Source organism: Lygodium microphyllum, chromosome 12 (assembly GCF_053477565.2).
Source record: "Lygodium microphyllum isolate KBCC chromosome 12, Lygodium_microphyllum_v1.1.10, whole genome shotgun sequence".
Lineage (NCBI taxonomy): Eukaryota > Viridiplantae > Streptophyta > Polypodiopsida > Schizaeales > Lygodiaceae > Lygodium > Lygodium microphyllum.
This window is the reverse complement of record NC_141146.1, coordinates 121441001-121585179: the sequence shown is the minus strand read 5'-3', so window position 1 is coordinate 121585179 and position 144179 is coordinate 121441001. Positions and strand designations below refer to the sequence as shown.

Below are 144179 nucleotides of genomic sequence, written 5' to 3'. Positions count from 1 at the left end.
ATTTAGATGCATAGGTAGAGGCATGGTGGTTACCTTGTCGTAGCTTTCGAAGTTTTGTTTTTACTACTTGACCAGTGTTGTTTGCATCTCCAAATGTGGAAGTGGTCTCACAAAGAAATGCCTCGTAGTAATGAAGTACTGGCATATTCTTTTCCAAGATTGGGGTGAACCATGATAAAGCTTGACCATAAAGCAAAGTTCCAATGACTCCCACCTTGGAAGCAGCGTCTAGATACCTATCCAGCTGCATACGGATATAAAGCTTTATTTAAGAGAGATTTTAAGAGAAGGGAGAATATATATATTGAGAGAGAGAGAGAGAGAGAGAGAGAGAGAGAGAGAGAGAGAGAGAGAGAGAGAGAGAGAGAGAGAGAGAGAGAGAGAGAGAGAGAGAGAGAGAGAGATTTTAAGAGAAGGAAGAGAAAAATCATAAGAATGGCTTAATTAGGGTAAGAAGAGGCTTTAACTAAGGGATAACAATAGCAGGTTATCAGTAGAGTCAAGTTAAACCGTGAGTGGTTAACTATACCCTTCTACTTTAAAAAAAATCCTATGGAATATAAAAATCCCTTCAGTGAATAAATTTGAACATTTTAAAACAATTCATTTTGTAAATGTATTTCTGTAAGCTTGTTTTTTTTTAAAAAATTTCTTTTTTTGAACTCATGTGACATATATTTTTGTACAAAGTGACCCCCCTCGAGCACTGCATTTAGATTTTATGAATGCTATCCAGTTAGCTAAGAATCTGGTATTCCATGCGAAGATGAAACACATTGAGGCTTGTTACCACTTCATTAAGCCAAATGATTTTGAATGACTTGTGATTTTGGATTATGTGGAGCTATGCAATTAAAGTAATTTATATTGTGAAGATGTGCTATCAAAGTAATTTGAACAATCAAAGTGTGACATCAAAGTAATTATATGATCAAAGTATGCTATCAAAGTAATTCATTTATTTACTACATAATTTGTGGTATCAAAATGCTAAGATAAGTGGATAGTCATATTAACTAACATAACCATGTGCATGCAAGTCGTAATTGGCAATCTCTAAGAGGACAGCCTTGTTTTGTGCATGAGTATGCTTCTTAGCAAAATCATCGAGTTTCTTATACCAAGCCACATGCACATTGATGAGGCCCCACTACAAATGTGGTTGCCTCTAATTTAGTGCATGGACTATTCAATCAATACTTTTTATAAAAAAATTCACATGGAGGGTCATGAGCATTGAAAGGCTTGGGCTTATGCTTATCCACACCCACAACAATTTCTTGAACATTACTTGCTGGGTTCTTACTTGGTAAGTATGTTTAAGCAACACCTTGGCACTAACAGAGAAACCTTTCATTACTTATGTGGCTAGCTTACTTTGCAAATGGAAATGAAAACTACTAATATGCATGCCACTCTTAGTGTTAGTACACGTGCCTATCTTGGTCTTTATAGATTAGCATTTGGCACAACATTGGAGGTCTTAGCACATTTGCATGGATGTGCCAAGAGCACATCTTGTGGCATAGTTCTTGACTTTTGTAAGGCCATCCTTACATCAGGCTTAAGGGATGCATGTATTAAGTGGCCTTCTCCTGCTCAATTTGAGAAGTTAGCTAGGGATTTTGAGGCCTTGAGAGGTATTCCCTATATTGTGGGAATAGTTGATGGCTCACATATTCCTATCATTGCCCCAAAGGAGAACCATAAGGATGACTTCAACTCATGTGCTAGATCTTGTGGCTACTTGTCTTGTGTTACACAATATTTACATATGCCATGGTGACTCTTTTGACATGGAAAGGGTACATGAGTTTGAGACAAGCTTGGAACTTGGGAGCTCAATGGAAGAGGATCAAAGAACAGTAGCAAACTCAATGGTCGAGACATAAGGAGTTCATCCTATCCAAGCAGAAGAGGCAATGGAGCGAGTACAGAGAGGTGATGAAGGTGGTGGTCGTGATGAAGGTGGTGGAGCGAGTACATATAAAAAGTTCTCTTCTACCTTTCTTGTGTGAACTCAAGGTCGATGATAGGGATATTTTTGTAGCATAGCCACCAAGACATGCAAAGGATAACTGCACATCAGGGTACTATTTGCTATTCACTTAAATTTAGCTGCATTGAGATGGATTCGTACCACCATAATTGTCTCCGTCTACAGATCAATCAACTTTTTTTGCACACTTTCCCAACGGAGGCACAAATTTTCATGCCTGTATATGTGGTCTTCCTGTATACAGCATTTGTAGTCTGGCATCATGGTGTAGCATGGATGACTCCCCTGTCTACCCTTTCAACATGGGTCCCTTAGATGCTCAAAATATGCTAATAAGGTTGCAGTATGGATGGAAAACATTCACCAGTCCCATGCGACAACCGTGCAGGATCTATATGTGCAAAAAGTAGGCCAGGTAAGTATTTGAGGAAACTTTTCTTCAATTTTTACAGCATTAGCGTGTAAGATTGAGGTAATCTGACATCACTCAGACGATGTGCTGAACAAAACCATTCAGAAGAGACAATTATATCGAGGCAGGGCATCCATGGGCCATGCAGTGTGTGCATGCTCCGGAGCCATGCAATCCTACCTTTGCCAAGTTTTACGTACAAGCGGTTCCATTGTTGACCTCCAGGAATACCCGCCTCTGCCTGGCACTCTCCCTGCAAAAGCACCTAGAGAAGGTTGCATGCTCATAATAGATGGTGATGGACTGTACAGGTGCGATGGCCCAGCTGCAAATTGGGGGGGATAATAGGCTGCTTTAGGACTCATTACTTGGCCATCAGATGCCTCAGTTACATGAAGCTTTGCCACCTGTAGAGCCCTCAGGACCTCTGTTACTCGGTCTAAACCTGCATCCATTGACATTCGATGACGATTCCTCAAAACTCTTCCATGATCAACGCTCCTTTCCCAAGGAACAGGTTGAGCACTGAAAGGAACCCTGCTACCCCTATTCTGTGACATATTGGATGTCATTGCATTCAGTTCTGCTGGTCTGTTGTGAAGGTGTTCATGCATATAGCAATATTGGGGTAGAGGTAAGCACATACTATTACTAACTTGACAATGCGAGGAAGTACGACCTACGTTACAATCTACAGGACTTTGTTGTCTGAAAGTGCCTTGCTGAGTTAAGTTTCTGTCGATGGGATGACTGTGCACAGGTCGAAGGTCAAGCTCTTCATAAGGACCATCTTCAGTTACTGTATGACTATTGGGATTTTGCTCAAAGTTTTGCCTATCATGTAAAGTTAATGTCTTTACTCCAACTTGTTCAATTTTGGAAGATTGAGTTTCAAGCATTTCCACAGGTGATGCACACATTGGCTTTTCCAAACTCTTGTTGTCTCTCATTTCCTGCGATTGAAAATCAGTCTCGCATTCTGAATGAGCTGCTGAAAGGGGTTGGCCACTGACAGGATAATGTGAGAAACCATCAGAATCTTCATTAGTTGATTCTATGATTTCCCTGCTTTCTCCGTCTTCAGATTTATTCAAAACCCCTTTGTCACAAGTATTCAAATGCTTGAAATTGGCATCTGCGACACCTTCATCAGACTTGCAACCACAAGTTTGAAAGGTAGTAACCATTAACTCCATCTCACTTGGATTTTGACCTTGAGAGTTATCGACTGGGACCTCTTTCGAAACTTTACAAGGAGTCGAATTTTCAATAACTGGCCCATTTTTTTCGCTTTGGGTCAGCAGTTCTGCACAAGCGTTGATTGAAGTGGTCCCTTCGACAGGAACTTCGCCAACTGTAGCCTGTTCTACGCGAAAAGGAGTCCCCCTTTCTTTTGAAGGTTGGCCTAAAAAGGTATCCTGCATGCAAACAAGCAATCTTATTACAAAGCCAAAGATCTTACAAGTCACAATGCATCACAACCTCACATGCCTATACTATGTTGCATAAGGAATTCACTTAAATACTTTCTATGTGGAGTCAGTATAGAAATATTGCCACCAGAGGACCAAAAATAAAAGAGAGCAAAACATCTCAATTTTGCAAAATGTACAGACGACACCAAAAGAAAGACACTATTTCCTTTTAGGCATGAGAAAGTGGCAAGCTCACCTCTTGACAACATCTTTTATTCTTAATCTCCCTGAGCTTTGTCTCGTCTGCTTCAACCTTGTCGTCAACAAGCTCTGCTGGGGCTTCCATTCCCATGCTTCTTTTGCCATCGAGTTGCAAAGTGATTTGTGCATCACATGCATGTGCAAACTCCACAATTGCAAGATCAGGTGGTTTCTCAGAGTTATCTTCTGGATCTGTGCCCTGTATCCTACAATGCATGTTGTGACAAATCAGTCTTGCGGCCAGCAGGTGTCAAACCTACAATAGCTAGCATTCACTACAAAGTTTCTTTCAAACTGTACTTAACTTCCGGAGCTTTTTTCATGAAGGTTTACCTATTTTCTTTTTTCCTTATCTGGCGCACAGACTTCCCGGTCCATCTTTTCTGAGATAGATCTCCATCAGTAGAAGCCGTTTCAAGCCATCTCGGTCTCCTGATCCACCCTGTGCTTGGCCTCTTACTCTCCTTTCTTCTCACCCAGGTGAGAAGCCCCTTTTCTCTGTCTGTTAGATCAGTCACTGCACCGTCTTTATCATCCTCATCATTCTGAACTTGCATGATGTTTTCCTTTCCATTTTCCTCTCGGACTTGCATAATGTCTTCCTTTTCATTTTCATCTTGGACTTGCATAATGTCTTCCTTTCGATTTTCATTCTGAACTGCTTTACCTTCGAAGGCTTTGCTGGCCTGCTCAAGGAAAAGATGTCCATACTCAGGCATAAGTTCCTTCTTATATTTGGAGAGGGCTTCCAACCTGGCCCTCTCGAGCTCCTTCTGAAGCTGAATCTCCAATTCGATCTGCTTCTCAAGCTCCACAACCTGACAGAAGCATGTCGCAGTAGTGTCATTCCACCAATATGGAAAACCTCACGAAAAATCCAGCAATTAAAAATCACAAGTCACAAATGTATTGCATACACCTTACCTTTCCAGCCAGTAGTTGCACCTGTTGCCGTGCCAATTTCGAGTCAGAGCGTGCAGAGAGCAGGCGAGCACGAAGAAACTCGATCGTCATGGAACTTTGGTCCACAGGTTTGAAGGCACTCCTGTACAGAAAGAGACATTAGGCTGAGTCAAGCACGTACCGCACTATAGGAATCCTGCATCTTCGCTATATAAGGCAATACTGACAACATTGTTTAATCTACTTTTATGGTCAAAATAAAACGGACAATTGAGCAAGGAAGAAACTTCTTACGACTGTCGCAATGAATGCCAATTGGTTGATCAACAACGCTCAACGTACCTGTCAAGGGAGAAGCTCCGATCCATTGGAGGCTGCTGAGCCTGCAGATTCTCCATGGCCGTGCCAGATAGAACTTTGTCTGTATCGCTAATCAAGGAATCAACGCACTTGAATTCACATTACTTGAAGGTACATTAGAGCATTTCCATGGGTGGAAGCAAGCAGAAATGCCCTTTCAAATGAAATGGAAATGTCAAGTAAAGTGTCGAATCTTTCATGCAGCAAAGCCGGTTCTCTTTTCTCCGCTTTGTCAAAACGCCTATAAGTCTGCAACAATCAAGTCCTCTCTGATGTTTTTGCTTACAATGGAATGAAAAAGCAAGTGATGTCAATATATCTCACGCAAAAGCCATGTCGATATCAAAACGCCTTTGAGAGTGCAACTATCAAGTCCTGAGGTTTCCTGTGCATGAAGAAGATATATACAAGAGCATTGAGCCATACCTGGTGCGCGATTGATGCTGCAGCAGCACAGCAACAGTAAGAAGAAATCCTTGTTAATGAAAGCCAGAACTTTTCCCTTCCTGTGTCGGTCTCTTTCTCACAGGCTGACGAAAGACACACATAAACAGCCTTCGTCTTCGTACGGATGCTTCTCCATCAACCTGTCTATCATATCATGTATGAGAGAGAGAGAGAGAGCAGATCAAAAGCTGGCCAACTCAAAGTCTCAAAGTTCCTTTTCTAAGAAAGAGCCCATCACACTGTGTCAGTGTTCACAAAAAACCGAGGATTTTAATTGTGAACTAAATTTCAAAATTAAACAAAAAACTTCAAATATTGGTGTCCAAATCCATAGTATGCACATATCCATTTAACCTCTTTTTTCAAAATAATTTTACGCATTCTTCTTTTTAAAAAAAAAATAAATATTTAAAAATAGGGTTTAAAACCTTACAAAACCCTTAGTTTAAAAAAGTGACACTCATGTAAGATTTAATTTTAAAAGCACTCTAAAATTTTGCGTTAAAAGTTTTTGTATCCACCAACTAAGAGTTTATTGTGAACATGACAAAAAAATCGATTTCATTTTCCAAATTCCTCCTTAGTGTAAAACATGAATAATATTGTATAGTTTGATTAAAGATTATTCCCCAAACCCTTGAGTGACTCCTCAACCATGTGTGTTGGTATGTCATGCATATGAAAATTGGAATTTTGTATGCTTTTTGACTCTTATGGATGATCTATAGATGTGGAGATGTAGTCATTAGAAGAATCATCCCTTCATAGAAGTTGTCCCCTTCTACTGAATTTTTGATATAATAGCATGTGAGCTTTTAGCTCTTTTGCATTTAATGGATGGCATTGTGCATCTATGAATGCGCACATGTAGGCATTGGTAGAAATCATGCCTTAGTAGGATGATGCAATATGTCTCTCCAAGTGAAAGCAGGTGAAAAGGGGACAGAGGGGCTCACTATATATAAATCCTCTATATCACTTGCGTTCTATGACTATTTAAAAATACATTTATTTATGATTTTTTTCTAAATAAAAATATCATTTTTAAATTTAATCTATGAATAACCTCTTTATATGACACCCTTCTATATGTGAAAAAAAATGTAAAAACAATATTTTAAAAACCCCTTCATTTGGCATGTTGTGATATGAATTGAAACATGACACTTAATGAATGGATCATGGCCTTGTGCAACTATGAATGTGTACATGTGGGCATTATTTGATAGGGTTAATCCCCTTGTGAATTAGGCCATTGGTAGAGCCATGCCTTGATTGGAGTTGTTCCCTTATGCCATGTGTAATGTATGTGAAATCGGCCTATTCTTTGCACTTAATGGATGTCCTTGTGCATTTGAGATAGTATACATGTACGTCATTAGTAGAACCATGCCTTGATCAAAGTTGCCCCATTGTTGCACTGCAAGGCAACAACATTTAGTAATAGAACCAACAACAATTAAAATGCACCCTTGGCATGAGTGAAACCAAAATTGCCCGCATGTAGCCTCCTATTCATTATTTTCAAGCTGCTTTCATCCAAGCAAAAGATGCCCCCTTAACATGCTAACATAAGCAACTTCACTAAAAGTAAGATCCATTTGAAGATATTATATCCTTGAATGCACAAAAGTCTCACTAACATGGGCAAGCATGTGAACCATTCATCTCCCCAAGCTACAATTCTTTAATTTCCAAAAGATTGTAAGTGGCCTTCTTAGTGTACTTTGATAATCAGAAACACATTTTCTAATGTAGATCTCATTTTGGAATTGGTGGGAGTGCTATGTTTGTCCATCTTTTGGTTGCAATCTTTAAATTGCATGATAATTACACTTTGATGTGTCATAAGATCGAAGAAATGTGAACTTTGGGGGCTAATATGAGAGAGAGAGAGAGAGAGAGAGAGAGAGAGAGAGAGAGAGAGAGGTTCCAAAGGTGAAAATCTATAATACTACAACTTCGAGAAATCCACTAAGAAATTCTTTCTTTTGTGAATTTGAGGGCCTAACTCTAGCTACACTTTGACATGTGTGGAGAAATAATAAACACCATATCCAAGAAGTGATGTGGCTACATCATTTTCATAATCAAATATGTATAAAAGCCTCCTTAATTGTCTTTCTCACATTAGAGACCCCTATCAAGTACATCTACAAATGGGTTAAAAATGATTTCATTTATGAAAGGGGACATTGAAGGTGTTCTTTTTTAATAAAACAAGACATTGAAAAGAGAGTCGAACACTGATAGTTCACTCTCTACAAGAAAATACAAAGAATCTTGCCATGAAAAGTAGCTTCTGCATTTATAATGATGTAATGATTATCTTCCAAAATTATGATTGTCTATGCCATCTTATAAGATAGAGACCATCTAAGGTTCTTGTATACCACATGCCATCCACATTAGAATTTTACTTGTCCATTGATTGACTTTCACACAAATCCCCCATGACCCAATTGTGACTACTACACATGCACCTGGCTTGATGTTTAATTTATTAATTCTTTGGATAAAAGTAAGTCTAAAAACATTCAATTAACAAATAATTCCCTACATGATTTAAGTGATTTGATATATTCCTAATTGAACATTACAAGTTTCATGACGTTATCCTTATCACAATCATTAAATTTGGAGAAGAAGCACGTATATATTAATATTCATCACCAAGTATAGGATTTCTATGTTTGATATAGCTTAGCACATTTCTTGAGGTAGGCCACAATAATTTAAATATTACATAATAGTTGTCATGCTTGGCGAGCCCCCTAATTGCACTTTGTGCAACATTTTTGTTAGTAAAGAGAAGCAACTGTGCTCTCCCTTTACTAACAAAAAATTAATCAAACAATATGCTTTACATGGAACAAACAATCTACTTCATGCTTAATGATGTATCTTTTGAAGCTACTTAAAGATGCAGCACAAATTATCATTATAAGAGATGAGGAGAATTCTGATGTTAGTTTTTTATGATTTTTTGAAGAATTTTGATATGTTGATATATGTGTGACAACATGTGCTTTGGAACATGCACTACTATGATTGTTGATATTTTTGCTTATATATACCTATTTGACTTATATGAATGTTGGGTTCACGTCTCATACGAGACCTACGTAGTTTTATATAGGAGAGTAGTAATAGCACCACCTTGGAAATCCTGGTGTTACTAGCAGTAATAGTGCATATATCAATGTGATATTTCGACTTTTATTTCCAATCTTCTCAACTTCTTGTAATTAGATTTGGAGAGTTTTGGACCATTAAATAGAGGGAGTCTTGAACAAAATAATTTGAATTTTGTAACCTAACACCTTCCAAGACCAATAAAATTTGTAGACATCCTTCACAAAATCACCATACGCACGATAGTCATAGCATGTAAGTGTCAAAATTGACTAAGCACATTTAAAACTTGGAAAGTAAGAGAAAGCTTAAAGCTTGAAAAAGAAAAATTATGGGAAGGAGAAGTCGACGAACAGCCACCCCCTTTTTTTAATGAAAAAAATGGTGCCAAATTACTCTCTCTCTTCCCAAATTGGGAGATATTGAAAGCACAAAGCAAAACCTGAATTCTCTTCCTCAATCTCAATAGAAGACTCCAACAATCTTCCCCTTTTTCTCAGTTCGACAAGAGGCCTAGATTAGAGCAAGGTCATTCGAGAGCATGCGAATCAATTATGACATCTTTGGCAGCCTCTCTAGACCTCAAAGATCATATCGCCAACATCAGATTACATCTTGAAAGCTTCCAGATTGCTGGATTGCCAAGATACACTCCACAAAGAGCTCCTCTTCTTGGCCATAACCCATAAACCCCTTCTTAAGCTATAAATATGGGGCATGAGGAGCCGTTGGAGGGCAGCTCGATCGAAGAGAAGAGGCTGTTCTCAAACCACAAATATAGAGCAAGAGGGAGTGGGGCAAGAGGAGTACGAGGACGTAAAATTCTTGTCACGAAGATAAGGAGGATACTCAGCCAGCTCTTGGAATTGAATCCCCCATCCCTTCTACCTTTACTTCCATGTATAATCAAGATTCTGCTTGATTTTTGTCAATTCCTAGTGATTGCCATCCCCCATCAATACAATTGTGACAACCCCAAGCTCTATTGCCAAAATCTCCTCTACAATCTCGTGATTAAAGACCATGACCCTGAAAAAGAAAGTTATGAGGGTCGTGGAGGCATGAACTGCCAATAACACTGCAGGTGCGACCACTACGAATGGAATGGTGAGTACTAGGATTGCAAATGAAGTTGTCAATACCTTCAACCAAGCACTGGTCATATAAATCCCCACGTATCGCATTTTGAAATTGAAAGCAACTAGTAGATCATCATCCTATGGGTTGATAACGAGAAGTTGCATTCATAGAATAGGACTTTTTCATTTTTTTTAAAAAAAATCTCATGCATAAAATTTCTTAGAGAAATTCTTAATAGCAAATTTCAAGGGATAATTTGGGTTTATACGAGATGTATTAAGGAGAAGTACAAGGAAGGTACTGTGTTCCTTAAAAGACTTAAAATTTTTTATTTGTATTGAACTAACGAAACCTCTGATGGATAAACACGGATGCTAATTCTTGGTATATAAAAGGTCTTGAGATGAAATTGTTAAAATAATACTTTTCATAATAAAACTAACCAAGATTTTTTTTTTTGGTTTTCACATTAACGAGTATAGACCAATCATGGTGTGAAAGGTTTTATCGTGGAGAGTTAGAAGGAGCTGAGGATACTAGGGGCTCTAGTCATAGAAAAGAACCCATTCTTCATATTAACGACTGACTAGATCATGAAATCATCACATATGCAAAAAAACCAACTAGGTTTGTCTTGATTGATGGAATTGCTATTTTAGGGAGTAACACTCATCATAAGGATATCTAGACCTTCCCACAAAAATATCAAAATATGGATATACACGCCATAACTCCAACCGGCGGAGTCTGCTAAGTTATTAGAGATTCACGGTTAAGTTGTGACTTAGATTAAAACTCTCTTTTAAAGTGTAAACCTTGATCATTATCTTTCAATCTTATCAACTTCTTGTAATTATATTTGGAGAGGTTTAGACCATTAAATAGAGGGAGTTTCGAATAATATAATTTGAATTTTGTAACATGAAAAGACCCATAAAATCTGTAGAGACATCCTTCACAAAAATTGCCATATGCACGGTAGTCATGGCTTGTAAGTCAGAACTGACTAAGCATATTTAAAACTTAGAAAGAAGAGAAAGCTTCAAGCTTTAAAGATTAAGCTTTAAAAGAAAGCGTATGGGAAGGAGAAGTTGACAAACATGCTTATGGGAAGGAGAAGTCGACAAACAAGCTTATGGGAAGGAGAAGTCGACAAACAGGTCGCCCCCTCCCTCCCCCCTTCCCTTTTTTTTACAAAAAAAGGGCCCAATTTCTCTCTCCTCCCTAATTGGGAGATGTTGAAAGCACGAAGCAAAGCCTGAATTCTCCTCCTCAATCTCAATAGAAGACTAGCAATCTCCCTCTTTTTCTTAATTCGACAAGAGGCCTAGATTGGAGCAAGATCATCCAAGAGCCAGGCGAATCAGTCATGGCATCTTTGGTAGCCTCTCTGGACCTCAAAGATCAAATTGACAGCATCAGATTGCATCTTGAAAGCTTCCAAATTGCTGAATTTCCAAGATGCCCTCCACAAAGAGCTTCTCTTCTTGGCCACAACCCATAAACCCCTTCTTTTTTAATTTAACTATAAATATGGGGCATGAGGAGCTGTTAGAGGGCATGCCGATCAAAGAGAAGAGGCTCTTCTTAAAGAAAGAATATAGAGCAAGAGGGAGTGGGGCAAGAGGAGCTCAAGGATGGAAAATTCTTATCATGAAGACAAGGAGGATACTTTGCTGGCTCTTGGAATCGAATCCCCCATCCCTTCTACCTTCACTTCCCTATGGAATCAAGACTCTACTCGATTTTTCTCAATTCTTAGTGATCACCATCCCCTATCAATCCAATTGTGACAACCCCAAGCTCTATTGCCAAAATCTCCTCTACAATCTCATGATTAAAGACTATGGCCCCGAAAAAGAAAACTATGAGGGTCATGGAGACACAAGCTACCAATAACGTTGTGGGTGTGACCACTACAAATGGATTACAAACGAAGTTGCAAATACCTTCAACCAAGCACTTGTCGTATAAGTCCCCAAGTACCGCATTTTGATATTAAAAGCAGCTAGTAGATCATCATCATATGGGTTGATAGCGAGAAACTACATTCATAGAATATGACTTTTTTATTTTTAAAAAAATCTCGCATAAAATTTCTTAGAGAAATTCTTAATTGCAAATTTCAAGGGATAATTTGGGTTTGTATGAGATGTACCAAGGAGAAGTACAAGGAAGGTACTATGTTCCTAAAATGACTTAAACATTTTGATTTGTATTGAACTAATGGAACCTCTAATGGATAAACACAGACGCTAATTCTCAGTATATAAAAGGTCTTGAGATGAAATTGTTAAAAGAATACTTTTCATAATAAAACTAACCATTATTTTTTTATTTTTTTAAAATGTTAGCAAGTATAGACTAATCATGGCATGAAATGTCTTATCATGGGGAAGCTTTAGTTGGCATGAGGAGGTGAGGATACCACGGGGCTTTGGTCATACACTCCTTAGACTTTGACAAACTACCAACTACCCATCGAATTCCCATCGAATTCCAAATAGTATCCTAGAAGTTCCAATACTAGTTTAAGAATTGAACTTGGAGAGAATAATACCTTCGGGTTGACATCATATCTAGTTACAACAAAAATCATTGTAAAAAGTTATTTCTCTTAAAGGAACTATTGAGAAGGAATTGCTTTACTCTTCTTTGTGTCGTGAAATAAAGGCGTATAACGAATTTATATTAGGAGATAATCAAAGAAGCCGTTTTTATATATTGAATTTAAGGTGGTAGGTAATTAGATAATTAAAAATACTCTTTCGAGGGAAGTGGGAGGATGCATCCCGAACCGATCCAAACCTACAGTTGGGTGGACTTGGTAAGCCGAGAGCTTTCATAAAAAGGAAAAAATAATTACATTTTTAATAGGTAAATGTATGACCATTAGAGATTAAGAAGCCTAACTTGCATTGTTTTAGGGCCTAGAATGGGATTTTGCACCGTATAGCAGAAGGGATCGAAGTACCACACTCCCCTTCATCTCCCATTCTCTTTGAGCTAAGCACAATGCAAGTCCATTTTAGGTAGGAAATTCTATAAGAACTATTATAGTTGATTTGACTCATAATAGGAACCAAAAGCTCTGATCGAATCCTTGTGGGGACAACCGAAACTTCCACTGCGGGGGGTAGACTCAAGCGAGCCTAGATAGCAAACTCTGAGGTATTTCATAAAATCTTGGATGGCATTTTTTAGGACATCTCTTGATGGGCTACTAAGAATGTGCCAACGAGGAAGCGGCGGGCGCGTTACAATCGACCATTATACCAATGCAATTAAAAACTTTTCCCACCATTTATATGTAATGATATATCAAGGCTTATTCTAACACCAGTAAAAAATACTTACATCCAAGAGTTTCCCTTCTTTCTTCATTTTGGTACCATAGAGCTTGAAGGTAAGTCCATAAACCCTACTACTTTTTTTTCCCTCCTTTTCTTGCACCTAGATGCAGTGTAGGTTGTAAAAAGTAGAAATCTTTTACTTTTTTGTATGTCTTTGTGGTTGAGAGAGAGAGAGAGAGAGAGAGAGAGAGAGAGAGAGAGAGAGAGAGAGAGAGAGAGAGAGAGAGAGAGTTCTAACATATGTAGGACATATAATACAATGAGATAATTAGAGTAAAGGTGATCATGTTGCCATTGGTGGGGCTAACATTGTCGCTCTTCATTGACCATAGACAAGGTATATACATTTTTGAATTATCACTTAATTATTTAAAATAATCAATTTTTTAACACAAGTAATAATTAATGATGAAACTAATTAGTTGTAACTATAAAATTAGTTAGTTATAATAAAAGTTACTTGTTGTAGAGAAAGGAAAAGAGTGGAGAGAGAAAGATAAAATGTAATAATTATATATGGTGTTAAATATTATGAGATTAACTACCTGAGATTATTTTATGTGAGAGAGAGAGAGAGAGAGAGAGAGAGAGAGAGAGAGAGAGAGAGAGAGAGAGAGAGAGAGAGAGAGAGAGAGAGAGAGAGAGAGAGAGAGTTGTTGAGTTTAAGCAAGTGAGCATGGCAGAAACATCAAGCTTTTGCTTTGGTAAAGCACTTGGCCTTTGTATCTTTATCAACTTGAAGTTGTAGCTAATGACATGCCCACCCTCTGGCTCTTCATTTAAAATCACAAGATCCTCTATCACTCAATAGGCCCCATAAACCTTTGATCAAATATGCTAATATCTTTTTTAAAAAGAGAGAGCCTTCAACTATGGGGGGCATTGTCCTCATCCTTAACCATACATAGGGAACAGTGACTTGAGATGGGCATTGTAATGTATCAAACTAATGAAGTGATTTCTCAAACTAATGAGCATATGAAGAACGAGGGAGTTTAAATAGCTAGAAGATTAAGAAAGCTTTGTTAGAATGTACTCATATGAATATATATTTAGAGAATATCCACGAAGAAATACCTAGATATTTAGGAGAACTAGATAAGATGGATCTAGAACATGTGGAGGATACTTCACTAAGCCTGACCTACCATATCCACACCTTTTTTATATATATGTGTGTAATCTCACCTATTCCAATGCAAGTGTGTAAGCAAGTGAGGAATACAAGTGCCTGATTTAATCTCCATCTCATTGTCTCATTGTCTCTCTCTCTTTCTCTCACCATCACTTTCACTACATGGTATCATAGCACAGCAAGCTCCTGAGGGCCTGGCTTATTAGCTTTTGGCTTTTGTTTACTTCTCTAGTCACCCTCAAATTCATTTCTTGCATGCAATCTAAATCAATTTCTCTTTCTCTCACCATCACTTTCATTACAAGCCTTATATGTTTAAAAGTTTGTTTTAAATTTTTCTTTTTCTCCATCATTTTCATCATATGCAAATAGAGAGAAAATAAAATGACCAGCCCCCATTTTGAGTGCCACATTGGGTTGAGGAAGAGAGGAGGAAATGAACTAATCAAACTAGAAGAGGAGACAACAAACTGATTAGAGCTGAGAACGAGAGGACAAGACTTGGGCTAGCTACCATGCAAACTAGAGAGGGAGGGAGCATTTAATAATAACAATGAGAGATAGAGAGGGAGGGAGCATTTAATCATAACAATGAGAGATAGAGAGAGAAGAGACCTTAAGCCTTAGTGAAGGCTATTTAAGAGAGCCTTTGCAATAGCATAAGGCTAGATAAGACACACACACACACACACACACACACACACACACACACACACACACACACACACACACACACACACACACACACACACACACACACACACACACACACACACACACACACACACACACACACACACACACACACACACACACACACACACACACACACACACACACACACACACACACACACACACACACACACACACACACACACACACACACACACACACACACACACACACACACACACACACACACACACACACACACACACACACACACACACACACACACACACACACACACACACACACACACACACACACACACACACACACACACACACACACATGTGTATGTGTGTGTACAGCTTGTGAGATTGGAGAAATACATCTACCTATTCCCTCATTATGCCCACCTTCCTCATTGATTCTCTCTCCCCCCGTCTATTGATCCTTGAATCACACCACTAGTTGAGTTTATTGATATATCTATTGCCCACATTAGAATTAACTTTACCCCTTCCTCATATTCAGGGCTCTCCATTTCCCCCACTTTAGTCCCCTATAAAAAAATTCACCCCCATTCTATTCCCTATCCCTACACCACATCAAAATATATTAAGTCTACTCTTCTTAATCAATGCATCAAATTAATTTCCTCTATCCCTTGTCCATATCAATTTACCAAGGCATTCTTTTTGCCCAAGCCAAATGCTCCTTTTGCCCTTGTATAGACCCCACCTCCCCACCTTGGAGATAATATGAGAATTGAGCATTAAGTCAAAAATGGACCTTTTAGGAGGTTTAACTCACTCTCTCTCCTAAAAATGGGGCCACAATGAAGTTTTTTCAAACAAACTCTGAATTTGTTGGACCTTGGATATTTAGAATGTACTTTGAATTCTCATAGTCCCGAATTCAGTCATTGTCCTTGGATTCACTAATGTCCTCAACTCTACACCTTGCTCTTGCATCAATGAGACATAGAGGTTGTTATGAAAGTAAAAGAAGATGGTTCATTGCCATGTAGGACCATTTAACATGTCTTTGAAGATAGTCGAATTTGCATAAGATCGATTGTTGCAAAAACATGGCCTCCACTGGCTTAGGATCTTATGTAATGCAAGTATATGTGTTGGGGTTTGGGATGTGCTCAGTATAGAGTCATGGGCCATCATAAAGAGAGACATTGAAATGGGTTCGATGGTTGGTTCGAGAGTGAGAACCATAGATTCTAGTTTGTCTTTTTGACTCATGTACTCATATGGTAAATAATACTCCAATTTCTCTATGAATGGCAATTCTAAAGTTGTAAGAATGTGCATCCAACCTTGCCTATCCTTAGGGGAGGGAATCTACCTAGCTAAAGATCAAGTAGTTAGAAGGTCATTAGAATTACCTTTTAGTAGAGCTGAGATAGAATTGAGGCCAATGGGGGTTGTTTTCTAGGATTCCATCTCAACGCAAACTGGTTCCTTCCAATTGCTTAGGAAGACTAGACCATTTAAATCCCTAGTCTTCAATGAGACATGCATTCACATCCATGGTCGATTGAGTAACAAGTCATAGTCTACTCCTTTCATAACAACAAAGTTATCCCTAAATAGCACTCTTGCAAATTTGGCTGGCCAATCTCTTAAAACTCCTAGGGGTCAGACTTTGAATCCATTTGCTATAGTCATGTTACAATGCCCAATGGGTGGTCGCCCCAGGCTTGAAATACGAGCGGTTAACTATACTTACACTAGCTCCACCGTCCACAATTATTGATGTATGGTGTCTCTGAGGGTTTCTAAAAAAGCATTGCATGTCATTTATAGCCTTCCTAAAAAGTGTTGACCCTAAAGCACTCAAGATTGTAGATGCACTAATGCTAGACTTTGGAAAATGGTGGAATTGCCTAGGATTCATGCCTTCCACCCAAAATTTTAATCCTTTCCAAATAATGTGATTATCTTTTAGTAGGATTCCAAGTGGAATATTGCCTTGGGCTGATGCAATTGCATTAATTATGGGTTGAATATTTTCTTAGAGGTGTTTGATCAACTTGCATCAAGGACAAGAAAAATCTCTTGTTCCATAGGTTCAACTCGCCTTCTCTATCTCTTGGCACTTTCTTGCCAATCACTAACCCATTCATGGTCATTGGGACTTCAATATTTCCTCCCCTGCCTTTGCTTTGAGTACAAGTGATGTCATGTGCACTGGAATGGGAATACGATCCTCATCATTAATCATTTCTACAATAAATAGGCTCAAAGGTGTTGAAGGCATACTGGCCTTACTAGTACTTGCCTTATGTTGTGGACCATTGGAATACATGTGTGTAATTCTGCATTTTAGATAGCATTGATCCACTTTGTTTCCCTTGGCTTGCTCTTGCCTTTGTGGGCATCTCGAGGAGACATATCTTGGTTTCCCACAAGTCCAACAAGAAATAGGATCTCTCGCACAGAGAGTACCCCTCATGCTCGTGGCCTCATCCTAACATCATGATTGGAACATGTCTATAGTCCATAAGGATTGGGTACCCTTTTTTGTCATAATAAACAAAAGGTTTCTTGCATTCATTGTCCTCTATCAGTTGCTTGATGAAGTGGATAGGGGCATCACTAGATGGATGTTGATGTGATTGGGAGTCTAGATATTCTTGAAGGATTGATTTCTACTCTTTGTATGGTAGCTTGAGAGTTTGGAGGAGTTGGTCGTGCCAATTGTTGGCCAAGTGGGGTTGCATGGGGTAATTGACACCTCTGTTATATTGGTGATAAGAAAAGTTTAGACCAAAAAGCCTTCATGGAGCTCTATAATAAGCGACCTTGTGACCAAAATGTCCATAGTTGCTCCACACCCTTGGTGGTTTGGAGCATTCCAAAGGGAGGTGTGCATGCACTACATGACCAAGACGGCTTCATGTCCAAAATGTCCATAGTTGCTGCACACCCTTGGTGGTTTGGAGCATTCCAAAGGGATGTGATCTCCAATGTAAGCAACTCTTGATATCACTTCTCAACATTGGGGATCAATTCTAGTGGCTCCTTAGTCTTTGTGGAGACTTGTCTTGTGCAGGTCTCTTGATGAGTGCCTATTGGTTGTTTGTCTCTAATGTGCTCTCTGTTGTGGTCATGCACATGGATAGCCTCATCGAGGAAATCTTTGATGATGGAGCAATTTAGCTTAGAGTTTTTGACTAAGGACTCATAATCCTTTCATCGTAGATACCCTTGATAAAGGCTTTTGTGATAGACTTGGGTGTGGGTATCTCCATAAAGGGGCAAGTGATTAAACAAACTCTTGATCTTAGAGACATTTTCTATCATGTGCTCTCCTTCTTATTGTTCAATGTCAATCAATTAGACAATGATAGTCTCCATAGCCAACCTCGCCAAAATTCTTGATGAAAAAGTCCTTTAGTAGTGCAAAGGTGGCCTTATCTATGGCATCCATACCTATGAACCAGGTACGTCCTTTCTCTCCTAGGCAAAGCCTAAAGGCTTGTGCTTGTTGGCCATCGCCTATGAGAGGTTGTTTGCCTCGTAGATTTGCTTAGATTGTTCTATGAATCTATAAGGATCATCATCAATTTGATATTTATCCACTTGTTTTGCCACGAAAGGGATTTTAGCTTGGTCTTTATGGGTTGGCATATTCCCCATCCCAGCCAAAATGGTTTGTGCAAGGTGTGTTCCAACCTGAAGGATGTTTGACTAATCAAAATTTCATCATTCACGAGGTGAAAGAGAGAGTCTTGTGAAGAGCCAATTTCTTTTTCACTGAACAACATCCTACATATGTTATTCATTTCAGCTTGCATGGTGCCAAACAACTTGGTGTCATTGTTAATGTCAACTAGATGGTTGAGACAAATCTATCCATGTCCTTTCAATTAACCTAGCTTGTGTTGCAATGCTTTAGGAGTAAGACATTGAAGCTCATGGCCTATTGAAAGCTATCAACTTTGGCCTCGAAATCATCAAAACTACCTTCAGAGTTTCTTGGCCTATCCATGGTGCTAGCTATGGTTCACCTAGTCTCTAAGATGACTAAGTTGGTGATTTGATTAATGAGTTCTTTCACATGTGTGTTCTCTTAGTCAAGAGTGGGTTGTGCCTAGTGGTTGTAGGGCGTGTGTATGCAGGCAGATACATTGTGTGCACATGGGGGAATGCGCGGTGTAGTGTGTGTGATTCTTGTGAGGTTGGATACACACAGTACATAGTGGTTATGAGTGTGTCGCTATGAGAAGGTTGATGCATAGTGGGGTATAGTGGGATGCACAATTGGTGTGGTTGGATGCACAATCATGGTACCAGATGGTGAGTGGATGCATATGTGTATTATGGAAGAGTGGTTACACTAGAGATTGTAGAGCAATGCACAAAGTTCTTTCATCACATAGGAGGTGTATTGTGAGATCTAATTAAATGGGTGCACTTCTTGTGGCTACTAGTGGTTTTAAAGGGGGAAATGGATGCACAATGTATAGTGAGGTTCATTGTAAGTGCAAATGCATGCACTATGGTGTTTGCATGAGAATAATAAGCCTTATTGATGGATTCACAATGCACAGGTGATTGGATGCACTATGAGTAGGTAGTTGCACAAGGTGGATGTGCTATGCAATATGAGGAGGTGAAGGCACTATAGGTGGAAGCATAATGTTGCACATAGGGCGCCTTCCTCCTTACCTCACTTCTCATAGTCCTTCCTTCCAATAGGTTGAACTTAAGGTTGTGGACGATGACAAGGGTGTCCGCATACTTTTTATGCCTATGTGCTTTCATGTGTGTGTGGTCATGCATGTGTGAGGTACTATGTGTGTATGTAAGTATGGGTGAAGGATGAAGTGTTTCATAGTGGGGTGGATGGAACACAAGGTGCAGAGTTCATAATTAAATACTCAAAAAGCATGTCAAGTGTATGTATTATTAAGAAGGTTGAGGCAGTCTATTACATGTGTGCATCTATGCATCTAGGTGCAACAATGATGCATGTGTTGGGCACCAATCAGTGTTGCCACTCCTACCAATCCTCCCTCCATGTAGGTTGGATAGCTGAGTGTATGAGAGGGTGAACACTATGCTCACATGGTTTCACACAAGTGCAAGTGGATGTACATAGGGAGTACTCACAAAGAAATACAACCCCCTTTTCAATTAATCAAAAGAAATTGCTAGATTTTTTTTCTTCACCAACACACAAAATAAGTGCATGACATTAAATGTGCCCTTTGAGACTGGATGCATAGGAATGCTAATATATGCATCTATCCACATAGGATGCCATTAATCAACAGGCATGTGTAGTACAAGGCTATGAGTGCCTTCTTGAATTTGATGCACTCTCACCCCACCAAGAGAGGAGAGAGGCATGTGTAGCTTAGGAGAGGCAAACACAGCATGTGCACCAACCTCTTGTCAATAACTCAATACAAGAATATACTAAAGCCTACATCTTGGTTGGCCATGTCTTTGGTTATGCTTTGGTGGTACTCCTCGTGATCGATAGCTCTCAACTTCCTTGATGGTGCCTCCTTCTCCTCCTTGCCTTTTGATGATACTATAGATATCAAAAGTGGAAGCGAAGAAGAAGATCATGTTCGTAATAAGGGTGATGGATATGATGATAGGTGTATTGCTCAAATGTGCAGGTGGATGAGGAATAGAATGTCATTGATAGTGATGATGTGATGACAGGGGAAGGGGTGTGGTGTTATTATATGAGGTCTAGAAGAGGATGGTGATGGTTATGATATTGATGATAGTGGAGATGATAGAGAAGATAGTGATGTGATGATGATGGTGAAGCACCAAACTAGACTAGGGTCAAAGGTCTAGGATGAAGGGAGGTGAGCCTTGAAGTGGAAGCATAGAGAAAAAGCAAGAGCTATGGTGGAAGGAGCAAGAGCAAGAGAGAGAGAGACCAGATGTGGGAACTTCTCAACTATCACAATGTGTGATAGCCTTCCCTTTATTCAAATGTCACTGAAAGAATAAAGAATGAAGTGACAGTGATGGGTAACTGCCACCTGCAATATGCAGATATGCAAGTATTTTTAGTGTAACTAATACACGGGTAGCCATGCACATGCGCCTTTACCCCCAACAATCTCCCACTTAAAGGTGAATGTGTTCTTGGAGGTAAAGGTGCCTCCATCTAGCCGCCCGTGTATTACTATTCTAATAGTACCCGCACCTGCACACTATAGGGCGAGCACTCATCATTGACACTTTATTCTTTATTATTTTAGTGATAGATGAATAAAGGGAAGGCTCGTCACACATTGTGGCTATTGGAGTTACCACATTGTGAGTCTCTCTCTATCTTGCTCTTGCTCTCCTGCCATAGCTCTCCCATGCAAGCTTCAATCCTTCCCACCTTTCAACTGGTATCAGAGCATGGTTGCTTGAACATTTGAGCTTGGTCCATGACTCCTTTAGCATTCGTTCGAATCCCTACACCATTGGTTCTCACTCTTGGCAGCCATCCGACTCTTTCGAGCTCCGTCGATCACTCCTCGGCTTCCCAAACACCTACCCGGGCCATTTGGGCACCCTCAGGGCATTCCTTCAAAGGTATTAAAGCATTATTCTGAGTTTTTATTTTAGTTTGCAGGGTACAATAGGAAGGGGCTGCAAAATTTCATTTTTTACTGAATCAGCCCTCCCTTGGCACTCATTGGCAACTTGAAAACACTTCATTTGGCACTTGGGAATACCCCCTTGATGCTCGACATTGGTGATTTATCATTGGAATTGATTTGTGGAATGATTTACCTCAATCCAAGACTATTTTTCACAATCCACAGCCAGCACAAACAGTGTTACATCAACACTTTATGTTTATGCTTGGATAGCATTGATACTTGATGCTCGGTTGGGGTCCCGGATGGTCCCTAAATGTTAGGGGAATGTATGCCTATTGATTGGCCATCATTTGGAGCTGATTTAGTGGCCTAAAATCCTCATTTTTACATAGTAAATCACTACTATACACTCAAGGATGAAGCTTATTTTAGTCAATTTGTGCTTTGCCCATTGGTGATGGGTGCTTCCCGGGTGTTTCATATGACTATTGGGATGCAAATGAAGGTTGAAAAATGCTTTGGATGGTTCTAGAATGTATTTGGAGCCTCGTTTGAGCTTCGTATTGGTTGGAATTTACTTGTCATTGGTCTACACTAGCATGCTTTGTGACAGACGTTATACTTGTGGTCTATGTATGACCCATTGTTGATACATGCTTGATGCTTATGTTACCTACACATGCTAATTACATTGTTTGGACTTGAATGCTACTAGAGCTTCATTTGGGTTTCATTTTGGATATTTTGGAGCTTATTTTGGTCTTTCTTTGGCTCATCAGAGATTGATTGGGATTTTCTTCATGATAATGGATGCTATCATTGGATACTTGACTGCTCATATGATCTGGTAATCTTACTGATGTATGATCTTGGATACTCCGTCACTTGTGCTATTATATGCTTTGTTTGAGCTTATTTTCTTGACACTTACAACTTTTATGCCAATGGGAGCATCTTTGTATGCTTACCAAACATTGAGTAGTGCGGGTTATGCATATTGAGCTTTTGGATCTTTGAGACCGAGATCTCCTTGTGGATTATGCATGGTTGATATGCCTTGGTCTATGTAGATGTACTTGGGCTGATTTGGCTTTGTATTCACTAAGCAGACACCGTCAGGTCTTGGAAGTGGTATGTACATTTTTCCCTATTGATTGGGGATGTACCGACTTCACTAACAGACTTTGTTTGACATGCTTGGGTGTTGACTCATGTCAGTTTGATTGTTACATACTTGTTGATGCCCGCTTGATGGTTTTGCATTGACACTTAGTGATTGACTTTGAATATTGGGTTTTGCCTACTGTCAGCTCTCATTGTACACTGATGTCATAAATTACAGCAAGCATATATCTCCGGACTATCATGTATTTTTCATGTTGAATCATCTTGGTTTGATGTATTTTGATGGTACTTGGTGGGAAGCATCATAAATACTCATTTTTTGTCATTTTTCCTTGGTTTTTTTTGTTTTTTTGGTCATTTTCTACAGTTTACAACAAGCAGTTTTGAATTTTCTGCACTGTTTCAGCTTGCATTATGGCATCTTCTTCCATTGAGAGTGCTATATTCAATATCACTAAGCTTGATGGTATGAATTATGCCTATTGGAAGAGCCAAGTTTGGCAAGTATTGGTGTAGAAATCACTAATAAAGCCACTAGGGTTAAGTGGAGAGTAGCCTGAAACTATGACTAATGATGAATGGATGGAGCTTGATGAGTTATGCAAGTCCACCCTCATCTTGTCTCTCACTGAACAAGTTCATTGCAATGTGGTTGAGGAAGCACATAGTACTTGGCAGCTTTGGGATAAGATCAAGACCCTCTATGACAAGCAAAGTCCTGCAAGTCAAATGTATTGACTAAAACAACTTATGGATCTCCGCATGAAAGAGAATGTGGTCATGTCAGCTTGTCTGAGCTAGTTTCATTCTATTCTTAAGAACTTGGTTTTGCAGAGCATTGATTTCAAAGAGGATGTCACTCCATTGTTCTTTCTTGGAACTCTTAATGAGTCTTGGGATGTATTCCGCATTGCCTTATGTGCTTCTCCACTACTCTGAATCTATCTAATGTTGAGAGCTCTCTTCTACAAGAAGAGATAAATTGTTAGAATTTGGATGCCTCTCATGTGTCTCATGCTTTGACAGTTAGAGGCCAACATGATGGAAATGCAAAGAATGAACATGGTAATGGCCATGGATAGGATTTGAAGAAATCTCGGTCCAAGTCATGTGGCAAGTCACGCAATAAGTCTCGTGGGAGAAATGCAAATCTGACTTGTCATCATTGTGGAAAGAAAGGCCACATAAGGCCATAGTGTCATGAATTGCGCAATGAAAGGAGCAAAGACAAGGGGAAAGAGAAAGTGCAAGAAAAGTATTCTAATCGCAGCATAGTACGTGCTAAGTCAAGTGTTAAAATTGAAGAGATCAATGTTATGCAGCTCGAGGATAGTGATGGGGATTATATCCTTGCAGCAGCTTCATCTAGTGCTTCGTAGATAATAGAGATATACTCTATGTATGCACAGTGTTAGCTCTTGGACTCAAGTGCATCCTTTCATGTGACACCTTGCCGAGAGTGGTTCCATTCATACCATTCGGTTTTGGGTTCTGTGCACTTGGTTGATGACATGTCTCTTGAGATTGTCAACATTGGTGATGTTAGGCTACAGTTTCCTTCTGGTAGCACTTTTGTTATGCCGATGTACGTCATGTACCTACATTGACACGTAGTCTCATGTCCGATGGACATCTTGATGATGCAGGATATCATATATCTTTTGGAGACTCTGCATGGAAGATTGCTTGTGGCAGGCTTGTGCTTGCAAGAGGTGCCAAGGTTGGTAGCCTCTTCCCCTTAGTTGTTTCTGAATCTACAATTGATCATGTTTTTTTTGTGGGGTCTTTACCTCATGTATCTCTTTGGGATGCCTATTTGGGGCACATGTCCATTAAGGGAATGAAAATGCTTTCTGGTTTTTATAGTACTTAGTGCCCCTTGACTATTCTTATTTTGATTCTTGTGATCATTGTCTTTATGGTAGGCTAACTAGGTCTACGCATAAGAAGTCTGGTATGTCATGAATGAGTGAGCCCTTGGCTTTGGTGCATTTTGATGTTTGTGGGCCTATGCCCTATTAGTGTTTGGGTGGTGGTGCGAAGTATTTGTCACCTTCATAGATGATTTTTCACGTAAGGTATGGGCTTATCCCATAAAGCTAAAGTTTGATGTCTTGGCAATTTTTCAGAGATGGCTTGCTTTGGCAGAAAATCTGTGGGCATAGGCTAAAATGCCTAAGGACAGATAATGGGAGCGAGTATGTCTCATGTGCTTTTGAGAAGTTATGTGATGAGAGGGGTATCAAGCCTCAGTTGATACCCCTCTCATCACATAAGGACAGATAATGGGGGTGAGTATGTCTCATGTGCTGTTGAGAAGTTATGTAATGAGAGGGGTATCAAGCGTCAGTTGACCGCCCCTACACTCCTCCCCAGAATGGTAGGGTTGAGCGAATGAATAGGACCATCTAGGAGAGGGTTCACAATATACTTAGCCATGCATGCCTATCCCATCACTTTTGGACTGAGTTAGTTTATAACTGCCGTGCATATCATTATAATAGATCACCCTATAGTGCCATTGATTTCCAAGTTGTAGAGGAGGTATGGATAGGAAAGCCTCCCTCCTATGCACATTTACGTATCTTTGGATGTGAGGCATTCTGCCATGTACCCAAGGACAAGAGTAACAAGTTGGATCATAAGAGTGTTAAATGCATATTCATTGGTTATGGAGATGCAGGAGAGATGGGTTACCGTCTATGGGATCGGCAAGTGCGGAAAGTCATCTGTAGCCCATGACGTAGTCTTCCATGAAGACAAGATGCATGGGCAGCTTGAGAGAGTCGTGGAGATACGCAAGGTTATAATTTAGGAGGAGCCATGTTCTCTCGTATAGCCAGCTAGATAGCCTACAAAAGTATCAGGTACTCATGGTCAGGGTATTGGACAGAATGTTGAGCATGCAACTAAGCCTACAATGTAGCATTCTGTAGAAGTAGTAGGTACTCATGGTCAGGGTGTTGGACAAAATGTTGAGCAAGCAACAAAGCCTGTAGTGTAGCGTTCTATTAGAGAGAGATGCCCCCTGACAGATTTCACCCCTCGATGCATTATGTCTTGTTTACATATGCAGGAGAGCCTCTCATCTATGATGACGCTATGCGCAGGGGTGACAGTCACTCCTGGGAGAGGGCTATGCAGTCTAAGATAGACTCCTTGCATAAGAATATGACATGGGATTTGGTTTCCTTGCCTAGTGGTAAAAAGGATCTGCCATGCAAATGGGTGTACAAGTTGAAGAGTACCCCTGGACACCCCAAGCCGGCTTATAAGGCAAGACTTGTTACTAAGGGTTTTAAACAAGAGCATGGAGTTGACTTTGATGAATTTTTTCCTCATGTGGTTTGATCACCACCCTTCTCTTGGTTCTGGCCTTAGTCACGTAGCTTGACTTGGAATTGTATCAAATGGATGTCAAGATGACATTTTTACGTGGAGATTCGCATGATGAGATTTACATGGAGCAGCCTAAGGGCTTTACAAGATCGTGGCAAGGAGCACCTATTGTGCAAGTTGAAGAAAAGTCTTTATGGCTTGAAGCAGGAACCTAGGGAATGGTACCATAAGTTCAATGCCTTTATGTAGTCACAGGGCTATAGCCATAGTGCTATGGATCCATGCTTGTACACAAAGAAAGCCTGTGATGGATCTTTGCTTATTTTCGTACTCTATGTGGATGACACGATATTAGCAGGAAAAGCTCATGATGAGCTAGATACTCTTAAGACTGAGCTCAAGAAGAGCTTTGAGATGAAGGATCTGGGTTAGGCCTCTCACATTCTTGGTATGCACATTAGATGTGATAGGCATCAGGGAAACCTCTACTTGTCACAGAGGGAGTACATTCATAAAGTCCTTGAGTGCTTCCGCATGTAGGACGTAAAGCCTATTGGTTGTTCATTGCCTTCTTATGTGAAGGTATCACATGTCGATTGTCCTCACATAGATGAGAAGGGGGCTGAGATGGCCAAGATTCCCTATGCATCCATAGTGGGTAGTCTTATGTATGCCATGATAGCCACTCGTCCAGATATTTCCTTTGCAGTTGGTGTTGTGGCATGTTATATGGATACACCTAGCAAGAAGCATTGGGATGCCATGAAGGGTATCATGGGGTATCTGAAGGGCACTACAGATATGTGCATATTCTATGGAAGCTAGGATACAAGAGTCGTGGGATACACTGACTCTAATTATATAGGACATGCAGATAGTAGGAAGTCCAATTCTGGCTATGTGTTTACCTATGATGGAGATGCTGTCTCTTGGATGTCCAAGGTGATAAGTGTACGGCTCTTTCCACCACTCAGGCCGAGTATGTTGTAGCCACTGAGGCTTGCAAGGAGGCCATATGGTTAGGCCATTTGGTTCATGACCTTGGTATTGATGTTATACATACACTGCATTCGGATTCTATGAGTGCTATTCAATTAGCCTAGAATCCAGTCTTCCATGCGAAGACGAAACACATTGAGATGAGGTATCACTTCATATGTGGGGTCATTAAGAACAACCTTGTCAAGATCTCGACTGACTAGAATCCTACAGATCTGCTCACCAAAAGCCTCTCTACAAAGTGCTTTGCCTTCCTCAAGAGATTGATGGGGGTGGGATGAGATGATGTCTTTCCTCATCCTGTTGTACATGTATACATGTTGTATTGTCTTTTTTTATTCTTTTTCTTTTTCACTCCTCAATGGGGCGGCAGACTCGCCTTTAAGTGGGAGGTTGTTGGGGGTAGAGGTGCCTCCACCTAGCTGCCCATATATTACTACACTGATAGTATCCGTGCTTGCACACTATAGGCAGCAGGTGCCCATCAGTGTCACTTTATTCTTTATTCTTTTAGTTATGGATAAATAAAGGGAAGGCCGTTCACACATTGTGACTGTTAGAGTTCCTACATTGTGAGTCTCTCTCTCTCTTGCTCTCCGGCCATAGCTCTCCCATGCAAGCTTCGATCCTTCTCACCTTTCATGTGTCCCTAGTGAGGAGAGGACAAGAAAAAATAATGATAAAGTGTATATAAGTGCAACAAGATGAGGAAAAACGTCATCAAATCCAATGCCCCATGAACTTCCTAAGGAAGGAAAAACACTCCGCTGAGGGACTTTTAGTGAGCAAATTTGTAAGATGTTGGCCAGTTGAGATCTTGACAAGGTCAATGAAATTTTCATCAGTGAGCTCTCGAATAAAGTGATAACAGACCTCAATGTGCTTTTTCTTTGCATGGAAGATCAGATTATTGGCCAACTAAATAATACTCTGTAGAGGCGACTGCCAAGACCCACAGACCACTTATTCTTTCAAGCGTTTCAAGCCAAGCAGTAATGACTACCTCTCACATAGTTGACGCGCTATCTCTCTCTATAAGTGTAGTGGGATTACCTCCATGCCCGATCAAGTTACCTCCTCTCTCCACGTTCCAAGTGCAAGCTTCAAGAAAGCTCGATCCTCAAGCTCCACTCTCCGAGCTCCATTTTCCACGAGCAAGGGAAGAGAAGAGAAGAAGATGGAGAGCTTCTCCACCACGGTCCCTCACCCTCAACCACTCACTCCCTCACACTCTCACACTCCCTCTCTCAAGCATAAGCTCAAGCTAGCAACAACAAGAAGAAGAAGAAGAAGAAGAAAAAGAAGAAGAAAAGAAGAAGAAGAAGAGGAGGAGGAGGAGGAGGAGGAAGAGAAGGAGAGCTACTTCTGGCCACACACAAGAATGAGCTCCTCATTCACATTTCAACTTTGTATACAAAACCCCAACCCTATTTCTCTTTGGGTGGTCATCCCCTTTTTGGTCCCAGGCTTGGTCCATTCCTCCAACCCTTCTTCTCCTCTTCCCTATTGGCATGGCCTCAACTCGTGCCTCTAACCATTTACAATTTGCACAAGTGAGAACCTAGCACTCTTTTACAAAATAAATCATGGTGCGTCTTGCGCTCTTTTACAAAATAAATCATGGTGCACATTGCACTCTTTTACAAAAGTATTGACTTGCACTTTTCCTTGTGCAACTCTCTCCTTGATTTAGTACTTTTTGGCACTTCTTGTGTTTCCAAAATTTTCTTTGTGCAACTTTGTCTTTCGTTTCACTTTTGCCTTGGCCTTGTCTTGTGCTTTAGTTTTTCTAGATTTTCCACCTTGTTCTTCTGAGGGTTAACATTACCCACCTCATAGATGAGTGCCAGTCCCATGGCACTCTTCGTCATAGATAGCAAGCTTTGGCAAGCACCGAAGATGTGTGTGGAAGGGACTGATGTGGTTTGTGCCGTGGAGGAGTTTTGGTAGTGGTGTGGATGAAGGTTGTTGGTGGCACTTTGTTGGCCTGATTGGTTGGTGATAGAGTTATTGTAGTTGGTGATAGGATTGTTCTTTGTTGGGAGTTGCACTCATAGCTTGCACAGGCGTTGGTGTTCTAGGGATTTTGTGTGTGATGTTTCTTTGGTGGGCTTGCATGATGATAAAGGACAAAAGTTCAGAGTTGAGTGTTTGTGATGAAGAACTGACAGTACTTTCGCTGGTGTCTTCAATACTTGTAATTAAAAACTTCTCATATGGTCTCTCCCTAGGGGTTAGTGCTAGTCTTCTTATCATGCACAAGGAGAAGTTTGATGAATTTGGGAGACAGGATTGTGGCGCAGGTATTATGTGAGTACACGTGCATGCTTAGATATTATGTAGTTAGAAGACTATTGGTTTGGTTCCTCGTAGCAATGTGTGGATGAAGGAGGATTCAATGGGGTGGAAAAAATTGTCGATGTTGAGGAGAAGTACACTTCAAGGCTTCCTGAGACAACATTGGTGATTTTGACAACACGATATAGCATAATTGAGCTCATTGACGCCTTAGCTTTTGGTAGTTGGTGGCTACTTGTATTATTTGAAGAGTATGGTGTACTTTCCATGGTTTTTTGTGCCTTGCTCACCACTACTGACTGTGATGGTACTAAGATAGAGTGTGAAAAATAATCGTGCAAATGGTTCAGGGTGACAGATCCAAGCAAGCTCCCTAGGTATGTCCTGTCCTTGATGTGCCCTGAACAAATATGGGGGATGTGTAAAGCGATAGGGGACTAGGGATGGAGCCAGCTGACCAAGGTCAATGGACGTACCTAATTTGAGGACCCCTAGGTGCTGTGCTATGATCGTGGGTGTTTTTTTTTCATTTTTTCTTTTTGTTTTCTCTTTTTTTTTGAGCTGTGAAAAATGGAAAGTTACAAAGATGATTGTGTTACTAGCCTTGATGCTAGAGAAGCAATTGTTGAGATGAAGAGATACACTTGAGATTTTGCAAACCTCTTTGTAACATGTGAGACATCGGAACAATTGAGATAGCAACTGGAGTGAGCTATGCATGGACAAGTATGCATGGACAAGGGACAAAGCATCTGGTGAATTGAATCCTGGGGTTGATGAAGAAATGGTTGTTGTTGTTGAGAGTGTGGCTCCTATGTGGACGTAGAGTTTGGCTAGGAAAGAGAGAGTAGCCAATAACTATGCTTTGGGATATGCTCAAGTGCAATGTGTGCTTTCTACAGGGGTGATTTCCTCTTCCAGCAGCAGCGGGGCTTCCGTCATGGCTTCTTGTTCTTGGTATTTATGTCGCTTTCTCCATAATGGTTCTTTGTGGGGTTGGTGGTCTTGTGGTGACTTGGACATTGAATGTTTTCGTACAGAGACCTGTGTCATCTTGCATTCACTTGGCAACTGGTGAGAGTATATGCAAGTCATATGCTTCAACCATAATGAACAGGTGCAACTCAAAAAGACATCACTTATTTGAATCCCATAGTGTTGACTTTGATGCATATCACCTACACTTGATTATCATTGCTTGTGTGTACCCATTTAAACATGCCTTCATTGCTTCTTATTAGAGCAGGTGTTGTGTTTAGAGTCCTTTTTCTCTTGCTCTAGAGGTTTGGGTGACTCTAGTGTAGAACCAATAGACAGTTTAGGGTTCTTGTCATGTAGGCTTGGATGAAACCAGCTGAAGAAGTTAGGGTTTTATTAATGGGAAGTATAGAGATCTAGGATTGCAGGGTCTTGAGTGAGGCAGAAGGCATATGTGCTAACATCAAGTAGCATGCTTCCTACTCCTAGCCTGCTAGCCATGTGTAGAGCTTCTTCTAGAAGCAATTTATTGTACAAGGGATATTTTTGAACAGTGGTGGCAAAAAGCTGGACCTCATGGACCATTTCCAACACTCTTAATGAGGTCGGGGCACATACGTGGGATCATGCATTGATGTCCAAAGGGCTTTCCTTTGCTCAGCGAATGTCATTATTCGATGCCCAATTTTGTCTGCCAAAATTTGGTTGGAGTACCATTTCTTCACAAAGTTTCCTTGTTCTTTCCCTTTTTGTTTGATTGCTTCTAGCTTTTTCTTGTTTGTCTCACATTGAGCAGTATGGAGTGAGGGTATCAAGTACAATTCTCTAGCTGTGGCTTTTGGGATGTCCTTTATGACTTCTTTAGTGATAGCTACATAATGGGAGAAAACATGTTGTTGCTTGTCCCAACTCACAAGTTCAACTATGAGCATTGTGTGCTCTGGTGTTGGCCTTTTGATGTCCACATGGACGTACATACATGTGATGGCTGTCAGCTTGTGATAAAGCTTCATCATGCACTTCATCTCTCATTCATTGGTCAGAGGCACTATCTCTTTGGCCAAATCTTCGAGAGATTTCTCCTCAAGCCTAGGATTTAGGTGCTTTGGAAGTGCTAGGGGTGTCAAGGATTTTGGTTACAACATCTCTTCCGTAGGTGAATTGCTAAGGACACGTTCCGCAAGGACATCGTTACGACCAAAGGTTGTGAGTGTTGTTATTCCTGATTGAAAGTAGTAGTGGCTAGTTTAGTGGATTGGCTACTATTGGTAGACTGCTATGTCAAGTCCTTAGGCAGATAAAAAATGGTCATCTTTTTTTGCCCTTTGCGTATTCACTTGTGCTGATTGAGCATCAGTTGAGCTAGTCACGATGGATTGCACATGCATATCCTTAGAAGAAGCAATGTCATGTCCTGCACCTTGGACATTTGGAAGCTCATATGGAGATAGAGATTGGGATTGAGCAGCTGCACTTGACGAGACTGCTATTGTGCTTCCTATTTTTATTTAGAGAAAGAGGGTGTAAGAGGTTTGGGACTCCTAGGTGGACTTGGCACTGAGATTGAAAGATTTACTCGTGGTTGTTTGATGATTCTGCCATTTGCTTGGTTGAGCAATCAGCCTTATCATGAGCAACATTGCACGTGTGGTGCTCATTATCCTCTTAGGAAGTCAAAGGCTCCTTGGGCACTAGTGGTCTTTATGCACACTTAACGATTACATCTGACATCCGCTTGTTAAATACGCTATAGGCTAAGATTTACCTTTCGAATAATCATGTTTGGTTTATTGATTTCAATCATGAGGGGCTCAATCACTCCAATGTTTTTGACTCAAGACTTGGATTTTCGTTTAGATTTCCTCTTGTGTTTCTTCATTTTTGATATGATCTAGTCTTTAGCTGTGACAAAGGTGGTTCAATAGGGGGTTTTGGTACCTAAATCCATCGGTTACCTACGTAATACCATTGAGCACATAGCAACACTTTGGATATCCATTGTGGCGGCGTTGCGCTGGCTCTCCATTGATACCCTTGTCTATAAGGCTTGGGCTTCTTTTGTGGTCTTCTACGATATTTGTAAGTCCAAAGCCTATCCTTGGCATTGTCTCCTGAACTTCTTGTTTTAAGCTTGGCCCCGCTCACTTGTTCTCTCTATTCAATATCCGCTTGTATAAACTCTTTCAACAAGTCCTTGCTTTCATTACTAGAGTTGCCTGGTATGTTAGAATATTCATTGTCTTTCCCTTGAGGTTGAATGAGGTCCCCCTTACTAAAGGCTGTGATTATCCTCATACCTAGTAGTGTCAAGTGTATCCTCTGTGCTACATAATTGCTTTCTCTTTCGATAGTTACAAGGATTTTGCACTTTCCTATAAGTGCATGTGGGTGTCCCCCATAAGGATTAAGAGTTGCATTAGTCTTTGTGAGATCTGGTTGGCCTAGTCGAGTCCATGCTTCATAGGACAAGATATTAAAATCTGCTCCTTCATCGATGAGAGCATCAACATTGTGCTCTCTTTTTGTGGTGAGTTTGACCCTAAGATAAGCAGGCGGTACTATGTCTTCATCTTCCGGATCTTGGCTTATAACTTTACGACCAGATGTGGATTCTCTACTGATGTCTTGGGTCATCTGTGTAGTGCTATTCAAGGTGCATCTATTGTCAGGATTGTCATGTCTAGTCATCTTCGTAGTTGTAGCTTGATGTTGTTGCATTCTGCTTTGACTAGATGCAGTCCGCCGATCGCAACATATGCATGTTTTTGTGATGTGCCCTTTTTGCCCTTGTTGGCTAGATTGGCCCATTGAGGTTCTAGGGTCTCTACTTGTCTTTGTTCATGTATGAGCTTTTGGTTGCTGTTTTGCAAGTGAGAATCTATGCTTGTGTAGAGCCATTACTACACTAAGATCTAATTTAGAGGACCTATCACAGTGCATGTTTTCTCTCCAATCTACTTGGGGGAGGTGTGGACAAAGCCCCCTCTGTAGGGGTCCACGAGGGGGCAATCTCCCCGCGCCCGCAGGGCCATTATGCTAAATACCATGTGCGATTTGAAGGACCCTTCATAGCCAATTTTTGAACTACTTGCTCTAGATTTCATCCCATTGATAGATCTATGATGTGCTTTCGGCTCTATACGGTCTCTGGGTTGGTTTTAGGGGCTAGATGTGTCAATTTTGTATTATGTTCACCTGTTCAATTTTGACAATTTTTGTTCGATTCTCAAAGGTCCAATTATCAAAATCAGAGTCTGAGTAGTCCAATTATTTCTGATGGTCCAATTTGGGTGGTTCGATTATGGGTTGATCCAATTTTGGTATGTTCGATTTTCATGTGTCTGATTCCCAGGTAGTCTGATTTTGAGCATCCAATTATCCGATTGTTTGAGCATCCGAATCGGATGAGTCCTTGTGTCCGATTGGACCGGGTTTTAGGGTATCAGAGTCCCAAAATTGGATAGTTCGATTCTAGGAATCAAACCATCCAAGTTCGATTTTGGGAATTGGACTCTGGTAATGTTGTCTTATTCCTATGGACGGGTTTCTAGGGATGATAAAAATAAACTCGATTCTAATGATTTTGGTTATGAGGGGTGGCACAAACTTCTAGAATGTAAGAATAGACCATAATGAAGGATTGTATATACTTGGAATAACAAATAAACTTCAAAATACAAATCGGCAAACAAATCAAACCCTCTTGTCCTGTTATAATAGCATAAACCCTAATGCTTGCTTTCTTCTTCTTTTTTCTGTTTTTTCCTACCCTAATGCATCCAAATCACAAAGCAAACACCTATACTACTCCAATATACTTTTCCAAATCCAAAAAACCAAAATTTACTTGCTAAGGAGATCAAATACCTCTTCAAACTCCCTCGCTTCCTACCTATCTACCTCAAGCACTAGTTTGAGGAAAACCCTACTTCAATGCTCAATTCTTCGGAGTGCACAAGCACTCAAGACTTGAATCTATTGATTCCAACAACAACCGAACCAAAATGTAGAGGTGAGAGCTCAAGCTCAACCGTCAAGACCCATGAACACTTATTCTTTCAAGTGTTTCAAGCTAAGCACTAATGGCTACCTCTCACATAGCCAACATGTTATTTCTCTCTATGAGTGTAATGAGCTTACCTCCATGCCCGATTGAGTTGCCTCTTCTCATGAGCACTCCGACAGCTCCACGATCCCTCATTGTAAACAACCTCTTTCTCCTTGCTCCTGAAGTTAACCTTGATATAGAAAAGCTCATCCAAAACTTCCATCATCTTACCATTGACTCTTTGTCTAATAATCTTTACCACATATGGCCTATGAAGTAAACAATTTCATATCTGCTCTACTGTTTTATTTTGATTGCATTAGCTAGAAAATTTGTGTATACATATCTCGACTAGTACCAATAGTATCCAAAATCTTTTGCATTAGCTTAGAATCCAAAGAATTATGCCTAATAAAAGAATCCAAGTACTGTCTCTTTACTTTTTTGAACTTCTTCTTCAAAATATCCTTTGGGATTGTTGAGGGCAATAGATTATAATAAAATTGAGATGCCTTTGAATCATCTATCTACTTACACTTGGTTGAAGAAGAGACTTAAACAAGATTAATACTATAACTCATATACACTTACACTTGGTTGAAAAAGACACTTAAACAAGATCAATATCATAACTCAAATATTATTAGAAGCAAAGTTATATTTAAAATTTCTTAAGTAAAAGATATACCTTGCTACTTGGATTCTTTTATTGTAACCACCACCTCCACATTTGAGATACTCAATATTCTTGAGAGATCTTGTCGATTTCAAAGGCCTAAAATAGTTTGTTTTCTTTGGTATGCTCTAATCCATTTCTCCAATAATGAATGATTCTTCTATTGACAATCTTATAGTTCTTACAATAACTCATCTCTATGCTTTGTTAACAAGTAATTCTTCAATTTAAGAACATCCTTATGTGTAAGAAGATTAAATGTATAGCCTAAAAATCCATTATAACTATCACTAATAAATCACATTAGTGGAGAGCTATTATAAATAGGAGTACTATTTTTAATAAGATATTTGGGGTATAACCTACCATCCAACAACATATCAATATTTTTTCCCTTCAAATTGAAACACACATTTCATAGACTTTGAAATAATGTTTTGTTTAGTTCTTTTTTTTACTGGTTCATACTCACGATCTAGCTCAACATGAAGATGATAGGGAGCTCTTTTACTAGTGTTATAAGGGTCATTAGATGATTGATCCATAGCTGAAGATGTGATTTGAAACTTTGAATAAGAGTACTATGTGAATCTAAAAAATTCAAAGAATGAGTAAGCAATCAACAACGAGAAGAATAAGAAGCAAATGAGAGAATGAGGATAGAGGGAGGCAAGAAAATGTTTAAAAAAATTCAAGTTGAATATTTTCTTTTGCTTCTATCGAGACAAGGTAGAATCTTTATTAAATCAATCATCATAATCTTTATGACGGCCTATATTTTTAGGTTTGATACAAGCCACAAAAATATTATGATAATGATCTTTTAACAATTTTAGATATGTTTATTTATCAAACTATATTTTAAAAACTCCAAAATATCTTTCATTTTCTAAAATATTTTCTCTCTCTAGGATCTCTAATAAAGCATTTTCAAGACCTCAAATCTCTCCCAATGAAACAAGGTCGTGATGATCGAAGAGCAACATACGTGAATCGCAAAGCAAGACTTTGTTAACCTATTGTGACTACAACATGGTAAATGGTTGGTAAGTGCAAATAAGGTCATGATCGAAGAGCAATGTACATGAATCGTAAAGTAATGCTTTGTTAACCTACAACATGGTAAATGGTTGGTAAGTAGTGCTCAATATACCATCTCGAATTGATCTAGCCATGGTAGATTAGTTTGTATGTTTTCATGCATGCAAGAACAACTAGTTGAGAGATAGCCTTAGCATTGTAGGTCAAAAAATTCTAAAGGAATAGGAGCATCACCTTGGTCCCCACATGGCATGTAAATGCTACATAGTGGCATATGTAGAGTGGCCCTAATCCGAACTTGTAGAAATATTCCACTTATCAAACATTATTTTCTTTTCCATGTAGACTTTGTTTTCCCTCCTAGCAAAATGATGAGCTTACACACACACACACACACACACACACACAAAATAGTGCTCCGCATTAGGACCCACATTTAGCAGGTTATTAGGGCGTCTACTCTCTAAACTCCTTTTCCACTAACTATACATTAAACCCTAAATTACTTCTTGTAATATATAAACAAACACCCCCCTTCTCTCTCTCTCTCTCGATCATAAAAAACACATGCATTCATTATATTCCTAAAAAACAACATAATAAATATTTGGAATATCTCATATCATCTCAAACTGCATGAGTAGGGTTTCACTTAGCAAACTTGGGACATATATAAACTTGTTGCATGTATTTTTAGATAGATATGACTTTCGACTTTGGACAAAGAAAAACCCTAGTAGTAGATTTCCAAGCTATGTTGATAAATCCCAAACACCTCAAATAATGTGTCAAGTAATTTCCTCCACCTTAAGAAAACAAAGTTTAGAAAAAAAAATGGTGATAATGTAATGCATATATGTATCAAAACAAAATGTAACACTATGAGTAGTTGATTGCTTTTCTAGGGCTAGGTTGAATGCAACAATAGAGGGAGTAGGACAAAAATGATATATTTTCTAGAATGTGGTTCCTCGAGGCCAATCATTGATAGATTTGCTTTTTGCTAGCTTATCCTTTGATTTGTAATGAGACACTGCCATTGCCCCTTCATGATCTATTGGCCCTTTTTGATGCTTCTAAGAAGATATGTGAGTCCTTGCACACCAATTGGATTGCTAGAATCTCTCAATGCAATTGCTCCCCATGAGGAGGAAGGCATGGTCCCATGGTAGTTTCGTAGGTGGTCTTGCACTAGTGGCAACTATCGACTCTCAAGCTCTCTTTTTTGACACAAAAGATCATGTCACCTTCATCGGAAGCTTATTATTGGTTGCCCAAAGCCATAGCCCATATAGTAGCCACCTTTATTCTCAATGTTCTTATTGATAGTAGGTGGGGCAATTTCATCCACTTTAGTTTATGGTTTTTTCCTCTCATACGGGTTCTCCGATGGAGAGCTTCAACTTGACAAGATGGTTAATAAACTTATTTTTAGTGAAACCACTAATTCTGCCACAATATATACCTCTATCATCTTTCTCATAATAAGAATTGGTTGGGTTATGGCTCCTCATTTCAAAACATTCGACTGTTTGTGGTGTTTTGAAATATGTCCTAAGATTTTCAAGCTACCTAAAGTTTGTTTGTGATGGATCGGGGATGGGACTTGATGAGGTTTTTTTTTTTAATTATCTATTTTGGCAATAAATATTTGAAAACGCTGAGCCCTTTTACTTGCCCTATAGATGCCTCCCCAATACCCTAACCTCTAAATCAGTCCTCCAGAACCTTGAGAGCCCCCCTTGCCCCCACTTCCATGCTTGCAACCTCAAAGGGAGAGAGAGAGAGAGAGAGAGAGAGAGAGAGAGAGAGAGAGAGAGAGAGAGAGAGAGAGAGAGAGAGAGAGAGAGAGAGAGAGAGAGAGAGATGGGGCATGTGTGACATGTAGAGTTATTCCAATTACCAAACTTTATTTTGCTTTCCACACACAGTTTCTTTTCCCATTTGTAAATGATATGCTTGTTCTATATATAAGTGTGTGGCCCTTGTTAGATGACTATGGATCCTTCTCTTCTCTCTCTATCCATGCATTTCAATTTCAATATACTAATACATCATACCCCAATGTCTCTCTTTCTACCTCTCCATATGTTTAATGTAGTTCCCTCCCTCTCTCTTTTTCTACCTCCACATACTTAATGTAGTCCCCTCCCTCTCTCTCTCTCTCTCTCTCTCTCTCTCTCTCTCTCTCTCCCCCCACCCCTTAATAGTTTTCTCCCCCGTCATCTCAAAATGGGCGTTAGGCAACAAGCAAGAGGTTCTCTCTCTTCTTCCTAGCATGTCCTTTTATTTGCAATGAGAAATTTCCTCTTCACTATTTGGTTGATCTCATTTTGGTGCTTTTGAGTTGGTTTGTAGCAAGATGCTACCTCTTTGCGGGTTGCTTTCTCTTCTTGATTCTTTTGAGGGATTTGTGAGTCATTGTGTAGTAATTCAGTTTTTCAAAGCTGTCCCAGAACAATGGTCTCCCATGAGGAGGAAGGCATGGCCCATAGTGACTTTGTAGGTGGTCCTTACGGCTACAACTTGCTTCACCCATAAAAGCGAGGGAGAGTGCTCTTGAGGATGTGGAGGGCTGATTTGAGATTAGGGTATTGGGGTGTTTGCAAGGTAGACCTAGATGTCTATGAGAAACTATGCCATCAACATTGGGGGTAAGGTGCTTGTGCTTAGCTACTAGTGCATTAGTTACATAATAGTACCTACATAGCTGCACACCTATACATTGCAAGTGGCGAGTGCCCATCATTGTCACTTCATTCTTTATTCTTTCAATGACATTTGAATAAAGGGGGGGGCCATCACACATAGTGACTATTGGAGTTCCCACATCTTTTGTGTGTGTGTGTGTGTGTGTGTGTGTGTGTGTGTGTGTGTGTGTGTGTGTGTGTGTGTGTGTGTGTGTGTGTGTGTGTGTGTGTGTGTGTGTGTGTGTGTGTGTGTGTGTGTGTGTGTGTGTGTGTGTGTGTGTGTGTGTGTGTTGCTCCTTCCACCATAGCCCTTGCTTTCTCTCTGTGCTTCCACTTCATGGTTCAATCCCTTATCGTATCAGAGCCATTGCGTAGGTGCATTGAGGAGCTTGACCCACAACTTGTGGAGAAAATCTTCAATTCCTTAGTTTCAATGGTAGCCATGGATGCTTTACCCCGAGATATGCATTGACCTCTACTTGGCTTCTTTTCCCCCTTTGTAACTAGTTTGAGGGCATCACTAAGTTTATTTGAGCACCTTAGAGTGCTCCCAAGGTCTCAATAGTAGCACTAGGAGTAGCAATAGGAGCAGTAATATTAGCATGATTTGCCCTTGTTTGCTACCCCCTCAATCCTGATTAGTCTACCCCATCCTCCAGCTCCTAGCACTCATCTCTCGGCTCTTGGTAATCTTTGGAATCTTCCCCAACATCTTTGGCATGAGTTTGGATATTAGTTGGATTTCTTGGGATCATCCCATTGATGCATAGTTTGTGATAGTTTGCTATCATACAATTAAGGACAACACTTTCATTCATTGTCTAGAGGTCACTTATGGTTCATGGGATGTCTATTTGATGTCAGATCATCTAGGGATATTATACCTATGTATTGGAATGCTATGGGACTGATTTGATCACTCTTTTGCTTAGTTTTATAGAGATTTTTTACTACTATAATAAGCAGGGTTGAAGCTCATTTAATAAGTGAAATACATGCCTATTTCTCTCGAGTGCTTACTAAACACTTGGATTGATACACCAATGCTTATGGTTCATACATGCTTTGTCATGCTTCTAGATTTCCTTTGATGTGAGATTGGAACTTTGAATCTTGACATTGATATCATTCACTATTATGTATGGTTATTTGATGCTCCAGTAAGAGCTTTGCAAGTTACTTAGGTCGGATACTCCTAATACATGCTACTTGGAACTTGGATGTATGGATAGCTTCCACATGATATTTTGAGCTTTGTTTGCTCATTTGGCATTTGAATTTTGTCCTAGTGGGAGCTGCTACTTAAGACTTGGATGTTACATTGAGCATTTGGTTATGCAATTGAGCTTGAGGGTCTTACAGTGAGACCACATGACTTGGTGATATGTACATGCTCTTGTCATGCTTTATGTACACAATTGATTCTTAGTGGGATGATTTGACATTACTTTTGGGCTAGTAACTATCTTTGTCACGATGTTGTCATTGATATATAGGTCTTGATTAGTTATGCATTGAGCTTCCATTACATTGCTCAATACGTTGTATGTTTAGTTCATGTCTCTTCTTTTGTTACCCATGAGACCTACTCTATGCATGATGTTTATGCCTATGGGATGTATCTCAATTCAACACATTGATTCTTTGACAGTTATGAGTGACAGGTACATATTCACTCACTAAGAGTTGAAGCTATTCAGTGATGTTGCAGTTTGTTTTATATCAATGATTTCCCCTCTTTTGCATTGATTTCTTACTAATGTATTTCATCTTCAACATGATGTAATTATAGTTTAATAAACTATTTATGCGAGTGGTCTCCTTCATTTGACAGCTCTTTGCATTGAGTATCGTGGACAGTTCATTTCGTGGTCAATACTCCTTGTTTTTAGCTTGATGTGGCATTGGTTTTAGGGTTGTTTACAATAATTACAACAACATACTTTGAAATTTTGTGCACTTGTTTGCCTTCATTATGGTGGGTGGCTTGAGTGATAGTGCTATCTTTAATATTGGGAAGTTGAATGGCACCAACTATAGCTACTAGATGACCCAAATATGGCAAGTTTTAGTTCAGAAAATGCAGATTGGGCCTTTGAAACATAAGGGTTTCAAGCACAAACTTATTGATGCAGAGGATTGGGTTGAATTAGATGACCTATGTAAGTCCACCATCATATTGTCCTTTTTCTATAATGTTCTCTCTAATGGGCAGTCCGTGTGGGATTTATGGAAATAGATTCGCAATGTCTATGACCAGCAGAGCCCCATTTCTTAGATGTATGGCTGAAGCAACTCATGGACCTTTGCATGAAGGAGGGCACTTCTATGTTAGCTCACTTAAATGAGTTTCATTCCATTATCAACCATTTGTCTTTGTAGGGGATTGAATTCAAGGGCACTCTTCTTCCATTATTTCTCTTAGTTACACTACCTAAATCATGGGATACATTTCATATTGCTATGTGCACCAACATATCTACCGAGGGGTTACAGTTGTAGGATGTAGAGGCTACACTCTTTACTGAAAAGGTTAACTAAAAGAATATTGATGCTTCATGCACACCTCTCATGCTTTGATAATTAGAGGTAATAATGGAAGGAGCGATAATGATCACCGTGGAAGAGACTCTCGAAAGTCTTGCTCTCAGTCATGTGGATAGTCTCGTAGTAAGTCCGATGGTCGTAAGTCCTCATTGGCTTGTCATTATTGTGGGAAAGTAGAGCATATTCAGCCATAGTGCCATAAGATGCATGAGGACAAGCGTATAAAAAAGGGCAAGGGTAAAGTACATGACAAAAATGTTTATCACAGCATTATCCCTAGCAAGTCCATAGTTAAGATTAAATAGATTAATGTTGTACATACTAATTTTGATGATGATTTCATACTTGAAACTTCTTCTCTTGCTACTTCATAGTTGATTGATGCTTTGTCAGCAGTGTTGGTTTGATAGATTCAGGGGCTTCCTTCCATGTGATCCCTTCAAAGAGTGGTTTCACTCCTATCATAGTATGACTGGATCTGTTCACTTGGGTAATAACCTGGCATTGGAGATAGTTGGTATTGGTAAGCCTAGCTATAGTTTGGTTCAGGTTGTATATTCACTCTTCATGATGTATGTTATGTACTGACTTTCATGAAGAGCCTTATCTTTGATGGCACGTTGGATAATGTAGGTTATATAGTTTCTTTTGGTGATCGCTCATGGAAGATTACCCATGGGAATCTTATCATTGCACGTGGTGCAAATTCAAGACTCTCTACCCCTTGCTTGTATCTGGGTTAGTTGACCATATTTCAGCGATGGATGCAGTTTCACATATATCTCTTTGAAATCATTGCCTTGGGTATATGTCCTTGAAAGGAATGAAAATGCTTACTCATTTACAGTATCTTCCACCCCTTGAATATAAGTGTTTTGAGTCTTGTGATTATTGTTTATATGGCAGAGAGACATGTAATACACATAAAATGTCTAGTATGATAGGCATGAGTGAGCCATTGGCCCTTTTTCATTCGAATATATGTGGTTCCATGCCTTGCAAGTCATTAGGTGTGCCATAAAGTATTCTCGAAGTATTTCGTTACTTTTATGGATGACTATATGCATAATTTTTGGGCATATACTTAGTTTTGTGATGAGAGGGGTTTTAAGCATCCGTTAACCACCTCGTACATCTCACCCTAGAATGATATAGCTGAGTGCATGAATAGGACAATTCAGGGAGTGAGTTCACAGTATGCTTAGTCGTCATGCAGGCTTTTAATCACAGTACTTTTGGGCTAAGGTAGTTACTAATGCCCTACACTTGATAATTCTGTCCCCATATACTGCTCTTGACTATCAGGTTGCAAAGGAAGTATGGTTTGGAAAACCTCCCTCATATGCTCATTTGCATGTCATTGGTTGTGAGGCTTTCTGCCATGTACCCAAGGACAAGCGTAATAAGCTAGATTCTAAGCCTAGAAAATGTATCTTTCTTCGTTATGGGGATGTAGGTGAGATGGGCTATCACATATGGGATTCACAGGCTTGGAAGGTTATTCATAGTCAGGATGTTCTTTTCCATGAGGAGAAAATGCATAATCAACTTGAGCATGTCGTTGAGATATACAGGTTGATATTTCAAGAGGAACCTCTTGCTAACGTATAGCCAACTAGGCAGCCTATAGCAATAGAGTTGATGCCCTAGTGGCCTAGGTTCCTAATGCTCCATAGGATGTATAAACCCGACAGCCAGTGGTCTACTAGAGATAGATGACAGCCTATGCAGTTTGAGTCCTCTATGGATTATATTATGGTGGCAGATGCTAATGAGTCTCTTACTTATGATGAGGCTATACATAGAGGTGATAGTTACTCTTGGGAGAGGGCCATGCAGTTAGAGTATGAATCACTGTAGAAAAATCATACATGGGATTTGGTTCCTTAGTCTAGTGGTAAGTGTACTTTGATGTGCAAGTGGGTGTATAAGTTGAAAAGTATCCCTAGACATCCTAAGCTAGGATACAAGGCCAGATTGGTTGTTAAGGGCTTTAAGTAGGAATATGGTGTGGAATTTGATGCAATCTTTTCTCCTATTGTGAAGATGACTACCTTATCCTTGGTATTGGCTTTCATTGCTAAGCTTGACTTGAATCTTTATATCAGATAGATGTTAAGATGGCTTTTCTTCATGGGGACTTTGCATTATGAGATTTACATGGAGTAGCCTAAGGGCATTGCAAAACATGGAAGGGAACACCTAGTGTGCAAATTGCAAAAGAGTCTTTATGGCCTTAAGAAGGAACCTAGGGAATGATATCACAAGTTTGATGCTTTTATGCATTCACATGGATATTTCCACAGTGATATGGATCCATGTTTATACACGAAGAAGGTTCGTGATGGCAACCTTATGATTTTGATCCTCTTTGGATGATATGTTGATTGTTTGGAAATGCTTATGATGATGAGTTGGATGCCTTGAAAGGTCAGCTTAAGAAGAGCTTTGAGATGAAGGACATGGGATAGGCCTCATATATTCTTGAGATATATATTACGCATGATTGCTCTAAGGGATTCCTCTACTTGTCATAGAAGGAGTACATCTAGAGGGTTCTTGAGGAGTTTCATTTGCAAAATGTTAAGCCTATTAGCTGTTCTTTACCTTCTCACAAAAAGGTTCGTCAAGTCAATTGTCTATAGTATGATGAGATGTCCAATATCCCTTATGCATTCGTAGTGGATAGTTTGATGTATGCCATGATAGCCACTCGTCCTGGCATAGCATTTGCAGTGGGAGGTGTGGTACGTTATATGGATACACCTAGCAGAAGGAAAAGCTATCACAATTGCAATGTGTCAATAATCATACATGTGATAGGCATAGGCATCATGCACATAAGAGATCTCAGGGTAAAAAGAAGAGAACTTCCAAATACATAGCCCACTAAGTAAAGCTCAATACATAATTGAGAAGTATATAAATATCATTGATAACACATTGACTGACATAAGTGCCAGGTACAAAGTAAGTGATCAAATCAATCCATTGTAGAGTAACTACATCCAATACACATCAAGAGAGCATGTACATGAAGTAAGTGCCCTATAGTCTCAATGAAAGTAAGCTCAAGCTTAATTGCATAAATCGAAAGATCTATGTAACATCCAAAGTAGCATAGGTAACTCACATTGGAATAAAATTGAATGCTAAATGAGAAATGCAAGCTCAAAACATCAAGTACATGATATCCAAGTATCCAATACATATAAGGTATAAGCCAAGAGCATAAAATCTAATAGATTCTTCAAGCCCGTAAAATTGCGTAAACCACTAAAGTAACCATGGCATGTAACCATATCCAAGGTCAATGTAACCGAGCCCAAATCTCAACTCAAAAATATGCCATAGCATATAAGGAAGTAGACATAACAATTGAAGTAGTAGTACATCCATTCAGTATTCTGTAAAGCATCAATGAACATTAGGCATAAGCTTTTCACTAAGAAATGCTTATTGCTCTATTACTACAACACTAAAATAATAGTGAAGTGAGCTATTTCAAGCTCAAATCAATCCCAAAAGTATAACTATACTATCTAGGCACCAAAATAGCATCCTTTCAGTATCAAACATGCATTATGGAATTTATTGTTTGCTATCTAAATCAGATTTGTTATGTTCTATGTGAAATAGAGAAAAAAAACTTACACATAATCAACTTTGTGAGTGCTCAAATATATAGCTCTCATTACGCTCTTCCTTTTTAGCTATAGAATGCTTGAATCTGATAATGTATGAAAAAGTTATGGCCAAAATATGATAATGATGTCAAGCTGCCATAGTTGTCTATGACTTCTACAACAAGTTTTGTATCTAGTCAAAATGGATAAAATGGTTTCTCCTTACCTCAATAATCACTCAACAAGACTCAGTTAAGCACCTTGAGAATCTCCTCAATAAGTGTTAAGCAAGCTAGAATAAGCGGCAAGAAGGAAAGACTTAATTAATAACTCAAGAGGAAGAAACAATGACTGTTATGAAACCTTGAGTTGAACCTTTGAATCTAGGGGGCTGAAGCAAAGGATGAGGAAGCTCCTCAAATGCTTGGATTTAATACCACTTGAAAGGTAGAGCCCAAGTGGAAGCACACATATAGAATCAAGAACAAAGCAAGAGCAAGGCACGAGCTATGGTGGATGGAGTAAGAGAGTAAGAGAGAGAGACATTGTTTGTGGAAACTCCAATCGTCACAATGTATGATTTGCCTTTCCTTATTCAAATGTCATTGAAAGAATAAATAATGAAACGACAATGATTGGAGCCTACTACCACCTATGGTGTACATGTGTGTAGGTATTGTCAGTGTAATGAATATATGGGCAGTTAGATAGAGACACCTTTATCCCCAACAGGGGAGAGGGTTAGTGATCAATGCAAAAAGTAGGGGTGCTAGAGAGCACCCCTATTAGATTGACCTCCTAAGTGCAAATGGGGAGATAAAGGAACCATTGGTGTTGATGACCTCTGATGCATACTTATTTGGGAAGGATGCACCAATCTTTTGATCCTTCTTGATCAAATCACTAGTAGAGGCTTGGTCCATCTTTTTCTATCTTTAGCCTTTTGATCATTTATATTTTCAATATCTACCTCATGAGCATTATCATCAACCGTGTCAATATCTGCTTTGATGCCAAGCAAAATTCTGGCTATGCTTGTAGTGGTAGCATGCATTTGGAAAAGCAAAGCTTAACATTAAGTACCACTTCCATTCCATTAGCATCTTGGATTTGCAAAGAATTAGGGCACTCGTTTCTTTTGCCCCAAATTATGCACACATGGCTCATAGCCATGAATATACCCTAGGAGGTTGCAAGTGCATGTAAATACAATGCTTTAGCAAGTGTTGTAGTAATGACTGAGGTATGTTCCACTAGCCATGGTGGTAAATCTGTAAACTCAATTCAAATGGGGGATTCATGCCAGAGTCCATCAACAAAAAAGGAGGAAGACCATGCTAGCTATTAAGCGCAAAAGTAGTAAGGAGCCTAAAGGAGCACATTTTTTGGATTAGAATTGTGCCATAAAAAATCAAGGATGAATTTTTTGCAATCTGCATATTATGCAATTGCACAATTATTGCATAATTAAATCACTAAGCAATTACTACACTGTTGTATTAATTTATCAAGAAAATCCAAAGCTAGACATTATCCCTTGCAAGTTGCAATGATAGCATAGCCTCTTGAGGAAAAACCACAAAGGTTCTATTACATCCTCACCATAGGGAAAGCATGCAATAGGAGATGATTGTCCTTTTGGTCCAAAAAATGGTTGGATGCCCAAGAGGGATGGGGAAACCCTAACCTTGAAAAAATATATTAAAAGGATGAAAGAGAATGGAAAAGACTATTCATGTGTGTGCAAACTTTGTGCATTTTCCTTCTTGCTTTCTTTGTGAGAGAGAGAATGAGAGTGAAAGTTAGAGATTGAGAGTAAGAGAGTTAGAAAGTGAGAGTGAGAGATCAAGAGGGTGAAGCTCTACTATTCTTCTCTCCAAGCACTCTCTCTTGCCATTCCCATACTCATCCTTTTGCATGTGGAGGCCATAGAGGATTGAGGGATAAAGTAACACTCACTTGCATCGTTGAGCTTGCATGCACGTCCATCATGGTTGGTGGCCGTATGCTATGCAATGCTCATTACAAACAAGTTTTGATCCATGTGGGAGTGGCTAGGTGAAAGATAGCCCAAGGATTTCGTACATTGAAGCTCTTGAAATAATAAAAGTGTGTCTAATGATCCCAAGCCATTGAACAAGTGTTTTTGCTAGGACCAAGGACACATTGATCTCAAAGTTGCTCGTGCATTTACATATTGAGGAACTGGAGGGGTGTGCGAACACTAACTCTAAAACACTTGCACATTACATTAGATAGGGTATGTTTTCTGATTAATCAAATGTGGAAATTTTGTTCATTTCATTGGATATAATGAGTAATAGTATATTTTTCTCTTTATTTGATTCACAACAAATTTTCATTTATTTTTATTTTCACTTGATTTTATTTAGTATTTTCTTAGAAAAGTAAAAAAAATGTGGTTGTGTTGTGATTAGGGAAAGGTGGCTTTGCTTAAACATGGGGCCTTCTTTTTACTGGTCTTGTTGAAGAATGTATTTTTAGGGTTAATAATTTTATTTATTTCTTTCTTTCTTTCTTTCTTTGAAAAAAGAAAAAAAGGATGAGAAGGAGAGAAGGAAAAGAAGCAAGAGAAAGTAGAAAATGAAAATGAAAAAGGGTTAGGAATTTTTAATTTATTAAAAAAGGGAGCAAAGAAAGAAAAAAGAAGAAGAAAGAGAAGAAGAGAAGCAAGGAGAGAAAAGAAAGAAAGAAAGAAAGGGTTAGTATAGGGAAAGAGAAGGAAAAGGAGAAAGAAGAGGAAGAAAAAGGAGGAGTAAAGAAAGGAGAAAAAGAAGAAAGAAAAGACCCCAACCAAAAAATAAAAGTAAAAAATTAAGAGTTTCCCCCTTTACTTGCATGGGCTGACGTTACACCTCCTCCATCCCCTGCTGCCCTCCACCTCCATCTACATCTTTTTCCCTGCTGCAAGCCTCCTTAACTCGTCACCGCTGGCCGCGGGTCCTGGCTCCCTGTGGGCTAGCTCTACCCTTCACCATCCACTCTGCAAGCCACCGTAGGCCTCCGTCGTCAACACCACACTCCCGCCACCCTCATCCTCTGGTCGACGCCGCCGCCTATGGGACCATCGACGCCACTTACCCTTGTCGTCCAGTCGCCCGCTGCCCCTTCTCTCCGCGCCTTTGCCTCCTCCCACCTCACCCTCTCCTCCAGCCTCCCTCCCCCCTACCATCTCCTCCTTTCTCCCTTGCCGCAGGCCCCCTCGCCTTCACCTGCATCACAGTGCCCTCCCCTGCCTTCGTGGCCATTGCCTGCCCTGCACACTTCTCCACCCTGTGGCCACGTGCTCCATCTGCTACTACTACCACGGGTTCCTCCACCCCCCGGGCCTACCTTGTCGGTGTGCACCTCCGCTGCGACCGCCTTACCTCCTTTCCGACTCCTCTCCTTCCTCCCCTCCTCTGCCTTTCTCCACCTCCCACCTCGCCCTCTCCTGCAGCCTCCTGCCATGTTCACCCTCACCACATAGGGCTTGTCGTCTGCTGCCTCCGTAGGCTGGCTTCCAGCCCTGCTGGGCTCGCAGGCCACTAATACAACCATCTCCTCTTCCTCTTCCTCGCTCGACACTGCCCCCACTTACATCATTGCTATCCTGTCGTTTGGTCACTCTACGCCGCATGCACCTTGTCACCACATCTCCCACTTGCAACAACCAGCCACACGTACCCTCCCCGAGGTTAAATACACACACCCCCCCCCCCCCCCCTTACAACCCATGTGCACATGTATTAAACACACGCAGAAATGACACTCACCCTCCACACACTAAACTCACATGCATGTACTCACATGCTTCATACCCCACACCTCACACTTTACACATGCACTACATATTAAACCCTCCACATGTACACACAACACATAGTTCACATACACACATGCACATTCATTTATGCATTACACACATAGGGGCACAACACCTACCCGTAAGTCACATACACACATCACATGTATCACACATATGCACACACATAGGATACGTGCCACCTTACTTCCAGCTCACCCCTAGTGCTACCTTGTTTGCATAAGGGGGAGTCAAGGGGCTAGGGAGGAGGGAGGAAAGGAGGCATGCCCGGTGCACAACATACCATCCACCTTGAACAGAAACACATTTCACATCCACCTTACACAACACACACATAGGCACACAAGCACACACACATGGCCACACATACACAATGATGTACACTCTACACTTACCCTACACTCACCTCACACATACTGTGATAACCTACACCTGTGTGTATCCACCCATACAACATGCATCCATCTCCACACACACACACACACACACACACACACACACGCACGCACGCACGCACGCACACACGCATGCACGCGCACGCACACACATGTCACACCTTATAGACAAAGACACAAGATACCCCTACACATAGGTGTATGCACGTGCACATGACCCATGTGCTTGGACCCCTACACACTTAGTCATATGCACATACTTCCTTGCATATACGTACACACTTGTGCAGGTGCACATAGGTCATCACACCTAGGTACTCACACTTAGCACATTGTAGGATACACATGCACATAGTCACTTGCACATAGACATGTGCACATGTGCACACGTGTACTTACACATAAATCCATGCACAGTCATGTGCATGTAGACACGTGGACACATGCACACGTGCACATGTACACAAGCCCTTGCACTCACACATGTGTGCATACACAAGCACACGTGCACATAGGTCATCGCACATAGGCACTAGCACATGTGCACTTGCAAACATATGCAGACATATGCACATGTACCCACAAACACAATCCCACACACTAGGACCTTTGCATATAGTCCCTTGCATGTGCACACAGGTCATTGCACATAGGCACTAGCACTTACGATATTGCACATCACCCTTGCACATGTGCACTTAGACCCCACACACACATTATAAATGCATGCATGTGCACATATTTGCGCACATAAACCCATGCACACATGCATGTGGACCATTGCATAGGCACACAACACATCTGCAAATAGACACATCTATACACACACACGTACACCACAAACCATCCTCACCCACATACACCATCCATGTGCATCAATGCACATGCATAGAAATGCACCACTCAAGCATGCTCACAACAAATAACTATACACACATCCCCATATGTGCACACATGCGCGCGCGCACACACACACACACACCCCACCCACAACACCCATTCGCACAACACATAGCTCATATACAAACACCTCACACATGATACACCCTACACATTCACACTCACATGCACATATTGGCACACACACCTAGACTCACATACATGAGACACCCTACACATTCACACTCACATGCACATATTGGCACACACACCTAGACTCACATACCAACACACATAATAAACACACATACACAGATAGACCCACATAGTGTCACATACACATATTCCACATGCACACCCTAGATACACATAGGATGCACACGTGTTCACACCGTATGCACACATAACTACCTACACATGCATGCACATAACACACACACACACACACACACACACAACATTTTCCAATGCACCACTATAATCCCTTAGGGCACTAACTTACTGCATTGGCATGACACACTAGTATGCAACATCCAACCAAGAAATACGCGCATTAAGGTAGCATACCCTTTTATTGCACACGTGCACATACCTTGTGCACTAGTGCGTTAGTTCATATGCTTGCATATAAGGACTAGCGCACACTTAGTATGCACTCACCATATAGGCATGCACATATCGAAAATCCCCTAGTGCACTACTATCACACATGCATATGTTACTTAGCTCACACACTTAAGCTCTAGTAGTTGCACCCACACCTATTAACCCATGCACTCATCCTAGGATCCACATCCTAACATTCACCTTTGTATCTCACATTCACATTGTATATGACTAGGGCATGCAGGTTAGATTGCACCATTGCATGTATAAGCCTTGCTTTGTAGGTGAGCTTGGAGGATAAAAAATTGGGCCAAAACTTGCAATACGAGGAGCAAAGAACCCAGAAACCAAACTACAAGGAGCCGAGGGAAGAAAAAGATGGAATATGATAAGCTAAGGATACCAAAAACTCAAGAGCCAAGAAAAATGAAAGGTGCCACTATCCTTAGTATCATTGTTGACTTACGTTGGCTTATTTAAAGTGTTGTAAGATCCACAAGTGTTTGAACAGAAAAGAAAGCCTACTTGTGCACTATGTACTTGCATATAATTGAAATCAAGAAAGGGTGCAGTCTTTACATTGGATAGTCAACAATTGTTATCCTTCAAAGCCATAACAATTCATAGAGTATGAAAATAGGAACAATCCAAAGAGCCAAGTACACTTGACATTAAAAGGGGACCTAAATCCCTCAACTATCTCCTTTTTCAAAAAAAATTATTGCCCTCAAGAAAAGTAGAAACCCTAGTGCCAATTGGAAAGCCTTGGGTGACTTCCCAACTACTATCATAAATTCTTCTTATCTCACTATGGAATAAGACCTCTCCACAATGACTCCAAAATTTATGATTCTAAATTATCAAGGTACAAACCAAATAGCAAACATCGCAGGGAGTGAGAGGATTGAGTGCTCTAATGTCACCTCAGTTGAATCTAATAGCACTCTCAAACTAGAACAAGGAATCCTCAATTCTTCAAAGGACCAAGACTTAGAAAGGGAAACATGCTTAGAAATGCCAAACTTCTTTTCCACCTCCACAACACGATAATCCAACTAGAATGCATAATGAAAAACATATGTACCCAATTCAGACAAACCCCAAATGCTATGGTTTCATCTCATGCTCCAAACCCCCCTCCCCCCCAACCCCATGCCCATACAAGCTCAAAGCTTGCTAGAATTTCCATTAGCCACCAAGCCATGTGGCCTAGTACTATCCAAAGCAACAAACCCATAACCCTCAATGCATTGAGAGTAGCTACACTTGCATGCTTGAGGAATGTCATGAACACAAGGCAGTTAGTAGCAATGCACCCTGTGCCAAATATTTCCACGTGTATGGCTAAGGCTATCACCATAAACTCGTCCCACTTGCCCATCTTAGAGAGTCACATTAATTTTTTAAAGAGAGTATATAATCGATGCTCTCATTTACAAAGAAGTTGATTACAATATCCTCACCCATGATGTTTGGACTCGCATAGAACAACTTGAACTTGTGCCAACTAATGCCACAGACAACCCATATGGGGGAGCCCCATACTCTCTCCTAGGTAAATGCAAGATCCGAATGACCCTAGAGATTGAAAACTTGCCAACTCTATTCTATTTGCTTCCCAATGGAGAGAACATTAGAAAGGAAATCCTCCTTGGAAGACCTTTCAAGTGCACTATAGAGTGTGATATAGACTATGAAGTGCATTTCGAATAAACTTGACCTTACCTAATGTCAAAATAATTATGATGTTTAGCAAATGCAACCTTTCTATTGCTCAAGACAAGGGAAAGCAATCAATCTCTAAGATAGATAAACCCTAAAAAGAGTCATGCAACTCTAAGAGAACTCTTGAAGACACAAGAACAAAAGCAGTTTCCCATCATTATGCAATTCCTCAGTCCTAGTGCAAAGGTCAACATATCTAATAGCTCCTCAATGCTACTAGAAATAGACCCCTAAGCAAAAAGAGATGAAGATTTTGGGGATACCACTAAAAACACTGATAGAGAGTTAGCAAAATGCCGTGATGGGTTCCCAAAATGTTGCTATATACTCATAGGTATTACAAGGGAAACTAATGGATTTGGTTACTCAAACCACTTGTGCCACCACCTCTATTAGTCATAGCCCAAAATTCACCCAAAGTGAGGAAATGAAGGAAAAGACCTAAATGTGGATCACAATATTGGATAAAAACTACTCAAGATGTTGAGATGGTTAAGATAGAAACCAAGAAGCTAAACTTCACCTATCAGAAAAGGAAAAATCAACATAACTTGATTAAATCATAAGCACGTGATGCAGTTGCCAAATCCATGTAGAACTTGATAATATCTCATGGCACAACAACTACAAAACCAAAGTGCCCACCTCATGGTACTGCTCTAGCTACATAAGAATGCTCAAATGAGGAAAAACAACACCATAAAGAAGGAACGGGAAGCCACTAAAGGCAGCAACTAGCATGCTTAGGAGTCCCAATCTCATAAAAAATATTTACCTAAGTAGAAATAGGAAGCCTACTAGCCATAGTAGCCTCATACAGCTGCTTAACCTATGCGAATAAACAAAGTCCAGCTAAGGATACTACCACACCCATTAAGACAAGGATTTGACTAAGTAGTCAACCTCAACCAACAAAAGTAGCTAGCCCACTGACTCCACTATTACTATTTCCAAACATGGATCTCAACAGTTTTAGCCTTTGGCTGTGACAACACTGGCCAAGGAGCAAGAACTTATCAGCCCACTCTTAGAAGTGATGCTTCAAAAAATATCTTCATCACATCTAGAACCTCTAGAGAGTTAGAAATTGGGTGGGGACCCTTTTACCTCCCTTCTCGAGAGGTCACCCATCGCGGTATTATTCACACTAACTGAAAGTTTTCCATAATTGGACTAGCCATCTAGACCCCAAAACCTTAAGGTGATGGATGTCCTTTGGTCTATCTAATTATGAAGATCTTCCTTCATTTGGCCTAGGACTCAAACCTAGTCTCAATCCATTGCCGCTACACCAATAGTGAGTTAGTTTTCTCCAGCAAGTATGGATTGCATTTCCAACACCCGCCCTCAAGCCACACCTATGGAAATATTCCTCTATTTGTCCTAGGATATAAACCTAGTCTCAACACATTGACGTTGTGCAGATAGTGAGCTAGTTTTCTCTAGCAAGTGTGGATTGTATTTCCAACGCCCCGCCTCAAGCCACACCTTGGTTGAGGTCCTAATGCCGCCCAAACTCAGCAACCTAAGCTTTGATACCAAGTTAGAAACTAGGTGGGGACTCGTATACCTCCCCTTCCCGAGAGGTCACCCATCCTAGTATTGTTCACACCAATGTGTGCTTAACTGAAAGTTTACTATAATTGGACTAGCCATCTAGCCCCCAAAACCTTAAGGTGATGGACGACCTTTGGTTTATCCAATTATGGAAATATTCCTCCATTTGGCCTAGGATTCAAGTATAGTCTCAACACATCATCATTGCACGGATAGTGAGGTAGTTTTCTCTAGCAAGTGTGGATTGCATTTCCAACACAAAGTACTTAAAGCCTAGGCACAAGAAGAAATGTCATGAAGAGATGACTGAAGAGATAATGCAACAAACTAATAATCCAACAATGAAGTGTTTAGTCCAATTAGATAATAAGTTGACATATCTCACTCACACATTTAATTTCACTGGCATGGCTGTACCAAAGACATCATGAAAGATATACCAAAATCCATAGCTAGAGAGTTGCATTCAATTACCTCTTTCTACACTACCGTTTGTGAGATGAACAAAGGAAAACTACAAGCAATAGAATGCAAAGGGAAAGGGCAAGGTGCTTGTGAGCAAAAATGGCATTCTAAGCACAATCTAGTAAGTAAAATTGGCTCTACTGAGACTAATGACAATAGCTGAGCAAAGGAAAGTGTGATCTGGAGACCTAAGACACATAAAATAGTGGTAAATCTATTTATCAAAATTAAAATTTGAATCTTTTTGTTATTTTATGGTTCAAATTATACTCATATGTGATGAAAATTTGTTTAAAGATTGGTTGTGATGTATTTGAGGGTTACAAATCATAAAATGTAGAACCCATGTTTGTAATCATGTGTTATTAATTAATAAAAAATTGAAATGCATGTTTTGAGAGGAAAATTGATGTTTTTCTTGATTTCAGGTGATGAAATCATGTTCATGTGAAACAATATTAAATGTGATGATGGACTAGTGTTTTAAATTAATTTTTTTAATTTAAAAAATTAAAAAATATTTTACATAAAGAAAATAAAAAAACCAAAGAATGATGTTTTGAGACAAAGCACATGAAAAATCAGGGCTATGTTCGTGTAAGTGTAATGGAGGTAGGGCATGACGATTCACCTTAGCTTACCTCCATTTGTATGTTTTAGTTTATATTTATTGCTTACATTATGAAGAAACATACATGGAAACACCCCTTAACCTACACATCGTGAGAAAAACCCTAAATGGTAGGGGGAGAGAGGACTTTATGTATTTAATATGGTTCAAAATTAGTTTTTTTTGTTATACTTTTTATATAGGTTTCGATCTTATTCTAAGTATTAAGAGATACAGTGGCACGAAGTAGTTTGGCACTGCCTTATCATCACAACAAATTTCGTTAGGGGAAGAAAATCATGGAAAGAATGTTTGAGCACATTCATTATGCTAATTTCGTTTAAGTAAAATATTTGTGCACTCAAAGTCATCCACTTTGTATTGCATTTCATTGACATGGTATAAAGAGAATTATCTCCTCCTAGATGCATAGCACTTGGTTTCAAACTATTGACCCATGATGAGTATGAGGCTCCCTATGTTGTAGGTTCAGTATAATCATTTCCTTGGGGACTGATTTGGTGAGGAACATGCTATCTTCTAGAGCGAATATTGTGGAGAGTGGACTTTACGCACATGTATTATATGTTGAGACATCACATCATGGGGCTAATCCCTAATTGTAGAAGAGCCGTAGTGGAGCCACAATGATAAGCTGGGGGATACTCCCTTTGTTTGTGTTATGAGGTGCTAGCCATCGATATGTTTGCCTTCTCCCTCTACTTGCAGTTGGGAAGGGTATCACATTGGACTATATTCTAGAGATGGTATCTCTACAAATGTGTTCTTTTGATAAATCAATTCATAGTGTCTATATACTCCTAGTCACGAGACTGTGGAGCCATTTGGGTGATTGGAGCCCTAGAGCCAGTGTCGAGGTCCATTTTTGGTCCTGATAGGTGGTGTGTTTGCCGGGAACCACTAATAAGTGGTGGTTTTTGAACCTTGATTAATTAGGGACTAGTTAGTCAGTTTATATCAAGGAGTATAGAGATAGACCCATTATTTCCCAATAAACATTGTCAAGTCAAGATCCAACAACAAGAAAGAGCCAAAAGGGCTAGGAAGCACACCGAAATCCTTAGGACTTATTCCCCTCAACATAGTAGCTAGATACCCCTATGAGGGAGAGGTCTTAGTGACCCTAGAACTACAAATAGTCCGTTAGGAGAGGAAAGAAGCTCTAGTTCTCTCGTTCTCCCAATAAGTCAATCCACTTCAATTGGGGTTGCAGTCACACCATTACAAACTCCAATAGCAAATTTGGTTGTTGTTATGGCGTAACTTATTGTAATTCTTATATGAACACCTGATTTTCCAGCTTTAGGTTTTTCTCTGCCCATATTTAATGGGTTAGCGGAGAAGGATGTCTGGCTTCACATCAGCGAGTTCTAGAAACTCATGTTCAATTGCCAAATTTAAGATGAGGGACATCTAATGATCTTTAACATGTCCCCAAAAGGGAGGGCTACAATGCGGTATCATGGCTTAGAAACCAGTACCATAACCACAATCGATTTATTTTATGCAATCTTTTGAAGGGAATTTTCCCCTAAGAAAGGTGGATAATATTGGCTATGTGTGCTAAATGTGACATGTTAAGAGCCCCATAAAAATGCTAGAGCATATGCCAAGAAGATGAAATAGGTCTTTCAAAAATTGCAAGTCTCTATCCCTATCCCACCTACTACCCAACTGTAATATTTCTTGCATGGATTGGACTTCAATATCCAAGTGTAGTTGAATAGTGTCCCTTTGGTGGATATAGATACTACTAAAACCTACACATTGAAATAGTGTTCCTTTAGTTGAATAGTCTGACTTACAAGTAGCCTACACATTGAGAGTAGATCTAAATTTGATCCTTGGTCCTATAAATAATTTAGAATTAGCTAGTGGAGATCGAGGTGCGATCAGTACCCCTGTGTGACCAACCTAAATGGTAGAGGAAGCATGATGTAGAATGTGACTTTGTGATAGCTCCTCCAAATGTCATTAAGCCAATAGCTAGCCAAAGAGCTCCTTTTGTAAACCAAGGGTTAGTACTACAGTTAGCACCCCCTTTGCAAGTTGTGCAACCTAGTGGGGGGGACAGCTCTTAAAGCCACTAGTTATGTCTCCTTTGCATCAAACATTGTAGAGGAAGTAAAAATATGATGAAACATTACACGGATATGATTACTAAGAAATACCACCATATTGTTGTGGATATTAATTTTTTTAAGTGCGAGAAAAATATGATGGCAGTATTTTCATCATAATTGTCCTAATGTCAAATGTGATATATATGGGAAGTGTAGTTACTTAGCCATGACCTGTTAGGGTAGGTTAGTTCTCTCCAACAAGGTAGTTAGCAACCTGGGCCTGTGAGCCATCATGCCAAATAACAAGAATACTAAAGGAGAAGGCCCTAAGAAAATTTTGCAAAGGGGTAAAATCACACTCGTGGAAATGCCTAGCAGGGTAAGCCTAGTTGAAACTTTGCCAAATCAGTGAGTGTTTATTTCCTAACAATTTTAGGATAGTACCCAGGGTCAGAAACTAAAAGACCATAAAAAAGATGGCCCTAGTACAATCAAAGTTAACCCTAAACCTAGTAGGGATGATAAGAAGGTGTTGGATGCCTAGGTGGATCCTCTTAAAAATATGATATCTTAGAGGAGCTTGTGGTCAAAAGAAAGTGATAATCGAAAGAAAATGAGGATATAAGATTATGAAGAAGCCAAAAGAGTGATTGAAGTCAAAAGAGAAGAGAGTAATAGCAAACATCCGTGAGTTTGACCTGTGTGAAGTCAAACCAAATACGAATCAGCTACAACTAATCCAACTCTCACCAAACATTCGTAAAGGAGTTCAAGAAAATCTTACAAATGGGTTATTTCATAGAGCCTGTTGGTGTCCATTGAGTAGATAGTGAATGGTGGGATCATGTAGAGAAGCACTACCCTAGGATGTAGGCATATGTTGATGGAATCTTGATAGAAAATGCAGTGGTGGACCCCAGCTCTAATCTATAAACATTATGAGTATGGATTTATTGGAGAGGCTATGTCTACCAATCCCAAAGGATGTCACAACAGTTTTAAAGATCATTGATGATAGCCTAAGGCAATCAGAAGAAATAGGTAGTGCAAGTACATGTGACGGTGGTTGCTAATATTGAGTGCATCCTTGACTTTCATGTTATCTGATGATTCACTGGGAGACCAAGCTATCAATTGTTGCTTGGATGTTCATGGATATTACATTTTGATTTTTTGGTGGATATCCCAACTGGTCGATTGATTTTTGGCATGGATTAAATAGAATAATTTGGGATGCATACCTTGTGTGCATGTTGGGGATGAAAGGGTATTACCTCCCATTACAAAATGGGAGACACTTAAGGGAGCCTCAACTATTGGAACCTCAAGTTTCATTGATTTTGAAGAGGGTTCTACTATTGAAGAGGTTTACCAAGTATGTTTAAATGAGCCAATAAAAGCAAAAGACAGGAGTCATGATGCTAATATAATAAAGTTGGAACTTGAGACTCCCAATAATCATTGCCCCATTGAACTTGACACTAAGTTATCTACTGATGAGCGTACAGATTTTGTGGCACTCCTGAGGGATATATTTGCATCGAGTTATAATGAACTGAAGGCAGATTTCCCCATCTATTGATGTGCATACAATCCCATTGAAAGAAGTTAGTGAGCTAGTGAGGTAGAAGTTAGACGTATGCTTGCCTTTTGAGCTGAGAGAGCCTCTTTTTGAGGAATTGATGTGGTTAAGAAAGGCTAGCTTGATCTTTCTCATTGAACATATAGAAAGAAATTGAAAAAGTAGATAGTGAAGGACTATTATCCATTGCCCTTTATCTATCAGATTTTAGATCAGTTGTGGCAGAGTGAGAGATATACTCTTTCATAGATTGTTTCATGCGTTATGATGAAATGGCCATAACTGAAGAGGATAAGTTAAAGATGACATTCATTATAGTTTTTATACCATCTGATGGCCTTTAGCCTATGTAATGCTTCTAGGTCTTGGCAAAGAACAACTGACAAGAGATTTGTCAATCTATCCCTTGAAGAGCTGAAGGTTTTCATAGATGATTTGGGGGCAGCTACCATGACCCATAATAGAAAGTTGATTTTTCTACATGCATGCTTTGAGTGATATCATGTGAGTATTGCATAGCATTGAATCCTCAAAAGTGTGTAGTCGAGGTGCCTTACGGTTTGCTATTGGGTCATGTTGTGAGTGCAGTTGGTATTGTGGCCCTGAAAAGGTGATTGTCATTGTGGCCCTAAGCCCACCCACTTGTCCTAGGAAAGTCCACGAATTTGTTTCATCCATGAGGTACTATCATTGATTCATTAGTGCATTGGTTGAACATTTGTTACCCTTGATGAATCTTTTATCTCAAAGTCATGTTTTTGAATGGACAGAAGCATGCAAAGTGGTGTTTGAAGATGTTAAAATGGAATTATCCAAAGCATCAATTTTAAAAGCTCAAAAAAGAAGTGATGTTTTCTATAGAATCACATTTGCAATAAGGTGTAGTATTAGGAATTGTCTATCCCAAATTTGGGAGGCACAACTTTATCATCTTATTGCATTCACAAGCCCGAAGTTGGAAATTTTAGAGCTTTGTTACAGCTCTTTGGAGAAGGTTTGCTTGGCTATGGTGTTTACGACCAAGAAGTTTAGACACTATATTCTTTATGAGAAGCAGGATGAGAAGGTGGTGTTCTTCACCAAGGTAGAGGGATTGTACTTATTATTGAACAAGCTTCAACCTAATAATCACCTAGACAAGTGATTGAGCTCTTTGCACGAGTTTGACTATGAGATTAGGAGCAAGTCACCAAAGCTACAAGGTATCGTAGAGTGTCTAGTAGTAAGGAAGAGTGGACTGATGATGCAGCATCTACTACATTATTGTATGCGTCTATCATGCATTATCTATCAGTAGGCAACCTGACAAAAACCCTTTCTAAATCCGAGAAGAGGAAGATTAAGTAGAAACAGATGTCTTGTATTGGAAAGGTGTGGATGAGATTTATCGTTATTGTATGATGCGTGATGAGGTACCCTTTATTATAGGGAAATGTCATGATTCAGCATGTGGAGACCATTATACAACTCACTGCCCAAAAAGATTTACATGGTGGCCGACGGTTTTCCAAGATGCTTTTGCATATGCTAAGCATTATGATGTCTATCAGAGACATAATGGTAGGGAAAATTGTAATCGACCACTTTATCCTATTCTTGTGACTTTGCCCTTTGAGAAGTGGGGCATCAATTTTGTTGGACTTATGCATCTTTCATCTACTAATGCGGAAGCATTATATCATTGTGGTGATGGACTACTTTATAAAATGGGAGCTACAATCAAGGATAATATCAAGGAAATAGCTAGTTTTATTTTACAGAACAAATTGTTTGCCATTTCGATCCACCTAAAGAATTGGTGTCTGATAGTGGGCATACTGTTTGAATAAGGTCATACAAGCCTTGAGTGAAGCTTTGAAAATTAAACATAATAAAAATAGTCCATATAATCCCTAATCAATTAGATAAGTAGAGGGTACCAACAAGTAACTTGTAGGGATTTTATCCAAGAAAATTTCTAAGGGTAAGTGGGATTGGGACAAGAAACTTCATATAGTTGTCTAGGCTTATAATAGTAGTTCAATAGAGTAGGAGGCTAGACTTCATTTAAGTTAGTATATGGGGAAGAGTGTCTCTTGGCCTTTTCAAATTGAGTTACCTACTATGAGGTTTGCAGTGAACCATTCTTTGGGTGAAGAGAAAGCATTGTAAGAAGGATTGACCTCCCTAGCACATCTTGATGAGATTCAAGTGTAGGCTTTATTACATCAAGAGGTAGGGAAGAAGAGGATGAAAGCGCTTCATGACCTTTGTACTAAAAGATATAAATTTGTGAAGGGTCGATTGGTCATATATTATGATGCATATCATGAGTTATTTCCTAGTAAGTAAGAACCCAAATGTGATGGCCCTTATAATATCACTTGTGTACAACAGAATGGCTCTATAGCCCTTTCAGTATATTTGTTGAGTGATCTGGTGGAGTAAGGATAATCATATTATTGATGAGTCGCAAGATGGATCTTTCACGTGTGATATTATGATCTACTACCACCATTGTCATAGGGCTCTTTTTAGCATTTCTATCGAGTTTAGTTAGGAAGGAGGGATTGTACTCATCATACATCCTCTCTCTTGGCTCAAGTTTGACACATAAGTACGAGTAGGCTAATTGGTATGGCATGGCTTGTCAATGAAGAATGGATCTATACTTTGTATTTTGACGAAGCTTCACGAGGATCCGATACGCATGTGAGTGTTTGTATAATTATTAAAGACCCCTGATGTAGAGTCGTTATGAAAATGGGAGTCTATTTAGGCACCTCTTTTACTAATAACTGGCAAAATGCAAGGCCTTAATCATGGGATTGAATATAGCCTGACGTGGTAGTATCCACCGTTTATTGGTGAAAGGCGACTTATAGTTAGCGATCAACTAATTGAATGGGACTTATAGTGTGAGGGATCCCATTTTATGGATGTATCATTGTGTAGCCTTGGATATACTTGATATTTTTGAGACAATGACTTGTCAGCTGGTTCCTCATTAGTGGAACTGCTTTGCAGATTTATTGGACATTATGCCTTTGTTGAAGACATATTTCTCAAATGTGGTCCTAAGGGGTTATTAGAATTGTTAGATCTTATTAGCTCAAGACTACTATGGGGATTACTTTTTGCTTACATATCTTTTTATGGCCACCAATGTTTAGTATGGATGATCAGTCAGGTAGTGATTGACCGTCTTCCTATTCTTTCATGGATGCATAGGATCATTCAACAACATATTCATCGAACACCCCTTGCCATTTATGTAGGGGGAATAGCTAATAATTTGATGAATTTAGTGTAGGGGCTAAACGGCCCATCTCTTGGTCTAGTTTTGTGCTTTAATAGAGTTTATGTGGGGACCAAGGGTTTACTTTCAGTAGTAGGTTGCTGAATGGTGTGACGTATGGTTATATTCATAAGGCTAAGGAGACATTTCCTTTGTGTGAAATGTTTTATTTCTTTAAACCAAGAGGGCCATGTGTGTGTTTGGTGTGGGTACATTTGATGGTTTTTTGTTTTAGTATTACACTAGATGGGTCTAAAGAAGTGCTTGGAGGGAGCCGCTTGCTATGCAAAAGCTTCTTGCGACCAAGTCAAGGTGTTATTCTTCCTTTCGAAGCTTTTTACCCCTTAATCTGAATATATGTGTATAGGTGGGAAATTTTCTTTTTTTGGGGACTGGCAAGTCAAAGCATGAAGTCATAGGGTTTGGTTTGTATATTCGGGGGAGGTCTAAGAAGTTGTCTACCTCCTATAAAGGCATTGTCGGGCATTTAAAGATCTATTTTGAGGCAAACCTTACCGATCCTATCTTGCTAGCCTGCCAGATGTTTCTAGGAGCTTCTACTAGTTGCGAGGCAAATAGAGAATCCTGCCAAATTAAAAAAAGTATATATATATATATATATATATATATATATATATATATATATATATATATATATATATATATATATATATATATGAATGTGTCTAAAAAGGGATTCTATCCCCCTAAAATAAGAAAATAACATAAGAAAAGTTCTAAGAGCCGATGATCATTGCCTTGCGAAGGCCTGGTAGGTTCTTGGGGACGAGTTAGACCTAGGGCCAAATGCCTTGTCTTCCTAGGGGTGACATTTAGCTAGAAATTAAAAAAAGTAAGGATGGTTGGGAGCAAAAATAAAAGTGAGTAAAAGAAGAAAAGGATTCAATGTTACCTCATGAGAGCTTGGTAGGTTATAGGGTACCAAGACAGGACGACCTGAGGTCGATGCCCTATTCTCCTTGGGTCACAATACGCTCAGCTTCCTTCTTTTTACACACTTGAGTATAAAATACTAAAGAAAATTATGGTCGAATAAAAAAAATATCGACCAGGCTATAGGAGTCCTTGCCTAGTAGGAGTTTGTGGTCCAGTTGTCCAATGTTAGGTAGACAAGTTAGACCACCACTTAGGATGACTTCTTTGATAGTTCTTTTTTGCCAATTTTTGTTGGAGCAATTGGTTAGAAACTAACTTTGGATCTTTGCCAAATTATTCTTAGTCGATCCCTTGTGGATATTATGCCTTGATTTTTAGGGTGAGAGTTGTGTTTATGTTTTGTTGTGTATTTTTCTTATAGCAGCTTGATGCTCTTATGGTTTCTATATGTGCAGATCAGTTCATGGATTCGATGGGTTAAGGCACCCTATCTTGTGGGTGACTAATGAGAGCAGGATTTTAAGACCAGAGAGAGCCACAAATGTGTCAAAATTTGTTAATTTAAGGCAAAAATAGAAGCTCACTAGAAGTGGTGGATGTAGATTTGATTATTTTAAGCGGTAGTGGAAGGTGAGATTTAAAAGCACTTTTAAATATGAACCTTGCAACAATTGTGGATTTCTAGTAAATTTTTCAAGTGTAGAAATAGAGTGGAATAAGCTCTAAGCAGAGCGGGACTCTAAGCTGGACATGGAAATTTTTTCATGTATAAGGGGGGTGTGATCCTTGGGGCCTCCCAAAATTTCACACGATGGGGGGAGGGGGTATTTTTTTCATGGAGAAAAAATGGAGATGGGGTAGCTTGCGTCAATAGAAAAAGAGGGGGCGAGCATAGGTCATAAGAAGGCAGAGAATACCTGTATCAACTGACTACACCATCCTCCTCTAGCAATTTTTCACTTCCAATTTCCACCTTTGCAAATGATGGAGTGATCAGGGAGATCCAAAATCTCTCTCTCTCCCTCTCTCCCTCTCTCCCCCCCTCTCTCTCTCTCTCTCTCTCTCTCTCTCTCTCTCTCTCTCTCTCTCTCTCTCTCTCTCTCTCTCTCTCTCTCTCTCTCTCTCTCTCTCTCTCTCTCTCTCTCTCTCTCTCTCTCTCTCTCTCTCTCTCTCTCTCTCTCTCTCTCTCTCTCTCTCTCTCTCTCTCTCTCTCTCTCTCTCTGGGCTATTCATGTGTGAAGAATACAAGAGAAGATAGGGATGGAGATTGATTGTCTGGCTCAAACTGGATTGATGTGCGGCCATGCTAACACTGAGTAGTGATGACTAGTTGTTTTGGAGACTAATGGTGGGTCCGATCCCTCCCCATAAAGTCAAATTTCGAGACCTGAGACATGCAACATAGTGATAACTTTATTTATCAATTAAAATTTGAATCTTTTTGCTATTTTATGGTTCAAATCACGTTCATATGTGATGAAAATTTGTTTGAACCTTGGTTTTAATGTACTTGAGAGCTATAAATCATAAAATGTAGAACCCATGATGGTAATCTGTATTATAATAAGAACTCAAAATACGTTTGAGAGAAAAGATGATATTTTTCTTAGTTTTGGATGATCAAATCATGTTCATGTGGAACCATATAAAATGTGATGATGGATCAGAGTTCAAATTAATTTTTTGAACTTGAGAAATTAGACAATACATCATTTTACATAAAGAAAACAAGAAAAATACCAAAAATGGAGTTTTGGGACAAAGAAAAGAGGGAATGCACATGGAAAATTAGAACTATACTCATGCAAACATACATGAAAACACCTCTTAACTACCTATAGTGAGCAAAACCCTAAATGGTAGGGAGAGAGGGGATTTTATGTGTTGAATATGGTTCAAAATCTAATTTGTGTGCTACACTTTTCATATAGATTTTGATCTTATTTTAAGTATTAAGAGATACAATGGCATGAAGTAGTTTGGCACTGTCTCGTTAGTGGAAGAAAATGATGAAAGAATATTTGAGAACATTCACAATATTGATTTCATTCAAGTAAAATATTTGTGCACTCAAAGTCATCCACTTTACATTGCATTCCATTGCCATAGTATAAAAGAGAACTATCTCTTGGATGCATAGCACTTGGTTTCAAACTATTGATCCACAATGAGTGTGAGGCTCCCTATGTTGTAGGTTTATTATAATCATTTCCTTGGGGACTGATTTGGTAAGGAATATACTATCTTTTGAAACAAATATCGTAAAGAGTGGACTTTGTGCATATGTTTTATATGTTGAGATGGCACATCCTAGGGCTAATCCCTAGGGTGTAACAGAGCCATAGTGGGGCCATAGTGATAGGCTAGGGTGTTCTCCCTTTGTTTGTGTTACGAGGTGCTAGCCACTATTATGTTTGGGTACTCCCTCTACTTGGAGTCGGGAAGGGCGTCACGTTGGACTACAATCTAGAGATGGTATCTACAAGCGCATTCTTTCGATAAATCAATTCATAGTGTCTATATGCTCCTAGTTGTTGTGAGGCTATGGGGTTATTTGGGTGAGTATAGGAGGACCGATAGGAGCCCTAGACTAGTGTTGGGTCCATTTTTGGTCTTGATAGGTGGTTCCTTTATTGGGCTAGGAGCCGCTAATAAGTGGCAGTGTTTGAACCTTGGTTAATTAGGGACTAATCAGCTATTTTATACCAAAGAGTATCAAGATAGACTCATTATGCTAATCACAATGATAGAGGAAAAAAGAGTGATAATCCCAAATATCTAGACCAAGAATCCATATCTCTCAAAGAAACCCTTAACAGAGGCTCTAAATGGGAAGAACCACACTCGTTGGAGACATGTCTATAAGGGACCAAAGATACACATGAAATCCTTAACCTTAAGGTTCCTTTCAAACCAACCTAGGATCTAAAATAACAATTGCCCTCAAAATTGCTACTCCACCAACTCAATAATTACTATTTCCCATCAAGATGTGGAACCACAATAGTCGCACTTTCTAATTGTGACTAAACTCACTAAATCCACCAAGGAGCATATTTATCATGCCTTGGAAAAGAGTGATACTAGCACAAAACCAATAGGCCCAAGCAAGTCAATAGCTCTTAAGTTGATCTCAACCCCTAAAAAAATCCTCTAGCTTAGGTAAAACCTAGTTTACAGTTGAGAGAATTGAAGGACATTGCAGTGAAAATTGTGCAAAATTAACATCAAACAGTAAATGCTTGCCTTATGGAATTGAGTGGCAAAATCATGTTTCTTACTCATGTCTATGCCTAGTCCGATGTTGGAATCCTACTCGAGGAATTGAAGAAATTATTAGTATGCCCATTATCATGGAAACAGCAGGAACAAATCACTGAGCAATATAGCGACTGCCTAGATGACCTTCTAATACTCATCCCTAATGAGGAAGCTGAGGGATGCCATTTGGTCCCCAAACCATTAAGGAAATATCAACACTAGAATAGAAAGGAGAGCATGGAAGCTTATTCAAGCAATTATGGTACAGAATGAGAGTCTCAATGCCCGAACTTGGAACTCAGCTCATGACCATTTTAAAGCAAAGACATGCCATATGGAAATCCCAAATTGACCCAACGTACTTAGCTTTGACTTTCCTCTAAGCACTTTCCATTGTATAAGGAGTCACACTAGCTCTTAGACCTTCCCTTTCTTTCGACAAAATCCTCATAGAAAAAGAGCTCCATGTTGCGAGGTGTGGTACTTGATGTTGCAACATATCTAACCCTAATGGAAAAATTACAAATTCTTGACATATATGCTACAGCCCAATACAATCATGACTTCTTTCAATGTCTCACATCTTGGCAGAGTAATTATGTATCATAATCCACAACACTTGTACATTACAATTTTCTACAGAAGATAATCTATAAAATCACTAAAATGTAAAAAATCAAAAAATCAAAAAACCTATGCACAACACACTATCACTATCCCACAATGCTTAGAAGCATTGCAATATTTTTTGGGAGGAGAGGAAGCAAGCAAAAGCAACTGATTGTTAACATTGTGAATTGGTAAGTCATGATAAACAAAAATTCTCAAAAATTTCAATTGAAAGAAGAGCCACCTTCCCAAAACTAGTTGAAAAGGTAGAGAAATTTGTATCACTCTTCACTATTGTCCTTGAGCCCACAATGCACTTGGTAACTCTAGATTCCAAAACTCATTATTCTCCATATTCATCTTCATCAAGGTTATCATAAGCTCTCCGTTGGATCTCTCATTCATTATGTTGCATAAATTATGATAAGGAGTATTACAACTGTGATGATTGGTCTTCATTTTCTCACACAAAAAGTCCATTATGTCTCCTCGAAGCCCAAGCCCTTTGTCAGATAGAATCTCTAGTGGTACTCAAACCTGCAACATATGTCCTCATAGATGAAATTTCCACCATCATTCCTCATAATGCCAGTATAGTGGCTTAAGCCTCTACCCATGTACAAAGATAATCCACCATAATGAGTATGTACTCCCTCTTCCTAGCTATAATAAGCAATCATCCAATAGCATTGATTCCCCTCCTCTCAAATATATCATGAGCCAAAATAGAGCTCCCAACTATATACTTTAAAAGCTTTTTCTCCATCTTCCAATATTGCAAGTGTGACTTGCACCAATGATTTACATTTCTTTGTGTGACTAGGCTACACATATCCTCCCTACAATATCTTCTATAGAGTGATCTTGAATGCAATATGACCTCCAAAAGCCTCTTCATTTTTCTATCGTCTATTCGTCCGCCCAATAGTGATAATGACTTTGATTCTTTTTTGCCAAAAAGAGGGTTATCGAGAAACCCCTCTTGGATGGAAAATGTGTGTGTGTGTGTGTGTGTGTGTGTGTGTGTGTGTGTGTGTGTGTGTGTGTGTGTGTGTGTGTGTGTGTGTGTGTGTGTGTGTGTGTGTGTGTGTGTGTGTGTGTGTGTGTGTGTGTGTGTGTGTGTGTGTGTGTGTGTGTGTGTGTGTGTGCGTGCGCATGCGCGCGCAGGCGCGCGCAGGCGCACTCATATGCATGAACATGTATGTGCATGATTGTTTGTATATTTATCTATTATTTATACATATGTATATTTTTTATTTTTATTTATTATCCATGCATGCATGTGTGTGTGCGCGCGTGCGCACGTGCATGCGTGCGTGCGTGTGTGTGTGTGTGCATGCGCCCGCGCACACACGCACTCATATGCATGAACACATATGTGCATATTTGGTTGTTTATTTATCTATTATCTATACATATGTATATGTTTTTGTTTTTGTTTTGTTATCCATGCATGTGTGTGTGTGTGTGTGTGTGTGTGTGTGTGTGCGTGCGTGTGTGCGTGCGTGCGTGCGTGCGCGCGTGCGTGCGCACGTGCGCACGTGCGTACGTGCGTGCATGTGTGTGTGCATTCGTAATCTTTATGACAATGCTTAAGTGGCAATACATGTTGTAAGACATCGACGTGATAAATGAGACTTGGCTACTTACAGCATGGCCAAAAATGATATGTAGACAATTATGCTCATTATTGCATCTTCTTGTCCTATTCTTCCAACAACATGCATCTCTTCCTTTGTGAATCAATAATCAAATACCTTTAGAAAAATACAAAGGGCACAAAAAGCAATGGATGTGCTCATATCTAGAGCATCATTCTTGATATTAATGAATGACATTTGCAATACATGGTAGATCTTTATGAGATGGTAGAGTAGTTGATTTGCCTCAAGACTTTGCAAAAGAGTTTTTGAAAGATTTCATGCATGATGGTTAAATTTGTGCTTCTAATCCCCACAAGGTCACACATATGGATAAGGACATGCAAACAACAAAGCTCCAAAGGTACAACTTTGACTAGTGTCTTGTGCTCGCATGTATAGTAGATAAAAAGGTCCATAAGATCTTGAATACCTCTCCTAATATAACGAAGGTGATGGAGAGCATTTTTTTAAGTAAACATGATAGCAAGGGAGACCAAGGAAGAAACTCAAAGTTAAAGAGGAACAACAATTGAAGAATGAGAAGAGAAGGAAAGAGCATGGCATCTTTAATGAGCTAATGGATATCCCCAAAAAACTCTTAAAGGCTCCCACCTATCCCACCACTAGAGGTGGGTGCTAGGAGAGTGGGATGCTATTGTAAGTGGAGGATGTAACTATGCCTGATAGAGCAAGGGAGAAAAGGGAAGAAATGAAAAATTAAAGAGGAACAACTAGTGGAGAAGGAGAGGAGAAAGAAAGAGCATGAAATCTTTAATGAGTTAATGGATATTGAAAAAAAATAGAACTCTTAGAAGCTCCTACCTATTCAAACAAAAGTGATGGTGGATGCAAGTAGAGAGTGTATCCCAAAATACTTGATCATTTCTTAAAAGGACTATACATTTTCATGGAAACAATAAGGAGATCAATGGCACAAGTTTTCAGGACCTTGGTGCTCTCAAGTGTGCGCACCCCATATTTCAATGCATTGTGGATACATGATGGTCTCTTTATGGTGCTCCTATACTCACACCCTACAATGCTCAAAAGCCCCTTCCCATTTGGTTGGAAGTGACGTTTGTGCACCATAGATTCTCATACCCAAAGATCTTGGTTTTATGGTATCATTATTGTGTAGGTGTCTTATTATGAAGGTGTTGTTTGACTTGATCTCAATTTTATTTCTTGAGGGTGCTTGATGCACATTGTTTGTTCTTTCTCCCTCATGTTAGCTAAAGCACATGCCAGCTCTAGGGATTGCTTTTTACAAGAAATAGATTTATAGGAGGTTTATTATGTTGTCCTCTCCTACCATGGGGTCTAAGTTAAGGTTCCAATAAGCACATGTAATTCACATTGGGGTAGTTTTTTACTTATGATTTTTAAAAATTCGCATGATGGATTCCTTTCTTGGATTTTGTAAGGATATCAAATTGGAAGTGCTCGTACCTTTTTGGTACATTGTAATATCTAAAATTTTATGTTTTTTTAATATATTTAGAAATAATTTTTCTAAGAGAGTATATGGTGCACTAGAAAAGAAGTATCCCCACTAGAAAATGTATAAAAGTACAGTTTTGAGCACTTGTCAAGTCGACCAAAGAGCTTTACATGCGGATCAAGGGTATTACCAAATGCATTAAACTTTTTAGAACAAATTTGTATGGTTATAAAAAATAAGATGGATATAATTTACCTAATTAATAGTTTCCTATAACTTTAAATAAGTTTTTGCATGGCTTCTAATAGCCATGGTCTTATACATGCAATGTACATCTGCTTTCTACAAAGATGACGATCCTTATCGTCCTATAAGAGCCAAAGCAATTAAGATATTGCCTAACATGCAAGTAGACATTTCTGAATATCAAAATTCTCTATCACCTATTCCTATGAAGGGAGTGGAAATGTCCTATGCTAGAAAGGTGTGCAATGCTAGCATGGGATAAAGTTTTAGAGAAGACAAGGAGGCTACAAAGAGCGAATAAGAAGTAAAAAACACATGAAAGGAAGAAACATACAAGGTGATACATCTACTAAGGAGAAGGGCCAAGATAGAACAATAGAAGGCCAAAAAATACCAAAAAGAGAAGTTGCATATTTTGGTGGGGAGAAAACTATTGAGAATACTCCAAATAACAAACCCTCACAAGAAAACTTAAGAATCAGATGGAGAGCAAACAACAAGAAAGATTCCAATGAATACTTCAAAAGAAGACCCCTAATAAGAAGGCATAGGGTCAAATATCCCACGAAGGACCCTTAGCAAAACCCTAAGAAGGACCCCTATATGGTGACACCAAGCAAGATACAAAGGGTGAGACATCCCCTAGAAGGACCCCTAGAAAGACCCTAAGAAAGGTGCTTTGAAAATGTTGCTACAAAAATATCTACTATTTATCATTTTATATAGACTTTCGCGCAAACCAAAATCAATACATTCCCTTTTTTTGTACTCTTTAAATTTTTTGAGTGTTTAAGGGGTGTCATATCTTGAGTTTCATTATGAGTATTGCAAGTCATGTTGTTTAATGATTCAAGTGTTTGAATCCTAAAACTAAAACCTTTTAAGAAATGGAAATATTAAAAAGCTAAATAGCTTATTGCTTTAAAATTGTTATAGTGCCTTGTTGGAATAGCTCATCCCACTTATATGTTTATTGTGCCTTCTTCTAATTGGTATCGATGTATCGTGGTTTCATATCTATGGTTATGGACAAAATGTTAAGAGATCCTCTTACATCTACCAATGTCCATTTCTCGTGTACTAAAACAACACTTTGGACTCATATCATCCAAATGGATATTGATATCAATGTGATTGTTGCTTTCCTCGAAGTACAAAGGTATCATATACCCTTAGGCTTCTTCCATCTTCTATACTATAAACTAGGATGTAGTTTTTGTCTTGGAACCTTGTATGATAACATGACCATATCTGTAGAAGCTTTACAAAGAAAAAGATCACCCATGTGTACTTTTTTAATGGCTCCTAGTCTGGTCTTAAAATACTCTCCAATGAGGTGGATGTCACATTTTTAACCACATTGTTTTGGTTCTATGCATATCTATTATGTGAAAAAGAGATCCAAAAACATGAATCAAGATGAACCAAGACAACCTAACTCTCTTTCATATTCTCTAAATCTTCATGAGAAATTTGAATATCTTTGATAATCTTCCACTTGAAGGTCTAGATGGTTCAATCATTAGATGTATCCCAAATTTGTAAGTGAATTGAGATCAATTGCAGGAGCTCTTCATACCATCCATATGCTTGCACATATGTGATATGATGTGATATATAGAAACTCATCCATATTGATAGGATAGTTCCGATATTTCATGTACATTGCAATGTTGATGAGATATTTATTATATGCACCCATAATGATGTTAGGTAAGATATTATAAGTGCATCATAAAGCGGGCTCACTAACATTCATTGAATGTATGTGTACTCTTTATGTATATTAAGTATACCTCATAAAGTGGGCTCACCTACCCTCATTGATCTCCTTGCATATATACATCATTTGCATGGAAATTATGTGTCCGCATAAAGTGGACTCACCTACCCTCATTGATCTCTCCTTGTACATGTGTGTATATATATACATATATATATCCTTTCTATCAAGCAATATAACAATCTCTCTCTCTCTCTCTCTCTCTCTCTCTCTCTCTCTCTCTCTCTCTCTCTCTCTCTCTCTCTCTCTCTCTCTCTCTCTCTCTCTCTCTCTCTCTCTCTCTCTCTCTCTCTCTCTCTCTCTCTCTCTCTCTCTCTCTCTCTCTCTCTCTCTTATCACAAATTCACAATTATCTTACAGTTTTGTCTACCCTCTAGATCAATGCTAACTGAGACAACATTGTATGGGGGTGGTGGATGGTTCACAATTATGCCTCATATAGCCTTCATTCACCAATTTTCAACTCATTTGCTAGAATCTACCCCTAGCTAGGAATGGTGGCCAAGCCAACTAGTTTGCTAGGATTCAACTCTTGTATAGTGATCATGGGTCCAACATTCAATCCAGGAATCAATACATAAGGTAAGGTAAAGAGTAAATGTGATTCAAAGTAAAATGTTGTCAAAGGCCAAATTGTATTTATGATTTGATTTAAACAAGTGCACATGAGCATGCGCACTAGACCATTACCTTTTGATTTTCTCATTTCCTTTCCTCAAACCAAGGATTACTTTAATTTCCAAAAGCAAGGACTATGCTTTTTCTCTTCACAAATATGATTTTTTAAATAATAATTTTACTCAAAAAGCTATATATTAGACGTTTTTTTAAAAAGTGGTAATATTTAAATAAGCTTTGCAAAAGCATATACCCCAACATACAAATGATGTTACTCCATCCTTATACTCGTAGACCTTATGAAGGTACAATTCCTTGAGTTCTAGTATGAGAAATGACTATGACACCATATATTTTTTCTAATGAGGTAACTACATTAAGATAGTAAAGAAATATGTATGGCATCCAAAGATGCAATGTGAATTCCTTGAGTTCTAGTGTAAGAAATGACTATGACAGCATGTATTTTTTATTATGAGGTAACTACATTAAAATAGTAAAGAAATACGAATGGCCTCCAAAGATGCAATGTGGCATTATGCCATGGCAAATAGTTTTTTAGCAAAAACCCTAGACACTCGTAGTTGAAAGCAGTACTTAACTTTGCATATGCTAACAGAGCGGGCCTTCTTAAAGACTATTTCGTTTCTTTTAGCCCAAATCAATTTTAGGACCAAAGCACTAATAAGTAGACTAACAAGCTTCCAATTGGCATCATCTTAAGACCCTTGCTCTTCAAAGGTGGTAGTCATTCCAAAATTTGCCTTCAAATAGCTTTGTTGAGGCATCCCCTAATGCTCTTCCAAAGGGGGCAATGTGCATGCATTCCCACAAATGGTGTTTTTCCATCCATACCTATACCTTAGAAAGATACGATCTCTCAACCTCTATTATGACAAAGGATGTTATTTCATCCCTATACCATTGGGAAGGTCTGGTTCGTTGAATTGTGTAGGCATTACCAAAATAGGTGTTTTTCTCTTTCCTCCTTACCTATACCTTGGAGTTCCTTTACTTCTATTATCACAAAGGATGTTCATCTATTCCTTATAGAGGATATTATTCCATCCCTATACGGTTCTGAAGGTTTAGGTTCCTAGAGTCCTACTTTTGTAACTAGATAGGCTCAGAAAAGGTAAATGACAGCAACAATACAGAAGCGCCATATAAATTTTGTTCGAAAAGGCTGAAATGATAACCAACAACACACGGGAACGCCCAAATTTCCGACTTTTTTGCGGAGCAAAACAATGGCTTCGCCCGGACTTGAACCGGAGACCTTCAGTGTGTTAGACTGACGTGATAACCAACTACACCACGAAACCGCCATTAAACAGGGGCTCATACTTTCAATATAGAAAAGTAATCATATATATTTGGGGAAGAGGGATTGTACAACATGCTCAATTAGTGAGAGAGGACAAGGGTGCCCACTCTTGATCGCAAATAACACCCTGGGATACTCGGTACGAGTTTGAATACAATGCTCTGTTCTTATGAGGCTGAAGAAAGATCGCTATCTGATTCCCTTAAGAGGGGGGCAAGCCATCTTTCCTAGTGGGCAGTGACATTCCGCATGCAAGTTATCATCTATGTACACGAACATTAGCCCACCAAGCCACAATTGATCCCAAAAGTGCATGGCAAAAATCACAATAATGTAATCAAGTATCAAGTATTAGATCTCACAATTTTCTTTGGACCCTTAGACCCACACACTCCCTCACCTAAAACAACGTTAGGAAGCTCATGTGGCTCTAATTACATCACCCTAAGATTAAGAAGTGTCATTTCTTTAAAATAGGGCACTTATTATTAAAATAAGGCACCTACGATGTCTTCCCTTAAGATGTTCCAATCAAGTGAATCTACTTTCAACTAAATAGTTTTGAAGTTCCAATATTGCTTGGGAGAAATAGCATATGATAAGATTGTCTTACACTTTGACACCGCTCAATTTTGTTCAAGTTAAAGAAGGATCCATACCAATTGCTGACCCCCCAAGGACTAAAGCACTCAATGAATGCTAAGTAGAGAAAAAGAGGCCTATGTTCTAGTTATGCTTGGGTTTGGTGAGCAATATGTTGTATTATAGTTGAGACTTATTTTTTCTTAAACAAGGCACACACCCAACGCCTTGCCACCTCCCTCTGAATAATAACCAATAGAGCAAACAAGAGCCATGTTTGCATTTTCATATGTGCAATTAGGAATACTTTTACTTTTACGATAACAAAGTTCAATACTCTTAAGTAATCTTGGTTTTTGCACAATGGTAGTGCACAAGCCTTACTCAACTAGTTGATAACAAAGTTCAATATTCGTATGTAATCTAAGATTTTCATGCTAGTAGTGCACAATCCTTACTTGGGTGATAAAAGTGGACCAGATCACTTGTACAATGTCGTAATTGTTAGGTGCATCTACTAAGAAATAATTGAACTTGAAAGGGAAAACAATGCGACTAATTTTCGCTTCATTTGCAATCAACTATATTTTGAATAATGAAAAAACATGAATCTAAAAGCACTTAATAAAGTAAGGTTTGTTAGCATAAGAAAGTCCAAATAGATACCTTGCATAAAATCCTAAAAATATTGAACATGTGAAGAACTTTGTAGCAACAGGAGCTCGATGTAAATGTTTCCCCTTCAAAATTTGTTTCATGCAATTGATATTCAATACTTTATTGTTTGTATCTATGGACAAAAAAGTGTCGTTGTACTAGGCAACCTCCTATTCACTATCTTTAGACATGCATACATGATCACACTAGTTGTCTCACCTTGATCACCAATCTCTCAACCCCCCCTTTGGATCCCAAAAACCCACCATAACATTAACTTGCATAACATACTCCTTTATCACACTTTCATCTTTCATCATATATTGTTCTATTGGAGAAATTGTGGAGCCTCATAACCCATACACCAAAGAACTTCATGACATTGTCACAATGTGTGGAAAAGAGCCACTTGCAAGTAGTGTATTAGCAACTCTATTTAGTTAGGTTCAATTTCCTATTTCTTAAATAGGACTAGTTATAGAAAGCAAACTTTGATTACTATGAGCTCTTTAAAAGTCATTAGACCATTTGCTTTTTGGGATTTAAGAAAGTGGATAGGTGTTTTCTTGAGGTATGTCACCATATACTCTTCAAGAAGCCTCTTAAATGCATGTACAACTAATTGGTGTTTCACCTCTTATTGTAAGCAAAATTACTAAATCGTGTATTCCAATTGACAAAAGTAGAGGTCATCAAATAGGTGACATCTAACTTTGACAAATACATTGTATCTCTTCCATACAGCCTCCTTAGAAAAATTTCTTGTGATGTGGCCCTTCAGCTCGCCACCCACGAGGGTAAAATTCTATCCATTGATGATGAAAATTCACATCAGTGTACATGATCAAAAATTCTACTCATTAATACCTTCCATTGCATCCCTCAAGGGAAACTTCTCTGAATTGTGTAAGTTCTCTGCTGCTTCAGATATGCACTTGAAAGGTGCAGCCTAACAATCCTGTCATTTTGAACCTTCTATTAGATTGCTTTCCCATCTCTGAACTTTTGGAAAAACCTCTCCTTAAAGAGGCTTCAATCTTGACTCATTGGTGGACTGCTGCTTATACACATGGCTTCAGATTGATTTTACAATTAAGGCTTATACAGAAAGCATCTGGTATGCTAATGCCTATTCGCCAACTTGGAGTGTCCTGTTGAAGGTGTAATCTTCCGCAACGAACTATGCACAATGACAACTGCAGTAGCAGATGGGAGGAAATCAGCCCACTTGACATTATCAGTTTGTCATGAACCAACCACTAATGTAAATCAAACCTTTACCTGCAAAGCTTAGAATACCAGCCCAACATATAGCCAAAGCAACCTTGCAATATATCATGACTACTCCAGTGCCTGCAAAAACCCACAGAAAATAATAGGGTTTGTCAAGGCAACTATATTGGAAAGGGCCAAGGAACAAAACGAAAATAGAGACATACCCTCCCCTTCCCCCTTCCCAATATCATTGCACCAACTACAAGTCGAGAGAGTCCAATAGCACAGGAGGGTCACATTTGCCAAACGTGCCTGACAGATGGAGAAAAAGGAGCACTATGTACATAGCTGCCCGGTCTATTATGAGATCAGAAGGACATTCCCACTGCCTTTTCAAAGAGGGACTCAGAGCACTCACACAGTTCATAAAAGTTGCCAAATGAGCACTGCTTCTACTTGAGCTAACACCACAAAAGCCTGCTACAAGTACAAAGTGTTAGAGTGAAGCAGTGCGGAATCGAATGACCAAGGCAAAGAGTGAAGAGAGACAGAGAGAGTGTGTGTGAGTGAAACGCAGAAAATCTGCAGTGTGAGTGAAACGCAGAAAATCTGCAGAGAAGAATGCTGTACAAGGATGCAGATATATACACAGGTGCAGAGAGAATGTCTGTGTATGTCTCCACCTCAAAGATCTCACTCTCCGTGAACCCCGAGGGCAGTCTCCACAGTCTGTAGCCTGAAAACTGAGAGCACAACTGTGAAAAAATGTGGAAACTGGGGCCAATAAATAGGCCACAAAAAATACAGCAAATAATGCAGGCCGGTGGACAGAAAACTGTCTGACCTGAAGAGTCTGCAGCCCCACTATCCAACCTGCCAACACGTGTCTCCTGCCCAGCCTATTGCCTGCTGACATCAGCTGCCATGTGGACTATCTGCTGCACCTGCCTGTCCAAGGAATGCCAATCTCTAACACCCCCTCTCAGATCCTAGACACGGCAAAAGGCTAAGGGATCTAGAGTGCTATCAAAGTAAAGCCTAAGGAAGCACCTTCGTAAACAATTCTACAAGATTGTCCTCTGTCTTGCAATAAACCAGGGCAAAAGTCTCATCCAGAATCTTCTCCCGAATGAAATGGTATTGGATCTCTATATGCTTCATCAGAGCATGAAACACAAGGTTCCAAGCCAAAACAATGCAACTCTCATAGTCACACTGAAGAACAGTAGGACCTCTCTATGGATCGCCAAGCTCCTCCAAGAGCCAATGAAGCCACACTGTCTCACATGTAGTAGAAGAGGTTGCCCGATACTCCACCTAAATCAAAGATAGAGCAACCATGGGTTGCTTCTTGTTGCTCCATGAAATAGCACCAGCACCCAAGGTAAAGCAATAACTTGTCACGGCCCTCCAATGATCTACGTCGCCAAGCCAATCTAAATCACTCCATCCTGTAAGTACCAAGTCTATGGCACCTATACCTGCTGGATAATAGATCCCAAGAGCAAGGGTCCCCCCATAGGAACCACAAAATCCTGTGAGCAGCCTGCCAATGCACCATCTTGGGTTCACTCATGAACCCAGCTAGCACACCTATTGCATAACATAAGTCAACATGAGTATTAAGGAGCCAGATCAAGGAAGTAACAAACTACCTATAACGGGTAGCATCTGCCAAAGGAGAATCAGAATGAGTTGGAACCTTCCAATTCGGGTCCTTAGGAGTCATAAGAGACTTGCATCCTTCTATCTCACACGTAGTCAAAAGCTCCTATACATACCGTTGCTAGGAAATAAAGAACCCCCTTAGAGTCTAATAAATCTCATGACCTAGAAAGAAGTGAAAAAGTCCCAGATCTGTCATCTCAAACTTCTCATGAAGTGTTGCCTTTGTCTACTCAACCATCTAAGTATGGTCACTTGTCACAATCAAGTCGTCCACATAAAGGACAAACAACACACAACCTCTACCTGAGATGTGAATGTACAGCTAGGGGTTGGCCTTGGAATGCCGATACTCCAATTTCTCTTGGAGCAATGAGTAAATCTTCTCATTCCAAGCACGAGGAGCTTGTTTAAGGTCATAGAGAGCCTTCCTCAACCTGTACACCTTACCATCAAAAGAATGAAGCCTAAAGGCTGCTCAACATAGATCTCCTCCAACTCTCCATTCAAGAAGGCAAACTTTACATCCAACCGATAGACCAGCCATCTCCTATGGCTAGCCAAGGCAAGAACTATGTGAATAGTAACCATCCAAGTTGTAGGTGCAAAAGTATCATGAAAATCAATGCCCGAGCACAGTGCAAGACCTTTAGTAACAAGGTGAACCTTGTGCTGCCATCACTGCGGTACTTGAAGACCCATTTTGACTCCAATGATCTTCTTATGAGGAGGCTTCGGTACAAGGTACCAAGTGCCATTCCTCCCAATCGACTCCGGCTTCTGCTCCATCGCTCTCTACCAATGACCATGTTGTAAAGCCTCATTCATGAAGATGGGCTCCCAATCCTACATGACACAAGTCATCAAATAGTAATTAGTGTAAACAAGCTCGGTGTGGTGTGCTTGATTCCTCCGAGAACGTTGCAGGCCATCCTACAGCAGTTGTCACTCCTCAAGGACCCCCTCAATCCCTACATCACAAAGAGTATCTTGAGCCCAACGAGGAGGAGACCAAATCTCGCCTCGTTGCTCCTACAAAAGTTACTGAAAGGTCCATCGACGACTAGGACACAATTGGTAAGTCCGGTGACTAGATCTCCACCCTTATCCGATCGTAAGGTCTTCAGTTTCCAGCCCAATCAATTCTCCTCAAAGAGCAACCAATCTATAAAGTTGGAGATAGTCTCCGAATTCGGCTTCGAGAAATAAGCCCATATCATCCTGTTGTAATCATCCACAATTAGCATGAAATACAAGCTCCCTCGAAGGGACTCCATCCTCATTGGTCCACAAAGATTAGTAGAAACAAGCTCCAAGGGTGCTCAAGACCGTCTCAAAGCCTTGCTAGAAATAGCATCACGAGTCTGTTTCCCACGTATGTAGGATACACAAGGCTGCTGGCTCACCACAATATCTGACAAACCTCGAACAAGCTATCCCTTTAATGCCTTCTAAAGATAAATCATAGTTGAGATGGCCAAACCGAGCATGCCAAAGCTCGGACTAAGTTTGAGAGATAAGAAGAAGAGAAGTCAGGGCAAAAGAAGACCGCAACTTATAGACACCATTCTCCTCAAATCCGGAAGAACCTATCTCGATTCGTAATTAAGAATTTGAAAAGAATCCACATCAAATTCGACCAAGAGGCCGAGGGCACAAAGCTTGTGCACCAAAAGTAGATGGTATCCCAAAGCCAACACATAAAGCACCTCAAATGTATGGACACCAACTCACCCATTTGAAATAAGATGCATATCACCCCGTCCTTAAATTGGAATAGACAAACTATCACCAATGCGAATCTGGCCATGCAAAGGCTGCAAATGAGCAACACCTGCTGAATAAGGGGTCATGTGCCGAGTGGCGCCACTATCAACAATCCACTCCCGAGTGTATGGGGCCATCAACGCAACATCAAAAACCATCATGGTCGATTCCTCAACCACCTCCAAGTGGAGGAAAGCAGCTGATGAGGGAGCAACTACTGCTCTGGAATCCTTTGAAGATTTCTCCTTCTCCTTTTCCTTCTCCTGTTAGGGCAATCCTTCTTCCAATGATCTATCTTGCCACAAATATGACAAGTAAACTCCTTTTCCTTGTCCTTTTTGAATTTGCCCTTTTGGTCCTTTCCCTTCTTCTAAGAGGGCTAACCAACCAAGGCCTCGAATTTAGAAGCATTGGTCCCTTTCAACTGCTCCTCTTGGTCCAAGACCATAGGAACCAACTCTTCCCACCGAAAAGTCTCAATACGCCTTGAAGCAATCAAGGTAGAATAAAAGCCACTAAAACGGAGCAGTAACTGTGAAAGAAGAGTTATTGCCATGTCTTTAGAAGTGATCACCTTTCTTGCATTTTGGACTTGTATCTAAAGCTGCCTTAGCTTGTTAATATGCTCCTACATAGAAGATCACTTGTTGACACTCACGGTCTTCATCTACACTTACAAAGAAACTCATTTCATGATGGTCATATGATTGTACATTTGATCAAGCTCCAACCATATCTCCCAGTCCACCATCAAATGCTCAATATGAGAGACAACAGTTACAATAGTTGTAGTGCATGAGAGAAATAAAAACGAGCAGACGCAAGCATTGAGTTTGTCCAAATGTGCCTGAGCCTTTGCTAAACTCCACCTTATCATCAGTGGAAGAGATTCTAGACTCGTCTCATGAAGAAGGACGATGAATAGCCTCTATAACAAGCTCCGTCAAATCATAGGATTCCAAAATGGCAAGTATCATAACCCACCAGATGCGTTAGTTCTCCCCATCAAGCTTTTGATATGATGGAAGAGCCAGTAAGATAAGCACCTTCTAGTCCATGATCACCTAAAACTTTGTCTCGGCCTAAAAAGGCATCTTCACCTACAATGCTTGCACAAAACACAAAAAGCAGCATCATTGCCTTTGGTGGATGAAGGAGCAGGATGAGTGCATGTGGATCAGAAGTATGAAAGCCCGCCCCTAGAGCCATCCGACATGACATGTTAGCCTAAACATGCTACAGCTCCCCATGAGGAGCTTGCAAGAACAATACAGCTGCCCTTCTCTTAATATACTTCGCTTTTGTACACTACCATTCACAAGTATTGGTACTAGACATCAGTCATCAATCACCATTTTTCTCTTTCGGTTTTCTTTCATCATGGTGAGATGCTACATGTATTGACCTATAGATATTTTTCTGACGTCATTTTAACCTTATGAAGACAATAATACTAATTATTTCTTTTCACTACCCCGTGTGTTTTCTGCTCTGGATGGTTCTACTGCCTGTGTTTGCCAATAAAAGAAAGCTTAAGATTGCTATGACCCAAAAAGGATGGATACTCAGTAAAGTGTAGGCTCCTGTTTATATGGGGAGGATCTGCTGCTGCATGTGCTGCTCACAAAGCCTTCCAGGAGCTAATCTGCATTTTGCGCAGGGACAGCCGTGTTTTTGCTGCAGTCTGCTGTCTGCTGCCTGTGAGTTTTGTGGAGATTGGAGGATCTATGTTATGCTGCTCAAAGGAAAGGGGGGCAGCAGCTTGGCAACATGTGTAGCCTCCGCCATCAAGAGATTGGAGGAGCTGCATTCTGCTGGTAATACAGAACACTTTGAAACTGCATTTGGCCACTATCTGGCTGGCAGGAGCTGCACTTTCAATCCTGCACCCATCCCCGGCACATGGAACCACCTCGAAGTGGACTACAACGCCCCAAGCAGCCTGTTTTGCAGCCAGCCTTAATGCTCTACTTCCTTTAAGGATTTGTATTATGGATTTTTCCCCAGCCTGATTCGATCATCTTGAGGCTTGAATCCTTTCCATGTTGCATCAACTCAATCCTTCGTGATGGACCATACCAAGGTACAACTATGGTTTGAGTGCCAGTGCTTTTTTTAATCAGTGTTAGTCCAATGTGAGAGCCAATGTGCCCATTGCCAGTTGCAAGTTTGCTAGTGCCAATGCATGTATAAATCAACCACAGTTATTCTTAGACAGCCTCTTTTTACATTTGTGTATCCTGATCTATACCTCTTCATCATGTGCAGCAACTTCAACATCTTCCTTACATCCCAACATTATTTGGCTAGGTTTATGACCCAATTTTAAGGTATGGAGTGCCAACAAGGAAGCCTAGCTACCTCTCCCTCTTATGGAGTTCACACTATAGCCATACTAGAAATTGGATTGGCAATATTGAGTGCTAAGATTTTCATCTCCACCCCAGTATGGAGATTTCCAACAAGTGGGAACAATAATATCTCTTTAAGCCCAAGATCTCTACTTCTGCAATTAGGTTTTATGTTGGGACTTCTATGTGACTACTTCTCAGGGCAGTGTTACTTCTCAGGGCAATCACGTCTTGTCCCTGCTGCCACCTTGCCCCCACCAGATTCATCCTCCCCTACCGCCCCCACCCCTTCCTGTTGTCACCTCTTCCTTTCACTGCATCATTTCTTCCTATCTGTCACCGCCATTGCCCCTGCCTCCATGTGTTCCAGTCACCTACCTACTGCCACTGCCATAACCTGCTACTGCAGCACCTAGATGGCCATGCCTCCAAATCCCATCCACATCACCATTATCTGCCACCCTCTCCCCTCACCCCACCTTGCCACTTCCCCTCCACCCCTAGCTGAATAATTGCTGCTCCCTATCTTCGTCCCTATGACCTCACTCAAGAGTTCTCCAGAGAATGCACTCGATGGGAATCTTTGGTCTAACACCAAACCCCCCACAAATGCTCCCTACCCATACTCCTTGTCAGTAATCCTCTCTGAAGAACAGCTTTAAACAGCTCACGCTATGGAGAAAGAATTGGAGGAGACTACAGTCTTCAAACAGGTCATGGATCACTCCCATCCAAAGCACAGCTCCAAGACTAGGTTCACTCTCAATTGTGCATCAGCACCTCACGCATAGCAAAGATGGTGTTGATGGGACAAGGCATACTCACAATTCATCTTGCTTCAACAAAGGCTGCATGGAAGCTTGTCGACAGCTCTACGATTGCATCTGCAAAGGGATTATAGGGTTCCATGGTACAAAGGCTTTATAGTCTCTTCCTTTGGGTATCTCTACAGGTTCCCCAAATATCATCACCCTCTTCTTTCCAAGTCTTGTGGTACAATACATTAAATTTGATGCTTGGCTTAGCATTTGATTAAGTAGTAATTAAATGTGCAAATGTGAGGTGCACATGTGATGTGCAAGTTAGTTATTTCAAAATGGCAGGCCAAGGACTCTGAGAAGCCAATGAGTGAAAAAGGCAAAAATTGTAGTGTTACCCTTGACAAGTACTAGGTTGTACCCAGTATTATATTTTGGCCAAGAAGATTTTAATTGGCCATAAATGCCAATAGTGACATCAGGAACTAGGTATTAATTCATTAATTAATGCCAACTTAGCCTAATAAATGCTCAAGGATACTTGGTAACAAATTGGCTTGGCCAATTTAATTGTTGGCTGGTAAAATTATGTTTTTGAGCAAAAATTAATCATTATATTAATTTTTAGAATTAATCTTTTAAAAACTAATTTAATTAGGCTGAAAATTACTGGAAAAATGCAATTAGAAAGTTGCCACTTGGCAAATCAACATGGTGGAAGTTGTGAGAGCAAGAGACAGAGATGGTGCTGCAATTTTCTGACCATTGGTGATTAGCCAAGCCATTGTCCCCATGCAAGTGAAGAAAAGGCTCTTAGAGGCTAGTGGAGCCTCATTCCAACATGGTGGAAGTGTGAGAGAAAGGGAGAGAGATGCTACTACAATTTTTCAACCATTGGTGATTAGCCCAGCCATTGGAGTCCACAAAGGCATGCAATTGCATGTGGGGCTATTGTTGATGGTGGACTGTAGTCAATCAACCATTTATAACAGGGCCGCATTAGATTTCGGCCAATTTCAGCAATGAAACTTTGAAATTTCTCTCTCTTTAGCTTCTTTTCTATTCTCTCAACCAATTCACAGCTTGCATCAAGAGATCTCAACCAAATTCAATCCCAAGAGGGTGCAATTGAAGAATTTCTGCTAATAAACCGTAATTTTCAGTAAAAATTAGGCTAAACCAACCACTCTGGGAAGAGTGCTCAAAAATTAGGGCCTAGTACTTGATATTCACGAGCTGAAATATGGGGATTTTTGAGAATTTCAAGAGGCCAACCAACCAAAATGAACTCTGGGACAAATTTTGTCTTCCAAGGAGCAAATTGAAGGCCAATCCCTAAGCAAACCAAGGGGCAATTTGGTTTGAACACTTACTAGCTACCTTAGCTGATCTTTAAACCCATCATTAAATTCTTCTCCCTCTTGCTAGTTGTCAACTTTGAAAAGCCTAGAAGGATCCATCTCTTATCCAATTCCCACATTCTCAACTTGTTGCCCATGTTGAGTGCCTTGTCCAAGATTAGATATTGGCAATTGCATTTCCCCCAACACTTCATGACTTTGTCAAAATGAGAGATAGCATCCCTACTTGATCCCATCTCACAATCAAAAGACATCCTTGTTAGCACTCAGGTGACCACAAATTCAAAAAAATGCAATCGAAGTGGCTTGCACACAAGTGCCTCAAGCCCACCTACTCAAAGGAATTGATGGTATCCCTACAAGGGAACCATGAAACCAACCTTCCTTGTCAGATAGGGTAGTAAAGAACTCGATTAAGAACTAATTGCAGCAAGCATAGAATTCACATAAACTAAAAATGCAAATGTTGCCAATTAATCTTGGACATTGGATACTCAACTGGCCCCAAAACTAGCATCCCCTATAGTATTTCTTTAATTTGTATTGCTAAAGGTTGAAGTACACTTAGATCTAGCCTAATCTCCTTCAATCTTCAACACACCTTTCTATCCATAGCAACCAACAAGCCTTCAAAGCAATTCGCCCCTTGGTCCTTCAATTTGCTCCTTGGAAGACAAACTCTACCCCAAGCTTAATGTTGCACGGCTGGCCTCTTGAAAGTCTCTGAAATCTCCATATCTAGGCCCTAATTTCTGAGAGCTCTTCCTAGACTGGCTAGTAAAACCTAGTTTTTGCTGTGAATTAGAGTTTAGCAACAAAAATTCTTCAATTGCACCCTCTTGGGATTGGATTTGGCTAAGATCTCTTGAGGTACGCTATGAATTGGCTAAGAGAATAGAGAGGAAGCTGAAGAGAGAGAAATTTCAAAATTTTGTCACCAAAAGTCACTGAAATCTTATGCTACCTTACTATAAATGACTGATTGCCTACAATTCACTATCAAGGGGAGTCCCACGTGTACTAAAATCTAATGTTGCCTTACTGTAAATGGCTGATTGACTACAATCCACTATCAAGAGGAGTCAACATGTACTTGCGTGCCCTTGTGGAACCCAATATTACTATCACTTACCTATAGACAACCTATAAGGGTTGTCACCTACCTCCAATGGCCTCTAGATCAGTTGGGGGCTATTAGAATTTGCCAATTCAAGGTAATGCCCGATGTAATTTGTGTGGTGTGTGGACACTTATTCAAGTGTCAAAGTGTGGTGTGAACACCTTGTGTCTTAGGACTTTAATGTGGTGATACTAGGCCCTAGAGTCGGTTAAATTAACTCTAGTTAGTGTGTGCAAGATTGATTAGGTCAACCTTAGACATTAGTTGTACTTTCATTCATTACTTTCAATCCATCGTCGCAATAGGAGCTAATACACTTTCTTTTCTCTCACTGTCATTGTCTACTGTCTCTCGTTTCTCTCTCCTCCATAGCCACTTCATTTGGTATCAGAGCTGCCACCCACACAATATCCTATCATGGCCTCGAGCCACCTCGTCACCACTTGCTCCACTCAATAGGAGGAGGAGCCCTAACAAGGAAAAGATGGAGAGGGAGGAGCTTGCTGCCCAACACCACCCTGCTACCTTGCTCCTTGCCAAAGCTGAGCCGCCTCCACCTGTTGCACAGTATGCCCCACCTGCTGTGCTACCCACATCACCATACACGCTGCAAACTTGATCAAGAAAAAATATCTTTCAAACTCATTATTTTGCTTATCTCCTCACTAGCATTACTCTCACTTTTATCTTCACCAATGGGAGAAAGAAAGACATAACTACATGCATCTTGGAGAGCAACAATCGTCAGTGATCATCTTGAGGAGGAGAGAGAGACAGATAAACGAGCCTTAGAAAGGCTATATGACTAACCATTGCATTAGCTACAATGGGTTGCTTGATTTTTTCAATTTGATTATGTTGATAAATTTTTATCTTTTTGGGCTCTCTATGCTACTCTTGAAGAGATAGGGAGAGAGAGGAAGGAAGAATAAAGAGAGTATGTGCCTGTCTGTCTAGAACTTGAAATTTTGGGATCTGGATCTGACAGCAAACCTTTGAATCTCTTGTAAGTTCCATTGCCATCTCTTTCCTAGCCAATGCACCAAATGAAAAGCACCCTGCCACGACAAAAACTACCATGAACCGACTAAGTAAAGGTTACAAATAGCTTGCTACCCACAAAAACCTGTAAGAAAACTCTTCTTTCTTCACCAAGAATTCATCTCTTAAAACACACAAGAGAGAAGAAGGCACACAAATATTTGTCACTATCACCATCCTCACTCTCTTCCTCTTCCTCACTCTCCGTAGGATATTGCAATACAAGCATAAGAGAAAGAAACAAGAACAAGAAGGCAAGTGTTGTGCCAAAATGGGAGAGGGAGAAATGAAGTGTGAAAGGAGAACGCAAAGGAACATAGAAATTGTAACCACCTCAATCTCCCACCTCCTTGAAACACCTGACAAGTCTCTACCTTTTCCTTTCTTGATATTATAAAATTGGGTTGCATATATTTTGGCTAAGGTCTAAGGACCCTTCAATTTTGAGAATGGGACAAAAGGTGTTTGACCATCCCTTTTCCTTCAATTTTAAATGTGAGCTTTTGGACCCACAAGTCAGATTGCTTCATATTTGAATTTTTGACAAGATAATGCAAAATTAAAATGCTATTTTACAATAGATGTTCCCATGCTAAGCACATTTTGGTGCTTATTTTTGCACAAATTTCCCGATCATCATTCCTTTCACACTTCAGAGTAAGGTGCCCTCACGAGCAGACTTGGAGAAGAACCACAATTAGCTAGAGCAAGACTTCACCTTCATCATTGGTCTTTGTCTTCATAATTGATCTCTAAATTGCCATTGTGGATAGGGAAGGGAAATAACACATAAAAGAGAATCACAACCAAGACATTGAGCCTAGATTCAAAACACCCTAAATAAAGTCATACACCACTCAAAAGATACAACTTTCCAAACAATCTAAACGCAAGGATGAGCATCACACTCAATACAAGTTGAGAGACAACCACACATGAAGCTTATGCAAAAAGCTTGAAGAAGATATATAAATGAAGTACACCCTTACAAAGGATATTGAATGAAAGTTCTCCCACCCAATTTATGGATTTTAGAAAAGGAAAGAAAGGTAGTATTATTAAAAAATAGCAAGTAAAAATTGGAGAAAGCAAAAGTTATGAAAAGTTATTGTGCATTGGAGATTGGTGATCTTGGTGGGAGCATTTTCATATAGATTGAGTTTCATATGAATGTACTTTAGAGAAGGATTTTATAATTAAAGATTTAGAATATTTGCTTTGGTGATGTAAAGGTTTAAAGTTGAAAAAGAAATACTCCAGAATTCGACTTGTGGATAAGGGATAAGTCAAAGACATTATGATAGGAGAAGATTGAAAACATGTGCTGATGCTGCCTGCTTTCACTATTGTGGGGATGATGAAGAGTAAGGGAAAGAGGAGATGTTGTCGACCCTGCGAGGCGAGGGAGTGAGATAGGTCCATGGCAAGGTGGAGTGAAAATGGCATGACCATTGTAGCCTCATTGGCATTAGATACCAAGCTGCAAGGTGGAAGTACCGCGATCTTGGTTCCATAGGATGGATGAGTTCTTACGGCCTCATGGATACCATTCTACTCCTTATGACTCGAACTTATATGTTCAATCTACTGCAGAGGGGGTCAACTATATCCTGCTATATGTTGACCACTTACTCATCACACGCTCAAATTCTGCTGCCATAGCAGACATCAAGGCAAAGCTTAGTGCTACTTTTGAGATAACAGCCCTTGGTTTGTTGTCTTATTTTTTGGGGATGGAGGTAGTTCGTTCTGGGGGATGCATTTTTGAGTCATAGCAAAAGTACGCACTTCAGCTGGTGGAACAACACGCTTCGGATCAAACACGGCCAGTGGCCATGCCTCTTGATCCTACTATCTGCTTGTCAAAGGATACCCTAGGACAACCCTTCAATGCACATACTTATCGCTCTATTGTAGGAAAACTTCTTTGGTTAATTCACACTAGGCCACATTTAGCTTACTTAGGCAACAGACTCAGTCAATATTTCACAACACCTAGGATGTCACATTGGATTGCATGCCTTCGTGTGTTGCATTATCTATGCTGTACTTATTCTTATGGCTTGACCTATGGTTCTATTTTATGTTTGCAGGGGTACATTGATTCTGATTGGGAAGGAGATTCCGACACTCAGCGTTCTCATGGCAGCTATCTCTTTACCTTAGGCATGGCTCCCATTTCTTGGTCAAGCCGTGTTTTTAAGCATTCATTCTCAACCGTCCAATAATCCCTAATGGCTTTCTTCCATCAATTTGGTAATGTGTACACCTCATATTTATGGTGAGTATCAGTTGTTTAAGTTTAAAGCTGCTAACATGTATATTGAAGATCAGGGAATACTCATAGTCAGTGATACTCTCTCTAAAGACCAACATGTCAATCTATTGTCACTCGTCTATCCAAAAATCCAAAAACACCAAAACACTGTTGTTGATCTTTTATCCCGACAACCACCTTGACACTTGTAAAAGCTTTGTACAATATTCCCATGATATTATTGTACAATACCTTTTATTTCCCGCCAAAAGGCATCAACATACTCTCATCAGTCCGCACTAACAAGACGCTTCCTTATCTCTTTATGCGGATGAGTTGTGCTATCTCTCCAAAGCCTATAAATACCTCATTTGTATCTTCATTCAACAACAAATACAAAGAGAGAGAAATTCACCTTCAATATTTGCTCTTCCTAGCAAGTTTTCTATTCGATCTTGTTCTATGTTGTTTTGTGTGTGTTTCTCCCTTGTGCTATGCTTACCCTATGTTTGGTATCAGAGCCATATCACATAACCACTTGAGAGAAGCAAGCTAATCAGTGACAAAGTGAGGTTTTGCTCGAGTATAGGCGGTAAGACTATGTCCCCGTGTTTACCATGTTTTTGAGCGTTCATCCTCAACCGTCTAGTAATCCCTAATGGCTTCCTCCCATCAGTCTGGTAATGTGTTCACCTCTCCACTCAAGACACTTTCTGAGCGTTACAAGTCTTCGGGCAACTCAACAATCATCATGGATGAGTCTCAACCAAGTTCCAAATGGATACTACCTAAAATCGGTGCATCTCATATTTATGGTGAAAATCAATTGTTTAAGTTCAAAGCTGCTACCATGTATATTGAAGATCAGGGAATACTCACAGTCGGTGATACTCTCTCTAAAGACCAAAAGATTATCAATGTAGGTTAGACAAAAAGGGAATATGGCGAAAATAGAATCTGTTCATTCTTGGAATTTGGTAGGAGCAATTTTTATACCAAAAGCTAGGACAGTCCATTGGTAATGTCCTTGAGGGACACAGAAAGCAGTCTTGTAGCGGTCTTCAGCCTTGATAGAAAGTTGCCAAAATCTTGACTTCAAATCAAACTTGCTGAAAATATTTTCCTTTTTTAGTTTCTTCAACAACAAGTCTTGCAAAGGAATTGGCTGTCCATGGCCAATTAAATACTTATTTAATGGCTTATAATTTATGACCATGCGTTTTTTTTTACCTCTTTTCTGCTCAAAATGCTTATTAACATAGAATGCTTGGAAAGCCCATGGAGAGTTTATTGGCTCTATAAGACCTTTTTCAAGAAGAGTTTGTATCTCTTCTTTACATAGTACAAGGTCTTCATCCTTCATGCCAAAGTGGACAGCCTTTGTAGGGACAACGTTTGGCTATATAGGAAGAGAGATAGCATAAATAGCTCGCTTTTCTTTGTACATTAATGGGTCATCATCCATGAAGGTTTTCATATGTGCTTGTATTCTTTGTATTTCCTGGGTATGTATCTACATTTCATTTTTGATCCATTGATCCCGGGCAACAGTCTTCTATGGAGCAGCAGATTCTGTAATGGAATATATTGTTCGACTAATTTTGGGTAGAAGGGGCATGTTTGCATGCTTACCTTTATAGGAAATGGTAAAATGGTCGGACCAAAAGGTGTAGGGGACCAGATGTTGGAGGGTATTTGTTCCTATAAGCAGATCATATCTCATCTGCTTCATTAGTTGTATCTCAATAGGAACTTTTACGGAACCAAGTTGAAGATAAGCCTGTGTAACATAAATAAGAGTGACTTTTGTGTTGTTGGATAATTCTACTATAATAGGGGTAGTAGCCTTGATGCAATTTTTTGGAAAAAGCTCGAAAGAAGCAATTGTGAGGCTAGAACCTATATCCAAAAGACCATCTACATAGAGAGAAAACTGAGGCATATTGTTCAACTATACACATACCATTGGAATGGGACCACCACTATTGAGAGCATTTGCTTTGTATGCTTGAGGTTGAGATAACCTGATTTGGTTGACTAGGGTAGCTGAAATATTTGCAGAGAAGGAATTAAGCTCTTATAAGATGGTAGTAGTGCCATGGGCCAATTCTTTTTGGCTTACTAAAATCCTTCTATACACTTTACACAAGGAGTGTAATTCTTGTTGCATCATATAAAAAGCATTTGTCATATCTGTATCTGCTTATGTTCCTGTGGTCACTGAAGAGAGTGACTGTAATAATTGTGAAGCAGTCCTAGGTTGATGCAGAGGGGACAAACATGTTGGCTTGTCCATTAGTCTCAGGTCCAAGAGTACCTGGTTTTGGGAGATCATATGGATTTGAAAAGAATTATTGCCTTACCTTATTTTTATGCTTTTTTTATCTTGAGGATGAGATTGTTGTATTATCAAAATCATCTGATTCTGATGAGCTCTGCTTTATTTTCTTTCCTTTGGCCTTCCTTGAAGATTCTCCTTTAAAAGTTGAGATAGCACCCATAAACATCTTGTTCATTTTATCTTTTCTTCCAAGGAAATGCACTGCATGTGCATTTACAGGTTCAAAGTTGTCAAGATGAACCATGTCATCCTCAGAATCTTCAGCGGAGTCTTCAATAGATTTTGATACATTATCATATTCATAGTCTACAAATTCGCTTGTATTTAAATTGGCTGTATACCATGAAGTGTTGCTATTCTTGGAGTCAGTAGCGCTGTCTTCACTGTCATAAGAATAACTGTCAGTATCAAAGTAATCTAAGTATTCTTCTGAAGAGACAAAGTTATAATGATGCATATTGACTTTTGCAGAATTAGCTTGTGCTTTGCCTTTCTTGGAACATTTATTTGTCAAATGAGAGAAACTTCCATAAATGTAACATTTGAGTTTTATCTTTTTTGAGTCCTCATAATCTTTTGTCTTATCAAATCTGTGATGAGACTTTCCTTGTTTGTGGCAATGAGAATGCATGGACTGTCTGGAGGGTCTCGAACCATAGTCTTGCTTGTTGAAGTAAGATTTGAAGTTTCTGTGATAGAGATGGCGATGCTTATGGCTAATATAGTCATTGTAGCCATTCCTAATAGTAGTTCCACAGCTACAACTTTTACATCCAAAATCAATTTCAAATTTGGAGACAGTTTTACATATGGACTGGGAAAACTTCTGGTTAAGTTGAGTCATTTTTTGCTAGTGGCAAACTTCTTTTATAGTCTGTTCAATTGTTTGAATAATATGTCCCATACTATCAATAAAGTCTCTATTTTCATTTTTCATCCTTTGTTTACAATAGAAAGGAATTGGTTCTGGGAATGAACATACCAGATGTTATTTCATTGAATTGTCATGAGCACCAAGACCTTCATAGAGCAAATCTCTCATGTAATTGAGATATTCTTTGTACATTCTAAGGTCACACAATTTAGACTTAAAGAATACTTCTCGAGCTTCAAGCACGTCATTTAACTTGTTTGCAACTAACTCACCCAAAAGGAGTTCAAAGAAAAGTTGGACTAGATCTGCATACTGTACAATAGCCATTTTAACTTGTGGGTGTATTGATACCCACCATTGCTTGAGTCCACCAACAAATCTACGTGTCATAGCATTTAAGATGTCTATTTTGTTTGTTTGGGACTTTTCCACTATTTTCTGTCCAATGTATGTATACATCACGTATATGAGGAGTTTTATTTCCTCAAGGGATTTCCCATCTATTGACCAAATTGGGAATGAACCTACTTTTTCAGGCACACCAATCTTCTTGTAGAATTGGTTGTAGGTAGATTTTGAAGCAGATGTAGCATTTACTGGAATAGTAGAAGTATTAACAAGGTAGGACTTAGAAGATGTTTTGCTTGTATGATGAGCATTCAGTTGAGCTCGTAGAATTAAAGTTGGAGAGGTCTGTGATCTGTGTCTGTGGATTTATGGGAGCAAAGTCCTCATCGATCACGCTGTCACCATCTTCATCTAAGGAAGTGAGTATATATACTGCATTTCTTTGGAAAAAAACTATCAATAAGGAAGTGAGTCTTCGACGTGACGAGTGGAATCATCTTTTTCCTTGTCTTCTTGGTCAATGCACAGAGGCATTTTATCCAATACTTTGTTAGCTTCTCTTTGCTATTGAATTCGGCCAAGATCATAATCATCAATGACATTAAAAGCAGCATGATAATCTTGTCTGACCAATCTCGAAACATAAAATCTAAGTATGCTGCTAATTCTTCAGCAATGTGGCCAGGTTGAAGAGATTTTTGAAATAGATCAGAATTGAGAGGAGACTGATTTTGTAAGTTTGCCATCATGGGGCAGTAAATATGTTGCGTTTCTTGTAACAAGTCATCTGCATATTCTTCGTCAAAAATGTCAAGGTCTTCATAGCAATAAAGGTCTTTTTCTGGAACTAGAGGTGTTTTTGTAGTTCTTGAAATACCTTCTCCTGTAGGTATTATCATTTTTTCTTTTCCCTTGGAGTTAGAGAGTTGATGAACATTTAAAGTACCTAAAGAGAGACATGCAAAATGGGAGCTCCATCCTTTTTGCAATCTTTTGTTGGAGAAGTTTGTCCAATCTGTAACAGAAGTTGTAGTCGGCACAAGTGAAGACAATGTGATCTATTTCAAAAATCCATCTTCTAATTCAAAAATATTTCAATCTTCTAATTCAGAAATAGATCAAAATATTTGATTAATTGTGGGCACAAAGCAAGTATTTGATCAGATAATTGATGAAGAGAATCCATCTTCTAATTCCTCGACTACATTGAGAACTAATGAAGAAGAGGAAGCCTTCTCTATTAATTTTTTGCAATGTTGGCACACACCATGTACAATTTGTTAATGGGAACAAGCATGTATATGGAATTTCACAACATTTGCCTTTTGTAAAGGGGAAACCTTCAGCTGTGGTTATAATGGCAGTCCAGGAACCACTGGGTCAGTTGCAGGTGGTTCTTTTGCTTGTTGTGGCAGAAACAATGTTTTTCCTTTTATATTCTGTACCTTAATAACTTTTGGAGGCAGGAGTTCTTTCTTTTTGACTAAAGATATGTCCATCTACCATTCATGTGGTAACTCTATCTCAAACCAATTGACACAGTCACGTAGAAACGTTTGTGTAGTCTCATCTGACTTCATTATAATGGTCTGGCCCTGATCCTTGGTAGAGTCGACTCCTTCCACAACTCTAGATATTGCAAATGACATACAGCGAAATACCATCCTATACTGTATAGCTAAATGGCCAGAGCATGCCTTCATCTGCAATCTCATAGTTCTTACATAAAGCATTAATAATTCAGCTAGCTATGGGTCATCCATAGCTATTACATAGTTAAGACGCTAGAATGTACAAAGAATACCTCATTTACATGAGAGATTTGCTCTATGAAGGTCTTGGTGCTCATGGCAATTCATTGAAAGAACATCTGGTATGTTCATTCCCAGAACCAATTCCTTTCTATTGTAAACAAAGAAAGAAAAATGAAAATAGAGACTTGAATGATAGTCTAGGACAGATTATTCAAACAATTGAAAAAACTATAAAATAAGTCTGTCACCACTAAAAAATGACTCAACTTAACAAGAAGTTTCCCCAGTCCATATGTAAAACTGTCTCCAAATTTGAAATTGATTTTGGATGTAAAAATTGTAGCTATGAAACTACTAGCATGAATGGCTACAATGGCTATACTAGCCCTAAGCATTGCCATTGCTACCACAGAAACCTCAAATCTTACTTCAACAAGCAAGACTATGGTTCCAGACACTCCAAGCATTCTCATCACCATAAACAAGGAAAATCTCATTACAAATTTGATAAGATAAAAGATTATGAGAAAAACTCAAAAAAGATAAAACTCAAATGTTACATTTGTGGAAGTTCCTCTCATTTGGCAAATAAATGTCCCAAGAAAGGCAAAGCACAAGCTAATTCTGGCAAAGTCAATATCAATCATTATAACTTTGTCTCTTCAGAAGAATACTCAGATTACTCTGATACTGACAGTTATTCTTATGACAGTGAAGACAGCTCTACTAACTCCAAGAATAGCAACACTTCATGGTATATAATCAATTCAGATACAAGTGAATCTATAGACTCTGAATCTAATACTGTATCAGACTCTACTGAAGACTCCGCTGAAGATTCTAAGGATGAAATGGTTCATCTTGACAACTTTGAACCTATAAATGCACATGCAGTGCATTTCCCTAGAAGAAATGATAAAATAGACAAGTTGTTTATGGGTGTCACCTCTACTTTTAAAGGAGAATCTTCAAGGAAGGCCAAAAGCAAGCAAATAAAGCAGAGCTCATCAGAATCAAATGATTCTGATAATACAACAACCTCGTCGTCAAGATCAAAAAAGCATAAAAATAGGGTAATTCTTTTCAAATCCATATGATCTCCCAAAACCATGTACTCTTGGACTTGAGACTAACGGACAAGCCAACAAGTTTGTCCCCTATAGTCTTGAAAAACTGCATCAACCCAGGACTGCTTCACAATTATTACAGTCACTCTCTTCAGTGACCACAAGAACACAAGCAAGTGCAGATATGGCAAATGCTTTTTATGTGATGCAACAAGAATTACACTCCCCGTGTAAAGTGTATAGAAGGATTTTAGTAAGCAAAAAAGAATTGGCCCATGGCACTACTACCATCTTACAAGAGCTTATTCCTCCTCTGCAAATATTTCAGCTACCCCAATCAACCAATGAGGTTATCTCAACCTCAAGTATACAAAGTAAATGCTCTCAATAGTGGTGGTCCCATTCCAATGGTATGTGTATAGTTGAAGAATATGCCTCCGTTTTCTTTCTATGTAGTTGCTCTTTTGGATATAGGTTCTAACCTCACAATTACTCCTTTCGAGCTTTTTCCAAAAAATTGCATCAAGGCTACTATCCCTATTATAGTAGAATTATCCAACAACACAAAAGTCACTCTTATTTATGTTACACATGCCTATCTTCAACTTGGTTCCATAAAAGTTCCTATTGAGATACAGCTAATGAAGCAGATGAGATATGATCTGCTTATAGGAACAGATACCCTCCAACATCTGGTCCCCTACACCTTTTGGTCCGACCATTTTACCATTTCCTATAAAGGTAAGCATGCAAACATGCCCCTTCTACCCAAAATTGGTCGAACAATATATTCCATTACAGAATCTACTGCTCCATAGAAGACTGTTGCCCGGGATCAATGGATCAAAAATGAAATGTAGATACATACCTAAGAAATACAAAGAATACAAGCACATATGAAAACCTTCATGCATGATGACCCATTAATGTACAAAGAAAAGGGAGCTATTTATGCTATCTCTCTTCCGATATAGCCAAACGTTGTCCCTACAAAGGCTGTCCACTCTGGCATGAAGGATGAAGACCTTGTATTATGTAAAGAAGAAATACAAACTCTTCTTGAAAAATGTCTTATAGAGCCCATAAACTCTCCATGGGCTTTCCAAGCATTCTATGTTAATAAGCATTTTGAGCAAAAAAGAGGTTAAAAAAAACGCATGGTCATAAAGTATAAGCCATTAAATAAGTATTTAATTGGCCATGGACAGCCAATCCCTTTGCAAGACTTGATGCTGAAGAAACTAAAAAAGGAAAATATTTTCAGCAAGTTTGATTTGAAGTCAAGATTTTGGCAACTTTCTATCAAGGCTGAAGACCGCTACAAGACTGCTTTCTGTGTCCCTCAAGGACATACCCTCTTTCCGATCTCACCCCCTATGTAATCTGGGGGGCCTCTAGTTTCCGACCTCACCCCCTTATCAACTACACAGGACCCCCAGATTTCCTGCCGCCATGTGGCCTGTTAATGGAAGGAAAAGAGTGGGGGGTTTGGAGGTGGCACACGTGTGCCCCTCCCCCATCAAAATCTCCATCGCCCTTGTGATCTTCAAAAATTCTTCTGCCCGCCACGTCGACTCCTTTTTGCCATCAGGATCCCCTACCTCACCTTCATCAACTGAGCGTTCAGCTCCCCCCTCCCTCCGCCAAATGATGGCGTTGACAGGGGGGGAAAACGTAATTAAAAGAAATTTCGTTTTTAATTCGATTTTTTAAGCGGGGGGGGGTGGTGTGTGTGTGTGTGTGTGTGTGTGTGCAGGCTGGCCTTATGGCAGAACATTACAGAAAAAAGCTGCATGTAAACAGTGACAACTTGGCCGAGAATTCACTGAGTTTTTGAATGAAACCAGTTCACTCCATTGTTCCCTTGGCAATTAACAAATGAATCATATCTCAAACAATGTTCTACAGCAGGATTATAAGAAGAAACAGTCAGTACAATGTTCAGGTTGATAGACTCTTCAGTTCACATCCACTTTTGGCTACTTTGCAATACAGGAAATGAGAAGACCCACCTAATTTACCAAATAGCAGCACGGCTTGGTGAGAATATCCCGCCCTTTGAAGGTTGAAATATTTGCTAAGCCTTCTTATAGCATCCCAGAGGAAGAACACCAGAACAATTCCAACCAAACTGATTGGCATTTTGTATCTGTCATACATCAACTTTCAAGTAAATAAGCACCTCTGTAGAAACGATAAAGCGCATACTTGAAAACTATTTGAGATGACTATCCAAAACAGGAGTATCATGTTTGGACAAGTCACTTGCACTTGAACACATCTGACAAAAGACTTAATAGGCCAACCATGTCCCAGTTCAACCACCAGGAGAACACAAGGCACATTGAATTATTCATCAATGAGGGAAAAGTAGAGCAATCAAAAGATATTCAAGACATCCTTTAAAATGAGTGCCAGTTAGTAGCAGTACCCATGTGTGCAAAACAATCACACTGAAACAAAGACTTCTTTGATGCACACAATGCAGGCGTTCAGTATCACAGCTTGAGGAAAGAACAAGTAACCTGAAAGGATACTAGCAACAGCCATCAATACCAATCTTTTCATGAACTTATACTCCTATTCAAGATGACTACTGCCAATTAACAAGTTATGTTAGATTACTGCTGCTGTTTTTCGAGCAGTGAAGGCACATTGTGATCTAGTAAGTATGCCCAATTGTGAACAATCATCTCTTAGGTACCTCATTACAAGTTTCCAACCAATAAACAGCAATATTTTTCTGTCATGGGAGCAATATGCGATGTTCATCACTTGGGCACAAATAAGTCACCAAGGTCTCTCCTTTGTAGATGATGTCAGCCAGGTCTCTCATATGTAGATGCTCCCTTTAACACATAAAGAGTAGATCTCCAAATCCGTCCAAAACAACCACGGCTGCAAAAACTGTGGTCCATGAACTGGAATTAACATTATGCATGAAGCAGAAACAGTAAACTCTCCAGAATAGTTGTGGAAGTCACCCAGGAAAAAAGAAACATACACAAACAGTTGCCAAGGGTTTCTGAAACAGAAGTATGAAACAGGTTTCATTGGTTTCATACGAGTTTCATAAAATGTTAGAAACGGGTTTCATTCGAGATGAAAAAAGTATGAAAGTTTTATATACATACACTATATGACTCGTGACACAAAATTAAGAAAATGCATTGATATTATTCATTATTCTATACAATGCAAATGAACATTCAACATAGCATCAATATTGCATGCATCATGGTCCACTGTCCATGTCCAACATCAAATTTAGCCATAAAACGAGCCGTCAATATATGCAATCATCATGGATAACAGCTCCAAAACAAAACTCTAGCAATCAATGCCAATACCCATATCAACATATTAAATAAATCCATGACAAACGATGATTACAAAAGTCTGAAGACATTTAGGGTATGGCATTTGTGAAAGTTTAAAATAGGTGTTTCATACATTTATGAAATGCCTAAGTATGAAACAAGTTTCCTAACCTTAGGAATAGGTTTCTTGGCAACTATGCACACAACACAAGTGTGGGTGGTGGTGGTAGTGTGGGGTGTGGGGTGTGGGTGGGCTGGGCTGGGGGTTGCATAAGAGTACTCTTGTCAAAGTGCCACGAATGCGGAAGCATATGGACAAGACTGAAAGACAATGAACACGAGAAAAGGGAGAGAGAAAAGAGACAAAAGAACGCAGAAATCTGCAGTCGATGAATGCTGAAATGAAGAGGGCCGATGTAAAAGGATTGTCAATGTATCTCCTCCGACCATATCTCTCACCAACACCTAGAGGACAAGTGAGGAGGGCAAGCTGCAAAGTGCCTATAAATAGCACAAAAAGAAAGGTAAAAAATATGGCAGGCCAGCCAGCCAAATCTGGCCGATTGCTATTGGCCAACCTGCCAAATCTGGCCAAATCGCACTAAACTAGCTGCCATAAATGCTGCAATAAATGTAATCTGCCCAACCTTCCATGGCACTGAATTGCCTGCCAAAACTGCCCAAACACTGACAACTTCTGAAAAGAATGCCCAAACAACTAACAAGAAATAAGTAAGTCCCTCCAAGAGAACTGACTAAACCAACCATATCCTAAGTGCTAGTCCAGGGAACGACTATTCTCTAAAACCCCCTCTCAGATCCTAGATGTGGTATAAGACTCATAGATCTAGAGTGTTGTCGAAGAACAACCTAAGGAAGTGCCTTCGTAACAAAAACTACTAGATTATCTTCTATCTTGCAGTAAACCACATCAATAGTCTCATCCAAGATCTTCTCTCGAATGAAATGGTATTGTATCTCAATGTGCTATGACCTAGCATGAAACACAAGGTTCTGTGCCACGGCAATGCAACTCTCATTCTCAATGAAGAGTCGTAGGACCTATCTAGGGACAGCCAAGCTCTCCTGGCAACCTTCAAAGCCACAATGACTCACATGTGGTGGAAGACACCGCTCTATACTCCACCTCTATGGAAGAAAGGGAAACTGTGGCCTGCTTCTTGCTACTCCACGAGATAACACCTGCACCCAAAGTAAAGCAATATCCTATTGTAGACCTTTGTTGGTCAACATCTCTGGCAATATCCTGTTGTAGACCTCCCTTGGTCAACATCTCCAGCCCAATCTGAATTTGTCCAGCCTATAGGAACTAAAGGTGAATCTCCACTACCTGTTGGATAATGAATCCCAAGATCGGGGGTTTCCTCAAGAACTGCAAAATCCTCATAGCAACACCTGCAGGAAAGCATAAATCAACCAAAGTATTAAGAAGCCAAATTAAGGACCAATCCACAATGATAGCCATCCAAATTGTCGGTGCAAAGGTTTCATGGAAATCCACCCCTGGCCGCTATGCGAAGACCCTTTGCAACGAGCTAAGCCTTATCCTTATAATTGTTATTCCACTCAGTAAAATCCAACTCTTGGTCCATAGCCTTCTTCCAATGTTGTGATTGCAAAGCCTCCTTCACGGAGGTGGGCTCCCTATCTTGCATGGCATGGGTCATCAAACAATAGTTAGTACAAACAAGCTCGACAGTATATGCCCGATTCCTCTAAGAATGCCGTGGACCATCTTGCAGTTGCCACTCCTCAAAGACTCCCTCGATCCCTGAATTCGGGAGTGTGTCTTGTGCCCAATAAGGAAGAGGCTGATACTCCCCTCACCGCTCTCCATCTATCAAAGTCTTTGGAATAGCCACCGAGGCTAACTCCATGGGTAAATCCAATGGTAAAACAATATTCTCCTCTATTGAGGGTGGAGCCTCAATAGGCAAAGGCTCCAAAGGCATTGGAGCAAGTGTATCTAAGAATGGGATGCTCAACACCCCCCTCTGCAGCTAGAAACTCCAAGAACCAAACACCTCGACTTGTATACACCTCTTGGGAAGCTAGATCATAAAGCATGTATCCTTGGGACTGCAAGCTATATCCCTTGGAAGCTATCTCAAACTTGTCTCTCTTCTTCTTCAAGATGTGAACATAGGCATCACACTCGAACACCTTGGAATAAGAGACTTCCAGCTTCTATCCAAAATAAGCCTCAAAAGGGGTCATACCAACCACGGCCGAAGTAGGGGATAAGTATTTCATTACTTTTGTTGATGCCACACGCAAAGTATGGGTTTATCCAATCCGTCTCGTAAAGACAAGGCCTTGGATAAATATAAAAATTTCCTGGTACTTGCTGAAAATCAAACCAGCAAGACATTAAAGTGTCTTCGCTATGACAATTGTGGGAAATATGTGTCCAAAGCCTTTTAAGACTTTTGAGACAGCAAAGGGATTAAAAGGAAGCTCACCGCCCCTCGCAATCCATCCCAAAATGGTGTTGCAGAGCGTATGAACAGGACCATTCAAGACAAGGTCCGTACCATGCTATCACATGCTGCTTTACCTCATGGATTTTGGGCAAAGGCTATTATCACAGCCGTACACTTGATTAGTCAATCACTAAACAGGTCTTTTTTTTTTTTTTTTTTTGGGAGGGGGGGAGGGGGGGGGGGGGGGGGGGGGGGGGGAATTAGGGGGACGCACTCAAGAAGCGTGGTCAAGCAACCCATCTTCGTATGCTCACTTGAGAGTGTTTGGCTACAAGGCATTTGTGCACATTCACAAGGAAGAACGCAACAAAACTTGAGTCAAAGTCTTGTAAATGTAGTCTCCTAGGATATGGTGACAAGGGTGAAATGGGGTATCAATTATAGGATTCCGAGAAGAGGAAAGTAGTACATAGCAATGATGTTATCTTCCAAGAAGATCACATGCACAAATAGCCGGAAAAGACAGATGAAACCGTTCTTTCAAATTGGGAGCAGTTCAAGAGAGTTTCAATGTCCCACATGTAAACCTTAATTTGGGAAGTCCCAAACTTTCTATAGATAGGCAGTCTGCCCTCCCATTTAGCCAATCTCATTTTTGCACAATTCAAGAGATCTAGCTTTGCTACACACACCCCTGTTGCAAAGGGCATCTCAGCCAAGGCTGCCCGACATCATCCATCCAACACTAGTTTCCAGCCTTCCCGCACAGTTTCCTACCTCAGTTTGCTGCCACCAACTGTCAACTCCTCTCCGAAGGCTCCACTCCGCTTGGTGACCAGCTTGCTGCCTGTGTTTCATGGAATCTCACCAGCTTACCTCTACTAACTCCCCCTCTAAGAATGGAGTCGTAAAGCATGGGAACTGGACCATCATGAACATGGAATCCTCTACTATTTGCATCAAAGCTCCTTGAGCACCTATGGGTCAAGGCTGTTAAATATACATCCTCAACCGGTCCCTCAGCAGACTCTATATGAGACACTTTTTAGCTCTTGACCTATCATTTCCCACTTCAGAGTCTTCGAAAGTTATGCATACACACATCCCCTGATGATAAGATAGGAAAACTCACTCCTTAAGCTGATCTCTTAACCTTTATAGATTACTCCTCTAAATCAAAGGCCTATCCTTTGTTCGATCCTTGAACAAACAAGGTAATCATTAGGAGAGATGTAGTTTTTGATGAGAGGGATATTGTGCACTCTTCTACACTATACTCTACACCATTTCCTAAGATTATTCCATCGGAGAGAGTGCCTTATGACCCAAGTCTATTGCCCACTTCTAACCTTCTTGCAAATGCTTCCGCTCCTAGACCCCCTCCACGAGACCCGTTATCTCACCAGTACCAGAAAACCATGCAAGATTTAGGAATCCTTCCACAAGATTCCACTCCAAAGGTTCCTAGAAGATCTATCTGGCTTGCACCTCAGGTTTCATTTACATCAATATTTACAGATGATTACAAAGCACATTCTAAGCCATATACTTGGCAGGAGGCTCTTTAGCACCCCCAATGGCAAGCTACCACAGAGAAGGAGCTGGAGAGTAGTGACCCAAATGAGACTTGGACCTTAGTAGGCCGTCTGAGTCACAAGAAAGTCACTAGGACAAAGTGGATTTTTAAGACTAACCCAAAGGCTAATGGTACTTTAGATAAATATAAGGCTCGCCTTGTAGTGCAAGGGTTTCAACAGAAGCAAGGCATTGACTATAAAGAGACCTTTGCTCCCACTGCATAGTTGATATCATTCCGTTTGTTGGTTGTGCTAGCCACTCACCACGGTTCACCGATCTATCAAATGGATGTCAAAAGTGCCTTTCTGAACAACATCTGAAAGAGAAAGTCTATGTGGAGCAGCCACTTAGGTTTTTTACTACTGACCGAAAACATAAGGTCTTTCGCTTCCGTAAAGCTCTCTATGGGCTGAAACAAGCGTCGCAATCTTGATTCCAAAGGATGGATGAGTTCATTCAAACTCACGGATACCATTCTATCCCTTATAACCCAAACTTACATGTACATATCACTTCAGAGGAATCAGCAATATCCTATTGTATATGCAAAGTCAAAGAGGAAGTAGATAGAAAAAGAGAGCTGAGAGCTAAGAGCACAGAGCATAGAGCAGTGATCAAGGAGTTCAATGACTCAGAGCTGAACAATGTTTGACAGTGATAGTGTGAGAGTGAGTCGTCGGATAGGTGTGTACCAGTGTGGTACACACAAAGAATAAAAGAATGTATTTATACTTAGGGTACACTACACTTACACCCGTTAGGGTGGGTTCACATGTGTGAAGTAATATATACAAGAGAAAGTGCATAAAGGGCCTTTACACCAACGAGTGGATTCACGTGTGTGAAATAATATATGCACGGGAGAGCGCGTAAAGGGCCTTTACACCCAACAACCTCCCACTTAAAGGTCCTAAGCAAACCTTTAACCAACTCCCCCAAGTCTAATGCAATGCTCATGTTGAGCCGTTGCAAGACTTTTAGTGAGAACACCTGCAAGGTTATCCTGTGATTTGATCTTAGTCAGGGTGACTAGACCATCATCTAGAACCTGTCTGATAAAATGATACCGAACATCAATATTTTTGATACGTGTATGAAACATGGCATTCTTAGCCAGACATGCAGTGCTCAAGCTATCACATCTAAGTACAGGTGTTTTGGTGGGCAGCCCAAAAACCTTGACCAAACAACCAAGCCAAACTGCTTCTTTTGAACCTTCAATGGCTGAAATATATTCAGCCTCAGTGGTAGAGAGTGCTACTATTTTTTGCAATCTAGAGCACCAAGAACCTGCCCCACCCGTCAAGGTAAAGATATACCCGCTATTAGACTTACAAGTATCCAAGTCACCTGCCATGTCTACATCACAATACCCCTGCAAATCCAACGTATCCTTGCCATAGCAAATGCATTTTCTTTGTGTGCCCTTAAGGTACCATAAGCTACATTTCATTGCTTCCCAATGTGCTTTGCCAAGATTTGACATAAACCTTCTTACAACTCCCACTGCATAAGCAATGTCAGGTCTAGTAGCAACCATAGCATACATGAGTGAACCACAAGCTGAAGCATAAGGAACACCCTTCATGGTACTAGCTGATTAATCATCTTTTGGGCAATCTGCTTTGCTAAGCTTAAGTTAGGGTGGAAAAGGTATACCAAGAGGCTTAGCATTAGCCATAGGAAAACGATCAAGTACTTTGTTGATGTACTTTTCTTGTGAGAGAAATAAGAGTTGTTGCTCTCTATCTCGTGTTACACGCATGCCCAAAATATGATCAGCTGCACCCAAATCCTTCATAGAAAAGGCTAAATTCAGCTACCTTTTCAATGCATTAATCTAGCTTTTATGCTTACCAGCAATAAGCATATCATCTACATAAAGCACGAGCATAATAAGGCTTCCATCATCAGCCTTCTTAATATATAAGCAGTGATTTGCACTACTCCTTTTAAAACCATGTGAGAGCATGAAGGCATCAAACTTTTTATACCATTGTCTAGGAGCCTGTTTCAAACCATACAAGCTTCTCTTAAGCTTACATACCAAATGCTCCTTTCCATGTATAACAAAGCCTTTGGGCTGTTTCATGTACAGCTCTTCTTCTAGATCTCCATGCAAAAATGCAGTTCTAACATCCATCTGATCAAGTTCAAGATCCATAGATGCTACAATGGCAAATAACACTCAAAGAGTGGTCATTTTGACAACACGAGAAAACACTACAATGCCCTCCTTTTGTGTATATCCCTTAGCCACAAGTCTGGCTTTGTATTTGGGTTTGCCATCCACACATTTAATTTTACAGACCCATTTGTTAGGAATGGCTTTTCTATCTTTGGGCAATGTAACCAAATCCCAAGTATCATTCTAATACAATGACTTCATTTCTTCCTACATAGCTAGCTCCCACTTTTTCTTTAACTCACATGATAAGGCCTCTTTATACGTAAGAGGCTCACCTTCATCTATGAGCAAAATGCAGTCCAAAGAAGGATCAAATCTTTCTATAGGTCTTCTGACATGTGTAGACCTTCTTACCCAATGATCTGTGTTATCAGGTAATGGATCCACATCCAAGGGAATGTCAATGACCTCATTGTTTGGCTGCTGAACTGCATATTCAGGTTGTTGTAATACAATTTCAGACTGCTGTAATTAATTTCCAGCATTCTGATTTTGGTGCTCAAGGTGATGTTCAGCCTCCCCTTGCTGCCCATTTTCATCTGGCTCAATAATGATACGCTGATTGTCATAATCAGCACCAAAAGGAGCTGAATTTTCAATGGTTGATGGGTGCTCAAGCAACTAATCATGCTGAAATTTAACTTTCTTTTTGTATGAGTCATTAGATGTGACATTTTTCAACAGCTTTGACTCATTAAATATCACATCCCGGCTGTGTAGCATATTTTTTATGCTTGGAACCCAAACTTGATAGCCCATTTCACCTTCATCTCCATAACCCATGAAAATGCCTCTATGAGATTTCATGACAAGTTTGGTTCTGCTATCAACAGGTACATGTACATAGCATTCACAGCCAAAATCTCTTAAGTGGTCATATAAAGCACATTTGCCAGACCAAACCTCTTCAAGGATGCCACTTTCAAGTGGCACGATGTGGAGATCTGTTGCAAATATGTACCGCAGTTTTAAGTGCCTCTCCCCAAAACGATTGCAAGAGATTAGTTGTGGACAACTTGTACCGAATCTTCTCACATAACGTGCCATTCATTCACTCGGCCACACCATTAGAAGATGGATTGTAAGGAGCTATAAGCTCTCGTTTAATCCCATTGTCATCACAAAACTTATTGATTTCTTTAGATACATACTCTCCCCCATTATCTGTTTTTATGGATTTTAATTTTAGGCATTTTTGAGTATTAACCAATGCATAAAACCTTTTAAAAGCATCCAATACCTCACTTTTCTGCTAAAGCAAGTAGACCCATAGCTTCCTGGAATGATCATCAATAAAAGTCACAAAATAACGGAAACCACTATGAGTTTTCATTGGCATGGTACAAATATCAGAATGGACTAAATCCAAGATACATGCCTTCCTAGAGGCTCCATGAGAGTAGGGACTCTTTACATGTTTACCAAAAATACAATCATCACAAAAGTCAAGCTTTGAGCTTTTCACATCAACTCTTTCAAGTGAAGAGAGTGCCTGCAAACCCTTTTGGCTCATATGTCCAAGATGCTTGTGCCATAACTCTATGTGTGACTGTACTTCAGCAACTGCAACAAACTTTCCAGGAAGAGCCTTGCAGTAAAGATAATACAAAGTCCCCTTTTTACCACCTCTAGTAACTAGTATAGATCCTTTCTGTATTTTCCACATACCACCACCAAAAGAGTAAAGTAACCTTTGCTGCCTAGCTGCCCAACAGAAAGCAAGCTCTTCTTGATACCAAGAACATACCTAGCATCATGAAGAATCAATTCCTGACCAATTTTTAGAGCTAGTTGTATGTTGCCCATTCCTTCAATATCACATACATGATTGTTGCCAAGGTAGACTTTTCCAAGATTACCTTCTGCATAAGTAGAAAAACAGTCCAGAGATCGAGTTACATGAAAAGAAGCACCGTTGTCAACAATCCACGATTGTGACAAACCATCATGAGCTAACAACAAGACATCTACCACATCTGTTTTAGTGATATACATGTCCTCCACTATCATAGCAAGCGGATCTGAAAATGCAACCAGCAAATCAGAATCTTTATCATCTTTTATTTTCTCAATGACAGCACTAGATACTACATTTGCTTTTTCTATCTCTTTAGGGGTAGAGCTGCCATCCTTGTCATTCTTCTTGCCTTTTGCATTAGCCTGCTTCTTACATTCTTGTTCCTTTTTAAAGTACCTGCAATCAGGCTTTTTATGCCCTTTGCGACCACATTGATAACAAGTTACATCTTGTTGTTTTTCTTTGCTTGTGCTGTGATTTTTGTTTTTATTTGCAACATTATACCTTTTTTCAGTTCTTCCTCTTACATTGTAGGCTAATCCACTATTTTTCCCACTTGCCTTGCATCTAATCTCTTCATTCAGAATAGAACCACACACACCATCAATGTCAAGTTGGGGTTATTGCTCAATGACACAACCAATGCTTCCCATGAATCGGGCAAGGTCATGAGCAAGAAGATAGCCCTCAATTTAGGATCAAAAGCCGGCAAACCTGCATCCTGTAACTGACTCAAAATATCAGTGAAAGCATTCAAATGCTCTGAGGCAGATTTGGACTCATCAAGCTTCAAGTTGACCAACTTCCGCATGAGATGTACTTGATTGACAGGAGTTGTATTCTCATAAGTAGCCTTAAGTTTGTCCCAAACTACATAGGCAGTATCAAGCCCCTTTATATCAACCAAGATATCATTTGTGACGGCCATTTTAATGTAAGTGATGGCCTTTTTATTCATTTTAGCCCAATCCTCATCTAACAAAGCAACAAGCTTATGTTCTTCTAAAGCATCATCACAATCCTTTAGAAAGAGTACACCTTGCATACGATCTTTCCAAAGATCAAAACCATTTCCGTCAAATTTACAAATCTCAAAGAGATTCTTTGTGTCAAATGTAGATGCACTACCAGCCATCTTCAGCAATACACAACTGCAATAAAGGGCTGAATGCTTTCAATCAATAGCAAGGTTTCTGAATTGTATCAGCAAGTACACACTCTTGTACTTCCAAAGTGTCCAAGAAGCAGATGTTTAGCTGCAAATTTCAGTCTCAAGTACTGATTACAGCATATGCACGAATCAAATCTGATACATTTGCATTAAGGATAGCTCCCACTTCAGTAGTACATCACCGAAATTCCCAAATGCAATGACCCAAATGCTGTATTTACCACTGTTTCACTGCATAATGAGTATTCAGCAATACATATACCAAGAGAAGCTGCCCTTTTTCAACATTTGTAGCATCCAAAACTCTAAAGACCCACTCAACAATGAATCTGCTGCAAATTTCACTGTCCACTCTCAAAATGACTCAAAAATACATCACCAATGTGAAAAGCCCCAAAATTTCTGCAGTGAATCTGCTCCAATTGCATAAATACATCTTCCCGAGCATCAAGTGCAAGCTAATGTTACAGAAATTTCACGATTTCTGCAAAAGCCCAAAATTTCACGGTCCAACAGTGCACAATTTCCAAGAAATACTCATCCAAGCAAAATTTTCACTTGCATTTGAGAATCCCCAAAAATTTCTAAGGCCTGTGCACTCAATGTCTGCAATTTATGGTGTAGAGGTCATTGCAATATGTGTCAAGCACCAAATTTGGGAAAAGCCCCAAATTTTAAGAGACTGATTTGCACAAATTTGCACTCTGTGCTTGTATTGTGAACACTCGGTAGAGAGGGAAAAATAAGGTGAAGTAAATTAAGGAAAAATGGGTCGTTGACCTTCTGCCCGTCATTCGTGCAGCCAAACACCCTATCGCTCGTCACATGGCAGCCTTCCATCTCGTTGCACGCCCCCAATCCCGTCGCGTATTGCCTACTCGTCTACTTCTCAACAGCTTGAGTGAGCCATTGGCTCCAATACCAGTTTGCAGAGTCGAAGCGGAAGCAGATAGAAAAAGAGAGCTGATGGCTAAGAGCTAAGAGCAGAGAGCAGTGATCAAGGAGTTCAATGACTCAGAGCTAAACAGCATTTGACAGTGATAGTGTGAGAGTGAGTCGTCGGATAGGTGTGTACCAGTGTGGTACACACAAAGAATAAAAGAATGTATTTATACTTAGGGTACGGTACACTTACACCCATTAGGGTGGATTCACATGTGTGAAGTAATTTATACACGGGAGAGCGCATAAAGAGCCTTTACACCCAACAGTATATAGATGATTTACCTATCACTAGCTCAAATTCTCCTGCCATCACAAAGATTAAGGCCAAGCTTTGTGCTAGTTTTGAGATGACCCACCTCAGTTTGTTATCTTACTTTTTGGAGATGGAGGTAGTTGAAGCTGGGGAATCTATTTTTATATCACAGGAGAAGTACGCTCTTCATTTGGTAGTACGGTATTGTCAGGATTAAACAAGGCATGTGGCCACACCTCTTGATCCCACTATCCACTTGTCTAGGGATACCCTGTGTCAACCCTTCAACGAACACACCTATAGATATGTAGTAGGAAAATTACTTTGATTAATTCATACTAGGCCAGATTTAGCATACTCAGTTAAGTTGCTCAATTAGTATTTCATTGTACATGGGATGTCAAATTGGATCGCATATCTTCATGTTTTGAGTTATTTGTAATGTACCTATTCTTATGGCCTGACTTATGGTTCTGGTTTAAAGGATACATAAATTCTGCTTGGACAAGAGATCCAGACACTCAACATTTCCATGGCAACTATATCTTTACCTTGGATATGGCTTCCATCTCTTAAGCCAATCGTGAGCAAAAGACGATGGCATCCTCCACGGCCAAGGCTAACTATCACACTTTCTTTGATGTTACCATGGAGGCCATCTATCTAAGGAGCTTACTAGCAACACTCCAGTTCCCATGTGCTACACTAATTGTCCTCTATTGCGACACCCTGAGTGCAATTGCACTAGCTAGTAACCCTATTACTGTTAGAGAGATCACAGCCAGGCAGGTTTCAGCCTGGTGCAGTCCAGTCGGACTGCACAGTCGGACTGCCACGTGGCAGTCCGACCCTGCAGCAGGCAGTCGGCTGCATTTCTGGTGCCCTATTTCTGGCAGATCTCGGCTATAAATACCCGACGTCTCCAGCAGTCTGGCCACTCTTCTCTGTCGCAGATTACAGACCGGTGCCGTGCAGATTTCTGTCTCTGTTCACAGATTTCAGACAGCAGACAGTGCAGACTGTAGCAAACTTCGAGGTGGACAGCAGGTCGCACTGTCGAGGTGAAGACACGCAGTCCAGCGCACTGCGCCCGTGTATATCTTTGTATTCAGCATTCTATATACAGCAGATCTTCATCGTACACTGTCTCTTTCTCTCCCTTCTCTCTCTGCGTTCTCTCTCTCTCAGTCCTACGCTTCCGCACCACTGCACTCTGACATGGTATCAGAGCAGTGTTTGAGGGCTGACTGAGCGCAGAATCAACCTGAAGGGGAGTTTCCATCGCGACACAAATTTGCGTTTTTTGCGTTTAAGGGCAGACAGGAGGGCTGCGCCTTGGAACAAGGCTGAAACGAGTGTGGGCGCACAGGAAAGGAGTACAGGTGGTGGATTTGCTGCTGTTTACTGCTGTTTGATGCGGAGGAAGTTTGAGCTTTCAACCTAAAAGTGGAGGTTTTGCTTTTTCATCGCCTCCGGCGGGTGAAGAAGCTTCAGGACGCGGAAGAGCCTTAGCAGGCTGAGTTTACCCAGTCAGAGGGGGCTGCTTTTGCGTTTGAGAAGGCATTGCAAGTGAAGATGTCTACAGAGATGGACTTGGAATTCCAGGCGATTATGGACCAGAAGGTGCCTGTCTTACCGGCTCTTCCTACAGATCAGAAGCTCGACGGCGACAACTACCGCATATGGCGCGTTATGATGTTGGCCATCCTTGAGTCCTATGATTTGGCGGAGTTGGTACAGGAGGAGATTGACCGGCCTTCGGTAAGAGATGAGTCCAAACTCTCTTCCGATGCTCGTGCGGAGTTGGCCAGGGCCCAGTCTCATTGGGACAAACTGAATGCCACGATTCGATCCTTTCTCTTTCTATCATGCACTACAGCCGTGATCGCTCACATCGAGCACTTGACGGTGGCTCGTGAGATATGGCTGGAGCTTGATCAAATGTACAATCGGATGACCCTGATAAAGAGGGTTTCTTTGGAGGTACAGATGCGGACTTTGTCCGTCAATAAGTCTTCTTCGCTAAGGGAACACATTAACAAGCTAAGGCAGCTACAGATGCAGGTTCAGAATGCCGGGAAGCCGATCTCCTCGGAAGACATGGCGATCACACTACTGTCCCAGTTGCCGCCACGATTCGGTACATTTTACTCTGCCCTCATTGCTTCTGGGCGAGAGTCTACTCTTCGATGGGAAGAGTTGGTTCCTATGGTCTTGGACCAAGAGGAACAGTTAAAGGGACAGAATGCTTCCAAGACGGAGGCGTTGACAGGTCAAGCCTCTCAGAAGAAGGGGAAGGACCAAAAGAAGAAGAAGGGGGATAACAAGTCCAAGAAGGACAAGGAGAAGGACAAGGACAAAGACTCCACATGTCACATTTGTGGAAAGACTGGCCATTGGAAGAAGGATTGCCCTGACAAAGACACGAAGGACACCAAGAAGAAGGATACCAAGGATTCTGGAGCGATGACTGCACCCTCATCAGCTGCATTTCTACATCTAGTTGTCATTGAGGACGCTTCACCGAATGCTTCTGATGCTGCGATGATGGCTCCCCAAGCTCGAGAGTGGATTGTTGATAGTGGTGCCTCACGGCACATGACTCCTTCATCAGATGGTGTTGCCCAGCTGCGACCTTCGCGTGGGCAGGTTCTCATTGGAGACAGCTCTTCAGTTTCTATTACAGGTCGGGGTAAGATGCAGCTTATTCCGGATGGCCGAGGTGGCACCCATACCTCAGAGATTTTGCATGTACCAGGATTAGGGTACCATCTCCTTTCAGTTCATAAGATTTGCTCCCTTGGTCTTTTGGTGGAGTTTGACAGTTCTACTGTGCGAGTCCTTGATCGTGAATCGAGGAAGGTTCTATCATCTGGATATGAGGAGAACGGCATTTACAAACTGAAGTCTTCCACTGCCCTCTCTACTCTTCTTCTTACCTCACAGTCACAGTCTGAGTTATGGCATGCTCGGTTTGGTCACCTGAACTATGACTATCTTCGGAGGGCGTCACGTGGACAGCTTGTTCGAGGGTTGCCGGATATAGTGGTGAGCCAGCAGCCATGTGTCTCCTACATACGGGGGAAGCAGCATAGGGATGCCATTCCCCACACAGCTTCGCGGCGGTCTACTTCACCGATGGAGCTAGTATCTACGGATCTTTGTGGCCCTATGAGGAATGAGTCCCTGCGTGGGAGCTCGTACTTCATGCTGATCGTGGATGACTACAACAGGATGACATGGGCCTATTTTTTGGCACTAAAGTCAGAAGCTTTCTCGCACTTCAAGGATTGGCTTCTCTTTGAGGAGAACCGCTCAGGCCGAAAGTTGAAGACCTTGCGATCCGACAAGGGAGGTGAATTTGTGTCTAATGAATTTGCTCGGTTTTGTGCAGATAGAGGAATTCACCAGGAGTTTGCCAATACCCATACTCCTCAAGAAAATGGTATTCTAGAACGGAAGAACCGCAGTGTGATCGAGATGGCGCGCACCATGATGGAGCACCGACAGACCCCTCAGGTTCTGTGGGCCGAGGCTGTGGCTACTGCAGTCCACATCCTTAATCGATCCCCTACTTCGGCCGTGGAAGGGATGACTCCATTTAAGGCTTATTTTGGGACGAAGCCAGATGTTTCTTACTTTCGAGTCTTTGGGTGTGATGCCTATGTTCACATTCCCCAGGCTCACCGTGATAAATTTAAAGCGGCTTCCCGAAAACAGGTATTTGTTGGCTACAGCTCCCAGTCCCAAGGCTACCGATTGTATGATCCCGTCAAGCGGGATGTATATACTAGCCGTGATGTGCGGTTTGTAGAGGTTCCGGCTACTTCAACGGGTGAGGAGCATCCCGTTCTTGGAGATCCAGGGGAGAGTTGGGCTCCTTCTACAGTTCCACTGGAGCCCGTGCCTTTTGATTATGATTCTATTTCTGACACAGAGTCTACTGTTCCACCGGACCCTTCTGAGGAGTTACCACCGGTGGACATTCCAGAGTCTTCTACTGATGGAGAATGACGAGGGGAGGTTTGGCCTCCTCCTCGCTGGGCCCGTGACACACTCCGTGATTCAGGGATCGAGGGGGTTCCTGAGGAGTGGGGACCGCAGGATGGTCCGCGGCGGTCACGGAGGCACCAGGCGCATTCTTCGGAGCTTGTTTGCTCCAATTATTGTTTGATGTCCCGTGTTATGCAGGATCGAGAGCCCACCTCCGTGAAGGAGGCTTTACAGTCCGCCCCATGGAAGAAAGCTATGGAAGCTGAGTTGGAGGCTATTGAGAGGAATGGCACTTGGTCACTTGTGCCACGGCCCCCAAAGAAGAAGGTGATTGGAGTCAAGTGGGTCTTCAAGACCAAATATCTCAGTGATGGTACTTTGGATAAGCACAAGGCTCGCCTTGTTGCTAAGGGTTTTGCCCAGCGCCCAGGAATTGACTGTCATGACACCTTTGCCCCCACAGCTCGTATGGCAACCATTAGAGCTGTTCTTGCTTTGGCTGGCCATCGGAGATGGCCTATTTATCAGTTGGATGTGAAGTCGGCCTTCCTGAATGGTGATTTGAAGGAGAAGATCTACGTAGAGCAGCCTCCTGGCTTTGGTTCTTCAGATGGGAAAGTCTACAGGTTGAAGAAGGCCCTGTATGGCCTCAAGCAGGCCCCGCGAGCTTGGAACGAGAAGATTGATTCGTTCCTCCAGTCTCAGTTGGGATATCGGCGGTCCAAGGCCGATCCGCAGCTGTATGTTCACACTTCCGAGGATGGTTGTGTGCTGTTTGTATTATATGTTGATGATTTGATTGTCACAGGTGATGATGCACAGCAGGTCCAGGAGACAAAGTCAGCTTTACATCGGACGTTCGAGATGACGGATTTGGGGCTACTCCATTTCTTTTTAGGCCATGAGATTTATCAGTCTCAAAGGGGGATCTTTCTCTCCCAACAGAGATATGTACAGGAGCTCTTGGTGTCTTTTGAGATGGAAGATTGTCGGGCCCTCTCTACTCCTATGGATCCGAACTGGAAGGCCACTTCCCATTCAGCTTCTCCTTTGGCGGATGCGTCCCGCTATCGACAGTTGATAGGGTCTTTGATTTGGCTTCTCAACACGAGGGTTGATCTATGTTTTGCTCTTGGGCTCTTGGCAGGGTTCATGAGTGAACCTAAGACAGTGCATTGGCAGGCTGCTCAGAGGATACTTCGGTATCTGAGGGGGACGTCTGATTCGGGGATTCATTACCCCGCAGGGACAGATGGGTCAGATCTTGTACTTGCAGGTTGGAGCGACTCGGACTGGGCCGGTGACGTGGACCACAGGCGGTCTACAACAGGTTACTGCTTTACTTTGGGTGCATGTGTTATTTCATGGAGTAGCAAGAAGCAGCCCACGGTAGCCCTTTCGTCTACTGAGGCGGAGTATCGGGCCGCGTCTGCTACCACATGCGAGGTTGTGTGGCTTCGGAGATTGTTGGAGGAGCTTGGGTGTCCCCAGACTCGTCCTACATTGCTGCGATGTGACAATGAAAGTTGCATTGCCTTGGCGAGGAATCCTGTTTTTCATGCCCGGACGAAGCACATTGAGATCCAGTACCACTTCATCCGAGAAAAGCTTTTGGATGAGACCATCACTGTGGTGTATTGCAAGACGGAGGATAATCTTGCGGATTTGTTTACGAAGGCGCTTCCTCAGGCGCACTGCGCCCGTGTATATCTTTGTATTCAGCATTCTATATACAGCAGATCTTCATCGTACACTGTCTCTTTCTCTCCCTTCTCTCTCTGCGTTCTCTCTCTCTCAGTCCTACGCTTCCGCACCGCTGCACTCTGACAATTACTACACCTCGAACATGGCATATTGGAGTACATTTTCATTTTACCAAAGAGCACGTTGAGCTAGGCACCACACGCCTAGAGTTTGTGCCTTCATCAAACAATTCTGCAAATATATTGACCAAGGCAATCGATCGGCCAGTGCTACAATATTTACTACCCACGATCGGCTTGGGTGCTTCCTCCCCTACCTCTTTAGATTAACAGAGAGAGGGTGCTTCCCTCCAACTTTTCCTTCCAATTTGAGAGAAATCAGCTTTCTTCTCTTGATGATAACAAGGTATTGTTTATGGCTTTTGATTCAAACATTATGTATATTATACTTTGTATCTTCATCCATATTGTCAAGATGACTACGATTATAAAAGGGTGCTTCAATAAGAGAACAATTTCCCTACAAGGGCAGTGTCCATGTCACCAAGACCTGAAATTTTCAGATGCTTTGGTCTTGCTAATAATATTTGATTAAGTTATTAATCAAAATGTGCAAGGTTATTTAGCGTATGTATTGCACATGGCAATTATTTCATGCTAATAAGCCTAGGACCCCGAGATATTAATTGGTGCCAAAGACAAAAGTTATAATAAGTTATACCTAATAGGTACTAGATTGTACCCGGTGTCACAACTCTATAGAAACAGAATTTGTAACCTTTTTCATTAATTTGTCTATATAATGATTTATTAAATTTGTTTCCTTTGCACTAATTAGATATAAAGAAAAGTGCATTGGAGCTGGCCACTAACGAGTGGTCACAGGTTATGGTGGACCCATGCGGTGGGTTAGAGAAAAGATAGTTCACACTTTCACCTATACGGCCCGATTGGGCGCCTGTGACCAGAACTCACGCACATCAGGATTAGACTCGCACACAAAAAGGATTGATGCCTTGAAGTGTGGGCTAGATCCGCCAGAATAGACAGTTACAATTAACAAGATGGCATGATCATGAAATGCTTGTACAATGTGCATGTGTGGGCTGAAAGCTTGAAATGCACATTTCTTTGCATAGGAAAGTCACATGAAGATTCTGATACCGTTTTTGCGATGTATACGGAAAAAGCTTTCATATGACACCTATATTGGGGGGTCCCTAAATTTTAGGAGCCTCGAATCAGCCTAAAAACGCTAGTCCTAAAAAATAGGGATGTCATTCTAAAAATAGTAAATTCTGTACTCTGACTGTGCTTACTAAATTTGGTTGTTTCTATTATTAACAGTATTCAGCTCAAAAAGCAAGGCCATAGAGAAGAGACAAGTGTCAAGACACTTGTCACACAAGTTTCCAAGTGTCCCACCACTTATCACATCTCATGACATGTGGTTGGACACTTGTCTTGTGCTACTCCGCTTTCCCCTTTTGTACTAGCTCTTCCCTCTCTTATAAATAAGAGCTCGTTTTTCTTCATTCATCATCATTTTTCTTTGCTGTAAACTCATGTACAGCACCCACAGATAGCCAGAAACTAGCCACATCCATCCCCATCATCATCCCCCACTTCTCCATTATCAAATTCCTCCATATTCCCTCTTCTATCACTGCTGTTTTACAGGACAGCAAGCCTGTAAATTCATTACAGCACCTCCTTCTCGAGCTCTTTCTTCCATTTTAGCAACAAGAAGCAAGCCCTATCCATGTACTGCTAATCAACGATGAAGAAAGGCTGATTTTCCCTCTTTCTTCTCTCATACTGTAAAGAAATCAGTTCTTATCATTGCATAATAGATAATGCATGTGTGTTTGTACATCTTTGCATGATCTTGTGAGAGTGAGAATTACTTCTCCTCACTCTCAGGTTGATTGTAGCTGAGCTCTTTCCTAAGGGACTTGGGTTGAGCAAAAATACATTCCTTCGGGGGGTTGCCCATCTTCAACCCTCAATCTTGTCTCAATTACTTTTACATTTTCATGGCTGTAATTTTGTGAGTAATTTTCATTTTCAACTTTAAGTGTTCATTCTCTTTTATATTAAATCTCGAAAACAAGCGAATATCATAATTGTTAAGCATACTATGTTGTTCGGGGCGTTTATACCCGGTGTCAAATTTGGGCCCAGACCAATTTATTAGCCACGAATGTCAGTGGACATTAGAAACTAGGCATTAATTAATTAATTAATCCTAGTCTAATGGTCAATAACTGCTCGAGGATACTTGGAAGACAAATTGGCATATCCAATTAAATTATTGGTTGGTGGCATTATTTTTCTGAAAACTAGAATAATTATTGAATTAATTATTGGATGGCGGAATTATTTTCTTGGCCACTAGAATAATTAATTTTAAAATTTCATTTAATAAGCTAGATAATGTTGAAAAACGATTAGAATGTTGTCGCTCGGCAAAACTTACCCATGCAAGTGGAAAAAACGTTTTTAGGAGCTAGTGGAAGTCTAATCTAGCCATTGTGAGAGAGAAAGAGGTTGTTAAAGAGCAAGGAGAGATTGTTGATGTGATTTGCAACCACCAAGGATCAGTTCTACGGCATGTGACTGCAGTTTAGAGCCCCCCAGGAATAGATGACATCAGCCCAAGGTCCTTCTAGTGCAGGTGACAACATACAAAGGAGGGAGTAAGCACCCTTTCCGATAGTCCTAAGCTGTAGGTGATAGCTTCCATCGCTATTTGAGTAGGGCAATGGTAGCTTTTTAGTGTTTCTCACGATGAAACTCTAAAATTCTCTCTTTGCAACATTCTCTCTCATCACCCAACCATCTCTAAAGTTATCTTAGCATTTTCCAGCAATTTGAGTTGTCAAAGAAAGAGATTTCAATCAATCTCAATTTACAACAGAAACTAGGGTTGTGTGCTGTAAATTGAGGGCATAGGACTTCAATTCCAACCACTAAAATCGAGAAATTTCACAAAGATTCAAGAGACCAGCCAACCAATATCAGATTTTGGGCTGAATTTATCTTTCAAGGAGCAAGGTGAAGGCCAATCCTCGAGTAAACCAAGGGGCAAATTGCTAGTCATTTATAACAGCAAGGGACATTTGGATTAGAGAAGGTGAGAGGATCTCTATTGTACTCAATCCACTTACAATAAAAGTTAAAGAAATACCGCAAGGGGGGCTAGTTTTGGAGCCAACAAGCTATCCATTCTCCAAGATTAAAGTGGTCAAGTGTGTATTTTCAGTTTATGTGAATTTTATGCCTGCTGTAATTACTATTAAATCAGGTTAATACCACCTCTCTCACAAGGAAGGCTGGTTTCAATCCAAATGACACCATTGCATTGGATTTTGCTGGGCATGATTACACTTACATTCCTCTTGCATAACACCAATGCATTGGCATTCTATTCTTGTAAACATGTATCTGTGCGTATTTATTACTCTTCAGTCTTTGGAGTGGTTGACTATGGATTCACCATATTCGTGACATTGCACATGGCCATCTCCGAGGCAATCTCCCATGCTTGCTTAGCTTGTCTTGCTTGCTTAGCTTGTCTAGCTTGCTTTTCCGCACTTCTTTTTTGCCTCTTCACATACCACCATAGTTGCTTCACCACACCTACCCTATTTCCTTTATCATCGACACCCAATAGTGGTTAGGATAGGTCGGTTTCTTTTGTGAAAGTCTTGGGGCTGACCATCCCTATCTCCCCTTAGGGCATTCTTACTCAATCGATCGAAAACTTATTTGAAATCTTCACTTAATGATCAATCTTTTGAAAAACAACAAAAATCCCTCAACAAAAAAAAGTCCATTGTGTTTCTATCCATCTTTCTAAGACTTGGTGTAAAGGGGCCAATTGTAGAACGGGTGCCAATGATGAAACAGGTTAGTGGTACTAACAGGGCCTAATCATAGAACATATTGTGAAAAATAATAACACAAGAACATGTAACAGGTAGTTGGCTTACATCAACGTAGATAGATTCAATGGCCAAGGATTCGGGTTCAAATCCATATTTCATTATTGGACCTACTGTGAGGGATGTTTGGCCTTCGTGCAGTTGGCTTACATCAATATAGATAGCTTCAATGGCCAAGGATTCGGGTTCATATCCATATTTCATTATTCGGACTACCGTGAGGGATGTTTACCCTTCGTGTATCTATAATTAAACGACTCGTTTTGTTGAACGTGATTTCAATTTTGACCTACAACGCAATGTTATTGTTTATCATGTGTAATATCCCCTGTCGCCGCATGGCATAACCCCCTCCCTTAATAATTAAAAACCATTTAAATTTTTTTAAATGTCCCTCCCCTGTCGTTGCTGACAAGAAGAGGGAGTGGCGATGACGTCGACAGGGAGATGGAGTAGGAGATGATGACGGGAGGAGGACAAAGCTCATCGACGTGGAGGGAGCCACCAAAGATGACGATGACAGAGTGGACTACAGGGCGGCAGCTCCACCCTGGCCACCCACATGGAAGGGAGAGTCTCCATCACATCCCTCCCCACAAAAGCTCTCCTCTCCCCTATATAACCCCCATCATAAGGAAGCAAGGAGAGTACTTCATTCTCTTTCCCTCCCCCAAAATAATACCCCCTTATCCTTATAGAGCCCCCCTTGAGTGAAAAAGGATTCCACCTTGCCTGTTGCTGCCACTGAAATAGACGAGAGAGAGAGAGAGAGAGAGAGAGAGAGGGAAAAAAGAAGAGCAAGAGAGAGAGGGAAAAGAAGAGAGAAGGAGAGAGAGAGGAGAAGAAGAGAAGAAGAAGAAGAGGAGGGAGGGAGAAGAGAAGACGAGTAAGAGAGAGCGAGAGAGAGAGGAGAGAAGAAGAGGGGAAGAAAGAAGAAGAGAGGGAGAGAGAGGGAGAAGAAGAGTAAGAGAGAGGAGAGAAGAAGAGGAGGAGAAGAAGAAGGGAAGAACAAGAAGAGGGAGAGAGAATGCCCAAAATAGACAGGTCCATTGCATTTAATGCAGCAGTGCAGTTTGGACAGCAGTCCGACTGCTGCCATGTGGCAAACTACCATGTGGCACTGCTGACGTAGCAAGAGATGACTCTCAACAACCCCTCTCAGATCTTGGACAAGGTAGCAAACTGAGGGATCTTTAATGTAGATGAAGTAAAGCCTGGGGAAGTGCCGTCATAAACAAGTCTACAAGATTGTCTTGAGTCTTAAAGTACTCCACATCAATGGTCGCATCCAGAAGCTTCTCCCTGATGAAGTGATATTGGATCTCTATGTGCTTCGTCCGAGTATGGAATACAAGATTTTGGGCCAAGGCAATGCAACTCTCATTGTCGCACCACAAGATAGTAGGATGAGTCTAGGGGCAGCCAAGCACCTCCAACAACCGCCGAAGCCACATAGCCTTACATGTGGTAGAAGGCATAGCACGATACTCTGCCTCAATAGAAGATAGGACTACCATGGGCTGCTTCTTGCTACTCCAAGAGATAGCACCAGCACCCAAGGTAAAACAATAACCTGTAGTAGACCGCCTATGATCCACATCGCCAGCCCAATCTGAATCACTCCAACCTGCACCAAGCACATTCTATGGAGCTTATTTGCTCTAACTACTGTTTGATGTCCTGTGTTATGCAAGATAGAGAGCCTACATCAATGAAGGAGGCTTTACAGTTTGATCATTGGTGGAAGGCGATGGAAGCCAAGTTGGAGGCTATTGAGCGAAATGGCACTTGGTTCCTTTTACCTCATCCCTCTCATAAGAATCCCTAAGTCGGAGGTCCCCCTCAGATACCGTAGTATTCTTTGAGCAGCCTGCTAATGCACCTGCTACGCGCACTCATGAACCCAGCCAAGAGACCGACAGGAAAATATAGATCAACCCGTGTGTTGAGGAGCCAATCAACTAACGGTAGCGAGTAACATCCGCCAAAGGAGAATCTGCATGTGAAGTGGCCTTCCAGTTCGGATACATAGAAGTAGAAATGGACTCCTCCATCTCAAAAGTCACCAAGAGCTCCTATACATATCTCTACTAAGAGATGAAAATCCCCCTATAAGACCGATAAATCTCGTGGCCCAAAAAGAAATGGAAAAGTCCTAAATCTGTCATCTCGAACTTCTGGTGTAGGGCTGCCTTCATCTCTTCGACCTTCTGGGTATGAGCACCTGCAATAATCAAGTCATCAACATACAAAACAAACAGCATACGACCTCCCTCGGAAGTGTGCACATAAAGCTGCAGATCGGCCCTAGAATGCCAATATCCCAACTTGGCCTAGAGAAACGAGTCAATCTTCTTGTTCCAAGCACGTGAAGCATGCTTTAGGCCATACAAGGCCTTCTTTAACCTGTAAACCTGCCCATCTGAGGAACCAAAACCAAGAGGCTGCTCGACATAGATCTCCTCCTTCAAACCACCATTCAAGAAGGCCGACTTCACATCCAACTAAAAAAAAGGCCATCTCGTATCACCAGCCAAGGCAAGAATAGCACAAATAGTCGCCATGCGAGCTCTAGGGGAAAAAGTATCATGGAAGTCAACACCTGGGCGCTATGCAAAACCTTTAGCAGCAAGGCGAGCCTTGTGCTTGTCAAAAGAGCCATCACTATGGTACTTGGTCTTGAAGACCCATTTGACACCAATCACCTTCTTATGAGAGGGACAAGGCACAAGGAACCAAGTGCCATTCTGCTCAATAGCCTCCCACTCAGCTTCCATCGCCTTCCGCCAATGATCAAACTGTAAAGCCTCCTTCACTAATGTAGGCTCTCTATCCTGCAGAACATGGGACATCAAACAGTAGTTAGAGCAAAAAAGCTCCGTAGAATGTGCCTGGTGCCTCCATGACCTCCGCGGTCCATCCTACGGTTCCTACTTCTCAGGGACACCGTCGATCCCTGAATCTCAAAGTGTATCACAAGCGCAACGAGGAGGATGTCGGATCTCTCCTAGGAGCTCCCCGTCTACGGAAGACTCGGGTACATCCACCGGCAAGATCTCCACTGGGGTGCCCGGTGGAGGAGAAGAATCGAAATCTAAAGAAGAATCTCCATCAAGAGACTCCGGCTCCAAAGGAACTGTCTCGAGAGCCCAACTCTCCCCTAGATCTCCAAGTACGGGGTGCTCCTCACCCCCCTCTGTGGCCGAAACTTCCACAAACCGCACATCTTGGCTCGTGTAGACGTCTCACTTTACGGGATCATACAAGTGATAACCTTGGGACTGGGAGTTGTAGCCAACAAAGACCTATCATCGGGAAGCCGCCTCAAACTTGTCATGCTGCGTCTTCAGGATGTGCACATAGGCGTCACACCCAAAGATCCTAAAATAAGAGACATCAGGCTTAGTCCCAAAGTAAGCTTCAAAAGGTGTCATCCTATCAACGACTGAAGTGGGAGATCGATTTAGGATGTGGACTGCCGTAGCCACTGCCTCAAAGATTTCTGTCGGTGCTCCATCATGGTGTTTTCAGTTCTTCTGCTCCAAAATGTCATTCTCTTGAGTGTTGGTATTAGCAAACTCTTGGTGAATGCCCCTATCTGAAGAAAAATGAGCAAACTCATTAGAAACAAATTCACTACCCTTGTCTGATCGCAAGGTCTTCAATCACCGACCCAATCAGTTCTCCTCGAAGAGAAGCCAATCCTTGAAGTGGGAGAAAGCCTCCCACTTCAGCACCAAGAAGTAGGCCCACGTCATTCTACTGTAGTCATCTACGACCAACATGAAGTACAAGCTCCCTTTCAGGGACTCATTCCTCATCAAGCCACAAAGATCCGTAGATACAAGTTCCATAGGTGAAGTAGACTACCTCGAAGCTTTGTTGGGAATCACATCCCTATGCTGCCTCCCACGAATGCAAGAGACACATGGCTGCTAGCTCACCACTATGTCTGGCAAACCTCAAACAAGCAATCCACGCCACACCTTTCGACGGTACTCATATTTTAGATGGCCAAACCTAGCATGCCATAGTTCGGACTGTGTCTGAGAGGTAAGAAGAAGAGAGGTAAGAGCGGAAGAAGACTTCAATTTGTAGATGCCATTCTCCTCATACCCTAAAGAGAGAACCTTCCTCGATCCACGATCAAGAACTCAAACATCACTGTCAAACTCCACTAAGAGACCAAGAGAACAAATCTTATGGACCGAAAGCAAATGATACCCTAAACCTAGCACATGCAACACCTCGAAAGTGTGGGTACCACCATATCCATCTGGAATCAACTGCATCTCACCCTGTGTGACAATAGACACAGAAGAGCTGTATCCTATGAGAATCTGCCCACGCGAGGGTTGCAAATAGACAACACCAACTATCGAAGGAGTCATGTGCTGTGAGGCACCACTATCCACGATCCACGATCCACTCTCAAGCCTGGGGAGCTGTCATCGCAGTATCAAGAGTCTTCGATGTAGAGTCCTTAATGACCGCTAAGTGTAGGAAAGCAGCTGATGAGGGTGAAGCCACCGCTCCAGAATCCTTCGTGTCCTTGTTATTGGTGTCCTTCTTGTCCTTGTTGAGGCAATCATTCTTCCAATGGCCGGTCTTACCACAAATATGGCATGTCGATTCTTTCTCTTTGTCCTTCTTGGATTTGTTGTCCAACTTTTTTTTCTTTTGGTCCTTCCCCTTCTTTTGAGAGGCTTGACTAATCAATGCCTCTGATTTGAAAGCATTCTATCCCTTCAATTGTTCCTCTTGGTCCAAGACCATAGGAACCAACTCTTCCCATCAAAGAGTCGACTCCCGCCCTAAAGCAATGAGAGCGGAATAAAAAGTAACGAATTGTGGCGGTAACTGGGACGATAAAGTGATCGCCATGTCTTCGAAGGAAATGGGCTTCCCAGCATTTTGAACCTGCATCTGAAGTTTCCGAAGGTTGTTGATGTGTTCCCGAAGCGAAGAAGACTTATTCACGGACAAGGTCTGCATTTGCACCTCCAAAGAAACCCTCTTCATAAGGGTCATCCGATTGTACATCTGGTCAAGTTCCAACCATATCTCCCGAGCCACCATCAAGTGCTTTATATGGGGTATCACGGCTGTTGTACAAGACAGAAAAAGAAAAGAACAAATCCTGGCATTCAGTTTGTCCCAATGAGACTAGGCCTTGGTCAACTCCTCACGAGCACTTGAAGAGAGTCTGGACTCATCTCTCACCAAGGGCCCGTTGATCTCCTCCACCACAAGCTCCAAATCATAAGACTCCAATATGGCCAACATCATCACACACCATATGCGGTAATTGTCACCATCAAGCTTTGATCTGATGGAAGAGCTGGTAAGACAGGCACCTTTCGGTCCATGATCGCCTGGAACTCCACGTCAATCTCTGTAGACATCTTCAGCTGCAATGCTTGCACACACGCAAAAGAAACCCCCTCTGCCCGTGAAAACGCAACTTGCTAGGGCTCTTGTCTCCGTGTCCAGAACCTTCTTCACCCGCCAGAGGCAATGAAAAGGTAAAATCTGCACTTGAATGCCGAAAACACAGTTTTCTTCCTTCTCTAACAGTAGAAAACCAGCAACAGCTTCAACAAATCTTCTCTTTTCTCACATGCCCACACTCACCTCAGCCTTGTTCTGATACACAGCCCACCTGCTCGCACTTGAATGCTGAAAACGCAGCCTTGTGTCATGCCGAAAACTCCTCTTTAGTTAGATCCACCCTAGGTCAGTCCTTCAATGCTCTCATACCATGTCAAAGTGAAGCAATGTGGAGGCAAACGACCATGACAAAGGGTGAACAGAGAGAGAAAGAGACAGTGAAACGCAAAAAATCTGCAGTGAAGAATGTTGTATAAGGATGCAGAGTTATACACAAGTGCAGAGAGAATAACTGTGTATGTCTCCACCTTGAGGACCTCGATCTCCATCAGCCCCGAGTGCTGTCTCCATCACCAACAAGCTGAAATCTGTCAGATACAAGTAAGGAAGTCTGCTATAAACTCAGTCTTAAAAGGCTAAAAAGAATGCTTGAAAAATGCCCAAAATAGGCAGGTCGGTGCAGTCGACTGACAGTCTGACTGCTGCCATAGGGCAAACTGCCACATGGCACTACTGATGTGGCAGGAGATGACTCTCAACACGTCTTACCACAAATATGGCATGTCGATTCTCTCTCTTTGTCCTCCTTGGATTTTGTGTTCTTTTGGTCCTTCCCCTTCTTCTGAGAGGCTTGACTAATCAATGCCTCTGATTTGGAAGCATTCTGTCCCTTCAACTGTTCCTCTTGGTCCAAGACCATAGGAACTAACTCTTCCCAATGAAGAGTCAACTCCCGCCGCCCTAAAGCAATAAGATCATAATAAAAGCTACCGAATCAAAGCTGCCGAAGCTTGTTGATGTGTTCCCGAAACGAAGAAGACTTATTCACAGACAAGGTCCGCATCTGCACCTCCAAAGAAATCCTCTTCATAAGGGTCATCCGGTTGCACATCTGGTCAAGCTCCAGTCATCTCTCAAGCCACCGTCAAGTGCTCTATATGGGTTATCACGGCTACTATACAAGACAAAAAGAAAAGAATGAATCCTAGCATTCAGCTTGTCCCAATGAGACTGGGCCATGGTCAACTCCGCACGAGCATTTGAAGAGAGTTTGGACTCATCTCTCACCGAGGGCCAATTGATCTCCTCCATCACAAGCTCCGCCAAATCGTAAGACTCCAATATGGCCAACATCATCACACGCCAAATGCGGTAATTGTCACCATCGAGCTTTTGATATGATGGAAGAGCCAATAAGACAAGCACCTTCCAATCCATGATCGCCTGGAATTCCACGTCACTCTCTGTAGACATCTTCACCTACAATGCCTGCACAAACACAAAAGAGACCCCCTTTGACTCTGAGAACGCAGCCTGCTAGGGCTCTTCTCTCTAATTCCCGAACCTTCTTCAGCCATCAAAGGCGATGAAAAGGTAAAATCTGCACTTGAAGGCCAAGAACACAGACTTCTTCCTTCTTTAACAGCAGTAAACAGCAACAGCTTCAGCAAATCTTCTCTTTTCTCACACGCCCACACTCGCCTCAGCCTTGTTCTAATGGGCAACCCACTTGCTCGCACTTGAACGCTGAAAACGCAGCCTTGTGTCACGCTGAAAACTCCTCTCCAAATAGGTCCACCCTAAGTCAGTCCTTCAATGCTCCGATACCTTCTCAGAGTGAAGCAATGCGGAAGCGAATGACCGTGACAAAGAGTGAACAGAGAGAGAAGAGACAGCGAAACGCAAAAAATCTGCAATGAAGAATGTTGTATAAGGATGCAGAATTATACACGGGTGCAGAGAAAATATCTGCGTATATCTCCACCTCGAGGACCTCGATCTCCGTCGGCCCCGAGTGCAGTCTCCCTCACCAGCGGCTGAAATTTGTCAGATACAAGTGTATAAGACTGCTGGAAACTCAGCCTTATAAAGGCTAAAAAGAATGCCTCAAAAATTAACCGAAATAACCAGGTTGGACAGTCCGACTGCTGCCACGTGGCACTGCTGACGTGGCGCAAGAGATGAGACAGCGAAACGCAAAAAATCTGCAATGAAGAATGTTGTATAAGGATGCAGAATTATACACGGGTGCAGAGAAAATATCTGCGTATATCTCCACCTCGAGGACCTCGATCTCCGTCGGCCCCGAGTGCAGTCTCCCTCACCAGCGGCTGAAATTTGTCAGATACAAGTGTATAAGACTGCTGGAAACTCAGCCTTATAAAGGCTGAAAAGAATACCTCAAAAATTAACCGAAATAACCAGGTTGGACAGTCCGACTGCTGCCACGTGGCACTGCTGACGTGGCGCAAGAGATGAGACAGCGAAACGCAAAAAATCTGCAATGAAGAATGTTGTATAAGGATGCAGAATTATACACGGGTGCAGAGAAAATATCTGCGTATATCTCCACCTCGAGGACCTCGATCTCCGTCGGCCCCGAGTGCAGTCTCCCTCACCAGCGGCTGAAATTTGTCAGATACAAGTGTATAAGACTGCTGGAAACTCAGCCTTATAAAGGCTGAAAAGAATGCCTCAAAAATTAACCGAAATAACCAGGTTGGACAGTCCAACTGCTGCCACGTGGCACTGCTGACGTGGCGCAAGAGATGACTCTCAACAGGTCACTAGGCCAGGGTTGTCACGTCCAATGGCGTCCGATTAGTACAGTCCGATGCTAGTACGGTACTAATCGGACTAATAAATCTTGGACGTCCGATGTTACATCCGATGAAAGAAAACATACATATAATTTTAAAGGGAGAACTTGAAAGGATGAATGAGATGGCGGGGAAAGGGAGATTTTTATAGAAAGGGAGAGTGCTTTGGGGTTTAGGATTGGGATCCCAGGAGAGAGAGAGAGAGAGAGTGAGAGAGAGATCAAATTTTGAAATTTGAATGGTGGCCCATCATCCATGGGAGAGGATGGTCATTGGTTGCATTGTGCCATAATCCATTGTGTGTGTATGAGAGAGAGAGATGGATGAAATTTGAATCATGAGAGAGGGAGAGGCTTCAGGAGAGTGAGTTTTTAAATTTGTTAGTTTAAAACTTTAATCTTTAACCTTTTCTCTTGAGTCTTTGTGTAAGAGAAAGAAAAGATAGAGAGAGAGAAAAGAAAGAAAGAAAAGAATAGAGAGAAAGAAAAGAAGAATAGAGAAGATTCAAGAAAGAAAAGAAGGAAAAGAAGAAAAGAAAGAAAAGAAAGAAAAGAAAGAAAACGGGTTACGGGGCCTGAAAATGGTAAAAAAAAGTGACCGTTTGTTGGCCGCAAGGCCCAGGCGTATGGGACCTGCTGCCAGCGTAACGGTCAACCCTTGAGTCCATGGTCGGACAGGGCGCAATCAGGCGACTTGGTGAAAAACGGACCGGACAGGTCCGAGGATGGGACTAGACGTGGTGGACGAGACTGGACGGGTCAAACGAGTTGACCCGTCTGTCGGACATGGACAACCTTGCACTGGGCAACTGACATGCACCTTTGCTTAATACCCTAGTTGCTTTGGGTTGGGCCACCTTGAAGTAAAGGAAAAAAAAAACTTGAGCTTGTTTGCAATCCCTTTCTCATTCCAGTTTTGGACCTACGAGAGGGTGTTGAGCTACATTATCATTAGCTTTAATTAAACAGTCCCAAAACTCAAGTTAATTAATGAATTTTAACCATTCTTTTTAAACCAAGAGTGGTTCAAGAGAGTTTCAATGTCCTACATGTAAACCCTAATTTAGGTCCCAAAATTTCTATAAATAGACAGTCTGCCTTGGCCCCTCCCATTCACCCAATCTCGTTTCTGCAAGTTTCAAATGATCTAGCTTCACTACCCACACCCCGTTTGAGGAAGACATCTCAATCGAGGCTGCCCGACATTATCTTCATCCATCTAGCAACAACTTATTGCCGTTGTCATGAGGACATGTATTTTTGAAACCTCACTTAACATGTGGATTAATTGCTAATCACATGATTAAGTAAATGTTGCATATGTGAGATGCAACTGGGGTTAAAGAAAATTTACGAACCTAGAACCCGAAGAAATCACGGGATGTCAAAGGCAAAAGTTGTTGTAAGTTATGCCGCACAGGTACTTAGTGGTATCTAGTGCCAGTTGTTGGCCTAGGTCATCCATTTGGCCATAAGTGTCAATTGGTGACACTAGAGAAGTGGCATTTAATGGTATCTAACGCCAATCTGATGGTCAAAGATGACACAGAGACACTCAAGAATGGAAGTTGCCTAGCCAATTTAATTATTGGCCAATCAGATTATTTTTAAATGTACCAAAATAATTATTGGATTAATTTTTAATATTTTTAGACTGAAATTTAATATTTAATTATGAAAAATGCTAGAAAAACCCAGCTATATTTTGGCATGTGATACATGAAACCATCTGAGTCAATGAGTTCATATTTAGAAAAACTAGCACTTATTAGTAGACTAAAAACAAAGATTTATCATTCATTCCTAGTTAAACCACTCCTAGAGGTCCATCCTTCTTCACGACAACATGATCAAACTTTCCCTGATTTTATAAACAAGCTTTTTTAATCCTTAATGACTTAGCCCTAATGGGTCCTAACAATGTAGTAGTAGTTTGATCGATGTGGACTTTTATAACCACATAACAATCATCTACCAATGGATAGGTAGATTTTCTTTTTGCTAAACAAATGCTTTGAAATTGAGAGAAATCAATCATGCCTTGCTTTTTAAGCATTTTTGTAAAGCAGCTACATATAAACCAACCACACTATTGTGCTGCAACTTAGAAGGAATTGCATGACAATGTGTTGTAAATTGGTAGGAATTATAATCCTAAACCACCCACACTAGTGTGTTGTAGCTTAGTAGGAATTGCATTATAAATATTTTACTTTTTGTCACACTTAACTAAGACAGACATAAGAAAACTCTAGAATAGAGACAACTAATTTAATATAGAAAACTTATTGCTCAGCTCTCATACAAAATACCAAGCAAAACAAGCAATTTGTTACAAAAAAGCTCTCAAAAGCTTCTCCATGATAGCTTCTTCCACAAGCTGCCTAAGGTAGCTTCTTACACACGCTTCCTTTGTTGAGAAACCCTTCACCCGCAGTTTGCATTTTTTCATTTCTGCGTTTTGCGTTTAGGGTTTGCAGCCCCAAAAAGGGGCGCCACCCTAGACTGACTGTGCCTATTTATAGGCCACTCTATCATTCGTTCACCACGGCTGATACATTCAGTCCGTCACCTCCTCTCCATGCTACCACTTGTGAAAAATGCCCATGCAAGACTGAAAAACGTCTTTAGAGGCTGGAGAGAGACATTTCTATAAATTCAGCCTGCAAGAGAGGGAGGAGAGGCTACTGGTCTGATTTGCAGCCATTGGAGGACCTTTTGAGGCAGCCAAGGGCAAAGGAAGACCAATCAACAACAGGAGACAGCATCTACAAGCTGTTGAGGCAGGGCACAACAGTAAATGACTGATTTTCTTCAATTCTTTGCATCTGCATGCTGTTGTGGCAAGGCAACAGCTGCAGTTAACTGATTTTCAGTCATTCTTCGCGACAAAACTCTAATTTTCTCTCTCTATAGCTTTCCCTCTCATCTCCCAGCCATTTTATAGCCTTGCCCCGAAGATCTCAACATTTGGACCCTTGGAGCCTGAGAAATTGCAAATTTCTCTATTGTAAACCCTAATTTACAACAAAATTTAGGGTTTAGCAACAGCCTTGGGAAACGTGATAAAAATTGAAAGCTCCAAGGCTTGGATTCAACAAGGCTGAAGGTGAATTTCAGCTGAATTCAGGTGGAGGACTAGCCAGCCATTGAATTTGAGGCATTTCCATTGTCTATGAAGTGGGTGAAGGCCAATTGAGTGCCCGAATAAAGGGCAAAATGGATTTAAGACTTGTTGGTCACTTTGGACAGCAAGGGGAGTTGAAATACCGAAAGGGATTGGGAGAATCCCATTGTAAGTCAACTTTTTCTTCAATAAAGCTAATGAAATACCGAAAGGGGGGCCAATTTTGGGGCCAATCGGGTGTGCATTGTCCAAGATCAGTAGGTAAATTTGTATTTTCAGATTTGCATTTATTGTTTGCTGCTGTAATTAAGTTGTAATACTCTATCTGAGGAGGAAGGCTGGTTTTAGCCGCCAATTGTCAAATCCTCTCTGGAGGCTGCATTCCACCAGTGACCATCCTGGTGAATGCGTTTGTTGTCCGTACAGCCTAGCGACCACCTTGTACTACTGCCTTTGGCAGTTGCAGCTGCTGCCCTACACTCAACGACTTGTCAACTGCATTTAATCCTTCCAGCTACCACCCAGATGTTTCAAAGGCTACCTTGCTATGTTTTGAGATGCGTTAGGAGTACGACTACACTCTCTAACTCGTTACTCTACCTTGGTCCTCAAGACATAAGAGTTCAGGTTATAGTATTCCTTCACTGCATAGTGTGTTTGCTGCATGAGCACTGCATTATTGAGATTCATTCATTTATGATCTTCAATGTGTTCATTGTCTTTTGAGTTACCCTAATCCTAACTATGTTCTTTTTAGTCGATGCTTTGTCATGCGCTTGTATTTGTGTTTCTACATTAGGGTATTTCTTTACAATGGATGTGGGCTGCAAGCCAACAGCAAGTGTGTGTGTGTGTGTGTGTGTGTGTGTGTGTTGACTTATGTGACCTACAAAACAAGAATGGGATGACTAGTGGGTAGCCAATCTATGTATAGATGCAGAAAAATCCTCCCAAATTAGAGCTTTGCTTATGGGATGCAAAAACTCTCTAGGAATGCATTTCTTTTTAATGAAAGTTTCGGTAATCACATGTTTTGGTTTGTAATGCTTTTTTAGCTCAACAGGAAGATCACCCAGATGCGCCATTCTTTCAATAGGGAAAACGTGCTTGCAAAGATAGCTTGCTCAAGGAGCCCCTTGATAGTAGAGACAACTCAGTGAAGGGAGAGCCAAGACGCAAGCAAATCATCTTGCTTGTTGCTGAAGACAAAGGCCAAAGTCTTTGCAATGAAGATGAGCTAAGAGATGCACAAGGTGTGTTGATTGAGGACCATTACGAGGTAAGTGTGCATGCGCTTCTTTTCTGACTTCATAAAACTCCATGATTTCTCTATGGAGCTGACACAAGAGGTCACCATAACAGCTTATCCTACTCTTCTCTTGAATGTTTACCCAAAGTGGTGTTTCTAAGTAGCCTGCCATGGCTTACTCTCTCTACATTGGAGAATTCCAATTGTAACATGATTACCATGCTTCTTTGCTACTGCCAAGATCACCAAGCTACATGGGAGGAGTATCTACCATTGGTCAATAATCCAATCACCAATATGGTCAATGCTTGTACCAAGCGGATCCCTTTGAGATAATTTATGGGCAATCGGTTAACAATACCTTCAACCATGCTTTGGAGACCTCTTCCAAGAACTATATGGCAAATCAACTAATTGTGGATATGGGTCAATTGTTGATGCAAGTTTGAGAGCATCCAGCCAGCACAACAGTAGAAAAAGGAGGTCACTGACAAACATTAGCACAAGTTGATCTTCTAAGAAGGTCTATGGTGCTACCTCAGGATCCAAAAGCTGCATTTGGATCAATTTGGGGAGTTTTACCTAAGCTAGCACCATAGAAAAAGGGCCTTCGTGCATTGTTAACAAGCTCATTGATGTCACTTATCAATGGGAGCTACCCTCTAATTGGAAGATGCATCTAGTGTTTCTCCAACTTTCACTTGTGTAATCTTGCGGAGTATCATGGACCTATTCCTACAGCAACCCCACATCAAGAGGAGCCATAATTAGTGGATGTTGATGGACTTGAAGAGTTGTTGATGCCAGGATAAGTGTTTTCTTCACAAGTACAAGAAGGAAACATGAGAAAGCACTCCAATACTTGTTCAATTTCAAGGTTACCCAATGCAAGAGGCAATATGGTTGGATGAGTCTAAGTTCGGTGATGACTCATTATCTTGGCTTCGGATCTACTAGGAGGCTATGTGACTGGGGATAACCGCAATTCTAGTAGGGGAGAATGATTTGGATAAGTCTAAGTTTAGTGATGACTCATTACCTTTTCTTCAAATCCACTAGGAGACTACGCAATTGGGGACAATGGCGATTTTAGTAAGGAAGCACCTTGCGCTGCCCACAAACATGGTCATATGTTGGCCAAGAAATTAAACAAGTAGAGGCAAATGATATGGCCAAGTGAGCATGCAAGAGAAGAATGATAGATCATGCAAGAGGCAAGGCACATGTGCGAGAGGTGAGAAGCATGTGCAAGAGGTGAGACATGTGCACAAGCACCAATAGATCGTGGAGCTAGATCACGCCTTGTTGATCGTGGAGTAGAATGACTCAAAACCGAAGGCTAAAAGCAACATTCTTGTGTGAAGGCATCTAATTTTGATGGCATGGAAACATTAAACATTGAATTTGGACAATTTTCGTTCATTTAAAAAAGTGATGAGATAGGTAAGCAACTTCATTGATTCGAAGTGTCGGTGTACTATCAAAGCTAATAGTTGTATAAATCCCTATTTATTTGTTGTAATAACAATTTGAGGATCTCTTCCACCTTTCTTTGTGCATTAGGACTATTTGTCTTACACAAGACTAGTGACACTGATTTAAAGTTGTGAAAATCATGACTAAGCTGATGGTGACACATTAAACAAGTATGTGACAAAAATATATGAAGGAAAACAGAGCAAAGCTCCTCGATTCGTATGTGATTGACAAAGTAAAGATAAAGGCAAAGAAAAAGATGAGGAGGTTAACAAAAAAGTAAAGTGAGACTCCAAGAGGAACAAAAACTCAACAGAGAGTTTCTTGACAAATGGAAAAATAGAATGTAGAATACAAGGTTCATGACCTTGAGGCTTGTTTGTACATGCCATGAGGCACTAACTAGCTTGACCTTTATTAAATGCACCTAGAGTGTTCTCACATGGTGTGATACACATGCATACTAAAAAGTGTGTTTACGTATATAAGTATGTCCACTCATGAGAGAATATATTCCTAACACGTGCCACTCACCTCCTCAAGCTCTTAAGCACTCAACTCTACCTTGATATCTAAAGTCTATCTCTACCCTTGGCCCTACCTCCTCTTCATCTACCCGTCCTCCATGAAATTTATAATGTATTACTATTGCTAAAGGTCAACAAATTTCTTACCTATTTTTTCAAAATCATTCAAAAAACTGTATTTTATTCTCCGAATTTTGTGAACTTTCCATGCCATACTAGTACAGATTCCAAACACATCGTACAAATCATGTCTAAGTACCATGCATTGTTTGAGAAGTCTTTTACTGAATATGTCAATGCCCTTCCATAAGCAACTAAAAACTATCCATAATTAAAGTTGACAAGCTTTGCTGAACTGAAAATGCAGAGTTTTCAGTCTGATCTGAAAAAAGAGGACTGGAGAAAACTACTGGGCTGCTGTCCAAAGGGGAAAGCACAGCAGTGCCAGTCTGTGAACCAAAGAAAACTGCCTCACATTGTACTGGGATAGAAGTGCAGCAGTTCAGGTCTCCTCTGAGGGTATCCATGACTGATCTGATGCAGAACACGTGGCTGCTATGAGCTGGTTGCTGTCTTGTCTATATCTGCAACATCTTGCTCTGTGTCACACAAGTTGAGTGGACATACAAAAAGCATATAGGTTGGAGCAAGTCTGATGCCAAAAACCACTCTAATACCATCGGCCATGCAGCAAGGGCTACAATCTCCAAGTCTGTGCATGGCTGATGCACACATGCAATAGACAAAAAGAGTGGAAGAAAGAGGGTTGACACCCAACTCTATTGCACACTGATTGAAAAGCACTTGCATGTGCAAGTACACAAGTGCTTGACTGAGGTGACTGAATCTAAAATTTGAAAACATGAGGATCAAAGTGGCTTACAATAGTGAACACTCTTGAGTAAATTTCAATGTAGGTTAAGTCTTCAAATTAAATACAAAGTCCACCGAATCGAGGGAGATCCCCTTTTTAACCATCATAACAACTCTCCAGACACATTCCTAATGTCCAAAACTTTAGCCAAACATGTGACCATGGTCTGTGAACCTTTAAGACAAGGTTGTGACCCATTCTATCACTAGAAGTTGTTTGGCGTCTGGCATTGACAAGGAAAACGTTGCCATGTCAAACACACATTACCCTATCTCCCTCTCTCACAGCCAAGCTTGGGCCATGGCCCCGCTCAAATTACAGCAAAATCAGCTAATGCCCAGTTCTGCATGAAACAGGGACTTACAAGGCATGAGATATCCTCCAACTTTCTCAATCAGCAAGCATTGTAAGTATCTCCGTGCATAGAGTTTCTATATATCATCCTGAATCCAGATAGCAACCTCCTGTACAGTTCTTGATACTTCGGATACATGAAGAACATCTAACCTATATTTGCTGACTGGTGAAGGTCATATGCCTTTCCTTTGAAGCGCCTGCTGATAAGTGTAGACAATTGCCAGAGTGAAGGCTACAAATATTTAAGGCTCTTGCTTATAAGTCAGTTCTTACAATTGATAAATTCCAATTCAGTGTCCCGTTTGCTCATCTATCGATTGATTTCAATAGTGACACGACGAATTCCAGGGGGCGGTTATGTAGAAGGAGTATGCATGAGTTTGATTGCATCGAAGGATTGATTGCTTGCAGGCAGTAACCTGAAAGGGTCAATTCAGAGAAGAGTGATGTGATTTGATTGCTTGCAGGCAGTAGCCTGAAGTCGTCAAGTCAGAGAAGAGTTCAATCACATTAAGCTGCAGAAACAAGGTACTATCAGAGGCAGGTAACATTATCATTCGGAAAGAAGAGAAGAATGACTTACATGAAACATGCTACAATGATTAAAAACAGCCGCAGGTAGTTGCCCATGTATCGCTTCGTGTTCTCTGCCATGCGGAGCTTCAATTGGGTGCCACTGAGGGGCCAACCATAGCTTTCAGAAAGGCCATGGCCACAATCCCAGAACTGGCCAGTCCAGGGGACACGCTCCTTGAACAAATCCTGGACAGTGAGGCTGCCAAAGGGGTTGAAGATGAAGCCCAAGACAGATGAGATGATGCCGGCCATCCCTGTGCGAGCCGGATCAATCGTGCACCGGTCTAGCACCTCCAAGTAGCCATTATCACGGAGCCACGCCTCGAATGCCTCCGGAGAAACGCTGAGCGACAGAGGGTTTTCGGCAAAGGCCATTGGGATGAGGCCTTCCCCCCGATCCCTCCCTCCCCCTCTCCCTGTTCTCTCTCTGGGTTCCTGGCCTAACTCTGCAAAATCTCTATCAATAAACAAAGCAAGGTTCTCCTCTCTCTCTCTCTCTCTCTCTCTCTCTCTCTCTCTCTCTCTCTCTCCGCCTCCTGTGGAATGTCCTGACTCGTCTCCTCTCCTCTCCTGCGCCTCTCTCACCCCTGCGTGCTCAATATCACACGTGCACTTCCACGCGTACGTGCGGGTATCAAGTGCGATAAATGTCGGATTAGTCGAGGCCTAAATTTGATGGAATGCCCGACATGCATGTCAGAGCTAAGTCATTAGAAACACCTTGCGTTTATATTGCCTCAAACTATCCAGAAATCTATTTGTATCGGATTGCTATATCTGCCTCAAACAATCTAGAAATCTAGTCTAGTTATACTTGTGCGCCAGATTATATTAGTGAAAAATGATAGACAAGTCACTTTAACCAGACATGTCAAGTGCAATATTGTTTTTACTTGTTGTGATGGGCAAAAAAGCCAAGTTCAAACATTACAACTATCAAATTTAGGCATTAGGATTAGTATTCACAAAAAACTTTTTCCCCATCCAATGGAAAAAAAAAAGAGGTTGATGCCAAGTTTTTGGAAAAAACTAGTCAATTTTATAACAAAAATGTCTAATAACTAGCCAATTTTCATGAAAACAAAGTTGAATGTCAATCAATTTTTTGAAAATCCAACCAAGGAAAGTACACAACATGACAACATTTGTAAATGCTATAAAATAAATAACATTGTTACAGTCTCCATTCTCTTGGGGCAAAGTTTGTGAGTTAGCGTTAACCTTTGCATGCAAAGAGGTAAGAGACCATCCATACGTAAATTGATAATGTGTTGGAGGACTAATAGACTAGAAGATAAAAAAACCACATGCAACCCCTAAGTGGCAAGTTGGTAGAACACCAATGTGTCTTGCGTGAGCTTTGAGGTTGGCGTCCTGTATCTAACTAGCTCCAAGAGGGTACGTTTGTTGACGCGCAAGGCTTATCCAAAATGGTTACACGGACAAGGAATATCCGTGTTAATAAATTAAAAAACTGGACATAAACCTTTGCATTAAGAAAGCAATCCATATGCATCTTTGTTAGAGCCTTGGATTGAAACTCCCTGTGGCAAATAAGAAGAGAGAGAAGACGCAATCAAAGAGATAGGACAAGTGATCAAGCTTGAAACAGCCAACATAATGGCACCACATCATTAGAACTTGCCTTAGCAAATGAAGTACATGGTACCTTTCTAAGTTTACTAAAATTCAATTGGGAAATCGTCAAAGTTAAAGACAAAGATTGCATAGTAGCAAGGAGATGGCAAGGTGAGTTTATGTGCAAAATTGAACTCCAACTCCAAAGGGCTCAAATAACCTTGCCTAAAGAACAATGTTAATATGAAACAAGTCAACTACTTACAAATCCACAAAGTAAGGATGGCACCTTAACTAGTTGAAAGATCCATCTACCAAATGTAAGCTTATGGATGCTCAACTTGTCACCCCTCAAGCCTACATAAAAATCACCTTCAAACCCTGCATCAATAGATGATAGTAGTAGAAAGTAGCCTTATGGGTCTTTGTTGTGCTTTACAAGCTCAACACCAGTATGGGCAAAACTCTTACTCTTTCGTGAGCTTACACTCGCTCCAAGCACAACTACCTCTCACACACCGAACTTGTACTATTGATGCAAACCAACTATGTTGTCTACACTCTATCCCTTTTTTTTATAAAAGGTAATAGAAAGCTCAATGGTGTAGTAGACTCACCTAACGTTACCTATCTCATTGTAGTTCAAGTTGTTGAGAAAAGCTTTGATGGTCTCATGACTCGAGCAAGACTCTCTTTGTAGCCATCAAGCCATGTCTGCCATTTTGATTCACCATTCACCTCCAATATGCCACTATGATGTCCCAAGCTCCCAAGATCAAGTACTACATGAGTTAGAGCTAAGGGGGCAAAGGTTTAATAGTTTTCTTTAAATCATTATTTTCCCTCACCTAAATCAACGTCATGATGAAAAAGGATAAGGGACAACTACAAACAACACCATGCATGGAGATAAGGAGCATCATCTTCATAAAAATCATCTTCTAGAGCTTCATGCTAATCAACATAGTGATCCTTGAGATTACCCAAGTTTGTGTGGACATTCATAGTAAGTTAGGCCACCATCAAATTGGCCATGGATAGTTAGCCACCAAGCATAATGGTGATCGCCACCATTATCATTATCGCCTTGATCTTAAAGAGCCATGTGTCACCCAAGCAAGTGAAGAAAACAAGGAAGGGATAGAATATTAGAGATGAGAAGAAGGGATGGTGATAGATTTATTTATTTATTTATTTTTGGGGGGGTGCAGTTGGTTGTGGGGGCCGGATTGATGTTGTCATTACCCTAAGAGGTAGGGAATTGGGGCATCTTCTCAACCATAAGGCTAGCCATATACCCTTGTTAGGCCGTAATTTTTATTGTTGAGAGGGATATAGTAAAAATAAAGGAGGGAAGTTCATATGTTGTTGTTTTTAACTACTGTGCTATTTTAGAAACAAAGATATTAGAGAGAGAGAGAGAGAGAGAGAGAGAGAGAGAGAGGCTCAAAGACAATCACTTATTCCAGGTTGCCTTCTACATTCATAGTAAGTTAGGCCACCATCAAATTGGCCATGGATAGTTAGCCACCAAGCATAATGGTGATCGCCACCATTATCATTATCGCCTTGATCTTAAAGAGCCATGTGTCACCCAAGCAAGTGAAGAAAACAAGGAAGGGATAGAATATTAGAGATGAGAAGAAGGGATGGTGATAGATTTATTTATTTATTTATTTTTGGGGGGGTGCAGTTGGTTGTGGGGGCCGGATTGATGTTGTCATTACCCTAAGAGGTAGGGAATTGGGGCATCTTCTCAACCATAAGGCTAGCCATATACCCTTGTTAGGCCGTAATTTTTATTGTTGAGAGGGATATAGTAAAAATAAAGGAGGGAAGTTCATATGTTGTTGTTTTTAACTACTGTGCTATTTTAGAAACAAAGATATTAGAGAGAGAGAGAGAGAGAGAGAGAGAGAGAGAGAGAGAGAGAGCTCAAAGACAATCACTTATTCCAGGTTGCCTTCTATCAACATCTCCTCATACTCGCAAGCAACTTGCTATCATCCTACCTTGCCTATACCCTCTCATCAAATCATATCACCATTACTCCATTATGTCAATCTCTAAAGTCATGTGATTCCCTTGCTACCCTGTTGGCAATACTCCTCATACTGCTTTCCTTCAAATGGGAGACATAATTCCTTATCAAGATACTTTAGAGAATGTCAAGGCCTGAAAGTGTACAAAAGAGGAGTGACCATAGGATAGGGGCATCAAGACAAGGAGTATGTGGTGGCACCCAAAAGGAACACTTCGAGTATAGACGTTAATCGAAGTGACATTGACAATCCCAATCAATACACAACCCATCTAGGTGCCTTGAAACCACCTTGAAGTGAAAATTGATTATGCTACTATCTGTATCAAATTGTTATAATATTTTTATTTAGAAAAGAAAGGAACTTATTCCATATTCTTCCTTAGCGGGGGGGGAGAGAACATACCTTCATAATGCATGCACAGTATACTTATGAAGAAAAAAGTATTGATCTTGTTAAAGCGGCTAGGGCATCCTTTCTATTGCTTAGATAGTGATATACATTGTTGACTAAGTTACTCAAAAGGCTAGGTACTTAAGAGGGAGATGTGGAGCTAAAAGGCCCAAATTCCAATGATGGAAGAAAATGATCTAAAATGCTAAGAGATGGAAAGGGAAATTTGGGAGAACACAACTAAATCAAAAGAAAAGGAAACCCTCTAAACTCAACGGATTCATGCCTAGACTTACCTAGAGGGTGGGGAAACTTATAAACGTTCTAGATCACTATTAGGTTCAAATTTGAGTCAATATAAGCCCAAGGTTTACTTCTAGATCAATGCTAGGTTAAAATATAAGTCAGTATACAAACCACCACTGGAAAATGCACCTTTAAGAGCAAGGACTATAAGTAACTCTAAAGTTTTAAGTATCAAGTTTCCTAAAAGTCATCACTTTTTAAGTAGAGGATTATGATGTGACTTATCTCTTATGGAAACATGATTGGATTGTCACATATCGCTTCTATAAAAACTTGGGAGAATATGTTGATAAATTGGTTATTCCTTGTGGAATACTCAAAGGTATCATTTGATGTGTCTTGAAGACATGTTATGATTGTCATGAGAAAATATTATCTTTTGTACAAATAGGATATTTGCCTTTCTTTTAATTGAAACTCTCAAAATTCCCTAAGGAGGAGAGTTATATTTTGATGACTTGTTGGGGGAGGGTTTGATGTGTGTATGGATCACCTTCATGATCACACCTTGGAAAAGATGTTGGCAAGGCAAGAGAATTTGAAGGGCACTGCTTAACACACTAGCCAAAGGTCAAGTGGTGAAAAGGCCACTGCAAAAGACAAGGTTTGCTTCTATGGCAAAATGTAGGTTAAGAGGCTTTGGACACCCCCTCCTTGGACCTAGGATAGAGATAAAAACCTCATTGGACTAATTTTTATGGGTATCAAAATTTCGTATTCCAAATAAAGTGTGGATTATGTCTATTGTGCATGGAACTTCAATGCAAGTATCCAAGTGCTTTGAATATGGGTCCCAATGTAAGGGGTAGAATGCTTGCATGGCAATGTAGCTTGGAGAAGGTACATATACATACATTGTTTGTAATTGATTTTTAGAAAAAATGAGTGTTTGATATTCTCTTTGTATCTCAACTCAATTTATATCAAGGAACATGTGCTAAATGCTAATTAAGGAAGTTGTTTGTATATATTAAACTAATGTGCTAGATAATTAGGTGACTAAGAAAATCTCATCCCAAGTGGGAAGTGAGAGGGCAAATTCCCATGATGAATTTGTCCTACAATTGGGTGGTCTTAGTTACCCAAGAGGTTTCCCCAAAAAATGCACTAGATTAGTGAATTTCTAGGAAGAGCTAAACATTAATTGTCTTAGAATGTTGTCATAGATCTTAACCTTGTGTCATTTAGGAAATCGAGGAGACTTTACCCTACGGGCAGTGACGTTGATGCATTTATCTCCCCCTTGTTTCTCTCTCATTGAACCAAGTGTGACACGGGTCTATTTTGATTTGGGTTGTCTCACATAAGCAGTTGCCCACAACCAACACTAGAAACTTGTTGGCAAAGGAAGCATAATGGAGAATATGCCTATGCTGTCGGCTCCTCCTAATGTTGCTAGAGACCTTAGCAGACATTTAGAAACCTTGATATAGGCTAATTCTCATGGGAATGGAGTAGAGCTTCCTCTACAAGGGTAGACTCAAGTGACCCTAGGCCACAAACTTTAGATATTCATTGGGAGTTTGGGATGGTATCAATTAACATGGGCTCTACTAACATCATATTCACATATGACATTAGTATTATATTTACCTTAGTTCATGTAGTATCTTATATAAATGGACTTTAAAAGTCGTATGATCAATTGTTTATGCAATAAGAACATGCGTGGGTTTGAAGAAGCATGATTATTCTTCTTGTTAATCACCCTGTATGAGATTATGAGATTTGATGATGGAAACATGCTTTGATAGTTTGTGCCTTGTTTCATGCTTTATTTTTGTCTTTTTTCAATAATATTTTTAATTTATTTTCTCTCTAATGATGTCATGAGTATTATGTAGTCATTCCTCATGTTACATAGTGTTATTTTTAACATGTGTGATTATGTCCTGAAGCAATAGAGTAGTTGTTGCAATGCTCCTAGTAGTTTGTTGTATTGCTACGTACAACAATGTAGTCTTGTTATGCATTTTGCATAGACTTAGTGCTGTAACAATTTGGCAATCCTACCTATGCTTCCTCATATTTTTTGTTTTAAATTCAAGCAAAAATGACCTTATTTCATGGCATATACTTGAATTTCCTACAAACCTTGAATCTTTGTATTCCATAGAATTGAGAGAACTATGGATACGACAACAAAAACAGAACTATTGTGGCATGGAGGAGGAGATGCATGAGAATCCAAAGCCTTAGATAAGGAACATAATAGATTATCCACAAAGACTTTTAAAACTCCTATGATTTCCCATATTTTTGGTTTAAAATTCAAGCAAAAACAACCTTGTTTCATGGTATCCATTGGAATTTTCTACAAATCTTAAAGTTGTGTATTCCATAGAATTGAGAGAATTGTGGGTAAGGCAACAACATTAGCAATTACTATGGCACTAAGGAGGAGAAGCAAGATAATCCAAAACCTTGGATGAGGAACATAATAGATTATCCATAGATAGTATTCAAAATGTAAGTATCTTTGTTGGAGTAGTGGAGAAGAGGAAGTGGTACATTTTGTGTACTTTATAGAGAGCATAGCTTGGTACAATGGAAGGAATGCAATGTTGGACTAGTTTGATGGATAGTCTAAAAAACCATGTTTGCCTTGAGAACTCTAGTTTTCTTCTTCAAGAATTTTGAATGAGGAAGGTTCTTATTTGTGTAGCCATGTTATAAAATTTTCCTATAGCAACAATTGTATGCATCAAATGACGATTTTGTCGATGTTTCAATTTAGACTAATATTTTAGAGGTGTTTGAGGACTATGATTAGTTTATCATTAAAGTTGGAGCAAATGGAATTATGCAAGTACCCACTGTATTTATACAGTTCTTGTTACATGTTGATGTTATTCACATTGATTAGTTTTGAGTAGGACAATGATAAATTTGAATGAGCTAGATGTTAGTAGTAGAAGTATGTTGTAGTTTTCTATATCAAGAACCACACACACACACACACACTCTCTCTCTCTCTCTCTCTCTCTCTCTCTCTCTCTCTCTCTCTCTCTCTCTCTGAATTGATAGGATAAGATCATAGAAAGGGGAAAGATGAGTCTTTGAAAATTTGTATTGGGCTCTCTCTCTCTCTCTTCCTAGAGAGAGATGGATGAATTTAATTTTTAATTAGATATATGAAATGATATGATGTTTTAATGTTTAGAATGTGCATATACTTAAAAACATCCACAAATGCATGTACACTATAAAAAATGAGTTGAATATCTTTTTTAATTGGAATGAGGTAATAATTTTAGTAGTTGAACATGTCCATGCAATGTATATATACTCTAAAACCATGCACAAATGTAGTGCACACATATGTGCAAACACATACACATATGTATTGAAATGGATACACACTTTTAACATACACACTTAAAAATATGCACACATGCAAACACATACATCCACACACAAATATGTACATGTGCATATATATGCAATGCATACATACATATACATACACATATACACACATGCATACATATGTATACATATGAGGTGAAGGCACATATTCACACATAAAATATATACATATACATGCAATGCACATATATACACATGCCTACAAAACATGCACAATTATGAGGTGAAGAAAGATGAGAGACAGGAGGAAGAAAATAAAAAAGATGAGAGCAAGAGAGAGGACATATTTACGAGATTACACAAATATACGTACACATATTAAACACACATATATATACATATATATGCATATGTATCCATGGAGCATAGGAAAAACAAGAAGATAAAAAAAATGTGTGTATCATACAAGAGAGAGAGAGAGAGAGAGAGAGAGAGAGAGAGAGAGAGAGAGAGAGAGAGAGAGAGAGAGAGAGAGAGAGAGAGAGAGAGAGAGAGAGAGGGGGAGGAAAGGAGAGACAAGAGAGAAGACAATAATAATGGAAAGAGAGTACTATGAAATCACACTAATGGGCACACACTTATAAAACACACATACAATCACACACATCTAGACATATATGTGTATACATGCATACAAATTTAAGTACATTATACTATAGTTTAAAGTACATATTGTGGCATAATGTTTAGAATGAATGATTCAAAAAATATGAAGTTAATAAAGCTAATTTTATAATAATTTCAAGATGATATTTTATTATTATGGTGATTATTAGTATGCACTTTTATCTTAAAAAGAAAATTTGATTAAAATATTAGTACTTAAAATTGATAACTAAGTTTAAAATAATCAATGACATAATAATAAAAAGTATTTTAATGTTCAAAGTTAATTGAAATGTTTTTAATAAATGACTTGCTACTAAAACGTAAATATTAATATTTTATTAATTATTAATTATATATTTATGATTTAATATATTAATCATAAAATATATTGTATTATATAGCCTCAATTGTTAATGACATTAGTGTCGAGCACTAGCCATTTTCTCGATGCGAAGCACTAGGAGAATCTAGGTAGAGAGCGCCTAGTTGTAGTATTATTGTAGGAGAGAGTTGCTAGAATTCTTTTTTGCCACAGAAGGTCAACATCTCTCTTCTACAATACTATAGTACTAATTTTGGGTCCCTACTATATTAATAACTTTGGACTTGTACACACACACACACACACACACACACACACACACACACACACACACACACACACACACACACATGTATAGATAGATAGACACATACATCTATATATGTGTATTAGTGCATGAATTGTGCTTCTAAATGTACCCAAGTTGTTTGGCTACTAGTGTATGCTCATGCATGTGTGTCTATACATGTTTATGTGCTCGTGTGCTTCTATGCATGTGATTCGTGAATAGGGTTTAAATGACCCTTATCACAAAGCTACAAAAAGAAAGAAAATAGAATGCATTATGCACGTGAAGCGAAGGAAAAAAGAAAAGGGGTGAAGGTGGTAGAAGGGGGAAGAAGAAGAGAGAAGGGGCTGTTGATATTTCTAGAGGTAGTGAGGTTGGTGTGTGGAGGGGGAAGGAGAGCTCCTTAGGTGCAGAGAAGAAAGATGT

General features: G+C 40.4%; 2 protein-coding genes and 1 non-coding gene across 5 annotated transcripts; all 3 read right to left on the bottom strand.

The window, feature by feature from the left end:
• Window positions 1-1115: 1115 nt before the first annotated feature.
• Window positions 1116-5995, bottom strand: LOC148028210 (uncharacterized). Of its 3 annotated transcripts, XM_087689973.1 has the most exons (7): window positions 5777-5995; window positions 5333-5599; window positions 5012-5132; window positions 4421-4905; window positions 4083-4293; window positions 2592-3829; window positions 1116-2390 (listed from the first exon to the last, which is right to left on the bottom strand). In XM_087689973.1, the coding sequence occupies exons 2-7, from the start codon at window positions 5386-5388 to the stop codon at window positions 2360-2362; spliced, it is 2142 nt and encodes a 713-aa protein (XP_087546099.1). In that variant the 5' UTR covers window positions 5389-5599; window positions 5777-5995; the 3' UTR covers window positions 1116-2359. The 3 variants fall into 3 exon arrangements, with proteins under 3 accessions (XP_087546099.1, XP_087546100.1, XP_087546101.1); XM_087689974.1 differs by lacking the exon at window positions 5777-5995 and having other exon boundaries at window positions 5333-5768; XM_087689975.1 differs by having other exon boundaries at window positions 1119-3829.
• Window positions 5996-73876: 67881 nt separating this feature from the next.
• TRNAV-AAC (transfer RNA valine (anticodon AAC)) lies at window positions 73877-73950 on the bottom strand. The gene has a single exon. It is a non-coding gene; the product is annotated as a tRNA-Val (tRNA).
• Window positions 73951-75804: 1854 nt separating this feature from the next.
• PRA1.H (prenylated RAB acceptor 1.H) lies at window positions 75805-135502 on the bottom strand. Its single transcript, XM_087689972.1, has 4 exons — window positions 134853-135502; window positions 97123-97259; window positions 76473-76544; window positions 75805-76387 (listed from the first exon to the last, which is right to left on the bottom strand). The coding sequence occupies exons 1-4, from the start codon at window positions 135218-135220 to the stop codon at window positions 76314-76316; spliced, it is 651 nt and encodes a 216-aa protein (XP_087546098.1). The 5' UTR covers window positions 135221-135502; the 3' UTR covers window positions 75805-76313.
• Between the last annotated feature and the right edge of the window lie 8677 nt (window positions 135503-144179).

Coding starts and splice junctions, on each gene's coding strand:
- LOC148028210 (XM_087689973.1), bottom strand. CDS start 5,388: ATGGAGAATCTGCAGGCTCAGCAGCCTCCAATGGATCGGAGCTTCTCC. Junction 5,133..5,332: donor CGGAGCTTCTCCCTTGACAG/GTACGTTGAGCG, acceptor CTTTCTGTACAG/GAGTGCCTTCAAACCTGTGG. Junction 4,294..4,420: donor ATAAGGAAAAAAGAAAATAG/GTAAACCTTCAT, acceptor CATGCATTGTAG/GATACAGGGCACAGATCCAG.
- PRA1.H (XM_087689972.1), bottom strand. CDS start 135,220: ATGGCCTTTGCCGAAAACCCTCTGTCGCTCAGCGTTTCTCCGGAGGCA. Junction 76,545..97,122: donor GCTGCTATTTGGTAAATTAG/GTGGGTCTTCTC, acceptor GGGTTTTTGCAG/GCACTGGAGTAGTCATGATA. Junction 76,388..76,472: donor TGGTATTCTAAGCTTTGCAG/GTAAAGGTTTGA, acceptor CTGCTACTGCAG/TTGTCATTGTGCATAGTTCG.